This window comes from Alosa alosa, chromosome 20 (assembly GCF_017589495.1).
Source record: "Alosa alosa isolate M-15738 ecotype Scorff River chromosome 20, AALO_Geno_1.1, whole genome shotgun sequence".
NCBI lineage: Eukaryota > Metazoa > Chordata > Actinopteri > Clupeiformes > Clupeidae > Alosa > Alosa alosa.
In genome coordinates this window covers 9,597,865-9,725,364 of record NC_063208.1, presented here as the reverse complement: position 1 = coordinate 9,725,364, position 127,500 = coordinate 9,597,865, and the positions used below count along the sequence as shown (strand labels likewise).

General features: G+C 42.0%; 9 protein-coding genes across 15 annotated transcripts in view; 3 read left to right on the top strand and 6 right to left on the bottom strand.

The window, feature by feature from the left end:
- Positions 1-3,610: 3,610 nt before the first annotated feature.
- pex11b (peroxisomal biogenesis factor 11 beta) lies at positions 3,611-10,637 on the bottom strand. The gene is made up of 4 exons (XM_048230365.1): positions 10,318-10,637; positions 9,823-9,938; positions 7,762-7,963; positions 3,611-7,153 (listed from the first exon to the last, which is right to left on the bottom strand). Exons 1-4 carry the CDS (start codon positions 10,371-10,373, stop codon positions 6,694-6,696), a joined length of 834 nt encoding a protein of 277 aa, XP_048086322.1. The 5' UTR covers positions 10,374-10,637; the 3' UTR covers positions 3,611-6,693.
- A 2,481-nt stretch (positions 10,638-13,118) lies between these two features.
- rit1 (Ras-like without CAAX 1) lies at positions 13,119-23,906 on the bottom strand. 3 transcript variants are annotated; one of them, XM_048229975.1, is made up of 7 exons: positions 23,760-23,898; positions 21,775-21,884; positions 20,739-20,828; positions 17,288-17,344; positions 15,848-15,921; positions 14,674-14,865; positions 13,119-13,871 (listed from the first exon to the last, which is right to left on the bottom strand). In XM_048229975.1, exons 3-7 carry the CDS (start codon positions 20,818-20,820, stop codon positions 13,641-13,643), a joined length of 636 nt encoding a protein of 211 aa, XP_048085932.1. In that variant the 5' UTR covers positions 20,821-20,828; positions 21,775-21,884; positions 23,760-23,898; the 3' UTR covers positions 13,119-13,640. The 3 variants fall into 3 exon arrangements, with proteins under 3 accessions (XP_048085932.1, XP_048085930.1, XP_048085931.1); XM_048229973.1 differs by lacking the exon at positions 21,775-21,884 and having other exon boundaries at positions 23,760-23,906; XM_048229974.1 differs by lacking the exon at positions 21,775-21,884 and having other exon boundaries at positions 20,739-20,856.
- Positions 23,907-30,010: 6,104 nt separating this feature from the next.
- syt11a (synaptotagmin XIa) lies at positions 30,011-55,449 on the bottom strand. The gene is given in 4 exon segments (XM_048229081.1): positions 30,011-32,728; positions 32,937-33,057; positions 38,776-39,770; positions 55,130-55,449. Coding segments are annotated over 4 exon segments (1,461 nt in total). The 5' UTR covers positions 55,164-55,449; the 3' UTR covers positions 30,011-32,417.
- Positions 55,450-59,058: 3,609 nt separating this feature from the next.
- On the bottom strand, positions 59,059-65,535 carry LOC125284945 (ras-related protein Rab-25-like). The gene is made up of 5 exons (XM_048229115.1): positions 65,339-65,535; positions 64,016-64,211; positions 60,804-60,997; positions 59,594-59,674; positions 59,059-59,250 (listed from the first exon to the last, which is right to left on the bottom strand). Exons 1-5 carry the CDS (start codon positions 65,373-65,375, stop codon positions 59,123-59,125), a joined length of 636 nt encoding a protein of 211 aa, XP_048085072.1. The 5' UTR covers positions 65,376-65,535; the 3' UTR covers positions 59,059-59,122.
- Positions 65,536-73,039: 7,504 nt separating this feature from the next.
- scn1bb (sodium channel, voltage-gated, type I, beta b) lies at positions 73,040-86,850 on the bottom strand. 2 transcript variants are annotated; one of them, XM_048229112.1, is made up of 6 exons: positions 85,221-86,850; positions 76,609-76,775; positions 75,798-76,035; positions 74,880-75,021; positions 74,365-74,436; positions 73,040-74,141 (listed from the first exon to the last, which is right to left on the bottom strand). In XM_048229112.1, exons 1-5 carry the CDS (start codon positions 85,294-85,296, stop codon positions 74,370-74,372), a joined length of 690 nt encoding a protein of 229 aa, XP_048085069.1. In that variant the 5' UTR covers positions 85,297-86,850; the 3' UTR covers positions 73,040-74,141; positions 74,365-74,369. The 2 variants fall into 2 exon arrangements, with proteins under 2 accessions (XP_048085069.1, XP_048085070.1); XM_048229113.1 differs by lacking the exon at positions 85,221-86,850 and adding an exon at positions 79,942-80,285.
- Positions 86,851-87,437: 587 nt separating this feature from the next.
- LOC125284934 lies at positions 87,438-92,422 on the bottom strand. 2 transcript variants are annotated; one of them, XM_048229096.1, is made up of 8 exons: positions 92,269-92,422; positions 90,508-90,709; positions 90,299-90,401; positions 89,949-90,091; positions 88,657-88,862; positions 88,265-88,424; positions 87,924-88,150; positions 87,438-87,809 (listed from the first exon to the last, which is right to left on the bottom strand). In XM_048229096.1, the coding sequence occupies exons 1-7, from the start codon at positions 92,308-92,310 to the stop codon at positions 87,939-87,941; spliced, it is 1,068 nt and encodes a 355-aa protein (XP_048085053.1). In that variant the 5' UTR covers positions 92,311-92,422; the 3' UTR covers positions 87,438-87,809; positions 87,924-87,938. The 2 variants fall into 2 exon arrangements, with proteins under 2 accessions (XP_048085053.1, XP_048085052.1); XM_048229095.1 differs by lacking the exon at positions 92,269-92,422 and adding an exon at positions 91,017-91,166.
- Positions 91,596-96,512, top strand: zbtb22a (zinc finger and BTB domain containing 22a). 3 transcript variants are annotated; one of them, XM_048229073.1, is made up of 4 exons: positions 91,596-91,825; positions 92,927-93,142; positions 93,552-94,404; positions 95,080-96,512. In XM_048229073.1, the coding sequence occupies exons 2-4, from the start codon at positions 92,936-92,938 to the stop codon at positions 96,093-96,095; spliced, it is 2,076 nt and encodes a 691-aa protein (XP_048085030.1). In that variant the 5' UTR covers positions 91,596-91,825; positions 92,927-92,935; the 3' UTR covers positions 96,096-96,512. The 3 variants fall into 3 exon arrangements, with proteins under 3 accessions (XP_048085030.1, XP_048085029.1, XP_048085028.1); XM_048229072.1 differs by having other exon boundaries at positions 91,596-91,856; XM_048229071.1 differs by having other exon boundaries at positions 91,596-91,950.
- A 2,149-nt stretch (positions 96,513-98,661) lies between these two features.
- Positions 98,662-110,072, top strand: LOC125284938 (cytochrome P450 2K1-like). Its single transcript, XM_048229105.1, has 9 exons — positions 98,662-98,755; positions 104,578-104,588; positions 104,691-104,851; positions 105,052-105,267; positions 105,668-105,681; positions 106,202-106,296; positions 106,926-107,118; positions 108,737-108,885; positions 109,821-110,072. Exons 2-9 carry the CDS (start codon positions 104,579-104,581, stop codon positions 110,036-110,038), a joined length of 1,056 nt encoding a protein of 351 aa, XP_048085062.1. The 5' UTR covers positions 98,662-98,755; position 104,578; the 3' UTR covers positions 110,039-110,072.
- Positions 110,073-115,465: 5,393 nt separating this feature from the next.
- Positions 115,466-127,500, top strand: part of syngap1a (synaptic Ras GTPase activating protein 1a) — a 48,195-nt gene continuing 36,160 nt past the window's right edge. The window contains 1 exon segment of the mRNA XM_048229067.1: positions 115,466-117,029. The gene's annotated coding sequence lies outside the window, so the exon portion shown is untranslated.

Genomic DNA, 127,500 nt, shown 5'->3' with positions numbered 1-127,500 from the left:
TTCTGTATTCTGTAACGGAATAGGTTTAGGGAAAGTATCCTTCCCAACACTGGATATGAAGAATGCACACACACACACAGACACACACACATACACAGAGAGAGAGAGAGAAAGAGAGAGAGAGACACACACACACACACACACACACACACACAAACACACAAACACACACACATACACAGAGAGAGAGAGAGAAAGAGAGAGAGACACACACACACACACACACACAAACACACAAACACACAGACACACACTCACACACACACACACATTCCCTCCTGGACTTCCGGACACATACACATTCCCAGCTGCAGTGTACAATGACTATCTGTTTCCCTAGTGCCCCCCGGGGTGGCAAAGTGGCAAAACCTGAGATGCCACCAACTTCCCGACACACACGTGCCGCCCACACACAACCAGACACACTAACACTCTCTCTCACACACACACACACACACACACACACGTCCTTCAGGTGCAAACAGCGGGCATGCAGATAGGTTTTCCATCTGAAATCTGGCACTGCACAAAAAGAGGCTTTCTTCCACTGCACCACTGTTGATAGGGGTCACCATGGAGACGGGTGGCTTGGCAATGCAATGTGTGTGGGATGGAGGGGACAACTGATGGCAGAGATCTAAAAGGGTGACTCCTCTCTCACACACACACACACACACACACACACACAGTGCCACAACGACACACACACACGTAAACGTAAAAACAAAAAAGTGGAGGTGGACAACAATGGTATCACTCTCAAACTCTTTTCTTGTTGCTCGAACAAAAGAATGTGTGTGCTTTAAAATGTTCTGTCGACACAATGCTATCATGTTTCATGTGGACAAAACACATTAAGGTTTTATATAGTTTTGCAATAAAAGAAAACACACACATACACACCCACATACACACACACACACACACATATGTATATATGAGATCTCAGCACAGACATTTTATTTCCTTATAACCAGAGCCATGTGCTCTTAAACCTATCATGACTCACCTGCATGTAACCATAACCACAACCACAGATTCGGTGGGTTATGAAAATCTGAGACATGGAGACAGAGAGTACAGGAGAAATAAAGAGAGAGAGAGAAATAAAGAAAGGAAAGAGAGACTGAGAGAAAAAGAGATAGGATGGAAGGGACGAGAGACAGAGAACGTGACAGAAAATGTGTAAGTGAGAGAGAGAGAGAGAGAAAGAGAGAGGATGCAATATTGTGGGTGGTAATGTAATTGGTTCTCGGCAGGCTCGTTTACTGGTAATGGTTGTGGAGATGGGGGTGGGGGTAGGTGTGTATCAATTAGGATAGGAGATTGTGTGAGAGTGTGTGTGTGAGGTGGGTTGGGGGGGGTGGAGATATTGTGGGGTGAGCAGGTGAGGTGTAGGGTTGGGGCATGATGTGAGAGTGTAAGGTAAGGTGTGTGTGTGGGTGTGTGTGAGTAGAAGGAAAGGTGGGGGATGAGAGATTGATGAATGTGACTGCAAATAGCCTCTGATTCACACTGCTGGGAAAAAGACAGGAGGACACACACACACGCATGCACACACGCAGCACGCACACACGCACGCACGCACGCACGCACGCACGCACGCACACATGCACGCAGGCACACACACATATGCACACATGCACGCAGGCACGCACACGTACACGTACACACACACACGGCGTGTTTGGCGCATACGCATGCGACATACTGAGGGTGAGCACACATGCAAAAACACACACAACCCCACACATGACACATACAGGGTATGCCCGGTCCCCCACTAACACCCCCCACACAAACAGGTTTAGTGTACTGTCTCGGAGAGAGGAGATTGGACCTACAGTGTGAAGATCATTGTGACTGAGAAAGGATCCAACAGCCTAGATAGATAGATAGATAGATAGATAGATAGATAGATAGATATTTTACTTATTACGTGAGCAAATTAGGAGTAAGTAGTGTTGGTATGATATTCCACCCAAGGACAAGACACAGACTAGCGAGAGCTCTCTCAACCTGTGCCCATGCATGGTAGGCCTGGACTTGTGTTGCAAGATACACCCATACTAGAAAGGCTTTGCACTACCCTGAAATGAAAACATTTACTTTAAAAATGTTTGTTATTCCACGTTCTGTTGTCTGGGCCTATTCTATTACTTTCTAGATGTTTTTTGCTGTGGTGTATTGTTTCAGTATTGTTATCAAGATACTCAGGCATGGTATGGTATCAAAGTCATAATTTTGGCCAACACTGAGGGTCAAATCTAGGCATGTTTTGCCTCTGGTCTGTTGATCATTGAAGCCTCTTGGTCTTTCGTCTGCCCCTCCTTCTCTTCAAAACATGATGTCTAATGGCATTCCAAACACAGAGCGTCAGTGCTTACTCCAAATTGGTAATGTTTTCATACCCATCTCCTGACCCATGCATTCTTATAACACACCTCGTTGTAAACAGACGTCACCAACTTGGTCACGGTTTTATGATTTAAAAAGCAAACAAAAGCAACAAGTAGGTATTTCACTATACTTTCATTCAGGGAGATTATGAATTGTATGAATGATTAAAGTTTTTGTTACCGCTAGATCCAGATGAACCCCCTCACCCTCTCTCTCTCCCTGTCACACACATACACACACACCACTTGTGCAGAGTGCTTTCCAGTTGTCTGACTGAGCCCAGCTAGCGCCATCGGTGTCCATAGATTATAAATGTGATGTTATTATCTCCACTATATTCAAAAAGTAATTGGGTATAGTGATGTCTAGATTCAATATATTGATAATTATAAAAGGAAATTGTTCAGGAAATGGCTGCTGATATAGTTGATTGTGTAGATCAGTGTTTTTCAACCACTGTGCCGGGGCACACTAGTGTGCTGTGAGAGATAATCAGGTGTGCCGCAGAAAATTGCCCAAATGTCACTCACTGGTCCAGCAAAGCAACTGTTGCATCAAAGAATTTATAACCACATGCTCTCATTGATTGTATGATTGCACTATTTGTGGGATGCAGGCATTGTACAACGGGGGCCCCATATCCAGTATTCACAGAATCATCACATATCCAGTTCATAACAACAATTAAATTAGATATAGTCACCTACAAATGAAACAGAGGGTGCTTGTTTTATTGAGCAGGTCTTGCATAGAAGCCATAATAAGGCCATATCTGTGTATTATTTGAAGTTTTAGCCCTATGGTATGTTTATTTTTTCTTCACACAGGATGTTAGTGTGCCGTGGGACATTTTAAGTGTCAAAAGTGTGCCGTGGCACAAAAAAAGTTGAAAAACACTGGTGTAGATGTTCAGTGGGATAGGTCTACTAATCATTAAAATGTGCACAGTGACCTACAATCTGACTGCGCCATCTAGTGGCCATATAACATTGGCATTCATAGACAACTAGCCAGAAAGGGCAGAGCTTGGTCAACAAGAGCCACTTCTGATAAAAGCTCAGTTCATATTACAAGGCTTTGATGATGATTGCACATTTAGAGAAATATGCAGGTAAGACTAATTAATTCTCAAAGGCAATTCTTTGGGCTCATTTTCACAAACTTGAAAGGGAGGTAAGAAAGAAGGTACAGACAGAGACACTGACAAAACTACGTTTTCCCATTTTTTTTATTTTATGTAAAAAAACACAACCATACTCATGTTAGCCGATCAGGTCAGTGGAATCAGTTTTGATTACTGAACAGTAAAGAGAGCTGAAAAGGCTAAAGAGATCTCTCTCTCTCTCTCTACAGATGACAAAACTCTTCTCCAAACTCCATTAGAAGCCTTACTATGCTATAACCACATCGACATAAGAGACCTGTACCATGCTCGAGGCGGTCAGTCTCTCCATACAGCAGTGCTTTTGGGGACAATGTGCCTGGAGATGACCTTGGAGTCAGTTGGAGGGCACTGAAAAGTTCCCTTCGCCATCCCCCAAAAGCATGTTCACCACTATCCAATAAAGATACCCAAGACTTTCTCTAGGTTAGGATGGTAGAAGTACAGCACTGTTTTTACTATCCTGTGCCAGGAAAATCTTGGCAGGAAAGGACTAGTTACGTTTACATGGACACTTAATCTGATTAGAAACGGAATAGCGGCTCAATCGGAATAGAAATTCTCATATAAACACCTTAATCGGAATAAAAATGCCTGATCTGAGTAGAATTGAAAGAGGTGGTATATTGCGTTGCTATTCCGATTGAACAGTATACGGTCAATTGGATTGCCTGCTGTATTTTCGGAATAGTTTAATCGGAATGACAAAAAAACTGTCCATGTAAACCCACCTACTGTTCAGGAGTTGACCTAAGCAAAGCTTTCCTATTTCAAGAATGTAGATTAGAATCAAGCCTGGTTACAGTAATTTCCTGTGTATTAGCCACATTGTCTATAAACCGCAGGACAGTGTTTTATGCTAATTAAAAAAACAAATGTATTAACTGCACCCATGTATTAAATGCAGTGGCTAATACCCCAATGAATTGGGATCAGATTTTGCTTTAATCATAAAGAAGAATGAAGAAAATAAATGCATTCCCATGTATAGCCCACCATGTGTATTAACCTCATAGCTGAAACATTTTTGCAAAACCAATGTATAAACCTCAGGGAAAATTACAATAACTCAGAGAAAGCAGTATTTATCCTAATAGAGGAGCTCTATGATTTTGTTTTGCAGGGGATGAAGTCAGGGGACCCCTCTATTGGAGGATTACCACTTACTCTGAGTTTACTAATCCAGGCTTGTCACTAATCTGCGTTCTTGGAATACCCCCGAGTAAGTGTTACACCGTGTCCTAACGGCATGCAATGCAAGCGAACATTAGCTAAATCAGTTTGATTACATTGTTTTCTATTTGTGCAATGCAGCACAACGTTTTGAGCAGAAATTTTGTCAGGCGTCGCGTTTCTATTTTCTTTCTGTCACTCGTGGTCCGTGTTGCTAATTTTAATGGCAAATTATTGAAATATGACAATAGAAAAGCACAGATTCAGTGTTAGCACTTAATGCTAAGCCACAGTCAGATGCTTGCATGCAGTCAGGATGAGCTGTAATCTTCTCCTGAAAGGGGGTCTGCTGCAGAGCTGTTCAGAACCAGTTCCATGAGAAAACAAACAGATACGTTCCCACTGGGTGGAACAAACAAATAAATGTAACCAAAGAGCTGAACCATAAAGTATTATGTTGAGCAATCATTCATACTTGATCACTTTTTTTTGTTGTTTATTTTTGATCAGTAGAATTAGCAATATTTCAAATGCAATATTTCTTCCAAATGCAGAGAAAGCCATTCGTTTCGGTGCTAACATGCAAAAATATTTTCTGCAAATCAGAGAAAACCTAATGCGTAAAACAATCCATATGAGATCATAAGCCATAAACAAGAACTTCATTCATATATGTAAACAGCGCCATCTAAAATATTGACATCTTTTCACTATGTATAAAGGTAATCCAACAAACAGGTCCAGAGATCTAAAATCAAAAATCTAAAGATCATTCGGATCAGTCTATCGTGTAATTCAACAAACAATCTTACACTCATCCTTAAAACAAGTGGTTGCAGCTACAGACGGAATTTCTGGGGTCCCATCTCAAACTCCCTGATACATTCATTAAAGGAACATGCCAACTTTTTGAAAAATTTGCTTATTTGCTATCTACCCCAGGATACATATCCTTCTTTTCTCTGTCTGTGCAATAACCCAGTTTTATCATTAGCCTACCTTACCATAATTCACTGGAAGTGGGTTGTTCCAGTTAGCCTATAACTCCTTTTTAGCTATAAGCTAACTATTGGCTAACTGGAACAACCCACTTAAAGTGAATTATGCTAAGCTAACAGTGTCAGACTGGGTTATTGCACACGCAGAAAAGAGAAGGGTATGTATCCTCTTGTATATCTCTGGGGTGGAGGGCAAACATTGCCGTGTTCCTTTAAGAACTAAGCTATACAACTGGGAGCAATGGCTACGTGACACAGTACATAGTATGGCTCATAGTGCCCACCCCAACAAACAAACAAACAAACAAACCATTAAAGTTAACCGTTTAAATGGATCAGTTGGATCATTGTCATGTGCACACAAGTCTAGTTGTTAGACTAGCAGGACTGAGAAGTTCAATTTTGCAAAGCCCGAGATCTTTGAGTAGCGTCTGGTAATGAAGAGTAAGTGCAGCTACAGTAAGGTCAACTCACTCAATCACACTGGCCACCTTCTTCCCGCTGGGAATAAATGCATCCACCACACACCTACGGGCATTCGAGGGGAGGTGTGGTCAGAGCGTGGGGTTGGCGCGGGATGGTTTTGCTGTATGAAGAGGAGCGTTTTAGACATGCTAAGTAGAAGAGGGAAGTTAAGAGTTTTCAGGGTTTGTGTGGAGTCTAGCAGTGTGACAGTGAGCCAAGCTGCAAGGGGAGAGCGATGTGAAGGGGGGGAAACACACACACACTCTCACACTCAAACTTTCAATTAGACCTACTGTATGTCGTGCCCCCCCAAAAAAAATAAAAATAAAATAAAAACAAATAAAAATAATTTTAAAAAAATTCTCCAAAACTCCTCCCTGACACTTCTGCACTTCCATTCAACTTTCTTTCTCTTCCTCCTCCCCCACCCAGGTTTACCCAAAGCTCTGGGAGCTGCTCCGCGGCTCTGGCCTGGGTCTGGCCCACGTGCGGCGCTCAGGGCTTGAGCTTGAGCCAGGGGTGGAGAATGGTGAGGATGGAGAGGACGGAGGACGCCAGGCCGCAGGCGCCCACGAAGCCGTTGCCCGTCGTGTAGATGCCCAGGCGGTCCAGCGGGATGAAGACGTCGCACGTGTTCTTCAGCAGGTCCAGCAGGAGCGGCGGGTTGCTACGCAGGACGGCGGCCAGCAGGCGGAGCTGTCGCCGCAGACGCTGGGAGAGCGCTGGGAGGGACGGGACCACCGGGAGCAACAGCGGCGGCTGTGGGGAGGCCGAAGCGGAACCGGAGGCGGAGGACGGCGTGGCGGGGAGGTCGCCGTTCTCAGGGGTCAGCGCGACGGGCGTGCTGGAGAGGGAGGCCTTGGCCGAACTGCAACTACGAGACTCACGCTCCATCAGCAGGGCGATCTCGTACGCGTCACGAGTCAGGTTCAGAATGAGGGCAAACAGGTAATACCTACAAATCGAGAGGGATATTAGAGAAAGAAAGAGAGACAGAGACAGAGAGAGAGAGAGAGAGAGACAGGGGACAGAGAGGGGAAGCGAGGTTGGAAAGAGGTAACAGTCAAGGACAGGGAGAGAGAAGGGTGAGAAAGAGAGAATGCATTAATGTAAAGGGTAGGAATAGAGGAAGGAGAGAAGGAAAGGGAGGAAAGAAAGAAAGAAAGAAAGAAAGAAAGAAATTACTACCAACCAAATACGTTGAACAAAGACAACTCACATCATCAGACAGTTATTACATCTGCATGGACAAGAAGCCCCCCCACCTACACCCCCACCCCCACTCACCCCGGCTCACCTACACCCCCACTCACCCACACCCCGGCTCACCTACACCCCCACTCACCCACACCCCCCACTCACCCACCCCCCCTCACCCACACCCCCCCACTCACCTACACCCCCCACTCACCTACCCCCCACTCACCTACACCCCCACTCACCCCCACCTCACCCCCTGCTCACCCACCCCCACTCACCCACACCCCCCCCACTCACCTACACCCCCTTCTCACCAACCCCCTCGCTCACCTACTCACATCCCCCATCAGCCCAGCCCCTTACCTATAGGACCTCTGGCTCCATTTGTTCTGATCCAGTTTGGGCAGCAGGCCAGTCTTGCCAGCCCAGAGGACATTATCACAGGCAAAGTACATAGCCCGGTTCAGGTGGGCTACAGTGATGCAGAGCCGCAGGATGCTGTCGGACAGGTGCACTGCCCTCTTGGCTGCCTCCAAGGCCTCGGCCGAGTTTCCCAATCGCATTACTGACACACACACACACAAACACACACACAGTTCAGGATCACCAGCACATTTGAACTTGAACACAATGTTTCAGTCAGACAGACAGACAGACACAGACACAGACACAGACACACACACACAGTACAGGGTCACAGACACACACACACACAGCTATTTAACAAGCCACAGTAACTTCTAGCATAATCTCTCCACAAAATAGGTTCATTAATAGGTTCATTAATACTGTCTGGAAGAGATTCAGATACAATGTATGCTTACACACACACACACACACTTTATTCAGGAAGGCCCATAACTGATGAATCTGTAGTCCATACCTGTCAACACTCCCGTTTTTCCCGGGTTTCTCCCATATTTCAAGGTCATCTCCCAGCACCCTCCCGTTTTGTTATTTGTCCCGGAAAACTCCCGTAATTTGCATGGCCATCAAACTTCATTTTAAAAACATTGATCCATTCAGGTTGCCAGATTGTGTATGAAATACACCCTACACATACACGATCACTTAATTTCAATTTCAACCGTTTTGTCATAGGCTAAAACCTGGCAACCCAAAACCGAAATAAGGAAGCGGGTGCCGACAGCGCAGCCTGAGTCTCGTCGTAAGCAAGCGGGCTAGTTGAATGGCCTACTCCAAAACTAACTGTTGTGAAATTGTTTAACTGAATAACTGAGTTAATTGATTAACGCCTCACATAAACTGTTATTGAGTGTTGTTGATACACTGAACTTGTGCCCTCGGAACCAAATCTGACAGCAAGCAGCTTTGGAGTTTTGGAAGTAGGCCTAGGCTGCAGGCAGGCAGCAGGTGGATACATAACTGGCATGCGTAAGGTAATGGCAGAGAATGTCTAATAAGGGGAGAACTGCCACTCTCGGAAAACTTCCGGTTTCTGAACTGGTTGCAGTTCCTTCTGTGGTTCCACATAAGGGCGCTCGTCCATGAGTGCAGAATGCATGGAGGTCTATGGAGCTGTACCCCTCAAAATCCACTTTTCTCGGGATATAATTTTTTTTCAAGTAATTTGAATATTGTATTCGAAAGGGGAGGCAAAGAAAATATACTTGGTGGAGTATTATATTTTTTAAAGTCACTTAATTGTTCTAAAAAGCCTTTCAAACGTGTCAATGATGTCACTCATTATCACAATGCTAGCGTGTTATGGGCAACAACGACCCAAACTGTAAGAAATCAAAAGGACATAAGTACTCGTTCATTCAACTTTTGACCTATAATCCATGTTGAAGTTATACAAACTACAATCAAATCTGAGATTTGTCAACGACAATCAGGTGAAAGAGATAAATTTAGCCGTCTAGCTCCATTGACTCCCATTCATTCTGCATTCATGGCGATCGCCCCCAGTGGAAATCTGGTGTAACTGCAACCAAAATTCGGTACAATGGGACTTAATACGGAGTGGCCAGGCTCTCCGTAGACGGGCTCTAGTAATGGTAAGGTAAAAGCAACGACCGAAATGCAGTGTTGAAACACGTGTATGAAACGTATTAAATATAAAAAACACAGATCCGGTATAAACACTGACCCCCGAAAAATTTCCCGTTTTTGGAAAGCTAAATGTTGACAGGTATGCTGTAGTCTCTATGGCTGCGTTCCAAGTGTGTCAAGGTTGTGATGACATACACTATTAAAACGAATGTGTGTAAAACAACACAACTTGCGTTGTTTTTAACACATCCCTATGGACAACAAAGTTTGTGTTTCCAACACATTCGTTTTAAGAGTGTAGTAACAAATTCCCAGTCTTGTATGAACTATGACACTGGTAACGTTAACACTAACGTTATGCACTTACATGGAAGGTCTTGCCTTGCATTCAGAAATGTGTTTACTTACACTTCCTGGTCAGGCTCATGTGGGACTCCAGTTGTTTGACAGTCATCAAGAGGTCTGTGCCAACACCCCCCCTCTGCAAGGTGTACCCGAGAAGCGTGCATGCATACTGGGCAGCCCTGTAGGAAGCACCGTGCTGTGATTATCAGGCCCATCCCCAAGTATTACCGTGTCGTACTAGGCAGTCAATTCGCCTAAATCTATTAATCTTACCTATCATGACATTCTTTAAGACGCAAAGTGCCAGGCGACTGTTATATGAACCAGGAGGCAAATGACAGAATAGCGGTTGCTAAACTTGCTATCCCAAACGTTTATGTCGGACAAATGGGCTAACATTACTCGGGCAGTCAGTCAAGTGGGTGACCTGCAGTTAACATTAGCAACCAGAATTGACCTAACGTTGGCTAACTAAAGTTACTGCGGTCAGAGAAAAAGTTTGTCAATAATATGAGCTGAGCTGATATGACCATGTATATGCACAGAAAAGTCCATTACCTGCACAGCCGTTCTTTCGCTTGGCTCTGTGAGTTAAATCGGACCCAAGTCTCCATTCTTCGAGATTAACTGGTCCAGTCTTGCAAGCAAAAGCGCGAATCCAGCCAGGCCTGGTAACGCTAGAATGAAACTATTGCCCTGCTTAAATTTGTATTAACCTCAAATCCGTGTATTCTGTCTGCATTACTCAGTAAGCAGCTAAAAAAACAGACAAAACGTGTCCAGTGTCTTTCTGTGTGTTAAAACGCAAGAAAGACACGCTTGCTACTTAGTTTGTTGTTGACTTGACACTCACTGGCTATAAGCTAGTCTGTTAGCATTTGGCTACGTGAACGGGAGACGCGAAGGGACATTCAGAACGCCACAACCATGTTTGCGACAAGTAGGTACTATTGGCGTATTATCAGAGAATGTCTAATCGACGGGCTCTGGTATTATCCAGCCATTACATAACGCCATTTCACAATTCGCAAAACAAAAACTGCAACTTCTAGAATCAACTAACAACTGCACTATTTCATCACTCATAATTGGGGGGCATTTTGCAATATCTCAGTTCCTCCAAGTTGGAAACCACTCGCAAAGTCTGTACTTTTACCACACGATGGCGCCAATATTTGACATTGTAATGTAATACAACATGACAATATGAAGGAGAAAGTCACAATGAATCTTATGGAAAACATGAATTCATTTTATTTGAGTGTTAAAATGAAAATAAATTAGGGATATAATCGCTATCATGATAAAAAAAAAAAAAGTAAAAATCACACATTTAACATCAAAGTCGGGATATAGATAACCTTTCATCTATTGTCACATGGTACAACCAGATTGTTTCATACACATCTGTCATAAGCGCTCAGCAGGTACACTAACAGGAATAAAAGTAGATAAAAAAAAACTACAGGATCACATTCACGCAAACATTGTGGAGTGGTACAGTACATTACTGGGACTGTCCAGCAAGTGTTGACCTCAAGTGATCACCCCGTACACTGACAAAACACTGAGTGCACCGTTAAGTTCTCCCTCTGGTCCAGCCTAAATTACACCGATCGGAAAGCAAGAGAACACAATGGTAGTTGACTCTGAAGTCTACTCTCTCCTTCTTGCATGTATCCCTCTATATCTGCATCTGAATTACCTTGGACCTGATCTGCCTAGAGCTGCACCTTCAAAGTCTGTGACTTGTTTAAAGGTGCATTGCGTAGGATTTAGCGGCATCTAGTGGCGAGGGTGCTGATTGCAACCAACTGAATACCCCTCCCTATCCAAGTGCATAGGATAGCCTTCAATGGCCATCAAGTGCCGTGAAAATGCGAAATGCCCTCCCTTGAGCCAATGCTATGGTTTGGCTATTCTTTTCTGTACAAACTTGGTGGCATAACATTGCAGACCCTGTGGAAAGAACCCATTCCTTATATAGATATGAAGGGCTAACGAAAACACGGTTCGTAATTCTCCATCATTACAGACACACAAACATATATATACAGCTCTGGAAAAAATTAAGAGACCACTGCAAATTTGAATATGACCGTCAACTCATTCGAAAGTCACTCTGCAACCGTAGGATGACATCAGAAAAATGTGCAGTGGTCTCTTAATTTTTTCCAGAGCTGTATATATATACCATTATAATAGATTACCCCAAAATCCTCCACATGGCACCTTTAAATCATTTACTTTTAAGTTTATATCCTTGAATTTGACAAAAAAAGGCAGAATTTGACAATAATCAAGGTAATTAAGGACTCCATATTTAAAAGGTGAATAGCGTGTCCACCCTCAGTATCCCAGTGGCCTTTGAGTCCTACAGGCAGGCTACCCCAGGCACGTAACTGAAGCGTTCCATTCGCGGACGTATGCTGCAACAATTCGCCTTGTTCACCCGGCGGCCAGAACGAAGCTAAAGGGTACACTTGCCATTCCACCTCAGTCCAGCAGATGGTGGTGGTAATGCACTCCGTTTGCAAACTGCCAAAAAAAAAAGGTTCACCAAAAAAGAAGAAGGGTTCACTCATAGATATACATAATAAAGGCTAGATGTCTTATGGCGGAGTCTCTAACGGCATCACCGGCGGCCATCTTGTCACAGGCAAGCTATCTGTGGTACCTGATGTAAGGTGAGTGATCTGCATGAACACAAATACTCTTATCTCGCTGAAATCTTGATGGATTTACAAACGGTTTGGTTTCTTACAAACATTATTAACATAGCTATAATCTGGACTCGACTTACACACATGAGATCCTCAGTGTTCAATTTATTAAACTTAACTTTTACCACATACATCCGCTGTATATATCTCTTCTTCTACTAAAGGCAGAACAATGCCCCCAGGCTATAACAATGACACCTTCAGGTCACTACCTGTCATTGTACGAGACATCTAGCCTTTATTATATTTATCTATGGGTTCACTGGCCTGTTCTTCTTCTGTGAGGTTTTTTTAGCAGTTTGCAAACAGAGTGCATTACCACCACCATCTGCTGGACTGAGGTGAAATGGCAAGTGTACCCTTTAGCCTCGTTCTGGCCGCCGGGTGAACAAGGCGATTTAGCTTCCACTGTAATCTATGGAACTGGCTACACCAGACGTGATAGCGGCGCGTACATTTGAAAAAAAATTGACCAGTCTTCTGAAACTACTTTTTTACGCTCAGCTAACGTGACGTTTCAGTTGCCGGGCTGGTATAGCCCAACTGTTGGCCCAACCATGGCGCGACCAAACTGGTTTGCCATCACAAGCCGATCGATTCTTCAATCAAGTCTTTCGAGATCCTTTTTTTTCTTTCTTTCACTTACTCTTTACTTTCTCTTGCCTTCCATATTTATTTTCTTCCTTCATCATTAAAGAAATTGTTTCTCTATCTCTGTCTGTCCTTCTGTGTATTCCTTCAGAGTCAGCACTTACACATCCCCGTTAGATGTGAGGTTACAGCATTATCTCCCATCGTCTCGTCCCACCAGCTTCTAACAAAAGGACTTAGTCAAGAAATTCACAAAGAAATGACACCCATTTCAATTCAATGAAATCATCACTAACTATCAAATCAGTATGTCGTCAGCCTATAGCTACTGTGGCACGTATCTGCCACATTATATTAACGCCTGTCGAACAGGCTGACAGCTAATCAAGAATGAAATGATTGGGAGTGTGTTATCACAAGGACTTCTATACTACATTAGGTAACAGTCACGGGCCTCCTCTCAAAGGAAGCATTTCTATGGAGATCCTGGGGGACACTGACGGTAAAGCCATCCCCGTGTGGAGGGCAACGGTATCCCATCAGGCCGTGCGGGGGTGGGTGGGTCAGTCAGTGCTCTGACTGCTGTTTCTTGTGGAAGGGCGACTTGAGACGGCTCCAGAAGGAGTGGCTGCGGCGTGTCTTCCGCTCGCCGTCCCGCACGACCTCCGCCTCGCGCTGGCGGATCTGACGCACCAGCGCCAGGAACACGTCGTCGATGTAGTAGCGGAAAGCCGCCGACGTCTCGAAGAACGGGCACTGGAACTCTCGCGCCAGCTCACGGCCCTCCTCTATCGACACCTGCGGAATTGGAGGAGGAAATGCAAGGAAAAGCAAATTATTATTGAATACTTTAATAATAATACATCATAATTTAATAATTTAAATATTATAAATAAACAATTAATAATGAATACATTCTAATCAATAAATTGCATTGCACATTTAATTCACAGAGGCAATCCACAGTGCTTTAAAAGGGACTAAAACAGTAAATACTGTAAATATAAAATAAATAAATAAATATATAAAACAAGAGAAGATAAAGGAACTTGTAAGAGAGGATAAGACTATAGTAAATTGAAATGCACACTCAGGAACTTCCATAGTCCAAAATCAATCCCAGTTCTCAAAACTGACTGTCCAGACTGTATTTTTCATCCATTTACCCAACATAATATGCATGGCAGTAAAGAAGTGTACTTGACCTGCCATATGCATTTAAAAAAAACATTTTGTTAAATGTTTAATTATTTTGTATATTTTAATGTGGTTTGTTGGTAGTGTGGGAGGCTGGCTGCATTGCATCATCGGATTGAAATCTACTATCTAAGTTAAATCAGTTGCAACAAAACTACATGTATCTAAATAGAATCAGTTTCATTGTGGTTGAGACATACTGGGTTTTTTAACACTGACTGTCTACGTTTTCACAGAGAAGTTAGAGTGTGAGTGTGAGTGTCAGAGGGGCTTTTATGTGCATCTGTGTGACTGACTGACGTGAACCTGTGTGTGAATGACTAAGTGTTGCATCAACAAACCGCCAAGAGACTGCATACAAGTGGGCCATCACAGACACAAACACACATACACACACACACACCTGTCGGAGGTGTGCCAGGTCGGACTTGTTGCCGACGAGCACGACAGGCGTGTCAACGGTGCGGCGCACGCGGTAAATGAGCTGCTTGAAGTGGCGCGCCTCCTGGAAGCTGCGCCGGTCGGTGATGGAGTAGGAGATGATGAAGCCCTCGCCTGCACGCATGTACTGGTCCCGCATCGCCGTGAACTCGGCCTGCAGCGAACAGAACCGCACAGAACAATCGCACGTCAGTGGAGAACACACATAGAACACATACATAGACATAGACACATACATAGACACAAAGACACATTAACTTAAACAGTGGTTAAGGACAGTGAGTGACTACAGAAGCATCTCAAAATAGAACCAAAATATGTGGGGTGGGGGGTGTAATGAGACAATCTGTCCTAATTTCATTAAGAGAAACATGTTTAATACACAATGAGTAGGAGGGCTGATATTTCATACAGTAAAAGTGATGTGGTGTAGCCTGACGAGCCGGACCCACATTAAAATGTAGGGTCTGGACACTCACCGTTCGCAGTGCTCAGTCCGGTAGGGATAATCAGTTGTCTTTCAAATTCCCTCTGCACTTAATAGGACAGCGGCAGCTATGAGTCCCATCGTTTCCCACCAGCCGAGCTAGTTGGCTAGTTCAAACGTTTGCCTACTTAATAAAAGCAACTTCGTGTCACACTGTTAAGCCAGCAGCAACATCCATCTTATTTGTTTTCAAGTAGCAGGGAATTCAAGCCAAACCGTTGCAACTCTGCCATCAATCATTATGTTAAGCCCACCTAACGACTCTATACCGCGATTTCATTGGCCTGATTAAGTTTCGATTTCTGGAGCTCACAAGCCAACGGAGAGTTGCTAGACTAGCCCTGGCAGCAAATGTAATTTGCGGCCGCTAGGGGCGCGTCTAGATTTCTAGGCTAGATGTGGTGTACAAAAGACAAGGAATAGCGCATGAACATGGAGTTAAATAAGAGAAAGATAAATTGAGTGGTTGTGATGACAACAGGAAAATGAGAGAGAGAGTCAGTTACAGTGGGAGAGGGAGAAGTGGAAAGAGATAGATAGGGAAAGAAAGAGTGAAAGGTATAGAGAGGAAGAGAGAAGAAAGAGAGAGAGTGAGAGGTCGAGAGAGAGATAAAACGAGAGGTAGAAATAAAGAGAGAGAGAGATGTACCTGTCCAGCTGTATCTAAGATGTCCAGGTTGGCAGGCTCATCATCGATGCGTATCTGAGTTTTGTATGCATCCTCTGAGAACACCAAACACAGACAAACAAACATACGTACACACAGACAAACAAACACACATACACACAGACAAACAAACACGTTACAGACGCACACAGATACATACACACTGATTGTTAAACGTGTAATCTGTTTTAGTGTACGGCTACCACTTGTATCTGTGCATTTGACTTGCTAGTAATCTTTGACTCTGTAGTGATTGCAAAATGCATCCACACACATAGAGCAATCTCCTCTAACTAACACATCAGGCTTCACGCTACAACATGGAAATAATGGCTGCATGTCCTTGCCAAATGTGTGTGTGTGTGTGTGTGTGTGTGTGTGTGTGTGTGTGTGTGTGTGTCTGTGTGTGTGTTACGTAACTGCTGGGTTAACCAACAAATTGAGCTAAGCGTCTACAATGAGGAAGGACAAATAAAAAAGCTTGCCTGAATAATAAAAAAACAACAGATTTGCCAGACAGATTTCCTACACACACTGAGAATATCAGGCACACTTAGTAAAAGGTAGCACTAACAGACACTTTCCAATACATCCATCAGTGTCTGAGGTGTGACTATATTACATAATGAGACTAATGTTGTCATTCAATTGTCATAAAGTGTTATACATAGACTTCTAATAACAGTCTTGTTATTTAATACCTGCATCTCATATGCATTGTGGTCTGGCATATTAATTATACTGGTATGCATTGCTCTTTTGGTGGGTAAGGTTGTCTGGGTTGGTGCTGGACAAAGCCACAAGTTATAGGAAGTTGACCACTTTGTCTGTTTGATTTGCAGGCGTGGTGGAACAGTGGCAACGTCACCGTGGTAACGTCACCACGGTAACGTCACCGCTTGACAATCAGTTGGCCAGCGTTTGCTTTGGATAAAAGCATCTGCTAAATACCACCTCAATCAAGCCAACTTTGTGACCCGACAGAGGCACTCTTTATGCTTAATATAACATTAGATCAGTTAATTCATCGACATATCAGAGTACCGGCATCAAGTCAGTGAAATGCAGTTAGCAACTAACCTGGGTGCGTTTCCCAAAAGCATAGTTGCTAACCTGTTAGCAACTTACAGTAGTTGGTTGGCAGTGGGAAATTGCATTGCAACCAACAAAGTTGCTAACTTAGATAGCAACTATGCTTTTGGGAAACGCACCCCTGAGGTACAAATTAAGGATGACTTAATTATAGTACTGCAACACAAGTGATGCTATATCTTACACAATATGTCCATTAAAATACATGTTTATATACATGAGATATATTCGTATTTTATCCACAGGGGGGAAAGTGGCCAGAGTGAGGTTCGTTGTACTGTGTAGGCTGCTGCAGGGCTGTGATGAGCGGAGGACTTAGAGAGCTCTCACCTATGGTGGGGTCGTGATCCTCTGGAAACCTGTGGCTGATGAACTGCATGATGATAGCTGAGGAAAGAGGGAGAGAGAGGGGGAGGGGGTTTAGAGAGATGGAGAAAAGGAGAGAGGGAGAGAAAGAAAGAGAAACAGAGAGGGGTGTAGAGAGGGGGAGAAAGGAGAGAGAGGGAGAGAAGGAAAGAGAAACAGAGAGGGGTGTAGAGAGGGGGAGAAAGGGAGAGGGAGAGGAGGAAAGAGAAACAGAGAGAGGTATAGAGAGAGAAGGAGAGAGGGAGAGAAAGGGTATAGAATGAAAGAGTGAAAGGGAGAGACAGTGAAGAAAAGGGAGATAAAGAAACTTTATTACATAATCTGGTGCAGCTCAGAAGATGAAAGTCTGCTTTCCTCTCCTCCCTCTCTCACTCCCTCCCTCCCCCTCTGTCTCTTTAATCCCTGTTCAGGCAGCTCTTCGTACTGCTGCACACACACACACACACACACACACACACACACACACACACACACACCACACACACACACATCCCTCTTGCTGTGAGAATGTATGGCACATCTCGTTTCCATGGTGACAGTGGGGTTACTCAGGTTCAGAAGAGCCTGTCTGTCTCTTCTCTCCCTCCTTTCCCTCAGCAGTCTCTTCATATATATATATATATATATATATATATATATATATATATATATATATATATATATATATATCTACACCAGGTGAACTCCCTTGGTTTCCGTGGCAACAGTATCCAGCATGGGCTGCCAAGCTCCGTGTTTTCTCGGCAACAGACCTTTGACCACACCCATGCCTAATGCAGCAGAGAGTCAACACCCTTATAGCGCAGGCGTGTGGGTGTGGGTGTGGGTGTGTGTGCATGTGTGTGCATGTGCATGTGTGTGTGTGCGTGCGTGCGTGCGTGCGTGCGTGCGTGCGTGTGTGTGTGTGTGTGTGTGTGTGTGTACATTACAAAGTGATCAAGGGAGAGAGAGAAAGAGATGAATTAATCTGGTCAGTGTGAGCTGTCCCTGATCAAATAGAGAGATGGAGATAAAAAAAGTATTTAGGGAAATCAAACAGTTGGACAGACAGAGAGAGTGAGATAAAGAGAGAGCAACAACAAAACTCTCTCCAAACTAACTCATTATAGTTGAGGGATAGTTAGAACCTATGCTACTTATGTTGGACCACATCACAAATTTACATAAACAGCATTTAAAAATGTGTATACCCAGTAGATGCCGTTAAATTTAACCAAAATCCCCTTGGTAATGGCATCTCCACGGATGAATTTACAATTCCAGTCCACCCATACTACAAAGGGCCCTTCTCAAATTATTGAATCTAGTTCTTCAAGATGGCTGCTTCCTTGATGTCTACTAATTAAAGATGTATCTGTGTGAGCAGTAACCTCAATCCCTGTTTACAGGCCTTTCTTTTTGAACACTAATGTCAAGTCAAATTGGCTTCTTACCAATACCCAATTACCGCACTACAGATCAATTCAAAATCCTCCAAAGTGGTGTAGGGGGTAAAATGAATGACATCATCCAATCAATATATTTGGGAAACAAGTGAGAAGTCAAAACTGGCAACAAAAGAACTAAATACTTCACTCAAGGGCATGGGTCGAGACAGGGTGGACAGAGAAGCTTTTTGCAGATGACCTGGTGCTGCTGTCACCCACTGAACAAGGGCTACAGCAGCACCTGGACCTGCTAGAGCAGTACTGTCAGAACTAGGCCCTGACAGTCCATTTAGACAAATCAAAAGTCATGACCTTCCAAAATCAACCCAGACCTTAAGGAACCACACAACGTTTCACTCAAGGCAACGCTGTCCAAGAGAATGGACCAATTTCACAGTGTCTATGTGTCCAGCCTCGTTGATATTAATGACACCTTAATTGGCAGGGTAAAACGTCTTCCTGTTTTTGTCTTTTCTGTAGACTTTCCTTTTACCGTCTATGGGACTGTGCTTTTCCACAGGAAGTTGATTTACACAGTGGCCCCATTTTGTGAAATTGGGCTTATTACCTTTGTTTAAAATGTTAAAAATGCCTCAGGAAACTTGGTCTCAAAGTGAATGCACTAAAAGGAAAAGCCTGAAGAGAATGTTCTGGAATAAACATAAACAAATAAGACATTTCCAATTAAAATCTGGTCCATATTTGACATCATCCAACCAACTGCATTTATGAAAGTGAAATATGGGGTCTACTCAGTTAGACTGTACTAGATGGAACAAACACCCTGTAGAAACCCTGCTAGCTGAATTCTGTAGAGATTTCCAAATGTCCAAAGCAAGACACCCACAAATGCATTCATGGCCAGTTTCCACTATTGATTAATATTGAAAAGAGGTCACTATTGATTAATATTCAAAATAAGCACTTCAATCACAAAAACTCAGCAACAAAGTCCAGTCCCCCAAGTCAGGTCGTCTTGAAACGACGACAAAGTTTAGAACTCCATTATTGTTAATGGAGCAAAGCCCATTGGCGGCATCTGATGCACGTCGACGCCAAAGTTTAGAAAATTGTTTAGAGGGTTGTTCTGTCTCTTGAGCGAATCCATAGACGCGAAAGTCGTCACCAGTGGGTGTTAGCCTTAACACAGATCATGTTCAGATCAGCACTGTTTTCCAGCCATCAATCAGAATTAACCAAATTACATTTTTAACTGATCATTTGGAATTTGAGATCAGCTGGAAAAATTTTGTGTGATGTGAAAGGGATGTAGTATTTTTAATCTCGTGGTAATCGTAGTTGTTTTGACACAGTACAACCATGTCACTATCAAATGTAGGACATCAATAAAGTTATATTTAAATGTTGTGAATGTCATTTCCATTAAAGTGTAATCCACTATTTGCGATGTGGGGTTATAGCATATACCGGGCCAAGCTCTGTAGTGGTTGATCAACAAAAAATACTGCCTCCACTGCTTATTTGATGTGTTTTAATGCAGAAAAACATCCGGGGTGAATTTTTGCCGAAATTACACTTTAAGTGCACGTGGTTGGAGTTCGATATGAGAAAACACTACTCTTAAAATGTACGCACTCCGCCAGTAAGCACACAGAATGAAAGTGTTCTCACGGAAGTACGCCAATCGAGACAGAGTGATGAATGAATATGGACGCATTTTTGTGTTACTCTTCCCATGAGTGTGTGGTTATAGTGCCATGTGTATGTGTATGGGTTTAGGTGTGTGTGTGTTTAGGTGTGTGTATGTTTAGTGTGTGTGTGTGTGTGTGTGTGTGTGTGTGTGTGTGTGTGTGTGTGTGTGTGTGTGTGTGAATATGTATGCATTTTTGTGTTACTCTTCCCATGAGTGTGTGGTTATAGTGCCTTGTATGTGTATGGGTTTAGGTGAGTGTGTGTGTGTGTGTGTGTGTGTGTGTGTGTGTGTGTGTGTGTGTGTGTGTGTGTGTGTGTGACAAAAGGACACTTACCACTCTTTCCGACTCCTCCCTCTCCCAGCATCACCAGCTTGTACTCGCGGGAGAGACCCCCGGGACTCCGTGAGGACTCCATTCAAATGACTGGGAAAACACACACACACAGTCACACACACACATACAGGCACAAACACGCACACACACACACACACACAGGCACAAATGCACACACACAAACACACACACACAAACAAGCAGGACCCACGCACATAGACAAACAGAAAAAAAAAGCATTAACTTCTTTATGCAAAGGAATACTGTGCAAACACATCAGTATCGTCAGTGGTGACACTCTAATTCTATTCTCAGCTTGTGACACAGCCCAGGCTAAGAGTTCTAAAATTGTCTGTTTGATTTGCAGACAAACGGAAATGTGACTCATCTGTGGCACACTGTTCATGTGACAGTGTGATGCTCCTCTGGCTTGCTCCACACAAAGGCCATGCAGTTTGTCAACAGCTGGCCAAAAGAAAAAAAGAAAGAAAGAAAGAAAGAAAAAAACTTTCCCCAATGTATCCCTGCCATTCCACTACAGACCTTTTTCACAGCAGCAACCATTTTGACATGAAACAGTAGGGAAAAGCACAAGTGATACTGATTACGTTAATGAAGTCTCTGTTCAGTCCCTGGCCTTGCCATATATTTCATTTCAACCATGGCTGCTGTGAAAAAGGTCCATTGTGAGTCTCTCAGGTGACTAACATATCCCACGACATACAACATAGGGTGTTCAACCGAAACATCAGAGCCAAATCTAAAGAATAAAATGCATGTAGATCCGGCTCGACTGGTTTCTAGTTCTGCTTGGTTCTGGTTCCATAGAAAGGCTTAGTACTGATACATAATCAAAACCGGATTTTTTAGTGTGCATCAAATATGTCAGCATCAAACACTTTTCCAGAACCGCTTTTCCGCACACCCAATGAAGGGAGAAAAGAAAGACTTGTTCCATGTGACATGTAGCCTATTGTTCCATAAATTGATGCCCCACACACTGTTCCAAGAGTGTAACTCAATAATAGTGGCTTACTGAACACAAGAGGCAATGATTGGTGCCAACTGCCAGTCTCGGTTAATAGCTTATTCTGGATCCGGGCCACACCCGCGTGGGTTCTGGGCCAACACCGGCTCCAGTCTCAGCTGTATGACAGGAATCCGATATGGAACACAGAGTGCAACACCAAACATGGAACACAGAGTAGACCCTTACTATGACTTAACAAAGTACAGTTATTTGCTGTTTGTAGGGCTCTGCCCTAGCGTAATGCCTTTAAATAGATTACATTTACCCAAGATTGACGTCTCTCGCAGAGTGTTATTACACTAAATGGGTGAAAGATTAGGTCTATAAGTATTGCTGAGAAACAGTGTGAGTCAGTAAATTCACTTCCACCTCCAGTTCTAGAATGTCCACACAGTGCAAATTGTTTGAAAGGATGTAAAATGAATTATGATGTATTGACAAACCTTATTTAACTAGGACTATCACATTAAAATCTAATACATTCAAACAATATGAAAGAGACAATTGCTACCATGACTGGGGGTATTTTATACAATACTACTGAAATTCATTACCATAATCATGTCAAGATTACATGCTGTTTAAAAAGTGTTAGAAATGTAGTCCAAACACAAACTATTCGTATAATTCAATTTTAGTGACTTTTTTTTGTAGGCTACTGCAGTCAAAACGGGTCCTTCTGCTTCAGTCCTAAGTCAAAGGACGACTTTCTTATTTGTTAATGGCACAATTAAGTTTTGTGCTTAACTGTACAAAAGCTCTATTATGTGCAGATCTTAAGCACATGTTAACAAGACTCTATATGCAAGACAAAAATAGCGTGCTGAACGACTACCAGGGAATACGGGAATGTATGACCACTGCACAGTGACTATGTCTATGCATATGTTGCAATTCCTGAATATTCCTGGGCCCAGAGATAGTGAACTATAAGCTATTTTAGATCTGTCTGGGTGGCATTTAAAGTATCAGGCACGATATCAGTATTTTCATCAGAAGAACCTTGCATCGTTCCCTGAGAAAAAAAAAAGTTTCACTATTTTTTAAGGTTCTGTCAATTCGAAAAAGGCGTGAGAACCATAGTCCGAGAGTTCTACGGAGTGAAACGTTCTTCACTTCCCGTTTAGGACTCTGCATTCTTTGGAGCCATGGTTTTAGGAGAGGCCCCGGACTTGTGGTTTGGCTGGGCCTATGCAGTTTCAAGTGCAAATGGGGAATGTATCACATCGTTAGCAATTAAAATCCCAACCTGAACATTGGTCCTTATTACAAAGGCCATTATAACACGACGTGTAAATTCCATGTAACTAAACTAAGTTATGCCCATAGCAAATAAATATTCCAAATTGTAATGAGCTAGTCTATTGTCATGTAGTTGCAATATACAAGGCGAATAACTGAACGATTAATTTCTGCCCAGGGTCAATACAAGGTGATTGTGACCCTGGTGTAGCCTAACTTCACTAACTTTAGCCTACTGTGTGTTTTATCTTATGAGGCATTGTGTAAATGCTTCAAAAACACGACTTAAGAAGTTACATCCAAAGTGTGGTCAGGGAACTTAAAGACTCATTTTTTTCTGCAAATTGCAACACTTGTGCATCTAACGTTAATAAAGTGAGAGAGCCGCTGTATCAGCTATGCATCGTTACGGAGAAACATTTTAACTTCAGTGTATCGAAACACTTGTAGGAAATAGTAGTTGAGACTTGTAACGAATTTAACAAAACAGAGCTTTCATTTACAAGTCTGTAAAATGCTCATTCGAAACATTATGGGTACGAGTTGTGAGTGCAGCTTCATGTCAAAATAATTGTTTATGTAACTAACAATGCAACCTCAAGTCGTTTTCTACTAGGATGAATAGCCTAAGTTAGCTTGCTAACTTCAAAGCTAATCATTAAAAACTTGATTACAGCTAAAACAGTGCTCTCATACATGCTAAAGCAATTTCCAACATTAATATATTTAAAAAGAACCGATAAACTTACTTGTGTCACAGAACTGTCGACTTCATCATTTTCCAAATACAGATGCGACGGGCATAAATCGTTTGATGTTTGATTATTCTTGCCACACTTATCTTTCACTGTAAACACTGGTGCGAGTGTCACTAGCCTGTAGGGTCCTACTGCCCGCAGATTTACGGTCTCAGCCGATTCAGGAAGCTGGAGTACTGTATGATGGCAGCCCTTGACCCAGGCAAGGGCACAGTCGGTCACCTTGACATTTCTATTGGTCTGTTTTGTCAGCCACTGTAGCATATGGTGATGGCTACCAAAAGTAGCCAACCTCATTGCATACCTTAGCCTACTACATTGTTAAAATATGGTAATAAATATAATCATATATTATAATACATGGGCGTTTCTCCAACTCCAGGCACTTTTGTCCTTGTGGTTGTTTTTGTGGAAAAATATAATATTTTTGTTTCAATCATGTCAATTTGCAAAGGCCAGATCACCAGCATCCTATAAAAAATTAATCATGCCTATATATTCTGATTTACTGCTCTTAGGGGCTTTTATCAGTGGACTTGGCTGTTTTGAGCTTGTCCCCAACCCAGACTTGTAACCTTTAACTGTTAAAATACACTAAAGACAAATTAAACCTAGATGATTTTGTACCATGTTTGTTGCAAGAAAGATTTAAATAAACACATACCATTTCAATTTCTAATGCAAATAATATATTTATACTATTTTTTAGGGAAAACATCAGTGTCCCCAGGTTTTCCATCATTTCCACCACACAAACTATTTCCAGTAATGCTTTTTACCTAAAAATGTTTATTTGTTTACCAAGGGAAAACATAGTGTTAGTAAAGGGGAAGGTTGATGCCAAATATCAGAGACATATGGTAATCGGAAACTGAAGAAAAATAATTGTAACCATCACTGGAGAATAAAGTATTTTTATTCGACGTCATTTCCACAACAGCTGTAACTTTCTCAAAATATGCAAAATAAGTGAAAAAAAGCATATTGTGTGTATTTTGGATACATTGTACAAAAGTATCTGGGCATGGCAATGGAATGTGATTATATATGGCTGAAAACTGTGAGAATGCAATTTCCATCACAGTCATTTCCACCACAAAGTGAGGTCATTTCCACAACAATATTCCATGTCATGCAATTGTGCCCAGTATCATACTTTGTTTCAAGACATATTAATGAGTGTATCAACAATTTTAAATGTGTGTTTGGAGATAATAAAATTTGCCACAGAAGAAACACCCACATGGGGCAGCCGTGGCCTACTGGTTAGCACTTCGGAACTGTAACCGGAGGGTTGCCGGTTCTGACCAGTAGGCACGGCTGAAGTGCCCTTGAGCAAGGCACCTAACCCCTCACTGCTCCCCGAGCGCCGCTGTTGATGCAGGCAGCTCACTGCGCCGGGATTAGTGTGTGCTTCACCTCACTGTGTGTACACTGTGTGCTGTGTGTGTTTCACTAATTCACGGATTGGGATAAAAGCAGACACCAAATTTCCCTCACGGGATCAAAAGAGTATATATACTTATACTTATACCCACATAGGCTACACACACACACACACACACACTGTGTAGATAGGCTATAGAGGGAGTCTAAAATTTATTGGTAGCCTATTTACCTTAATAGATGTAATTGCTGTGCCTGTAGGCTATTCAGGGTAGCCATTCTCAATAGGCTAAAATCACACTGTGAGGGCCGTATGTTTAGCAAGGACTGATAATTGGAGCTTCAAAAATATTTCACTTGCAACATATTTTCTTTATAGAAATATAGCAGTGACTCGTATGAAGTTAAAATGTATCACTTGTGGTACTCCTCCAAATTTTAAAGCAACACCAAAGAGTTTTTTGTACCTTAAAATAATGTTTCAAAAATCGTTTCAGTGGTTCATCAACTCAGGGTGAACGGCAATTCTGCATTCGCTTTGCGGCCCTCTATTGGCTATAACCACACTATGCAAGTTTGCCATATCGGGTAGCGGATCTGTAGTTCGATGGAATGAGACATAAGAAACTACAAATTTGACTTGCATTTGATGTCGCAATACATCGTACTTTTATAAGTTATGCAAAATATTCTACCTTGTCTGTGGACATCGTTATTTGCAAAGCCGGTGCTGGATAAACAAATAGCGTGCGTGCGAAAGAGTGAAAGTTCTTTGGTGTTGCTTTAAGGTTTTTTTTTGTGATCTACCAAAAAGTGTCCCAAATTACTTGACCCATGTGAAAGGATACAGCTTTCAAGTGACAAAAACGGCAAAAAAACTTGAAAATAGCTGGACATGAAAGTCCACATGGACTACAATTGAAATTTCATATGAACATATCATTCCACAAAATGTGTCTTGTTCTCTATCATCAACTTATTCAATTAGTAAAACTAGCCTGACCCAAGGTTGCTACACCTGGAGACATAATCATCTGGCAGGTTTGCTTGAGAACAAGAGAAGTGAGAGTATGCAGAGCTAATATCAGAGGTAAGAGAACACACAAGACCAATGGAGATAGGTGCTATAGAGGCTTTATAGCAATGTCGGCGACAACACTTCTGCTAGATTTTGTTTTTTGGTCACTGAAAGGAGCTGTAAAACAGTTCTTGGAGGCTGCTGAAAAAGCAAACCAATGGCTGTGTCTGAGGCACAGACTACTTGAGGTCATGTTGTAACCTGAACTGACTCACTGAGGGGTCCTTAATGAAATTAAGAGAGTGAAACATGGATCTAGTGTATCATTTTTTTTTATTTGCACATCCATTGTGTTAACAAATTTTACATACATTTCAGCCTCAGTGTACTATTGTTAGCATAGACTTATTAGCATTATGCAGGTTTTTTTCTTTTTTTAAACACATACCAGATTACTTGTCCTCAAATAGCCATTGTTTATCCCTTTCCCAACCCCACATCAAATAAACCAATGGCCACAGAATTTTGGAAAATGGGCCAAGCAGGTATCACAATGATGCAATTTTCTTTTCTGTTTTCTTTGTACCATAAGTTTCTCTGTACAACACACAACAGCAAAACTCAGGGAGAGAGGGCACAAGTGAAAGCCAGGAAAATTAAAATGTGATTCAGACCTCAAACAGCAAATATATTAAAATAATAATAATAATAATTAAAATAATACAATAATAATACAAATTAAACATCAGAAGAAGACATTTGCATACAGGGACAATACCCTTAACCATTCAAGGGGTTTACAAGAAGTCACGACAGGCCGGGGTCAGGCATCAATACGGTGCAGCAGTAAATCAGAACAAACAATCATTTACACAGAGTTATGTTCATATACAGTGTATTTATATAAAACCAAGTTCTCCCAGACACAGCTATGGTGGCCCGGAAGGGGACCGAGAAGCAAGGAAGGAACGTTACGTTTTTAGGCTAAATAAAAAAAAGGATTCTTCTTCAGGGGGTTGCTAAACTTGTAATGAAACAGGAAAATGTATGTACTGATAAAAACATAGTAATGTAATGTAAACGTTAAAAAACTCTTTCAAGAAATACAATAATTGGAGTGTTAGACAAAGCGACAGCCAGAATAGTGGAACTTGCAGGGTCAAAGGGTTAGAGGTCCATAATCGAGTTTGGCCAGTTATCCCCATTGTTCTTTAAAAATTGTCCCTATTGTGGTCCGTTACTTTATGGTGCCTAGGCGTGTCGGAAAATAGCAGAATTCAGTCTGCAGGTTTTATATACTCAACACAGCTGTGACTGAAGTTGAACTTTCATTGCATGGCTTTGTCTGCATAGCAGGAAAGGTCACATAGGCGTTGTGTTGTGATTGTGAGTCAGTGTGTGTGTGTGTGTGTGCATGTCCAAATGGGTGTGGATGCATATGTGCATGCATATTTTGAACTAAGACCTTTTGCTTCCTGTGAGTTTAGGGCTCTGCTCTCATTTCAGGTCTTGTTGGAGGCAACATCCTCTCTTCCTGTCAATGTGTCTGTGTGTGTGTGTGTGTGTGTGTGTGTGTTAGTAGAGAGAGTGAGAGGGTGTGAGGGTGAATGCATCTCTGGGTGTGTACTGGTGTGAAAATTTTAACCACACTCTTATTTCACGTAAATGTGTGTGTGTGTTTGTGTGTGTGTGTGTTTGTAGAGAGGACATGAAAAGAAGTTAGACAGACGCCATGGGACAAGGGGAGAACAAAGATGACAAAGGTTTGTAGACTGAAGCTAGTCATGGAAAAAGAGAATGTGAGGAAAGGGACAAAACAAAAAGAAAAGAAGAAAACATTTGGCCTTTAACTATCCTCAAAAAGCCCCTGCACACACACACACACACACACACACACACACACACACACACTTTAACAGTATTTGCCTGTCCATGGTGCTGTTATGCCAGCCAATCTCTTGGCTTCTGTCCTGTGTGAGTCTGTGTGTGTGTGTGTGTGTGTGTGTGTGTGTGTGTGTGTGTGTGTGTGTGTGTGTGTGCGAGCATGTGTGCGCATATGAGTGCTCTACCCCCAGGCTTTCCGCAGCAGTGACATCACTGGGAAAACACACACATACACACACTCATCATCACATAAACACTCATGCTACCTTACGCACAGATACATGTAAACACACACTGCACCCCCTTCCATCTTTCTTTCTAACGCAAAAACACACACACACAACCAACTGTTGTGCACCACATTCTACTGTGTGTGTGTGTGTGTGTGTGTGCATTTGGTTGGTTGGGGGTATGGTGCAAGACCTGATGTGATTGAGCCATGGTTCACTGCCCATCAGGATCATTTAATTCAATTGTGCTGCGGACCGAATGACGGGCGGGCAGACTGGCGGTCAAGCGGGTAGGCTCTTAAAGGGACAGTCCACAATTATGGCAAAAGGTTGCTGATATTTGAGCTCAACTGGGAATAAAAATGATCTCCTCCACACACACACCCAGAACAGGCAGCAGGAGGTCTGTGTAAAGCAAGCAGCTGAACTCGACAAATAAATGTGCTGGATGACAATGGCCCATTCAGGCTGCTGCCCGTGTGCCCTCAGCAAGGAGACCGTATAAAACAGACAGACCCAGTGGGCACCACCACTGACTCCCTTCTGTCCCCGCAAGGAGGCAAAATCAGGCCCTTAACACCCTCAGAAAAACAAAAGGTACTGTTAAGGTTCTCTAGGGTACAACTTTTGCCAATATATCCTACAGGGGGCACAATTAAGCCCTGAGGTACTACATGTAATATGATAGATAGATAGATTGTTAGATACTTTATTGATATGCACTGTCTCTGAACCATTTATGTACCTTCTCTAAACACATTTACTGGTTAAGGGGTACAATTGTGTGCCCTGGGGGTACTGCCACAGTGACAAGCATTTTGTATCCCTAAAGGTAAAATTGTACTTTATTTTCTGAGACAGAAGCCTGCTCCTGGTCCTCTGGTGCCCCTGTATTAAAGCAACACAGTGCAGTTAATTTACCTTACAACAACGGCTTCAAAATCATTCTGATGCTACACTGACTTATAATATGGAGAATGTGCGCCTGGTACGTTTGATGTTGCACTATTTAAGGTTGTTGATCGATTGGGTACGTTCATGACCCTTTTAGACGTTTTTTGACTGTATACCGTCTTAGCACTAAAAGGCATTGAATATTGATGCTAGATATAAATTATTCCATGGTGTTTCTATTACACTCAGAGTCTCAGTTACTGGGTGTGGTCATGGTCACACAATTTACCTGGCAAAAAAAGTTTTAAAAAGATAACACGGACATCTTCACACTAATGTTTGTTGGAGCAGAGTTTATGAAGGGGTATAATAATTACTTAACTTATATATAGATGGTGTTGGGGCATCAAGAATCCATTGCGTATGAATATTGAAATTCAGTAAGAAAAACAAGAAAGTAAGAAGAGATTTTAAGTTTCCTATGTTACAGTATGTACAGCTGGCTCCAACAAGAGCAAAGAAAGAGAGACAGGATGAGCCGGAATAAAAATGTGTGAGAGTTTTGTGTACGAATAGAACAGAATCTATATAAAATGGCAGCCGCCGCACGAGACCCCAAGTCTCAAAGCTCTCTCCAGTCTTTCGGCCTATTCACACCAAGAACGATAACGATAACTATAACCATAACGATAAAAGCGTTCACACTGAACAACGATAAACAGTCTCTCCTTGTGTTAATGAATGTGACAGCTAAAATTTTATGTGTTCTGATTGGCTATTAGCTTTTTATCGTTCTCAAAATCACTCTGAAAGTGATCCCCAACAATATTGTTCATTCTTCATGTCGTTATTGTTATAGTTTATGTGTGAACGTCGTCATTCATATTAACGAGAACGATATTTGTTTATAGTTATCGTTCTTGGTGTGAATGGGCCTTTTGCCTCTGTCAGGTATTCGGACTCCTCTGTTTATGAGGGGAGAGGTCGATGCGCCTCTATTGTTCTTTTTAATTGGTGCAACCCGCCCCCACAGTCCCAGCTGATCTATAAATTATTATGACGGCTTTCCTCTCTAGAACATTTCTGGTTCTGATCTGGTGGCGATATGGGTCAGATCAGGGTCGGATCTGATTCAGAGTCAGCGGCTATCTGTGTGTGTGTGTGTGTGTGTGTGTGTGTGTGTGTGTGCACTGACTGAGTGTGTGTTTGTGTGTGTGTATGAGTGTGTGTTTTCTGGTCTTGTTCATATTGACAAAACAGCCTTTGCTGTCGACACTACCCTGTCCCAGAAGAAAGTACTAAGCATGGTGATACGAGCCCCAGTTGCCACTCTGCTGCTAACTGAGGCTTCTAACTGCAATACAGTCTCCAGCCATGCAGCTACTCTCTGGGTAGTCAGAGTCTGATGGCTGTGTGTGTGTGTGTGTGTGTGTGTGTGTGTGTGTGTGTGTGTGTGTGTGACAGGTTATCTGAGTATGAAGTGTGTATAATGGTTATGTGTGTGATAGTGTGCATGACGTGTGTGTGCTGACGTCAACACAGACTAAAATGAGCTGATGGGAGTTCCTGTCATGAGGACTTTTGGAGGTTTGATGCTACTGGAAATGAGAAGACCAAAGTCACTTCAGGGACAGACTGAGCTGCTCATTTAGATCTCCACCACACACACAGAGAGACAGAGACACTCAGTCACTCAGTCAAAACGTGTCAGAGATAGATGTGGAACCCACAGGTCTCTCTCTCTCAATAACACACACACACACACACACACACACACACACACACACACACACACACACACACACACACACACACACACACACACACACACACACACAAACACACACATATATACACTATGCAGAAGAGTGATATGTAACAAACACAAATACGGAGTGATGACAGATACTACAATCCAGCTGAACTACCAGGTGTGATCTCCCTCTTGCAGAACAAAAAGCATGTTGAACTTGAACAGAACCCTTCTGTGGTGCTGAGTTTAGTTTTTTTGGTTTTTCGTGGCTGCTGTACTCTCTCTCTCTCTTTCTTTTTTTATAACAAAAAAAACATGCTTCTGCCCTACAAGCACAGGATCCTGTGGAAGGAACTAGAATTTGAGAATCCCTGAAAGAAATGCTTGATGTAAATCATGATTAAGTGAGTTACACAACTTTGCTTTGCTTTGCTTTACTTTGCTTCTAATGAAGTCAACCTCTTTGTGGATCTACTAGTTGATGTCCTTCCAGTTTTGAATGCAACTTAAAGGCTCGTTTAAAAAACACCCAGAAAACCAGTCTGCAAACGAGTCGCCAGTTCCCTTTCTGTTCACATTTAGTCATGAGGATTCAGATTATCCTTCTATCCTGACCTAATAAATACAGAAAGTGGAAAGTGGCTTGACAATCTGACCCATTAGAGATTTAATACACACTTCCACTACCTCATCTCTGACCTATTAATTTAACTAGCTACGAGCTTTCTATAACTATGAAACTGCATCCAAACCCCTTGAAGGGTAGATTCACACCCATTATTTTTTTTTTCTCATGAGGACTTCCTAAACATGATCACAGAATGCACACACACGTGTGTGAGGGGTAGTTGCTTAGACAGGAGGAGCTGGCGAGAACCCAGTAAACTGTACTGTAATGCACACCAGAACACCCCCGGGAACAATCCGGAACAGCCCGGAATCAGAATGCCTATTCTATGGATACGATGAGTGGATATATTATTGAATATATTAATTTGAAGCTTTGTGATCAGTCTGTTCTTTGTTGCTTTTTTGAGTCGTCAGAGTCCTTGGTCGGCGATCTCTTTTACGTTCCCAGACGGTGTCTGGAAGGGGAAAGCTTGGAGTTGGGGTTGGAGTGGGGGCGTTGGGGGCAGGTATCTCGTAGGCGTAGAGTGAGTTCTGTCCTTAAGAGCAATTTTGTCTCTGATTAGGCAGGGATTGAATAAAAGGGAGGGAGGAGGTCTCAGGGTGTCAGGTGATTGGGCTCAGCACCTGTCAACATGACAAGGGAGGAGGGGCATAGTGTCTCATATCAGGAAGAGGGAATGTCTAATGGGACTGAGGAACTTGGCGGGGGGGTTGTCTTCTCTATTTCAACTAAATCTTTTATGTGTTTTGGGATAAAGGGGGGTGGCAGAGGGGTAGGCACTCGTGCGCCCCTCCCCCTCCCCACCCCCTCCACCTCTTGCTGGGCAAGGCAACGGCAGCGGGCGCTCTGTGTTCTAGAACTCCTCCAGGTTGTGCCACTTGGCAATCTGCCGGCGGGGGTTGTCGCAGACCTCGCGCCAGTGTGTGACGCCGGTGGGCGACGGGCTCTGCCCGCCCAGGACCACGCGGCCGACCATCTCGTTCTTGGTGGTGCGATCGAAGTCGATGACCAGGAACTCGACGGACAGGTCGGGCATGAGCTCGGCGGGCACGTCGTAGATGAACGACTCGTTGAAGACGGGGTTGAGAGTGCACTTCTTCACGTGTGTCTTCTTCTTGGCGATGCGCTTGCGGCCGTAGAACACGTTCACCTTCACGTACGGGTCTGTGGGAGGGAGGGGGACAGTGAGGAGGATGAGAGAAGAGGGTTAGCAAGGATGAGAGAATATGTGTGTGTGTGTGTGTGTGTGTGTGTGTGTGTGTGTGTATGGTTGAATACAGTAATAATAAGAGAAGAGGGTGTGATAGGATCTGTGTGTGTGTGTGTGTGTGTGTGTGTGTGTCTACATGTCTATGTAGTCAGGTATACTCACTGCCAGACAGCCCGGAGATGTCCATCTTGGGCAGGTGTTTGGCCTTCAGTACAACCACATTGAGACGCTGAGTGGCAGGATGGTAGGAGAGAGACACCAGCAACTCTCCACGGCTGTCACACTACAGGAAGAGAGTGAAGAATGGTACACATGTTAAAACACACACACACACACACACACACACACACACACACACACACACACACACACACACACACACACACACACACACACACAGCTAAACACACATAACCTCTTTAACACACAAGCACTGCAACACAGCAGATCTTACATCCAGGTCTTACATACTGACACACCCAGTCAATGTACACACACAAACACCAACCCACACACACACACACAGATGGTAAACACCCAAGCGCCTCTACACAGAAACACACACATATGCAGGCAGAGCTCTCTATCCACCCACTACAATGAACACACACACTTTTGCAGCGGCTCATGTGGATCAAACATGCATGCACATGTATGGTGTGAAATTCTTCGGGAGCTTTTCTGCAGTGAATACACCTCCTCTAAACCCTCCTTATCTTCCCTCTTTCTTGGTCTCTCTCTCTCTCCCTCTCTCATCACTCAGTTCTGGGAGAACAGATTCTCATGGTACTCTGTGGTATCACCATAGCAACTCACAGTGGGAGGCAGCCCAAGGCTTAGTTTGAACTTGAGACACGTATATCACAGAAGAAGTGTGTGTGTGTGTGTGTGTGTGTGTGTGCGCATACACATGCAATTCAGATACAGTTGGTGAATGTGTTTCTTTGTGTGTGTGTGTGTATGTGTGTGTGTATTTCTCTGTGCTTAGTAACGGATGATTCACTATGCCTCTTTATGGGCATGTATGTGTGTGTGTGTATGTGTGTGTGTGTGTGTGTGTGTGTGTCTATTCGTCATGGTGAACATGGTGTTTCTGCACATGTTCAATACTGTCGGTGCTTGTGTCTGTCTGTGTGAGTAAGTTTCTATCTGTCACTCTGTGTGCGTTTATCACTGTGTGTGTGTGTGTGTGTGTGTGTGTTGTGTGTGTGTTTGTTGTGTGTGTGTGTGTGTGTGTGTGTGTGTGTGTGTGTGTGTGCGTGTGTGTGTGTGTGTGTGAGTATCTGCTTCTCATACTGGGTGCATCAGAGTGCTGCTGTGCGGTGCGGTGCTGCCAGCAACTTGTGCAGCTCTACGCATGAATCAGACAGACATTTACATAACAGCCACTCATGCTCCCTATGCTAATGTTTTCCTGACACGTGCACCGAGGGGGCAGGAATCACAGACAGGATGTGATGGCGACGGCTGGCTGGGTTGGATCTGGCCCTGATCTGGCTCACATGCACCTCATAAATCCAGCTCCATTAAATTGCATTCAGTCAAGTCAAGTCAAGTCAAGTCAAGTCAAGTCATGTCATGTCATGTCATGTCATGTCATTTTAGTTTCATTCAAACTGTCCACCTGATGGTTACAGTCAGTTGCTGACCAACGCCTGATGTTAAGTGGACAGGATCTAGTTGACAGTATCGTGTGTGCATAAATCAGTTTGCCCTTACTGTACAGTACACAGAATAAATAAATAAATATATATATATATATATATGTCTGGGCATATGCTGTATATACATTTGTCTGTGAATATAGTTTTTTTCATGTTTCATGTTTAAACATTGTGCACCTGGCAGGAGTACTGTACATTCTGTTAGGCTCTCATCAGCTATAGATCAAAGCCTGATGGTTCACCTCTGCTTTCTATCTAGTGATTCTGCTTTGCAGGACCAAGGCCTTGTCTGGTTATTTTTGTCCAGTCTGTGGGGTGTGGTGGGGTGTACTTCAGTGCGGTTCTCTGCGGATGATTTAGACACGAGATGCCGGAGCGAGGCATATGGCCAGGGGAGGACGCCTGGCGTGCCATAAAAGGATAATGGCTTTCTGTAGCCGCCATAAGTACCTGACATACTGCTGTAGTAAGCAGGCTGGCGTTTTTACAGTGGAAGCCATCAGTAATTTACCCCCCAACCCCATCCCTAACCTCAACCTCTCTCATCTCTTCCTTTTGTGTCTTCTCCTCTCCTCTACTCTCCTGTCCTCTCCTCCTCTTCTCCTCTCCACTCATCTCTTCTCCACCTCTTTCTTCTCCTCCTTCCCCCCCCTGCTTTTCTCTATTCTCCTCTCCTCTTATGTCATCGACGGAGTAAAGCATATCCGTGTCGGATACACCGGCACCAAACAGCACTTCGTTATTCAACACAGAAATGGAAGGTCCTTCGTCAATAGACTTCCTTCCCACTACTCCCAGATCATGTATGCAGATATCTCCTTACAGATGCACAGTTTGTATGTTTGATATTATTCTGTTAAATTCTATTTAGTCTATTACTAATACTATTGTTTACACAATGTGACTTTACTTTCATTTTAATCTTAAGGTAATGTTTATTCATGTAATTATTATGTATATTATTATGTCATTGTAAGACCCTTTGGACAAAAGTGCCTGCTGAGAACTATGCACATGAACACAAGACAAAGACTAAGCTCCACTTGCTGTCCTCCTCTGATCCACTTACTCTCCCTTCCCCTCTCTCATCTTCCCGTTGCTCCCAGGCTAATTTCAGTAACGTTAGTATTAGCGTTTGTCTTTTAAGTGCCTCTCCCTCTTTCTCTCTCTCGCTCTCTCTCACTCTCTCTCGTCACTGAGTGCTTTCTCTGGGCCTCTCCTCGTCTCATTAAGTCTCCTCTCCGCTTCCTCTCTCCACCTTTTCTCTGAAGGGGGGATCGATTCCACCATGTTTCCACAGGAACAGAGTTGGAGACAGAAACGGAGATAGGTTCCATTTAAGCCATTCACAGTGAGGAAAAGAGAGAGAGAGAGAGGGAGAGAGAGAGGGAGGTAGAGAAAGAGAGATAATGTCTGAGTAATTTACTGTCCATACTTAAAGGCCAATGGATCCTCTCTCAGCAGAGCAGAGGTTATGGGCTATAAAGTGTGTTGGGTTTCTGTCTGGACTAAAAAAGCAACTGGATCCAGTATCAGCAGAGATTATGGGATGTAATATATCGTAACACCCCCCATTATCACCACTTTTGTTCAGAAATTCTAAAACAACGATGTTTTTTAACACTTCAAAATAACATTTACTAAATGAACTTACATTTCTAGTTCAGTAGCCATAGATGTGTAGATTTGAACAAAATCTGGTTTGGTTCTTAACGGGAGCATTTACTGCCTGAAATATCCGATTTTGTTTATAGTGCTGGCGTGATGGGTCACCTATTTACACCGTTTCAACGGCACATGAACAGTTAGACCGAGAATTCTCGTCATGAAATTAAAATTCCACTGGAGCTCCAAGCGGTTGTGTACGCCAGCCTTACAACACTGTTTACAGCTCTTGAGTCCACTGACCAAAATGTCATTTTGGTACATAGCTAATGTAGATACACCTATGGTGTGGGTGGTTGCGTTTCTTTAGGAGTCCGCTGTCTTGGTTTGTATAGAAATGGATATTAAGTGACACATACACACAAGACGGTGGAAATACGGGACCGACGGTAATAGGGGGAGTTCCGATAGGTGTGTTGTATTGCTGCTGAATGCTCCTCTACTCTATTCTACTGCCTTTTGTATATTCTTGTATTTTGTATATTATGTTAATACGTTGATATGTATCTACATGTATATTGTTGTCTATATTGTACAGTATGTGTCTTTTTTACTATTGTCTATTGAATGTTTTACTACTACATGTCTATTTGTACTACTAAATGTCTATTTGTACTACTACATGTCTATTTGTACTACTAAATGTCTATTGAATATACAGAGAGTTTAACACCTACCGAAGTAAAATTCCTTGTATATGTAAGTATACTTGGCCAATAAAAACTGATTCTGATTCCGATTCTTTGAGGGTCATGTCGGAGGTCTTCATGTCACGTCCTCAACTCCATGAACGCCAGTGTTTGTCAAACTTAAACACACCTCTGATTTAGCCTGTGATCATGTACTTGTATGCTGCTCACTGAATGATAGTGTCTTTATCATTATGTCTTCATCATTGCTCAGCATGTGCACAGGAAGAGGTCTCCTCGGGCTACCAAAGCTGAGTCTGGTATTTTTTGTTTGTTTGTTTAGTTTCTTTGGGGATTATCTTCTCACCCTTCACTGCTCTATTGCGCTGGTCTCACACGCACACACAGGCACGCACACACACACACACACACACACACACACACACACACACACACACACACACACATTCACACACACACACACACGCACACACACACACACACACACCATCTGTCCATCTTGTTTGTGTGCTTGTGTCATTAGACAGTGTGAATGTCTCTGCTCTTTCAGATAACACAGACTTATGACGGATTATAGCACACACAACTCACACACACAAACACACATACATGAACACACACACATACACACAAAATTGTATCTTCAATTGGCCTGCGACAATATCTGTGCAGTAGCCATGCAGATGCTAATGCTGAAGTACAGTGAGAGTGTTCATCTGTGTAAATATGACGTCTACAATGACTCTATATGCAACAGTCTACATTAACTCCCTGCAACGGCCTGATACATTATTCATGCACCACCTCATGAATGATTAAAACAGGAGACGTCCCTCCTCTGTGCTTGTGGCCCAGTGGTCATAATGGTCTTCAAGTCTGTTATCAGCCTCATATTACAGCCATACTGTAAGCTCTTTCTCTCCTTCTCTCTCTACCACCCCTCTATCTATCTCTCTCCCTCTCTTTCTACCCCCCCTCTCTCTACCCCCTCTCTATATATATATATCTCTCCCCCTCTCTCTCCCTCTTTCTCTACCCCCCTCTATCTCTCTCTCTTCCTCTCTTTCCACCCCTGTCTCTCTCTCTATATATATCTCTCTATATCTCTCTATTCCCTCCTCTCTATCTATCTATCTATCTATCTATCTATCTATCTATCTATCTATCTATCTATCTATCTATCTATCTATCTATCTATCTATCTATCTCCCTCTACCCCCTCTCTATCTATCTCCCTCTCTCTCTCCTCTCTCCTTTTCTCTCTATCTGTACCCCTCGTCTATCTCTCAAATTCAAATTAAAATTCAATACATTTCATAGCCATGACTGTAAAAGTTGCAATATTGCCAAAGTATGATGAAAATATCAAAACAAGAAAAATATTTGACATGGAGTAGGGTACGTATTAAAATAAAGTAAAGTAAGTAATGCATCCCCCCCTCTCTCTCTATCCCCCCATCTCTGTCTCTCTGTCCCTCTCCTCTCTCTCTCATCAGAATCAAGTTATATTGAGGTTTTCTTTAAGCTACCCCCCTCTTAATCATCTTATATGTTCTCCCTCTCTCTCTCTCTCTCTCTCTCTCTCTCTCTCTCTTCCTTGAAGCCGTGACTACTAAATCTGCCAAAATAATACATGATGGAAACCTCGGTGCTGATAGTTCTGCCTTCATGTTTTCCTTATGAGCCCCTTTATGTTTCATCTCTGACGCTCTCTGATACTTTTTCCCTTTTTTATTTTTACAACTTCTCCATCTCTATTCTTTATTCTTTTTATCAGTATCGGTATCGGTGTTCACCAACATTACCATTTGCTTCTCCTTGATCTCTGGCAATGTCCTCGTTTCCCCCTCAAATATTTATTCCACACCACACTTTCCACTCGATCAGATCTCTCTTTCAACTTGTTTGCGTACACACAAACACACACATGCACAAATGCATACACCCACACACACACACACACAAACATACCTACACTCCCACATCCCACGTTCTTCGCATGCTGAACATTCCTGCACATACCTGAACATTCCTCTTGGTGATTGGCTGGTTGATATGCACGCGTCCAGTGCTGGGGTCCACGCCGGTCAAGGGAACGACGGCCTCCCCAATGATGTCGTCGCGGGCAAAGCGGTCGAAGCTGAGCACCAGGAAGTGCAGCGTGAGCTCAGACAGGGTGCTATAGGACACGCCGTAGAAGGTGAAGGTCTCGTCGAACACGGGTTCCAGCGTCTTCCGCAGCACGCGGGTCTTCACGCGATGCTTCTTCTCCGGCAGTATGGTCATCTTCACGTAGGGGTCCGAACTACCCGCCTGCTCGTCCACCGCCGGCAGGCCCTGCGCGCTCATGATGGTCACCACCAGCGCCTTCTTGGGGAAGTTGTAGTCCACGGCCAGACTGAGCGTGCCCAGATTCAGGGTGGCCGTGCAGTGGGGCGAGGCCGACTTACTGGCCGGCTCGCTGCCACTGCTGCCACCGCTGCCACCGCTCGAGCTCTCCAGGCAGCAGTAGTCAGCGCGGATGGGCAGTGCCCGCTCCAGTCTGGGCACGCCACAAGGGGGCACCAGCGGGTTCATTTGCAGGTGCGCCCCCCCGCCGAGGAAGCCGCCCTCGGGATCGGCGTCCACCATCACGTTTCCACGGCCACGCCCGCATTCGCCACCGCCGCCACCGCCGAAGCTGTAGCGCCAGTCGCGCAACGACGACGTCAGAGACGATGTGGCCGACGAGGAGGCCGAGGAGGACGATGACGAGGGCCCGCCGTTGCCGTGGCGACGGCCCACGCGGACGATCTTCTTGCTGCCACTGAGGGACTCGGGGTAGATGCTGATGCCCTTGAGCATATGGATGAACTTATAGGGGGGGGGGTCCGCGGGGGTCAGCCGGCCCGCTGTTCAGCTTATGGACCCCGTCATTAAGCGGTAGCGGCAGGCAGGAGTCCACAGGAACACGGCGACCGTCACCGAGACGACCAGCACCCCGGCACCTAGGAAGCCTGCCAACACCGGCGAGACATCTGAGAGAGTTACAGAGAGAGAGAGAGAGAGAGGGATGAAATGAGAAAGAGAGAGAAAGAAAGGAAGAAGACAGGATAGTGATTAGAGGAAGCACTAAAGATAGCAAAGGACTCTGGGATGGATCCAGGCTCAGAACTGAATGCCAGACCTGCTGGATCCATACAACAGGCAGCCAACAGAACCTGCCCAAACTCTGAATCTAGCATTATACAACGATCCACAAAATCCAATAACATCCGTCTGAAAACATCCTTTCCAAGAACCAAACAACACCTTGATAACCATGGAGACAAGACAGGAAGAGGTCATTTAGGGCAGTGGGCATGGGGATATTGTTGTCCTTATGTGTACAAGACTGTTCTCTCAAAATAGGCAAATATGGAAATATAGGTGACAGGGGTGAGAAGGTGTTTGACAGAGTGAAACCATAGAGAGACAGACAGACAGCAACACAAGGCTATGTGAGACAGACAGGGGATGAGACAGCTGTTGAAAGCAGAGATCAGTTGCAGCCCCGAGTCCTAGATGAATGTTTGCGTGCGTGTATTTTAGTGTGCGTGTGTGTGTGTCTGTGAGAGAGGAAGTGTCATGAAGGCGTCGGCTGGGACACAACCACAGTGACCTGGTTAAGAGGTGAACGCCTGGCCCAGTTAGCGGCTAGCAGTTAGCGGTGAGGGGGAGGCGGTTCGGCAGTACGGCAGGTGCTGGGTGTGCAGACTTTGATTTGGATCAGGCCTGTGGACAGGAGACTTCAGTTTGGATCAACATCTTCCAGCCACACCTGCACGGTGCACACACCACACAGCAGGGCTGTACTACAAAGTGAGGTAACTGGCTAACTGGCTAATCCAGGTAACTTTGAGAGTGACCGCTGGTGACCCAGTTAGCAGCTAGCGGTTAGCAGTGAGGAGGATGCAGTAATGCCTGCTTGGACTTCAGTTTGGATCAGGGTTGTATACTGGAGACATCAGTTCAGATCAACTTCTTCTTCCCTTTCTGCACACCGCAGGTGACCCAGTACCTCAACTGCTACAGCAAGAGCCTGATACACCAAGGGAGACCGAACAACATGTCTGTGTATCTGATATAAATAAACATTGATGGGGAAATGTAGGGCAGGGCTAAATGTTGTTGTTGTTGCTGCTGCTGTGGTTGTTGTTGTTAAACCACATGGCTACATGCTGCCCAAAGCTAAACAAATATACGAAAACAAAGCAGCTGTAATTTGGTTGTGTGACTGCTCATGCGATACTGACGATCAGCTGGCTAACAAAAGGCCCATAGCCGCTAACTCTGTGAGGGCTCAGGCCCATATCTGGCCCAGATAGGGAATGACCCCATTTCCATTTGTATTTAAAATGTGTCTTGGGTGATCTGATCCCAAGTGGTCAGTTGTAAATACAAATGTAAATAATCGCCAAGACGCAATGTGATCCGATCACTCAAACCCTCTGCTGAGTTGGTCTGAGATGCACTTGACCTCATATCTTTTGTAGTGTAAACGCAAAAGCATTGTGATGCGTCCCGGACAGTGGGAGTTCTAATAAATGTGACGTTGGCAATAGCAGAATCCAAACAGAAGTGGTCAGCAACGTCTCTGGATGTGACTCTGAATTGAATATGGATCTGGCTCTGATATGGTGCCGATACGGCTCTGATCCTATGAGACTGGAAGCGTCGAGATATGGTGCTGATACATTTACATTTACATTGTTATTTACATTACACATTTGGCTGGCCAACCAGCGACCTGTAACATGGTAAACAGTAAGTTTTAGAACAATTCTCACAATTTTTAGGACAGTTTAAAAAAACATTAGAGTACAGTAAGAATAAATTGCGTCGGTGAGTGCTGTTTTTTTAACGGTACTGTCAGAAAACTGGTGAGTGCTAGGATCAGTAAGCTTGTTGTAAGTGTTGCTATTAGGTGTTCTCTAAAGAGCTGTGTGATCCTATGAGACTGGGCTGTGTGTGTGTGTGTGTGTGTGTGTGTGTGTCTTTGTGTGTGTGTGTGTGTGTGTGTGTGTATTATTTTTTACCTCTAACTCACTGAGAGTAATAATTGTGGACTGACGCTATGTCGTATGTTGTAATTAACATAGCACCTAATAAAGCACCTAACTAACATTTCCTGAACCCACTGCCCATCTCTCTCTCTCTCTCTCTCTCTCCCACTCATTTCCTTTCCTGTTTTTATCATGTCTTAATAAAGGCTAACCCCAACATAATAACTTCATAAAGATGAAGAGAGACCCTGCGCCAAACATCCAGAGACAGGCTGGCTGGGGACACAGCTCTGCCAGAGCAGGTGGTGTCGGGTGAAAGAAGAAGATGGTGATTGAAATGCAGAATTGAAATTCAGGAACCGAGAAGAGATGCAACTCGAGTTGAAAGCAGCTTAAGATCACCAAGGGAAACTGATTTATGCATTCAGATGTGACTGAAGTCGAGAGAAGCTCCAGATCACTGAGGGAAACTTGATTTATTCAGGCTATAGGGCCAATTAAGAGGAAACCAGCCTCCGGAACCCTGCTGATGTGGTACCATGACCAGTGCTACACGACTGGTCTGTGTGATCTCCAAGCATCACTGAGCTGTCTAGTACCGTACAGTGGAACCGCACAAGGATCTTAGCCTGCTTAGTCCAGAGTGGAATCACTGGAGGCAGGGCTTAAAGCAAGGAGCATGTCTGTGCCTGAAGTTATCAGACACTTCTGTAGTTGTTATCGATAAAAATTATCTATTTTCAAATCTTAAACAGCCTGGCCCACGTCTGAAATCAGACACAGTGCCTGAGAGCTTTAGGTCCCGTGGGGGGCCGTAGACAGTTGAGCTGTCCGTGTGTTTGTTCTGCACTGTCTCATCTTCTATCGTCTAATGAGTCTAAGAGGTCAGGCTCAGCACCGAGGAGCAGGGAGGCTGACACAAACTGCGTTTGTCAGAGAAAAGAGGAGCGACAAAGGGTGCCCTCATTTTAACCGATGGGCAAAATGCAAAACTTTAATGTCTAATCTTAGCTCATTTAATAACCGAAGCAAAATCAATCTGCTAATTTAATACCATGAACAAGACCCTAAGGGAATGATAGGGAAGAGGAAAATGAGAGTGTTTGTATTTACATTCCCTCACATTACCTTTGTGTTCCCTCATAATAGCTTACAGTCAAAGCTTTTGCAAAGTCAAAAGTGTTGAGAGGGAATGCAAATGTGCTGTATGTTAAAGGCACCCTTAACAAGGCAACCTACCTGAAACTAGAACGTTGCTAGGTAGGCAATCGTCTACAGAGGGCCGCTCAGACAACGGCAGAAGTGCTGTACGTCATGTTATGAGGTATTATCGTGTTCCCTTGACTAGGTCCAATGTGTGATGGGAAATGGGTGAGACAAGGTGCAAAAAAACAGATACAAAGCTCCATTTATGCCTGCGTGAATACACACATCAGGAGGAGGTAATTGATGTGATTAATCAACTTATCGGTATTAACTCTTCATGCTAGGCATTGGTGCAAGTTGCCTAGTTGATTACATGTTTTGTCAACTGTTATATGTTCCGTTATTGCATGTCTCATGTTTGTTATGTACACAAATTGCCCATCTGGGACAAATAATACATTGAATTGGACTGGGATAGATATGTAGGGAAGAGGGGCGAGAGAGAGTGTGAGACAGACAGAATGTAGCACAGAGTGTCTCATTCTCTCCTCTATCCTTTAATGAACCCCAGAGATTGGCACAGATGAACAGGGCTGACATTTCAGTGTTGTTGGGACAAAAAATCGCAGAACTCCTCAGATAGCAGCGGCTGAAAATAACAACCTTAATTGGGTTTGACAGACGGAGGAGTGCTGTTGGAGACACACACACACACACACACACACAGACACACACACAAACTCTCTCTCTCTCTCTCTCTATCTCTCTATCTCTCACACACACACACACACACACACACACACACCAGATATCTCCACTGCCCGTAAGGATTGTCCTCAGGAACACTCACAACACTCACCATTTCTCCTGAAAACACTGGTCACACACACATACAGTACACACACATATATTACCTATATGTAACATAGGGAATAGAGCTAATATATGTTTTATGACCATTATTATACCATCACCCTGATTTAATCTTTTTGTTTGCCTTTGTAATTTGACTTTTATATCAAATACAATATATTGGTATTAATATAATTTAGTATCATTTATTACAATTACTCCTTTCCTTCTCTGTCTCTCTGCAAACAAGCCTCTGGTGAGTCTGAATGAGGTTATCTTTTGGAATCTAGCAGTGTGTACAGGGACGCCAGCTTGCTTTGTGTGTTTGGCTCACGGAGAATCTAATTTTCTCCTGACTGACTCTGTGAATCACATCTCTGTGAATACTCTCTCTTTCGCTGTCCCTATGTCTCTCTCTCTCTCTCTCTCTCTCTCTCTCTTCCTCCGCATCCAATCAACTGTGTCTGTGACGGGGCGTTAGTTACCACAGCTACTGATCTCTCTTTCTCTCCTCTCCTTTCTGTAATCCCTCCTTCCTGATTCTCCTCTCTTTCTTTCCATCCCTCTCTTCTCCAGTAATCTCTGTCAGTTTATCTCACGGCTGTGCTTGTTGTTTGTGCCTTCGTCTCTCTTTCTCTCTCTCTTCTTTCACTCTCTCTCCTTCTCTCTCTCCCTCTTGCTGTTTCTACGTTCCCTTTCTCCCTCTCCCTCGTTGGCCTGTGCCGGCCCCCGGAGTGGGGTCTCCGTGGCAACGCTGAGGCCCATCTCGGGCCCTGCCAGCCAAGCCTGATTGGAATTCTGCGTCAGGCCTCGGAATCCTGGGCTTCAGATGAGAACAGGATGTCTTCTAGAATGGCCACACACACACACACACAAATTGGCTCTTTAAAAGCCGGCCAGAGATCCGCAATCCCTCTCACCGGGTCAAGAATGAGGGGATGGCCAGTCCACAGACACACACACACACACACACACACACACACACATACAAGTCAGACAAGCTTGATAAACACCACAAAGACGTGATGCCCTTCAGAGGAAAGCAACAGAGCTGCTTGAGAAAGAACGTAGTTTAACTCTTAATCTGTGTGCATGAACGCAGTATTCATGTATTGATGCTGCAGTGAGTTGAGAGATGACTGTCTCCTCCCTGTTGCCCCTCAGAGAGAGAGAGAGAGAGAGAAGAGAGAGAGAGAGAGAGAGAGAACTGAGGTGAGCTGAGCGAAGAGGAGAGGAGAGCCCGACTGCACTGCACTTCACTGCACTGCGATGTGATGTGATGCATCATCCTCCATGAGCATGCCCATAATGTGCTTCACTTCCTACCTGAGCACAGCAGTACAACCGTACAGGCAGGAAGGGAGGCTGGTGGGATGGCAGACAGGCGGGGGGGTCTGTGGGATGGATGACAGCGGCCCACAGCCGGTGATTCAAGCCATTCATCCACTCGGCCACAAACACAGCCTGGACGCGATGAAAGCCAGCATGGCCATAAATACCCACTTGTATAGGCGGAAATATCTCTGACATTTAATCATACTAGAGATCGTTTGGCTAAAATATTGTGGTGCTTTCTCTCTCTCTCTCTCCCTCATACTCCCCCTCTCTCTTTCTTTATCTTTCTCATTCACATTCTCTATTTCCTTCCATCTCCAACTTCCTTTTTCTCCCACTCCATATTTCTCCCTCTCCATCTCTCTCCCTCTCTCTCTCTTCTCTCCATCTCTCTCCCTCTCTCTCTCTTCTCTCCATCTCTCTCTCTCTTCTCTCCATCTCTCTCTATCTCTCTCTCCCTCTCTCTCTCTTCTCCATCTCTCTCTCTTCTCTCCATCTCTCTCCATCTCTCTCTCTCCTCTCTCTCTTCTCTCCATCTCTCTCTCTCTTCTCTCAGAAACAGAAGATATCGCATAAATCCCTGTGTCTCTGTGTGTGAGAGAGAGAGAGAGAGAGAGAGAGAGAGAGAGAGAGAGAGAGAGAGAGAGAAAGTACAGTAGATAGGAATAGGGTGTATTCAATGTACAACATAATGATCACAACCATAATGAGGTCTCAGGAGTTCTGGCTGCCTGTCTCTCTCTCTCTCTCACTTATACATACACACACACACACACATGTACACACACATGCCCACACACACACACACACACACACACACACACACACACACACACATACACGTACACACACACACACACACACACACACACACACACACACACACACACACACACACACACACACATACACACACATACACACACTCTCTCTCTCTCTCTCTCTTGTCTCCATGCCCACACTTGTTGTATAGATGTTCTCTGCCAAACTTCCCTCTTCCTGCACCTAATCCAACTCTCTGCTGCGTGCGTGTCATGGTGAGTGTGTGTATGCTTGTGTGTGTGTGTGTGTGTGTGTGTGTGTGTGTGTGTGTGTGTGTGTGTGTGTTTGTGTGCGTGTACTGAGAACCTCAGGTGACATCTACAGCTGCCAGCACATCACTAGATAATTGGAAGCACCCCATATATGAGACTAAAAATAAAAAATAGACATTTGGCTATTTTTATTAAAAAATCAAATATTAATACTTTAATATAAAATATTGTCTGAGACACTGTGCACAGTGAATATTCCTGGTATAAGTTAACTAACTATAATACAAGCTTGTTATGATTTGGCTTCTGCTACTACACCAGCCAGCAAACTCAGTGGCACACCCTCACACACACACACACACACACACACACACACACACACACACACACATGCATGCGGTGCATTAGCAGGTTATTTTAGTTCAATAAGAAATCTTACAAGACACACCCAGATTGTGCATGATGCATATAGTAAGTCTCTCTCTCTCCTTCAGCAAGATCACACGGAAAATGGTGTATGTGTGTGTGTCTGTGTCTGTGTGAGTATGTGTGTGTGTCTGTGTGAGTATGTGTGTGTGTGGAAGAGAAAGACAGACAGAGAAAGAGAGAGATGAAGAAAGAGAAAGAAGATGATGGAGAAAAGAGACGTGTAGAGGTGTGTAAATGGAAAGGTTTGGTAATGCAGTCTGAAAGCCTCAGTAGCCCCCACCCTCTAGTGCTCAGTCATCCAAGGACGCTGCTCGCTATCCCATTAAGCCGAGCGGTGCGCCCCACGGCCGTGGCGTTTGTGATGCATTTCACAAAACCGCAACACTGCTTGCTTTCTCTAGTGTTGAAGCCGAACGTGACTCACGTAGCCTCTGGTTATCTCGCTGCCTTTCTTTTCTTTCTTTTCTTTTTCTCTTTCTGTCTTTTTTGTTTTTGTTTTTTTTCTCTTTCTTTCCGTCCATGTTGTTTTTCCTTTCTGTCCTCAAGATCCTCCAAAAACCCCCCAACCCCCTTGAGCTGGTCCCTGGATCCCTGGGGCCACTAAGAGGCAGATGATGTCACTTTTTTTTTTGGAGGATGCTTGTTCTGAAGCCAGCTGCTCCCGTCGCTTGGCAACGAACCCTCCATCAGGGAGACAAGGAAAGAGAGAGAGAGAGAGGAGGGAGAGAGAGAGAGAGAGAGAGAGAGGAGAGAGAGAGAGAGAGAGAGAGAGAGAGAGAGAGAAGGAGAGATAGAGACAAGCAGAGAGAGTAACAAATCAAAACAAAGTAACCACAGATGATGACCAGAGAGAACCCATAATCACAGATTCAGCTGGAGTTGGTGTCTGACAGATGACCTCACTGTCATCTTCCTCTTGACCTGGGGGACGGACACCCTCATCTGGTCCAAACCTGGACCTGAACCAGTCCAGTCAGCAGGCTTGTGGGCCACCAATGAGTGCACTCAACTGTCCTCTAGGTAATTGGCCCATTAATTATCCATGCCAGTCCCAATCTGGGGGGTGTCCACAAGGGCACTTCTCTAGTGGCACAGGTAACGACATGGTGAATAAATAATTCAGCTTTAATTGTGTGCAGAGGGGTTTATTCAGACCCACCATCAGTTAACAGCATTGCCTACACAACCACGAGCTCTGCCAGTCATCAAGGCATCACTGCCTTTTAAACAATGTCATGATATGCTCACAAAGTGCCAGCAGAGTGTGTGTGTGTGTGTGTGTGTGTGTTTGTGTGTGTGTGTGTGTGTGTGTGTGTGTGTGTGTGTGTGTGTGTGTGTGTGTGTTAGTGTGTGTTAAATGTGTGTGAATGGTGAATGTGGTGTGTGTGTATTAGTGTGTGGTAAGTGTGTGTGTGTGTGTGTGTGTGTGTGTGTGTGTGTGTGTGTGTGTTAGTGTGTGTTAAATGTGTGTGTGGTGATATGTGTGTGTGTGTATTAGTGTGTGGTAAGTGTGTGTGTGTGTGTGTGTGTGTGTGTGTGTGTGTGTGTGCGCTAGTGCGTGGTAAATGTGTGCTTGAGAGCGGATGTGATAAATAAGCTAAATTACACTCCTCATCAGTGAGCAATGACGCTTTTGTCTGATTAATGGAGGAAAAGAAGGATGAGAGTGTGTGGGTGAGAAGAGGGAGGAGGAGGAAAGATGAGAGGAGAGGGAGGAGGAGAGGAGGAGGAGAGGAGAGGAGGAGAGGAGGGAGGGAGAGAGGAAAGATGAGAGGAAAGGGAGGAGGAGAGGAGAGGAGAGGGAGAGGAGAGGAGAGGGAGGAGGAAAGATGAGAGGAAAGGGAGGAGGAGAGGAGAGAGAGGAGAGGGAGGAGGAGAGAAGAGAGGAGGAGAGGGAGGAAGAGGCAAGATGAGAGGAAAGGGAGGAGGAGGGAGGAGGAGAGGAGGAGGAGAGGAGAGGAGGGGAGGAGGAGAGGAGAGGAGAGGAGGAGGAGAGGAGGAGGAGAGGAGAGGAGGGGAGGGAGGAGGAGAGGAGAGGGAGGAGGAGAGGAGGAGGAGAGGAGAGGGAGGGAGAGGAGAGAGAGGAGAGGGAGGAGGAGAGGGAGGAAGAGGAAAGATGAGAGGAAAGGGAGGAGGAGAGGAGGAGGAGAGGAGAGGAGGAGAGGAGAGGGAGGAGGAGAGGAAAGATGAGAGGAAAGGGAGGAGGAGAGGGGAGGGAGTAGGAGAGGAGAGAGGAGAGGAGGAGGAGAGGAGAGGGAGTAGGAGAGGAGAGAGGAGAGGGAGGAGGAGAGGGAGGAAGAGGAAAGATGAGAGGAAAGGGAGGAGGAGAGGAGGGAGGAGAGAGGAGGAGAGGGAGAGGGAGGAGGAGAGGGATGAGAGGAAAGAGGGAGGGGGAGGGGGAGGGAGGAGAGGGAGGAGAGGGAGGGAGGAGGGGAGGGAGGAGGAGAGGGGAGAGGGGGGGAGGAGAGGGAGGGGAGGGAGGGAGGAGGGAGGAGGGAGGAGGAGAGGAGGGAGGGAGAGGGAAGAGGGAGGAAGGGAAAGAGGGAGAAAAGGAGAGGGAGGGAGGAGAGGAGGGAGGAGAGGGAGGGAGGAGGAGGAGGGAGGAGGGAGGGAGAGGGAGAGGGGGAGGAGGAGGGAGGAGGAGGGAGAGAGAGGAGGAGGGAGGGAGGGAGGGAGGGAGGAGGAGAGGAGAGAGGAGGGGAGATGACAGAAAGAGTAGAAGAAAAGAGAAGAATAGACAGAATGGGCAGAGGAGAAGTAAAGACAACAGAGTAGAGGAAAAGAGAGGAGGGGAAGAAGCAAAGGATGAGGAGAGACAAGAGGAGAGAGTGAGAGAGGACGGGAAGGCGCTAAAAGAAAGAAAGAGAGCTGATGGGAGGATGAAAGAAGAGAATAAAAAGGATAAATGGGTGACGCATCATCACAATAAGACGTGGGCTTTGGTGTTTGTTTGGAGTGATCCGAGTTACGTCAGAACCCAAACAGCTCTAAGACGGAACTCAGAACCCAGCCGTCAGAACCCAAACAGCTCTAAGACGGAACTCAGAACCCAGCCGGTTTCCAGAAACACACTCCCGCCATGAGGGTTTATTCAAGCAGTCGGAATCAACACTCAAATCTCCTAAATTGAGGAGAGAGTTTTATTAAAGACGCTCTGAAGCCCTTCGCTAGCCTGCCTAATCCACCACAAGTGGTCCGTTCATCAGAGAGAACCAGCCACAATCACCGCGGGATAAAAGGGTGTGTCTGTTCAGTATATATCAGATATATTCAGGAATTCAGGAATTAATTCAGGTTTCAGAAGCATTTCATGTTTCCAAATTCTATTTGCCAGAATATTTCTATTTGGCCAAATACTGAAGGTAGCAAAAGCTCCTAGAAAAGCATCATTGCCATACACCCACCCACCCACACACAAACACACACACACACACACACACATGTTATTCACACATACACACACACGCACACACATACACACACACACTTATACACACACACACGTTATTCACACATACACACACATCTGTTGTTCACACATATATATACACACACACACTTACACATACACACACACACATTCGTTATTCACACACACACACACACACACACATCGTCGTTCCTTCTGCATGTCCCATTGTGGCCGCGTGTGCTGCGGGGGAAGTGGTCTTTGTCTCTCCGCCCCGCGGTGCGAGGAGACGTATGGTGACAGCAGATATCTTGTTCCGGTGGGGACACAGCGCCGTATTTCACACGGGCACAGAGAGGGGCCTGTCACCCCGCACAGACCACGCGCCAACCAACACATAAATCAGCCCGTTGTTCCGCAGCCACCAGCACTGCTGTTGCTGCAGGGCGGGCACGCACACACATACACACACACGCGCGCGCGCACACATATACATACGCACAAACACATACACACACACACAAACACCACTACAGACAGCGATGGCCTCAAGAGCATGCTCCTCCATACATACACACGCACACACACACCCTACATACGGATTCGAATGCCATCATTTGCACTGAAATTCCCAACAACAATATACTTATAATATGAAAACGGCTGGTACTTGAATGGCTGTGTACTTCGAGATGCATATGTGACATAAGACATATTCACATTTACACTTCCAACATGCCACCATCATTGGCCAGAGGCACTCATCAAAGTTGACATTTGTACTAGCCAATGACTGTATACATACAGTATATTGTAAGTAATAAGTATATTGTAAAGTATAAGTATATATACTCTTTTGATCCCATGAGGGAAAATTGGTCTCTGCATTTATCCCAATCCGTGAATTAGTGAAACACACTCAGCACACAGTGAGGTGAAGCACACACTAATCCCGGCGCAGTGAGCTGCCTGCAACAACAGTGGCGCTCGGGGAACAGTGATGGATAAGGTGCCTTGCTCAAGGGCACTTCAGCCGTGCCTACTGGTCGGGGTTCGAACCGGCAACCCTCCGGTTACAAGTGCGAAGCGCTAACCAGTAGGCCACGGCTGCCCCTAGGCTACTGTGAGAACTCAATGTCTCAAAGATTCAACGCCTTTTCTGTAATGTATTTACCATCATCAAACAGCATTTGTAGCTTATTGGGTCTTTACAGTAAAGATCAATACATGGTTGTCACGTGCTAACTGTGCAGATGCTATGAGCTTTTGAACGCTCATATAGAACACCTTGAGGCCCATGACAAAAATTGTCAAACAAACAGTTGCTGTGACACTGAAGCGGTTAGACATAACCTGCGTTGGTGTAAACAACCTCTGGGGTTGAACCAGAGAAAACTGGCTATGATGCTTTTCGAAAAAAATATTTAAATGCTTTTTATCAGACATTCATAGCACATAAATACATATTATACCGCCATAGAGCAACATGTACCGGTAGATCCTCCTAATGACAAACAAATGATATACAGAGTGCACAAAAAATAAGTACCAGAATGAAAACAGAAAAAAATATTGTTCATGTAACTACGGGTTTTATGTGTATAGGGTAATACCATAAGAACAAGTCAAGGTGATTTACAGAGTCAGCCTTGAATATCATTTTCACAATTTTGTTTATTAAATAGACAACTAAAAGATTTGACTATAGTTTCCATGGTTGTAACTACTGACTAAAACCAGGTCTACAGATCAGATACAGAGTTACTGTAATGTGTAACACCGTTAGGGGTTAAGGATTACCATCAGTCCCTCCAGTCCCCCTGAAAAAACATTATTCCAGTGAACACAATGAAACGTGAATTTGAGTGTGTATTGCCTAAGCCAATGTGCTGTCATTTTAGTTGGGTATTAGCTATGTGAATTGGAGATATTCTGAAGGTCAGACATGCAAGGCAGGTGGTTGAGAGTGTGAACTCGTGGGGTAAGCCAGATGTACAGTGCTCGATGGTGTTTTATGCCCCCAACGTTGTCTTCCAAGCAGCGCTGCCACCGTTGACTTAAAGGCACCTTATCCTAACCTGAACCTTAACCAATGCCTAACCATACCGCCTTCCAGGCAGCGCTGCCTTGAAGACAACGTTGGGGCATAAAACACCAAGAAACGATGTGCAGTACAAAGTGACGTAAGCCCTGCACGACCGAGAGCCTGTCTGAGAAGGTGGACAAAAGGATTTTCTGTTACATCACAAAAGGACAGGAAAGCCCACTGTGTGCGTGTGTGTGTGTGTGTGTGTGTGTGTGTGTGAGTGTCTGTGTCTTTGTGTGTGTGTGTGTGTGTGTGTGTGTGTGTGTGTGTGTGTGTGTGTGTATGTGTGTGTGTTTTGCATGTGTGTAAAGAAAACACATCGTACAAGACCAAAACCAGGAACTAGATTAACTGAATTGAACTGAATTAAATTAATAGTCATGGCCAATTGTAACATCACACATTCTTAAAGCATATTTGTTTTTCATCATTTGAAGTCTGGACATAACAATCTTTAAGGCAAGTGGTGGTGAAAACAGCACTCTGAAGAGGAAGACTCTGAACACTCTGAGAATCCTCATTCTGTTTACTCAGTTTGCTGGGCTTCTGTTACTATGGTTACACAGACCACCAAGGTTCATTAAAATGTATTGGTGTATTAATTTAGAATGGTGATGAAACTTCACAAGCTCTTGTGTATTATATGGTTTCAATGCAGAACTACCAGCCCATCAGTATCAAGTAGATGGAATGTGATGTGATGGCGCTATAGTACAGATCTGTAAAAAAAAAAAATTCCACTAAGGGACATTAAAGTAAGTAACTAACTAACTAACTAACTAACTACCTACAAAGTAGACCTGTGCGGATGGTGACAGCCTCTGGACCGGACACTGGTTGTATCAGGGCCAGACATAAATGGTCCTGAGGAGGCTACACACCCACGCCCTGGTATAAGCTGTAATGTTGTCTTCTTCGTGCTCACAGACATCCTCAAGGTGGGCGACGCACCCTGGTATGTCTGCCAACATTTCCACACACCACACATGCCACACACCCACGTTATGGCATCCCTTCCAAGCAACTACAGCAATGCTCTTAAAAATACCTGACCCTGGTCCTTTTACATCATCACACCCCTTATTCACACCTCCAGCTGCCAGCCTATCACAACGCAGCACTTCTGTTCCGGAACACATGACATCACAAAACAAACTTTCTGGAGAACAAATGAGTTATCATTTGTTACCATGGTAGCATGAAGAGTCTGACAGAAGAATGCAAATTTTGATAAATGAGCAAATTACTATTCTACATAATGTTTAATATACATTATGTATTTATAGCATATATACATACACATACACATATAGATAACTGTAATAAACCCTGAAAATATGGTGTGTATGGGCCTAATGTACGGAGACAGTGTGAGTTGGGGTAAAAGGGTTCATTTAACTGGAAAGAGAAAAAAAGATTGAAAGCACGATCCAGGAAACAGTGAACACAAAGACCAAATGAGGACAGTCACAAAAAGCCCTCAGAGACATCCTGTCTGTCTGTCTGTTAGCAGACATATCCTTAAGTGGCCACTACCGCCCCAGAAACACAAGGGAAACTGCATGTGCTCTGTACTGCTGCAAAGCATTCCACTATCAATCTGTCCTCTGTAGGCCCACATGTAGGGCCTAGTGATTAAACCTAAATAGATTTTTGATTAAACTATATTCCATATCAGTAGGGATTATTAATACTACTGACCAAAAAGGTCACCACAAAGAATATGGTGATGATGGTGATTAGGCCTATTATTATTATTATTATTATTATTATTATTATTATTACAGCATTACTATATAATTCTTATGGTTGTAGAAATGTTGTTCATTTCACCCCTTTCAGCTGATAACTGCAGGTAACGGTTGGGGTATTCGTTATGACTGACGGTTGCCACGTTGCATAACTTATCCCTACCAGTAGTAGTGTGATGATCTTGACAAGACATTTTCTGAGGGAAAACGCAGACCTATTATCTTGAGCGAACTTCAACCTAATTTTGTTTTTTCTGTCTGATGTCAATCGTTTCTAACCTGTCACAGTGAAAAGTGAAAAACAAACAATACGAATAGGTGTAATGTAATTCATAGCTACTGATTCTTTTGGATGCAGACAAAAAGACGGCAAATATTTTTGACGCAACATGACACAGACTATCCTATCCATTGAAGGTTGCTTTACTAAAACAAAAGCAGAGCAGAGCCGGTTGATGCCTAGCACCGGGAATAGACATAACGTCATCCTCCCCAACCCACACGCAGTTATCGCCATTAGAGAATTGGAGGCGGCATGAGCGCAGCAGGCCGCGCGCACCCAAACCCTCCATCTGTTTGAGAGCCCTGTGCGTTCTTAGGAAAAACATCTTACTCATCTCCGTTAACCTGTCAAAGCTGCCGTGCATCAGCACAATGTAACCTGTACATCACGCATTCTGACGACCAGCAGTTAAAATGGAATGTGGAATTCACGACGAAAGCATCCCAATATGACTCAAACGCATTCAAAACACGCTGAAATATCATGCCTGACCAAACAATTTCTCTAACACACTCGTGTTATTTTAACCACTTTTACTATGTAAATTATCTATACAAGTGCAACCCTTATACCCATCAAAGTTTAAGAACAAACGTCCCAACTTCACTGGCAGCCCAGCCTATCCCAAACGAGTAATGGAACGAGCAAACAAACCTTTTTTATTATTAAATAATTTACTTAATACAAAGGTTTAACTTTGCAGTACTAGCTCCACACACAGACAGCATTGTGTTCAGTCAACGATTTGAAGTCAGCTTGAATTAAATATTAATAGCCAAAGGCCTATGCGGGACATGGAAATCTCGTCTAACCAAACACAGCTAGCCAGTGACATTTCGCAGCCAAAACCGTCATAGGCTACAAAACATGGCCTGTTTCCACCGTGAAGTCAGGCTATGTCTCTAGACAGTGACTAGGTTATAACGCCTCTTCGGTGTATGAAATGGTAGCCTATGTGGAATTGTAATAGCCATAATGTTGACTGACCCATGCGGCCATTTGCTAGAATATAAACGCGACCACTTACCATAGGTTGGTCTTAAATTGGTCATTTCAGCCATTTTGGAACTCCGGCGTTTGTCTTCCGATCAGACAACAAACAAAAAACAAAATAAAAAATAAAATGAACCGGATGTCTATTTTGTTTCCATGAATGATACTTTGTTGTTGTTCTAATTCTCCCGGTCAGTAAAACGCCCGGTTGTTGGACCGTCAGGGTTGAGCAGTCCTGTTTTGCTAGCAGTCCCAGTAGTTGTTGCGTCCTCCTAAGGGATGCGCTCATGAACGCGCCCGTGCTCGCTCTCGTCCTCTCCTCCTCCGTCCGATCTCAGTGGTGCTTGGAGCGGCTGCGGCACGAGACTGGTACCCGAGGAGTGGAGTGGAAGACATCTTAGCGCCGCCCCCCTGGTGCTAGAATTCATTTAATAGGCTAATTCCAGTGACATCCTCGTCAGCGTCAATGTATGCACAACCCATGTGTGCAGCGGCCGTGTACAGCTTGTATTGTTTGTAAAATGTGATCTCATAGCAGGAAGCTACATGCTTAAATGGGGTTTCTACATTCAAATTGTGACTTCAGTAAATTAGACACAGTAATTGAGTCTGAACCCTTAGCCTCCCAATAAGAACTTACGACCCCCCACTATTTACCCCAATAATATTAATTAATGTAACAGAGATTGTAAGGCTCTTGACAGGTTGCGTAGGTTGTTGTACAAAAGCAATAAATATACAACCTGGAGAATTAGCACCATCTAGTGATCACCCAGTTAATGCCACTGTCCTTGTCATGACACCATTCTCTCCTCCATCACCTAATCACGTCTGTTATTGCCCCGAAGACAAACAACAGTTGAATAAAGAGGCTGAAACAAGCTTTTGACAGGATAGTTTCTCCCAACGTTTCTACTGGTACATCAGCAGACTGATTGGTTCATAAAAAACAAATACAATTCTGCTCAAATTGTGATGATTACCAAAGTCCTTTTAGGCAAGTCCCTCCACTCGGCGGCCATAGAGCAACGCTTTTTGGGTACTCATCGGCATCCTACTCAGCAGAAATGCGCGTACGCAAGGCTTCACGACACCAATCTTGCTCCAGCAGCGAGTTCACAAGACATGATTGGCAAGATATCTTCACAACACACCATATGATTGGCTCAATGTATTCACATAACACCACATGATTGGCTCAATGTATTCACATATCGACGTTTTGCTGAGGAAGGGGTATGTGTAGACAACGGCCATATTGGCGTTACAAACTAGCCCTATGCATTTCTATGGAGGATTTTTTGAGTGCTGTGTCTCATTAGAAAGTCTCTGTGATTACTCCATCACTCCAGAGTGTAAGACTTAACTTCTCTGAGCTACATGCTTCAATTGCAAAATCATGTCAGTTTATCCTTTACAACATTAGGAAGATCAGACCTTATCTGACACAAGATTCCACACAACTTGTTGTTCAGGCCATGGTCATCTCCAAGCTGGAATGACTATTGTAATTCATTAATAGCTGGCTACCTGGCTACCTGCTTGTGTATTAAGACCATTACAGCTGATTCAGAATGCTGCAGCAAGCCTGGTCTTCAATCAGCCAAAAAGGACACATGTAACTCCTCTTCTAGTTACTCTCCACTGGCTCCCTATAGTAGCCAGAATTTAATTTAAATTTCTCACCTTGGCCTATAGGACACTGACTGGACATGGTCCCTGTTATTTTAATTCAATGATTAAGATGTACATCCCCAACCGTCCACTGCGGTCTTCTGATGAGATTGTGTTGTGTCGACCAGTCATAAACACTAGCTCAAATTCAAGACTATTTTCCTCAGTAGTTCCATGTTGGTGGAATGAGTTGCCCAGTGCTCTCCTGTAATAGTTTGGGTCTTTCAAGAGTCTAAAGGCATATCTGTTCAACATGTACTTAGTTCATTAAGCGCTTCTTATGTGTTATTATTTGTTTATATTCATTAGGCGGTTGATTCATTTGATATTGTTGTTTATTATTGATATTCTCCAGTCTTACCATGCTATTGTTATTGTTATTATATTATTGATTGAATGGACATTAGTGTTTATTATCGCTTTTTTCCTTTATTTTCATAGTTTATTGCATTAGGCTATTGATTTAATTGACATTGTTGTTTATTATTGCTATTCTCCTTAATATAGTCTGACCAACATCTTAAATTATTCACTGTTAAATTTAAGTATTATATTGTTTTGTATTTGTATGTCGCTTTGAGCCAAAGCATCTGCCAAATCCCATAACCATATCCATAACCATAACCATCATGCCTGCTACTCTTGTGTCTTCCTGTTTGCTTTGTTTACTTCCTGTGTCTTGTGCCATGTGCTCCTTTCTTTGTTTCTGTTCCCTGTGCCAGTGTCTCCGCCCCTCACCTGATCCTAGTCTTTTAGTTTAATTATGGTTTTCACCTGTCTCTTATTCCTTGTTCACCTGTGCCCTGTTAACCCCTGTGTATTTAAACCCTCTGTCTCCCCTCGGTCATTGATGTTGTTAGGTTGTTGTTTGTATCACGGTTTTCTAAGTTTGATCAAAGAATCCTGTTTGCTCCACGCTTGCCTTGGCGCTACTTGCCTTGCACTTCGGTCCAGCTCTCCCCAGCAACCGTTACAGCACGGGACAGTGACGGAGAAAACTACACTGCTCAAAAAAATTAAGGGAACACTTACAGTTTTCCTCAATTGTTAAAACACATTTTTTGAAACCTTCCACCCTTTTCTCCATTCTCAAACTACATTCACAGAATGTCTGACAGTTCTTGCAAAATAAAACACTCGTCTCAAAAGTTTTACTTGTGCTCAGAACCAAACAGTGTCAGAGTACCGATCCAGTGTATGATTGAAGTGTTCCCTAAATTTTTTTGAGCAGTATACTTTCCCCAGCAGCCTTGCTGTAAGCTTGTATGTCACATACATATTGATACTAGTAAACCACAATCCTTTTAGATATGGCATCAAACATTTGGATGATGAGAAATAGGAAAATCATTGTCATGTCATGAATATTTAGTGCTTAGTTTGATGTGTTGTCCTTGTCCTTGTGTATGTGTATGCACTCTTAAAACAAATGTGTTGTCCCTATCTGGACACAGAGATGTGTTATAAAAACATATTATTTTTATAAAAATAAAAAAAGGAAACAACACAAACTGTATTGTCCCTATCTGGACACAGAGATGTGTTAAAAACAACGCAAGTTGTGTTGTTTTCAGCACACTGTTTTAAGAGTGTGTGTACAGTTTTAGAATCAGATAATGCCACCAAATACAAAAATCACAATCTGCCTGAATGTACACTGAAAAGTGCAAGAAACAGGAGTACACACTTGTGAGTGAATGCGTGGTGGTTACAAACTCATGCTTAGTGTGCTGAATGCCTTTGCTGCCATCTACAGGCACATTCATCACATACTATAGGCCTAAACTAGCCCATTTGGAAGTCAACTTGAAACTGAATACTGATCAGCACTGAACAGAGAGACCTTTTGGTTCCTGAAAGTCTACAGTGGAGACTAATTAAGGCCTCTTTTGCGCTGCATAGACTTTTGAGTTCTCACTGTAATTTACATTTGTATAGTTTTAGATTATTGCACACAATGCAAAGAATGCAATGCAAAATCTACAGGGACAGAACACAAAACCTGTCGCAGAAGGATGCAAAATATGTATGACTAACTACAAAAGGACTGAGAGAGTAAAAATAACTTCCATGAGCAAACACTGTACGGATTTCAGGAGTGTTTCCAATTGTGTTGTATTTTTTATTTCAGAAATCCAATTAAATATTGTGTTTCACATTATGACCATAGAATGAGGTTTTTATTTACACTGGTAACACATTTCAGAAAAGCTTTTCCAACTGCTCTATGTTAAGGATGTCTTGAAATTAATCCAGTAAAATACTCTGTCTCAAAGGATCACAATGGAATGAATGTGTTTTTTATTTTATATACACTGATAAAAAAAGAAAGGGGTGTGGATGGGGAATGGAATCAGGATCTCCCACAGCAAGATCTGCTTTCTGTGTGGGCTTCACTTGTTGGGCCGATAGAGGGAGAAAGGGTCACGGCACTGATGGATCCTCGAGTGACCTCTCTGCTGGCCACTTTCCTATGGATCTCTGGATAAAAGAAAAAAAAAAACATTAAGAGGACACATGCATAGGCTAAGCTCAAGGTCAATGTCAAGGTTAAGGCCAACTTTAAGATCTCAGAAAGGGACATTTAGGGGGTTGCAGGTACATACAGTATGTTATCCTATAGCAATGTTAGACTCCTACATATTGCAAAGTTAAACTACTACACAGCTTTTAATGATTTCACTTTCCAAATGTGGCCTGTATAAAGCTAAAAGACAGGCGATATTGATTACTAGAACCTCTTTAATTGTAGACAACTGCACGGAATTGCATATATGTACTTTGTGCTAATGCGCTCTTTAGATGATGGTCGAACATAACAGACCTGTTAAGACTTTGAGGAAGGCAGCTTCAACATTTACGGACTCCAAAGCTGATGTCTCCATAAACAGCAAACCTCTGCTCTCTGTAAAGACACAAGTCACTATTAGAACAGTTTTATATGTTTACACTTAGCCTACTATCTTAAAATAAATTCTATCAAATATTCTGAATTTAGCCTGGATAAAATGTTATTTCGTTATTTGTTATATATTATGTTATATATTAGTATATATACAGTATTTGCTATATATTGATATAATGAGCAGAGCCGGACAGTAACGGAGTACATTTACTTGAGTACAGTACTTGAGTACAATTGAGAGGCAAATATTGTACTCTTTACTCCACTACATTTCTATCCATAACCGTGAGTACCCGTTACTTATTCTAAAAAAAAAGGAAAAAAGAAAAATCTCAGAAACCCTCAATTTGTTGTTTCCCTCTCAAACGTGATTGGATTATGCAGGCGCCACTGATTGGGACAGCCTATCAGCACCTTCAGCTTTCCGCCAAAGTCAACTCCATGGTCATATTTAGATAAGAGATGAAACCATGGACGAAACAATGGATGAAGACGCAGCAGGTCCATCCAATGTGCCAACCCGTGGCCCCACCTCGCCAGACTATTTCTATTTTCTGAACAAGTTAATGATAGTTTTTGCTTCAAGTGTTTCAATTACAAAATAGTATTTTGTATTTAAAATACGTATGTTATATACATGTATTAGAAATACTGCCCATCACTGGCAACATGGTAAAAAGATGAAAATGACTGGATTTTACTTTCAATTCCTTTTACATTCTCCAAGGTATTAACATTAACATTTTTCATAACTCCATGTAGGACGTTTCTGTACATAAATGTAAGCACTGTAGCAGTAGTAATGCAATATTTAGAAAATGTACTCTTGTACTCTTGATACTCAAGTACTTTTAAAAACAAGTACTTCAGTACTTTTACTTAAGTAGATATCTGACTGTTGTACTTTTACTTGTACTTGAGTAAAATTTAGGAAAGGGTATCTGTACTTTTACTCAAGTAATGAAGCTGGGTACTCTGTCCGCCTCTGATAATGAGAGAGCAGCACAATTATTTGACTCCAGAGGGGCAACACATAACAAAAACATTGACTGAAAGTAACATTCCACTTCTTTGGATGGGATCAAATGCGATCAAAACACAATCCGAGACCGTGTTAAGATAAAAGCACCTGCAAAGTCCTTGGCCTCTTCTGTTGGCACCGTCCGTTGACCCTCAAGGTCATTCTTATTGCCCACGAGCATGATGACAATGTGAGGGTCAGCATGGTCATACAGCTCCTTCAGCCAACGCTCCACATACTCATAGGTCAGGTGCTTGGTCAAGTCGTACACCAGAAGGGCGCCTACTGCTCCTCTGTAGTACCTGAAGGAAGATCACCGTAAGCAGTTAAAGGGCAAATGTCAGGTTAACGAAATGTTTAATTAATGTTAGTTAATGTGTAGTTAAATCAGTGAAGATATACATATTTTTAAAACTATTACTCTAAATGCACTACGACAAAATTTACAGCCATTTAAAAGACCAATTGTCAGGTTAAATTGTAATTAAGAATAATACAAAATACTTTTTTGGATGCCCTTTGCCTCAAAAGGAAAACATTTCTTTCTCTACAATTAATTTCTTATATTTGTTTACCTATTTTTAATTGTTTACTATTTTTATTTATATTTATGGGGGGGTTGCTTTGTTTAATCAACTGGGACCTGAGTACTAAATTTTGCTTCTACATTGAATTGTAGGAATGGCAATAAAGCTTCTTGAATCTTGTAGATATTTATATAATACTTTCTTGGCACGACTCCCTTTTATGATGCCATCGCTCAATTGTGTTTTAAAATGCTGGCTGTAAATTAACTAACATTAATAATAAAAACAATTGTTAACCTGACATTTGCCCTTTAATGATATTATTTTTACCTTTTTGCCCACCATTTCAGTATCGCCATTTTTGAATTTCGATCATGCAATGCATTGAACCGGACATTTATTTTGCTCGTACAAATGTTAAGGAAATCACTTTACCTGCCACACCTTGAACATGCTGGAATGGTCTAACAGGGAACGCTATGATAGTGGACAGGGCGGTAACAGAGGGTACTCATAAGTCAGGTGCTTGGTCAAGCCGTACACCAGAAAGGCGCCTATTACTCTTCTATAGTACCTGAAGCAGGGACGGGCAGTATTTATGATACATGTATTCAAAATACATATTTCAAACACAAAATAGTATTTTGTAATTTGTATTTGATTGGGTTAAAGACAACGGCTTCTTCATGGCAAACTCAAGCTTCTTCAGATTTTTTTCAGTTTCTTGAGAACTTTAACCATCAATTTCTTGTATCATGGAATACATGGCAACCGTTATGTGGTTCCTAGGAACATTGCTCAAAAAGTTACCTCATGTATCATCCATATATCCACATTGGCGTCAATATAAACCCATTTAGCATTTACATAGTACCCAGTTTGTTAAAAACCAACTAAAAGGGTCATGATTCTACATGATCAATAGCTTTACACAGTGCAGTATCATTCTGGGCATTGAGACTTCATTGATGTCAGAGACTTCATTCTCTGTACTAGGGATGGACAGTAACTAAGTACATTTACTTGATTACTGCACTTAAGTATGATTTTTGAGTCTGTACTTTATTTGAGTATTACTATTTTTGGAAACTTGTGACTTTTACTCCACTATACATTTGAAAGACAAATACTGTACTTTTGACTCCACTACATTTGAAATATATGAGCATAAAGTACTCGTTACTTTTAAGCACATTTGAAGTGATTCTTTAAATGCAATAATGCCATAGACTATCTTGAAGTTCATTTTTTCAATAGTTCAATTTGAACTTGGCTGAATTGGCTGTGGTAATAATGGTGACTACAGATTCTTCATCAGAACATCCTCCATGTTGCCTGAGTACATCTCTGATACAGTAGGCTATGAGAAGTTACAGGCAGGTCAGCATAGTTGATCTGTTGACTGTTTGCAGATTCATGACATTTCTCGTAGGCAGAGAAAAGCTGTTGCTCAAACACTGTCCACTTAATCATCAAAGTCAGTATAGTGATGAAAGAGTAAATAAACAGATATGGAAGGTTTACAAAGCGATTTCATGATTCCTTTAAAGAGTATTTCTTTTTTAGTATTTTCAAAATACAAAATTACAGTATTTTATTTAGATACACGGTGTGGCTATTGTATCCAAATGTATTTTATTTGAAAATACATTTGGATGTACTTTTGCCTATTCCTGACCTGAAGGAACATCACCGTTAGAAGCTGCTGATAATTGTTGATTGTTCATGTTGTTTTTGTTTACTTGTTTACTACTCTTTGTGAAAAGTGCTTTGTGTGTGCCTTTTGTGCTATAAAATGTGCTATATAAATAAACGTTTACTTACAGTACTTACTATCTTTAAATATCCATATTTTGAAAACTTAGTACATTTATCTGCTGTTCTAGAATAAAATATTCATAACAGGATTGAAGATCAGTTGATTTTAGGTATTGGACAAGAATGTGATTTCAATTAATCATAATACTGTTTAATTAATGTCTTAATGCAAACAAGAAAGGATGTTTAAATGATACATGTATGTAAATTATACATGTGCATAGTGCACTTTCAGTAAGCCTAAGTGTAATGGCTGTATAACTTATATAACTGTATATAACTTGCCATGCTTTTAGCAGATACAGCCTATGAAGCTCTTTGTTGATGAAAAGAATATCCTCTTAGGGAGATTTTAAAGAGATTGATTCAGATATTTCATTCACATTTTTTAGATTATGTAGTGATACTCCTTTAAGACATTTTACATAAAGCACAGCAAGTGCCTTATAAATCCAATGAAGATTTTTATAAATCCAATGAATATTTGAAGAGGAGCATGCATGGTTCAAAAACCTCCGATCTCCATTTTCAGGAAGATTCATAAATCAAGTTTGTATTGTACATTTCTGATACTATCAATAAAATTGCAGTTGTTTTGTTGCAGTTCCACTGATATCACTTGGAAAAAAAAAAATATAAAAAAAGTTTTAAAATAGAGTACAGGGGCGTCGGACTGGGACTAAAAAAGATATAAAAATGTTTTAAAATAGAGTACAGGGGCGTCGGACTGGGACTAAAACCACTACTGATTATAGGGGCCCAAGGGGAGAGAGAGCCCTTGAAAAGTCTGAAATATATTTTATTTTACCTGGGTTAAGGAACATGGGGGCCCATCAGGACTGCCTACAGTATGCAGGGGCCCAGGATCTTGTGCTACGCCCCTCATAGAGTATACACCGTTTTGTAACCAAACTCTTCAATAGTAGACAACAGACTGCTGACTGTAAGATGTTTATGAACAGGAGGCTCACTCACGCTGAAGTGATGGCTCTGTAGCGCTCCAGTCCAGCCGTGTCCCAGATCTGGGCTTTGATGACGGCGGTTTCCACCTGAATGGTCCTGGTGCTGAACTCCACTCCGATGGTGGTGCGGCTGTCATGGTTGAACTCGTTTTTAGTGAAGCGAGCCAGCAGGTTGCTCTTCCCAACTCCTGACTCCCCGATGAGCACCACTGTAGCATTAGATCAAAACCTTAATCAGCTTCATGCCTCATGCTGACGTTTCAATCTCAAGTCAAATCAATAGTTTATCTTTAGAGGGCTAACTGTGGATATTGTCTCAGTGCCCAATTTAAACATGTTGCCAGTTGGCACCATTTTAATTCATTCACTGTTGTCACCACATTGTTAAAATGAAACTAAGGTCAGAGAGTTCTCACCACACAACACACAAGGTATAGGGGGCATTGTGTACTAAATGCTAAAAGGTGCTGAGCATTTCATTTTCCAGATGACCAAAACAATGCCATGACATCACAATTCTTGAAAACAGATGATGCAATGCATCAAACTGGATGTATGTTTTGCTCGTGCAAATGTTAAGAACATTACCTTAGACAGAGTAAAAACTGTACACATCACACCCCCTTGAACAAGCTGGAATAGGCTAACTGGGCACTGCTATGATAGTGGACAGGGCGGTAACAGAGCGATTAACAGGGTTTGGTGTTGATTGTACATATTTTCTCCCACTTCTTCCTATTGTACTTTTTGTCTTTTGAAATGCAAAAGCCACGTCAGTCAAATTACAACACACCCATAACAGGTGAGGTCAACTCTTCGATGGTTCTTCTCACCACTGACATACTCTGGGGAATGACTGATTACTATTGACATATTTACATATGATTGCATAGATTGTTAAAACCTACAAAAGTAGTGAGTGTGTGTACGCTTATTATGACATCATATGCATGTATACAGCATGTTTGTATGCAAATTGTGCATTTACTCAAACATCAGTGGTCTTGCTTATCTTACATCTAAGTGGCATGTGATGGTGGAGGCCACTGATCTAGTCTGTCAGTAGTTCCTCATTCATTCATCCACACACAGCAGTAAACATTTTTGATTTTTTTTTTTTTTTTTTAAACTATGTCTGCCAGATACAAAATCTTTCTTGGCCTCAAACTGCTGCTTGGCCAATTGCATACTAGGCAGCAGAGAAGTGGAGTTTTTGTTTATTTAACAAGTGCAATGGTCATATGATACTCTCCAAAACAGTTTTTCCTTACTGATACCTGAGCAGCTGCCATTCCAATTCTGTCATGATAAAAACAAACATAACATAATAACTCACCCTTGAAGACAAAGTTGTACGTCATATCAGTCCCCATCCGGTGCCCAGACTGTGAACAGAGGCCGAATAATGTACAGTGTCTCCCAGGGAGGAGGTAAGGAGAGCAGGTGATCTGCTGTGAAGGTCCCAAGCTTGCTGAACAGGCTGCACCTCAGAGGGAAATATGCAGACTAGCCGGCCCGTGACAGCCATGGGGGCCGGGAGGGGTGCGGCCTGGGAGCAGGTGGAGCAGGAAGTGGAGCTAACGTGACGACAACAGACACAACCTCAAAGAGAATGACAATGAGATGTCTTTTCTCTCTAGGGAGGTGAATCTGTTTGGCCTGCCCATATTATCCTGAATTCCTGTCCTTCAGGTAGAGCCTGTAGCTAGCCAATAGCAAAGCAGGGGTGTTTAGGATGTTTAGGATGTTTAATCTGTTTTCCCTGGACAAAAGAGGCCAACATGTATCCGCTTTAAACTGTCAAGACTGACAGTTCTCTGCTTTTAACTAGCCTGGGTGCCATTCCGAACGTAGTCCCGCCCACAACATTTGAGGTCGGGAAGTTCGGTCTGGCATTGTTCCATAGAGTATAAGTATAAGTATATATACTTTTTTGATCCCGTGAGGGAAATTTGGTCTCTGCATTTAACCCAATCAGTGAATTAGTGAAACACAAACAGCACACAGTGAACACACAGTGAGGTGAAGCACACACTAATCCCGGCGCAGTGAGCTGCCTGCTTCAATGGCGGCGCTCGGGGAGCAGTGAGTGGTTAGGTGCCTTGCTCAAGAGCACTTCAGCCGCGGCCCACTGGTCGGGGCTCGAACCGGCAACCCTCCGGTTACAAGTCCAGAGTGCTAACCAGTGGGCCACGGCTGCCCCCCCAAGCATCACTAAGCTAATGTTAACTAGATCTAGCATTACCAACCTCCCTGCAAAACTCACCACACAACTTTGTAGGTCTTGTCCCTCATGCTGACCCTTACAAAACCCACAAGCTGACCCTCGGACACACAGCAGTCAATAATGTGACCCGATTTAAAGTGGTTTTCACCCCTTTGGACACTTTTGATTTCGTCCTTGAAACAGTGAAATATTCACGGGGGCATGGACGGTTTTCTAACCATTTTAGCAGGTACAGCAGCGGTGGTAGCATCCAGCTTGTGCTATCAGCTAGCTAGCTAGTTCAAAGGTTTAAGTACTTAATGAGGATATACAGGGTTTTTTATGCCTCGACTAAGTTGTTGTTTCCTATAAACAACAATTCATGTTCATAGAAACAACAAGGTCACTAAAACATAATATATGTCATACCTGTGTTACAGCATGTAGGCTAATGTTAGCAGCATTATAATGACATTCTAAATGTCTGAAACGCTAATGATTAGCCTATCGGCTACCTGAAAAGTTAATTGTTTAAACTAGCATTTACAGTGTCCTATTTGATGGTGTAGTGGCCCTGACTAAGTTCGTGTGATATATAAACCACAATCATCGGGCGGACCAATCAAATCAGGATGATACAGGTTTTGAGTATAAACCACATTATCATGGGGGCCACACAATAAATTAATTTATATTACTATACACCAACTAGCCTGTAGGTGGCTTTTCTGTGAATATCTCGAGAACCGTAGGGCCTATACATGGCATTTCAACCATCCCAAGAAAAAAATTATGGAAAATTCATATTATTTATGACACCCTCTGAATGCATGCCAAGTTTTGTGTACTTTCGTTCATGGGGGGAGCCTTACAATAAAATAATTTATGGCGGACCCCAATCAAATCAGGCTTTTCATACAAAAGACCGGATAGGACGATTGATGGACCTTCTATCACGCCACCTAAACCTTTGATTAGGGGTTATGCATTTTTGAAACAAAAATCTCAATGCAATTGAAGGATACAAAAGTGAGCGGCTTTTTAAGACCCCATATGGAAAAATTCATATTATTTAATGAGGTTGTATCACATGAAAGGCGATTATTTCATTAACAATAACGTTTCAGAAAACTTTGACCTAAAGTTGAGATGTGGGAAAACTCGTGGTTTCACTTTCATCAAGGGAAAATCCACAATGGATGAACTGTGATGAACTGCCCTAGCAATTCTACATGTTGCATTGATGTGACATGTTCCCTCGTTTGCATTCGCGAATGTTTGAAATCTCTGATTGACCACCTGTTCGAGGGATTTTCGACAACCTTTTCCCAGCTGTTTAACATGTTTGTAGCATATCACTGTTCAACAGAATTATTTTTAAAAACGGAGGGATATAGGAGAAGAAGGATGGTTTGTGTGTTTTCTTCCTAAACCCTCACGGTCTCGTCCTCACGGTAAGCTATTTTGTTGCTCTGATTGGTTAGGTCTATCCAATTGAATGCAGAGGCATTCCCCCCTGTATCGGTTGAAACACACCCCATAATCATGTCCCAATGGAGCAGTATCAGACTCATATTCTGACTAGAATTGAGTATGACTACGTCAGGCTAGCTTTTAACCCTAACCCTAAGCAAATTCAAAACATTTCTCCTCATGATCCTCTTACTTTAACTTGTGTGTGTGTGTGTGCGTGTTGAAACAAATGCAGGTGTTCATCCACATTCCTAGCTCTGAAAATGGGAAATGAAGAACGTGTATCAGAATGAATACACTATTTGATTGGCTGTTCAGTGTGCATAGGCTATCAATTCACATTTTGATTTGCAATCAATCATGTTTTGCCAGGTAGGCTGGTCAATATAGGGTTCAACGTCAAAAAAATTGATACAAAAGGTTTTTTTTATGGATTCTGGTACTGTTGGACATGCTAAAAATCTAGTAAAATCTGACCTTGGGAAAGGGGTCATTTTCAAAATGGCCGCCAAAATGGCTGTCAACAGGTTAGAATGGCTATATCTCAATTACTATTCTACAGATTATATGCTTTCAGAAAATATATATTTTAGAGTGTTTAATTTGTTTTTCCTGGACTGTACATGCCAACATATATCCCCTTTACACTAGATTCGCCTATACAGAATAGAGGGCAATGTATTGTGCATTCATGGAGGAAGATGGGACATGTTTTAAATTGTGCTATATTTTATCTACAGATTATATGCTTTCAGAAAATATATATTTTAGAGTGTTTAATTTGTTTTTCCTAGACTGTACATGCCAACATATATCCCCTTTACACTAGATTTGCCTATACAGAATAGAGGGCATTGTATTGTGCATTCATGGAGGAAGATGGGACATATTTTAAATGGTGTTATTGTCATGAGCTCTCTCTCTGCCTGGTAACACACGCTGATTGAAGTCTGATGACCTCCACCTGTTCCTGCTCTGCTCTGCCTCACCCTCGTTAACCTACCAGCTGCACTGCATTCACCACTCATCATGCCCTGTATATAAAGCCTTGCTTTTCAGTCCACACTTGTCAGATCGACTGCAACCAGCACCAGTTACCTGCCTGTTTTGGGCTACGCCGCTGATTCTTTGCCTGTGATCCCGGACCCGCTCGACTACTTCTGTGTTCTCCAGCCCCGGTAATCTTGACCTGCCTTCCGTCTCTCTTCTACGAATACCGCCTAGTCCTTGACTGTACTGCTGCTTCGTTTCAATTGCTGTTGTGTGTGTGTGTGTGTGTGTTTCCCCCAGGACTTCCCGGATCATCCAGCTCCTGCCATCGCTGTTCGGCTACTGGGGGAACACACACACGCAGACTCTTGGAACTCCTGGGACTCCCGTACCCCCCCGGAACCCCTGAAACCCCCTTAACCCCCAACCCTTAAATAAACTTTCGAACGTGACGCTTTTGTGGTCCTCGTCCTGTTTGGTGTCTGACAGTTATATCTTATCTACAGATTATATGCTTTCAGAAAATATATATTTTAGGGTGTTTAATTTGTTTTCCCTGGACTTAACATGCCAACATATATCCCCTTTACACTAGATCCGCCTATACATTATAGAGGGCATTGTATTGTGCATGCATGGAGGAAAATAAGACGTGTCTTAACTGGTGTTATATCTCATCTAGAGGTTATATGCTTTTAGAAAATATATGGTTTTGGGTGTTTAATCTGTTTTGCCTGGACAATATAGGCTAAAATGTATCCCCTTTACACTAGATTTGCCTATACAGAATAGAGGGCAATGCATTGTTCATGGCATGGAGAAAGATGGGACATGTTTTAAATGGTGCTATATCTTATCTACAGATTATATGCTTTCAGAAATGTAGAGTAGAGTTTGCAAGTAAGTGGCTGTTTTATGACTTTAATGAACCATGACCCATGTACTGTATAGGCATTCATTGTATATTTGTGTAGATCAATAATTGTTGGCATCTATCATTAGGGGGGAGCTAATTAAACTGAATCTTAAACTATATGCATAAGCGGATCAGAAATAACTAGAAATGCAATTCCAAGGAATTACCAGTGCATGAAAATGCTAAAGTTGTGATGTAAAATATCATGTATCATAGTTAAAATAGATAATGCAGAAATGGTTACTACGGTGATGCTAGGATAGACATGGTGGCTGCATAGCTTAATAAAAGTTGATAGTTAGTAGACTGTTTAAAAGCTGAATGTAGATAGTTTAAAAGTTGTTGATAGCCAGTAGATAGTTTAAAAGTTGTTGATAGATAGATAGATAGATAGATACTTTATTGATCCCCAGGGGAAATTCAAGATAGACAGCTAGTTTAATAGATAGTTTAAAAGTAGACTGTTTAAAAGTTGAAGGTAAATAGTTTAAAAGTTGTTGACAGACTGAAAGTTTAATGAATGTGTATAGGTAGATATTAGACGATAATTTGACGAAAGTTGGAATGGCTCTATAGTTTGCTAGCAGTTATGCTAAGATTTTTACCTATGTTAACCATGCTACTTTGCTAAAGTTTTATAGCAGTGCTAGCAATGCTAACATGCTAACCATGCTACTTAGCTAATGTTTTCTAGCAGTTTAATGAATGTTGATATTAAAATAGTTTAATGGCTGTGTATAAGTAGATATTTGACAATAACTGAAAGTTGAAATGGCTCTAATGTTTGCTAGCAGTTATGCTAAGATTTTTAACTATGCTAACCATCTTTACTTAGCTAATGTTTTATAGCAGTGCTAACTATCTTAACCATCTTTACTTAGCTAACTTAGCTAAAATGTTCTAGCAGTTTTGTTAAACATGCTAACTATGTTAGCAATGCTAACTATGTTAACCATGTGACTTAGCTAACCTAGCTTATCATTTTTAATAGTTATGTTAACTATGCTAACTAACATGCTAACTATATTAACCATGTGACTTAGCTAACCTAGCTAATCATTTTAGTAGTTATGCTAACTATGTTAATTAGCATGCTAACATGCTAACTATGCTAACCATGTGATTTAGCTAACCTAGCTAATCATTTTTAGTAGTTATGCTAACTAGCATGCTAACAATGCTAACATGCTAACTATATTAACCATGTGACTTAGCTAACCTAGCTAATCATTTTAGTAGTTATGCTAACTATGTTAATTAGCATGCTAACATGCTAACTATGCTAACCATATGATTTAGCTAACCTAGCCAATAATTTTTAGTAGTTATGCTAACTAGCATGCTAACAATGCTAACATGCTAACTATATTAACCATGTGACTTAGCTAACCTAGCTAATCATTTTAGTACTTATGCTAACTATGCTAACTAACATGTTAACAATGCTAACTATGCTAACCATGTGATTTAGCTAACCTAGCTAATCATTTTTAGTAGTTATGATAACTATGCTAAGTAGCATGCTAACCATGCTAACTATGCTAACCATGTTACTTAGCTAACTTAGCTAATCATTTTTAGCAGTTTTGTTAAAAATGCTAACTAGCATGTTAACATGCTAACTATGCTAACCATGTTACTTAGTTAACTTAGCTAATCATTTTTAGCAGTTTTGTTAAAAATGTTAACAATGCTAACAATGCTAACATGCTAACTAACTACAGTGGGTAGGAGTCATAGTTGACAAGTAACAGTTACAATGGCTGAACAGTTCAAAAGTTCAGTAGTTTAAAGGGTTAAATTGTTTAACAGTGAAATGTTGTAGTGAGGACTTTTATTTTGAAACAGTTTTTGGCAGAGGAAGCAGTTGAACAGGATGTGTAGTCTTAATCGGGCCAGTTTGTATGCTTAAAGCCTGAGACTGGCAGTTGATCCAGGTGGCCTGAACACCTGCCATAGGATTCTAATTGCTTAACGGCCCGTATTATGATGTCTGTCGGCAATGTTAAGTCTATGGGGATTTTTAAAAAGTTTTTCTTTAATAGTTTTAAAAGTATAAAAGTTTCAAAGTTGAAAAGACATAGCAGCTTCGTCCGTTTGAATACCTACGTTACAAAGTTTGAATGAAGTTTCTAAGTTAAACTGTTCAAGAGAAATAGCGTATGGAAAAAGTGGTAAGCGGAATAATAATTAGAAGAAGTTGTTGCCTAGGAAGAACAGTACAGTGCATTTTCATGCACTGTAATTATTATATCATTATTCATCATCATCTGACTCCTCTGAAAGGAACTTGTGTGGATTGTCACATTGTTCATTTTGACACGTTCCACAGGCAGCAGTGCAAGGTAACCCATATCTTCTAAACGAACAGCGGAGTGTCTTGCAGAAATGCACACAATTAAGAACAGTTGACTGTCTCTGTACTTGGATCTAACATGAAAGAGTATTTGATTCCATTCCATTCGGTAATCAGTATCTGAAAGCTAAACTGAGGGAGCGGTACCGGAATGACATATATTTCACAGAAGGGAAAGGTTTTGAAGGCATGGTGACACTGAGAGAGAAAACATCATGCATCCTCAGGTCCTACTATAAGAACACTAAAAAAGGTGGAGATGAAGAGTCATCAGTGACCTCTTAATCTGATAAAACATGAAAAACACTTTTCTAGGCTGAATAATGCTTCATAGCCAAAATTAGCTTCTGGTGGCCATCTTGATGCCATCTTGAAAATGACAAGTCTTTGAAAATGATGAACTGATACTTTAGTCTGGCGTAAAATCAGTGACCTCTAAATCTGATTAAACACGAAAAACACTTTCCTAGGCTGAATAATGAAAATATAGCCAAAATTAGCTTCTGGTGGCCATCTTGGACGCCATCTTGAAAAATGACCCCTTTACTGGGGTCAGATTTTACTAGATTTTTAATATGTTATTAAGTACATCTAAAGGTATCATAATCAGATGAAAAACCTTTTGTATCAATTTTTTTGAGGTTAGGTGTTTTTTTTTTCATATATTGACCCGCCTAAGGACTGATAATAGGATCATACTAGATCTTATAGATCTACTAGATCTTATAGATCTAGGATCTTACTCAATAAAGGATTTTGATGTGTTGAAGATGACTGTAGTAAATCCAGAGGTTTGTTAAAATCACAAGCATGGGTGAACATTTGAAAACAGTTTTCTGCTTGCCTTGAGTTCTTCACAAATGTTTGTGAACAGTTTGCAAACACTTTGAGGAGGTAGTTCTCCATGAACATACAGGTGTGCTGGACGAAGGGCTACAATTCAAACGGAAATTTTAATCAGAATTGTTGAGTAAACGGTTCAGAGAAAACATTATATGGAGAAAATATGTTCACGTCTGTTCAAGGAATTTGAAGGCACCTCTGATTCACACAAAATAAACACAGCATAAGAATCAACAGTGCACAGACACACATATTAGCCATTTAACAGTGTCTTTTAATTTGCGTATATGACAGACAGCTAAGATCTCATTATGTCATCTCTGTAAAATGTTGCTTGATTCTATATGTCTTCACTTTATACTATAATTCATATAACCTGACTTACTACATGTTTACTATATTTGGCAAGCATAGGTTCTTCTTTTGTTTTACATGTATTTGGACAAAATGTGCATTGTGACCTTGTGTGCGTGGTATACTTCCATTATTGCCCTTGGGCCATGCATATACAGTATTGCTGGGATATCAGTGCTAAAGTGCCTATAAACAACAAGTATTTATTGATATCCAGCAATATAGAATGCATATTCTAATTACAGTTCACATTACAAAAGAACATGGCCTAACATGTATTTCATACTGAACACACAGATTATTCTCTATTCAGTTTTTCCCTTTCTTCCTTTAATTTCATTTCACATTACTTTGTTTCAATTCAATTTCTATACAACTGTATACTTTGTTAGTTCAGAACTGCTGGCTGGCTAGTGATTGAATTTACAAGTGTGACATTGTAGTAAAATTCAGTTCAAGTGACCATATTGGGTATTTAAACAACACTGTGATGCTGTGCGTAATTTTCATAATGTGCTGACAATGGCATTGCATTAGTCCAAGTTCGATAGGCTCAGAGAGGCTATAATTAATTTGCTATAATTTATGACACTTATAGCGTTCACATATGGAATTTGGTGCAACTGCTGCTTATACTGTCTCCCACCCTTTGGATGGAGATAATACAATGTATTACTTTGCTATCAAAGTGAGATCCTGCACAAAGTGCAATTTGATAAAATGTTTTAAAGCAACATTGTTTGTGATGCACATTCCCCTTTCACAGTTAGTTTTCAGTTAAGTATGGCTATTGATTGATCGGCTATATATAATGTTAGACATGCTAATGGTTAATTGCAATCATGCAAATTCCTTCCTTTCTGTGGCGTATCTCATAAAAGGCAAAAGCATTAAAAAATCTGAGAAATTGGATGCATCTCCACAATGTCTCCATGCACAGGTAAGAAGTTGATAGAAATCCAGTTGATGAGGAAGTGAGCAGAATGATCCAATGATAGGATCTGAGAGAAAATGGATAAGAACACATTGTAAACAATACACAATAAACAAGCTAAGAGTGACCATCTCCTTTGCATGCACCACCAGTAAAGAAACTTTATTTTCATCACACTCCAACAAAGTTCAACATAGAATTTTAGAACCTTGAATTGTTGCGGAACGGAATCTTATGTTAGAATGTTCAAAAGCCCCACACCTTTGCTAATGTGGTTTTGGGCAACATACCTGTGTTATTCTGCTACTTGTACTGCTGCACAGTTGTCTTTGCTTTCTGAAGCTATTGCTAAATATTCTTCCCTGTAAAAGAAGAGGGTCACAGAAAAAAATCATAAACATCTGCGGTTTCTGCCAAAAAATATTCAATGCAATAGAATGTAGATACTACAAATAGACTATGATATGGTATTGATTTTCTGTTTGGTGAGTGGCAGGTTCTCGATAGCACAAAGGACAATCAAAAAGTGTGATTAAGTGAATATGTATGACAATTATAAATAAGGGAAAACTAATAAGCTACTGTAAACTTAAGATATTGGATTTTTAGTTTTTCATGTTTCAAAACTGTTTTTATTTCAGAAGAGGTTGCAAGGGTTGCAATCAATATAACAACAAACCTTGTCATCCAGATCAATAAGCCTATGAGTTGTACTTGAAATATATCATCTAAATCTTGCTCTCAGAAAAAAAAAAAAGTAAAAAGGATATCTGAACACGGTCAGTGGACACTCTTAAGTACTTACGCGCTTGCCCTCAATGCCTCCTCTCCAGCTGCCATGATCTTCCTGTAGCAATATATCATCTCAACCAGCAGCCAAAGCTGTAGCCCGATGATGGACACGTACATCATGACCTCTGACACGATGGAGGCTGTGCTACGGGTTGCTATGGACACAGAGGGCAAATAAGGGGGTGGTGGTGAGAATGTAAACAAGGCAGTGGCTGATGTTTATTGTGTCGCGTCAATTCTGCACTCACTAAATGTTGTGTTTATGTGTGGACTGGGACATTAAGACAATGCTATGAAGGTATCGACATAAGAGTGACATGACACTGTCCTGAACACGACACTGTCATGACACATGAACCCTAATCCTAACCCTAACTCTAATCCTAACTTATGACAAATACCGAATGTCAATAACAGAAACGTTATGTCATAAACATTTATGACTTCTTTATGACACGTTCATGACAGTATCATGTCACTCTTATGTCGATACTGTCAAGTAAAGCATAATCTACTTTTGCGTAATTATTTATAATCATTTTAACATTTATATAATGACATAAATGAAATAAACAAACAAATGTAGCACAGAGAATGACAAATGATGGTCCGTTTACTTCACACTATGAAATATGAAAGCACAGACATGTCTGTCTCCTCAGTGAATTCCTTTAAAGCACTCTGGGCATGAAAGGGTATGGCAAGCCTATCAAATGAATCAAAAATGCAGAGTGTCAAACCCATTGGGGTCTATGCTTCCTTCCTCTCCCTGGAAATGAATCTTCTGTCAGTAAATCATTAATTCATGAATTGTACACTTGTTTGTGGCACTGAGTAACCTATGATTCCACTCAAAAGACTGATTTTCACACAAAATAGTGTAGAGTGTATGTCAGTGTATTTTAATCAACTGAAGTTGACAGTATCAAACCTTTGGCCACCACAGAAAGCTTCACATCCTTGGTGGCTTCAGTTGCATACTCATAATGTTCATAACTCAGGATTCGGTTGAACAAGCAGCGGAAGACTCCGGTGTCATTGAAGGTGACATTGGTGATGTAGATGGACGCATCCTGCAGATCTAGAGTGTATCTGCTTCCAACCCACTCTAGGCGATCTTCAAATCGGTCATCTTTAATCATAGAGCTCTGGCCATCATAACTGTAGATCTGAGGGTGGTAAGAACATGCAGCCTGAATGACTGAAATCGCCATGACCTTGAGTTGTAACACCCCTGAACATGAGTGTGTGGCCAACGTTTTAGGACATTAATATGTGCCTTCCACCCTATAGAGTTAGAAAAAAGGATACATAAGTCCCCTTAGAAGAATTAAGGATCCATCTGAAATTCTGTCAAAATTGAGTTATTGACTCAATTATATCTGTGACAATTATGATTCTTCTTATTCTGTGACAACTTAAGAAGGTGAGGTGAGGTGAGGTGTTTCTTGTAGTTGTATGCATTTTTGGACATGATATTTAAAGAGGTTTGTTGCGCTTATAACCATGTATAACCATATCAGTATAACCATGAAATTCGAAGACTTTGAAGCTCAATCTATTTGAAGCTCCATTTTCACTTAGTCCATCATGTCAATAAGGCATCAGTGTCATCTAGCAGTGATGTTGCCCTTGAATATCTCTCCCACACCCTTATGAGTAGGAAAACATATGATGGCCATCAAGCGTCCTACACATAGGAGCCTACTTTATATACAAATATAAAATAAACCATTACTAACAGGAATAAACATTTGTTCTCCTTTGGACATGAAGAACCAGTCCACGGTGGCAGTGGCCACCACCTCGCCCCTCAACTTGCACGAGATGCATCCCAGTTTGAAGCCCTGGCCGGCCACCGCCTCAGTATCAGAGTCCACTTCAGCACAGGCTCCATTGACCAAGGAAACTACACACACACACAACACATGCACACACCATCACGCATTCACACACACACAGGAGAAAATGGATATGGTTACCACCTTAGAAAGAGATCTATCATGAACACGGTGCACACAATCCTTTAATCTCTCCCACATCTATCTATTAATGACAGGAACATCTGTCTGTGTTTTAGTGTTTGTGTGTGTGTGTGTGTGTGTGTGCGTTGTGTTTGTCTATAATTCACATATCTCTCGAGCCGTTCGTCCAACTGATTTCAAACAAGGTGTTTTGCTAGGGGCACTGCAGAGCCAAGCTTGGCATTGTTTGGATAAAAAATATGAAAGATATTAAATATTGTTAAAAAAAGCACACATTGCCTTTTGTCTCTAGTGGCCGATGAAGCCCTCCCCCTCTCAGACACTCGCAATGTTTTTGCGTTTCCTCGTAATACGTTTGCATTCCCTCGCAATGCTTTTGCGTTCCCTCACAAAAACTTTTTGCACTCCCTTGCAATAAAATTAATGTTCCCTCACAATACAGCCTATGGGCTCTGTGCACTAGTTTACTTGAAGTCGGCAAATCAGTTTCCAGTTTGTTGACATGGCTGTCAACAAGCACCTGAAGATGAGTGCTTTAGTTGTACCAAAGCATAAGAAATACAATGTACGCAAGTCTTAATGTCAATGGTTGGCTCTAAGGAGCACTGCTGCGTGCCACTCCTCTCAGCTTCAAGTCGTTATAAAAGCGATTTTAGCTTCCATCTTTTTCCTAAAAACGCCAGCCTACGTGCAGCACAAAATAAGGAGGGAACGATTTTTGGTGAGCACACGTTTTCAGGTGCTTGTTGGCTGTTTCCCAAAGTCGAGCATGCTTCCTTGATAGAATGCTTCATGTTGGGTTCTACGAAGATGAGGCTAGAGGCCTCCCTAGCGTTCTTGGACTCAGGCTTTGGAACAGACTTGGACTTCCAGGCTTTCAGGAACAGCCTCACTGAGTCTGGCGTCAATTCCGGAAATAAGTACATAATTTACTTTACTCTTTATGGAGAATACAGCTGGAAAAAACGTGTTTTCTTTTACAGTTCCACCTTAGTTAGAAGCTTTTTTTATTATTATTAAGTAATTCACATTTATTTATTAAATAATCGATCGCGACTGACTGTCCACGAGATCTGCCAGTCAGCTGGAAGGAGCTTGTGATTCACGCATAGGGGCACCTGAGCGCTCCCACTTTTAACTACACGCTTCTGTTTCAATAGGGGCGCTGCGCCGATGCATGTCAACGCTGAGGATTATGGGTATTTTTGTTCACCTGAGGATCCACAGACGCATCCTTGAACATTCTCAGAAGGAAGGGTGCGAATTCTGGAGTGTTGTTGACATTGGAACAGTGCTCGGCAGAGTTCGATGATGTGGTGTCCTTGAAAAGGTGCACGTTGAGTATGTGTAACGGAGTTACAACGCTGAGTTGGAAGCTTGGGCTTTTAGCTCAGTGGTTAGAGCGTTCGACTCCCATGCCGGTGTGTGTTGAGGTGGCGGGTTCGAGGCCCGAGAGCGGCAAACGAATCGACCTCTGTGACATATGCCCCCTTGAACAGGAAACTGGTTTGCTGACTTCAAGTAAGCTAGTGCACAGAGCCCATTTCATTAACCTACAAGCACATAGAGTTGGCTAGCCTACTATATGGAAATATTTTGAAGTTCCCTTTGAGTTGGATCTGCTCCAAAAAATGAATGGGTTTTCCTTTCCTGTGCTACACCTTTCCACCAACACCTTTCGAAAATTTTGCACCCGAAAATTTTGCACCCGTATTTTTTGCGATATTGTTTTGCGATACAGTAGCCTATGGTGCAATAAATGGAAGGTCTTGATAGCGCATGCCACTAAAGTCTATAAAATAAAAAATAAAAATGTTAACATAAAAAAAAATGTACGGAATAAAACTAGACAGGTACGGCTGATTGGTACTGTTATTTACTGTTAAGCTGCGATGATGTGTGCACCAGCCAGCAGAGGACATGTACAGCCTGATGCACCCGGACAATTATGTGCGCCTGTCCTAATTCTGAAGCAGTGGCCACCACTACAAAATGAAGAGGAAACACTGCGGAAGAAAGTTAGTGTTTTTGCAATAAACTACATCAACACAATATGTGGAGTGAAACTGGACGGGCTCTAATAACCTCTGACTTCTCTCGAGTCAGTCACTGACAGTAGAATGCATTGGGAACACTGTTCACCAAGTCATGATGATAAGCATGGCGTGTCGCAGCAGAGGTTTGCGATGTTTACTGAGTGTAGGCTAATCTCAGGTAATGTCATGTTCAAATTCAAATTTGTATTTGTACAAATTTGACAACTAGTATTGCCAGGCAATACTACAAAGAAATGTAGTATTGTGGTGGCAATACTGGTGACAGCGGCCATGTGTTAGTGGCATATGTGCTATCAAGAGCTTTTTTGAGATTTACGAGATTTACTGCACTTTATTTGAGATTTAAGAGATTGCACCATAGGCTACTGCGGTATCATGTGGTATGTCAACATTGCTAAAATGACGGGTACAATTTTGGCAAAACTTGGTGGAAAGGTTAGCAAAGGAAAACCAATTAATTTTTGTAGCAGATCCAACTCAAAAGGAACTTCAATGTATTTTCCATATAGTAGGCTAGCCAACTCCATGTGCTTGTTAATGAAATTGGCTGTATTGTGAGGGAACACAAACTTTATTGCGAGGCAAAGCAAAAAGGTATTGCGAGGGAACACAAAAGCATTGTGAAGGGACGCAAAAAGTTATTGCAAGGGAACGCAAAAGTATTGCAGGAATTTAATGTAGAACAGGTTAATCATGTCAGACCTCAACAATTTTGCAACAACATGCCAACCCACACAGGTATGGAGTGCTAGTCAAACGACGTAAAACACATCAATGTAAGACACTTCAAATAGCCTACTTTGGACCGACTTTGGAATTTCAATAAACAACGACAATTTCGACTGCAAGGTCCAGAATCGAAACAAGCGACAATTCCAGAATTGTACAGAACCATCTAGCTTCTTACATTATATGAAAACAAGCTATGAAGATGCAGTTGAAGAAAATAATTATTTCATAATGATGACAGCACTTTTCTGACAAACAGGAGTTGGAAGGCAAGGATTAGACAATAAATAAATTGTCCACTCACCATACATTACACAAAACAAAGCCAAGAGGAAAACACGTCCTGGAGTCATTTTTGCGTGACAAGTCCGCAGTTCAATAAACAAACGGCAATTCTGACCGCAGTCCTGAATCAAAACAAGCGACAATTCCAACTGCTAGTTCCCGAATTTAAGGACGTTTCAGAATGCCACACAGGAAAAGAAACTACAGACAAAGGGTGCATTCATGGGGAGTATTCATGGTGGATTTGGGAATAATGGGAACTTTCCAGTGATTACATCATTCTTCCAGCTGCGAGTGTTCATGTGCTTTGCAGTTGAAATGTGGGAAAAACATGAACAACACAACAAAAATGAAAACATACACACAAATAAAAGACTGTATTTACTCAAAAGTTTGGCATGAGGCACCTGTGAAAGAAGGATATGCAGCTTTCAAGTGACAAAAACTACAAATTCCCAAAATCCTCTAAATAATTGCTGGACATGAAAGTCCACAATTTAAATGTCATGACCATGCATCATTCCACAACATGTGTCTCCATCATCAAGTTATTCAATTAGCAAAACTAGCCTGACCATAATCAGGTTTTAAAATGACTGGCAGGTTTGCTTGAGAACAAGAGAGTTCAGATGAATTCTTTGCCGGCAAATGACGGGGACTGTAGGATTTTGTTTGTGCATGAGAGAAAGAAAAGGTTTACATCGGGCAAATACAAGCAAAACAAGAAGGAACAAGGATTAGAAACTCCTGGTGGATGTTGGAAGGCAACTACAACTTTAGGGTTAGGGTAAGGTTAGGGTTAGGATTAGGTCCTTTGAAGACAACTGCGACAGCGCTGCCTTGAAGTCGACAGTGGGGGCCCAAAAGATGATCAGGCCATGTTGTAACCTGAACTGACTCTGAGACATCTGAAATCTAGGCGCTGTGTTTCTAGAGTGGTAGTTGTTGGTGTCCCGGGCTTGCTTTCTGATCAGATCATAAACGGCCACAGCAACAAAGAGGAATGACTGAAGAATTTGTGACATTGCTTGGTATGTTGGTATGTGGCTGATCGGATCATAAACAGCAACAAACAAAGAGGAATGACTGAAGAATTTATGATATTACTTGGTATGTTGATTGTTGAGTGTTACTGATCGGATCATAAAAGGCCAGAGCAAAGAAGAAGAATGACTAAACAATTTGTAAATATCTGTTGGTATTTGTTGGTTCCCCTATCAAGGGCTTGCATATCGGTTAGATATGTTGCTGACCAGATCATAAATGGCCACAGCAATAATGTAAATGTAAATCAGGGGCTGTATTTACAAAGAATTTTAAGGCTAAAAGTAGCTCCTAAGTGGCGAATTTAGAAGCAACTCCTAAAAATAATGGGCGTGTCACTCCTAACTTTAGGACTCCTAATTTTTTTCCCTAAAAGTAATTCATGAAGCATTTTAGACCTAAAAGTAGCACCTAAGTCTGGGACAGCTTAAAAGTAGTCGAGAGGACTCCTAACTCACTAAGACCTATTCACAAACAGCTTTTTGTGGCATTTCACGTTGAGATGTTTTGAAATCGCGTTAAGCCTATCTGACAACAGGAGCTTCCAATCGCGAGGGAACAATTTTGCATTCATAAAAGGGATGCAATAACGCCACCAACAACAACCAAAACTACTCATTGTTAACATGTAAATTAAATGTAACGTTTCATTGTGAATCAAATATGGTCTCTTCTTTGCAAACATAGGCAATCTAGGCATATGTGACAGATTAATTCAATAATGTTGCAAAGATACTGCATCAGTCCGTAGGCCTATGTTTCATTAGGCTACTACTGTAGGCTATTTGTTTTGCTTTACTCTTTATTCATTTAGGCTAGGCCTTTTTATTCAGTTATTCATCATCTTCCGTCCTTCGAGCTACTTGTGTAGAGCACGCATTCTCAGACCTGTCACCTGTCACTCATCATCGTATGGGAGGTGTTTGGAATCATTCCCGCGTTACAATCATCAGCCAATCAAGGTGGTCACTTCAGTCAAGCTCGTGCATGAGTAATGACGTCATCCATAGCAACGAAGACTCACTCTTAGTTTAGGAGTTGTCATTTTTCCTTACTAAGAGTAGGTCTGAAAGGCTTTGTGAATAACTTTTAAGAGAAAACTCCTAGCTAAAATCTTTTAGTGCGATTTAGGAGTACTCCTAGTGGTAAGATAAAAGGCTTTGTGAATACGGCCCCAGGTTTCTAGGCCAAGTATAATTGCGTATACAAGGAATTTGGTCTCTGCATTTATCCCATCTGTGAATTAGTGAACACACAGAGCACACAGTGAACAGACAGTGAGGTGAAGCACACACTAATCCAGAGCAGTGGGCTGCCTGGCTACAGTGGCACTCAGGGAGCAGTGAGGGGTTAGGTGCCTTGCTCAAGGGCACTTCAGCTGTTCCCACTGGTCAGGGATTGAACTGGCAACCTTTCGATTCCAAGCCCCGAAGCCCTAACCAGTAAGCCACGACTACCCCCTAAAAAGGAATAACTGAAGACTTTTTTATATTGCTTGGTATGTTGGTGATCGGATCATAAACAGTCACAGCAATGAAGAGGAATGACTGAAGAATGTGTAGGTATTTGTTGGTATTTGTGAGTGCCCCTATCAAGGGCTTGCGGTTTGTCTGGCTATGTTACTGATCGGATCATAAACGGCCACAATAACAAAGAGGAATGACAAAATAATTTTCTGGTACTTGTTGGTGCCCTCATCAAGGGTTTGCGTCTTGTTTGTAGATTGCTGATTGGATCATAAATGGCCATAGCAACTAAGAGGATTGACTGAAGAGTTTGTTGATATTTGTCGGTGCCCCATCAAGGGCATGCAGTTTGTTGGCAGAGAACTCATCACAGTGTTTCCCACAGAATTGAATTCCATTTGTGGTGGTTGGTTTGCAGAATTAACTTGAATACAACAGTTTTTAACAATTAGCACAGTGTGGTTATGATGCTAACCAGATTTAAGCACAATTTAGTACAACCGGGAAAATCATTATGTGGTGGTCAATGTTGATATTGTGGTGGGCCGCCACAAATAAGTCAATTTATGGGAAACACTGCATCATGGGTGTGGAGGGGGTGGGTCTAGGATGCCAGATACCACTGTTGAACCAAAGATTCTTTTGTTAACTAAGATGAATCATAAGACGATTCACCAATTGAACGAAATGGCTACTAGTTCTAGACTCCTAAATAGGCGTGTCAAAACATAAACTTTTCTCTGAATAAGCAATAATAACATATACATATAATTTTGTATACTATTTTACAGTCATTGTTTGTGTGATGCCAATGAAACACTCTTTCGGACACGGAATGAATAATTTCATTTTGCCCCGTTAATCGAGCTAGCTAACGTTAGCACAGTAAACGGAAAGTGAATGGGAATGTTCGCTAGCTAGCTAGCAGCTAAGAACTTTGGTTAAACTTATATATTTTTGCAAACAAACCTGAAGTAACATATGTTCAGCAACTTTGTGGTAGTCTACTAGTTCTAAAAATATGTTAGGTTAGTTTATCAACCATCTCTGAGTTTAGAGCATCTGAGAACAGGTGGCTGTGCACCAGAACTTTGAGGAGACAGTGACAGATCACGAACAAAGCTATTTTTGTCTTTATTTGTTTCGTTGGAAAATACAATTTCAATGTCTGAATGTTAGGGAGACATGTGGCTTCTAGAAAATGGGTTCAAAACTTACATCGCTGAATGTAGGGCTAAGGGATTGGTCATATTCCGTGAAAATGTTCATTTCTCCCATAGGAATACATAGACACTGGACCTCCCGCTAGACTCCTAAATGGGCGTGACAGCTTCGAACCCCACATCACAACGTGCCAGAATTTACCCTCTTATGAATCGTCTCGCTTTATCAACCGTCTCTGGTTTAACCTTCTGGAGATGTTGTGGGCCTAATTCAAAGAAATACCCATGAAGGAAGATGCCTGCTTGTAGCCTGGCGGGCCATCCTATATCATTGAAATGTATAGTCTGGCATCGAACCATTCACCTCGCTTAATCCAAGGGGCGGGCAGAGAATTGTCTTTCAAACTGCCTAGGCATGCAATAGGCCAGCTTCATCGACCATATCCATTATCCGGTTAGGCAAAGCGGCAAATACATCCTTCTTGAAAGGAATGACTTAAGTGCATTGTGTTGCTCAACTTTCAAAGAAAAGCACAAGTCCAACTTCTCCAAAGTTGGACGCCAGCGCCGATTCAAACAACCGCTCTTAGTTAAGCCATAGCCACCTTCCTTGTTGTTCACCGTCGCAGGACTGTCGTTATCCTGTTAAGCCCGTATAAGACTCTAACAAAATAGAAGCTGTGATTGGATGAGGTCCACGGCGTCAGCCAATAGAAAATCCCTATGGTTTGATCCTAGGCGTACAGACTGAGCAAATTAATTTGCCGCCGCTAGGGTGCGTCTAGATTTCTAGGCTAGCCTGCTTGATAACCCCAGTGAAATGCTGGGGTGAAATAATTTTGTTCACAGTAAAAGGGCTTGGTTGTTGATTGACCACTGTGTGAAATCCCCTACCTATAGCACAAGGAACAGTTTGAATTATGGGGGGGTTGGGGGGGTCTGATCCCCCTGATTAGGATCTGGACCCCCCCACAAAAAAAAACAACAGTCTGGGGAAGATTGCACAATTCTTATGTAATGTAAATTGTAATGTAATTGTAATGTAAATTGCATCTCTGTCCCTCCCAAACTGTGTCAAAATGGTGTGTTTAGCAGCCAGAAATTTTAACAATTCAACATTGTTGATGCAACCTTACTAGACTTGTGGTGTTAACTACATTTAATACACAAAGTGTATTACACTATTGACATTTGAGTTGAAAAGAAAAAAACGTCCTTTTAATACAGTCAGCCCCTCCAATTGTCGTAGTGGAATTTGAACTCTGACAAGGAATTTAACCTTTTTCCAGTGTATATTTGAAAGGGAATATGCTAAACATAAACACAAAAAGGCCTGCTACTAGGCTTATGTCATTTTGATCTGTACAATTTTAAATTATACTTACTGCACATTTATTATAATAATATTCAATATTAAGCTTCAGCAATTCAAGCTTGATTTATCATGACAGAGCAAATCACAACAAGGGCAGACAGAGGCAGACATAGGGGATCTATCTAAGAGCTCCTTTTGACTTGCATCATATGAAAACAAGCTATGAAGATATAGTTGAAAAAATAATGATTGCTGAAAAACAGGAGTCAAATCTCAAGGATTAGACTGGTCAAATAAATTGTCTACTCACCATACATCGCACAAAACAAGGCAAAGAGGAAAACACGTAGGCGTACTGGAGTCATTTTCACTTGGTACAAGTCCATTTCACTTCACATGTGACAAATTCTTCTGTGCAAGGATGGCCTCTTGCTTATGTCTCTTCTTTTGTAAATCTGAAACCTTTCAGTTCATGTAAATACCTGCCCCCTACATACTAGGAGGCCACTTCGGTAGCACAGTGATGTGTGAAACACTTCTCAAAGATGTGCATTAGATTTGTAGTCTTTTCAAAAATCAAAAAAGAAAGATAGCAATGATGTTCCTCACAAGATTGAATCTTCTTGCTGTTGGATTCAACAAACAACTGCTTTGGACAAGGCCATAAACAATAACAATCCTAGCACAATTAACACGTAGCTCACTTCAGGAAGACTTTCTGACTTTGTGAAATTGAGAAAAATAAAATAATCTTCTTTTAAAATCTTAGATAATGCCAAGCTATTAATAGCATTGGACAGGAAACAAGACTAGCTTACAATTTAAAAGTGCAAAATGAAATGAAGGCCTACCTCACAAAGGTAAAAGTGCTTCTTATATTTGGCTCATTTGATTCAACTGCTAAAACAATAGATTCAATGATTAAATCAACGTCGCTATATTGCTTATGTTGCTTTTTTTGTTGTTGCAAATATTCATTTCATGAGGTTATGTCAAATAAGAAACTGCTCAATCATTTCAACATCATTCCCACATTCGCTAATACCGACATGTGTGCAAATATTTTCGAACGTGTAGGCTACCCTGAGAATAATCTAATTTCCTGAGTTTACTTTATCCAGGCCTTATTACATTCAATTTCTCTTTACTTGAGTAATGGACTAGGCCAACTCCCACGGCAGAAATATATGGGTGGCTCACATGAATACATCGGATATGCAAATTTTCCTTCAGCTAAATATAATGCAATTAGTTCATAATCTGGTGCCAGCATTTTCATCACTGAACACAGGAAAACTACATCTGTGTCACCAGATGACTTATAAATTGTAGCCCATCCAGCGTAGCCTATGTAGTCAGTTTAAATTCATTTAACAATCTGCGTGCGAGGACATAGAGACGGCCATGTATACTTGGCTATTTCGGATGTGGTCCATCAGCAATTCAGAGGCTCACATGACTGTCCTTTCGCTGCCCTTCACAAATGTCTTCCTCTTGTTTTCTTCAGTCTTCTCTCTTCCCAAATTCTTCACCTCGTTTCTGGTAAAAAAATCCTCTTTTGAATGGTTAACCTACTCAGCTTTTATTAATCTGACCTCACAGCTATCCAAAGTAGCTAAGCAAAAAAAAAAAAAAAAAAAAAAAACATGGCCAAATATTTAGGCTAATCTACGTCTCTAACCTGAAATAGCCTGATGCGAAGACTGTCATCATGCACTGACCCTACAGACAGAAATACAAAACCAAATGTAAAACGCCTCCGTAAATGCGCACTTCTGTTTCCCAGTAGCTGAGACGAACGTCGCGCCTGACGCTCCGATGGCGTTTGGCTAGACTCAGAGTGAGGCTACGTCTGATGCATTGCGGTAAAAGGTGGAGGAGGAGAGTGAGCAGGAGGAATGAAGCATGGGCGACGATTCGAGAAGATGCCAATGGTTCTACGGAAATACAGTCCATGCATCGAAATGGCGAGGATGTCACTGTATCCAACAGTCATACAGTGTTCGACTACCCCCAATCATCATCATCATCATCTCCTCATGCATTTTATATAGTCATCATATAAATTAAATTAATGAAGGTAGGTGTACCCTTTCTTGTAGTAATCTAGAACACAAAAGACACAACATATATATATATATATGTATAGCATATTTGAAGCTAAGGCAAAACACAATAAATAAATTTTTTGATTTGTTAAAAATTCAGTGAAATCACTGGTCCCAACAAGCTGCAGCAACTTGAGGTGACTTTACCTGAATCTGAAGACTTTCTACAAGTTATGAACTCTGACTATTTGATTAACTTATTTTTAGAGAACATTCCATGAATTCCACTCTAATTTGTTCATCATTAAATAGATTTAGATTAATGATCATGATCTTATTACTTTATGTGATTAATAAATGCAAAAGCTTTGGATATGTCCTAACAATGGGATCACAAACATGTGTGAAAAGATTTTTTCGTATACTCATCAGGCTTTAATTAGTATTAAAGTGAAATGTAAACAAATATAACACAACCATTAAGAGTACAGAGCCTTTATTATTATGTTTCAACAAGCATGATTACGGCACTCGCACAGAAGCATTGAGCAGGTTGGAGGATAGAGAAGAGGCACTAGATATACTAACAACCTATGGGTAATACCTGTATACTGTGTAACACACATATGAACTCTGTATCCTCATATCTAAAAATGAAAACATTAAAACTAATAAAAAATAATCCTTTAAAAAGTATTCATTTAAGGATTGTTTGGCATCCACTCATTTGTCTCATCCGATGTGCCGTTTCCCCATCTTTTTGACAATTCCTGGATGCAGCCACTTCTTAATTGCCACCGGAATTTCAACATCCGAGGATTCGGAGGCAAATTGAATTTGTCCAATTGCTCCTAACAGAACAAAACAAAGCGCATCCACATTTTTTTATTTATCAAAGTAATCAACTCATCCAACCTCACTGAAAGTCTTTTTACGGCTTCGAGAAACTTGTGTGTGGAACTTACTTGTCAAAACCGCTCTTAATTGAAGGGAGTGGTTGGCTGCCTCTCCATCGATGCTTCGCCGCCGGTAGAAGGCGTTGAAGGCGTTGAGGGCATCCACTCAATTTGTCTCATTTGACGCGCCTTTCTACCACCTTCCCTGTCAGCCGCAAGCTGTAGCCACCGTTTAATTGCAGCTTCAATTTCCATATCCGAGGACTCAGAAGTCATGCGATTTTGCCGAACCGCTCCTATGGAAAAATAAAAATCAAAGATAAAATCCTGAGGTTCACCCACTTGTGAACTAATCAAGAGCGAACTTTTTTTCCATGTGTTTTAGATACACTGTTCACTCCTAGACTTACTTGTCAAAACATCTTTTAATTGAAGGGAATGGAAGGCCGTTTTGCCATTGATGCCTCTCCAGTTGATCTTCAAGGCAAGCGTATTGGTGAGGAGGTGACTCATCATTCTCCAAACACAATCCTTAACATTCATCCCACCTCTTAGAGCCAGTGTGTTGATCTGTCAAATCGGGTTCAATAGTACATGGGGTGGTATTAATTGCTTTGTAAACTTTGTCTGGATGACTTGTATTTATTGCTTTTGACAGACGGATAGATAGATAGATAGATAGATAGATAGATAGATGAGCATTTATTCCAAACCATAGAACAGTACAACAGGTTTAATCCAAATCACTAGGCAGTAGTGCTTTTCACCAGCTCATGGTGCCGTGAGAGGTTGTGTATCTCACCAATTTATGCTTTAGGTCAGAGCTAAAGAGCAACCGAGCCTCCAGGTCATGCAGAGTGTCAAGCTCCTTCAGCGGAAGGAGACCTGGCTCCAGCTCGTTGTCTCCGTCGTCCTTGCTGTTTCCCTGCGGAGGCTCGATGGTCCTGGAGATGACATTCAGCTGCTCCAGGATCAGCTCTTGGTTTGTGAGCAGATTGTGTAGGAGTGCTGCACAAAGACGAGAGGGAGCGTTTCAAGAAGAGGGGAATTAGGGTAGAATTACAGGATGTCTGAAGACAACCTACATGTATCTAAGCATACTGGGCAGATTTCCCAAACATCACTTAAGCATAGTCCTAGACTGAAAGCTTTTTCTCAATAAAAAATCCCCATTGAAAGGGGTAATTTATGTGCTTAGTGGGTCTAAGTGGGTAAATACTCAAAATCAATCTGATTCCTTTGAAAGGTGGACATCAAGTTGAAAACTCCGAAAACAGCAAAGGTGAGTTGTGCCTTTGTGAAGTTGCGAGTGGGTGTCCATTGCTTTTGACACAATACCAAATTTTTAACATGGGCTGATTTCCCATACTTAGGTTAAGCGTAGTCCTAGATTGAAAGCTTTTTCTCAATGAAGATCGCCATTGAAATTCTCTTTTATTCAAGGAATAGGCTTAATAAATGTATGGGACACCTGACCATGGTCATGTTTGACCCCGATGCAGGCACTAAAAGCAACACCTTTAGGCAGCTAAACCCCCATTCACATACACAACAATTAGCCACAAGAGACCATGTGATGTTAATGTAATTCAGCGAATACAGGCAAAATAACCACTAGCGACATGAAACATCAGTGGCAGGTGATGGGTGAATTGCCGTATATATGAACGGGGCTTTACGCAGCTGTGCGCCATGTCATTGCCATTGGACTGAGTTGGACTAAGTTAACACGGACTTTTCTTTATTTTAATTTCTTATTTATTTATTTTATTACTTGTTCATTTTTGTTTGTTGTCTGTCTTGTATGTCTACCGGTGTCTCGGGTACGCTGGCGATTACGCCACTCCATCAGGCATCTTTTGTCTTGTGCGTCAATTGTTATTTTGTAAATTTGTTTATTTGTCTTGATGTTGCGGGAACGCTGGCGACTACGCCGCTCCGTCCGGTATCTTTTGTCTTTTTGTTATGTGTCTTGTTTGTGGAGCGATTTGTGTTGCACTCTGTGCATGTTAAATGCGCTATAAAAATAAACCTGACTTGACTTGACTTACATTTAAGAGGTGATGTGATGTGATGTCAAAGCTCAGTACTCACTGCAGACAGGATCAGTCCCCCTGCTGTTTGTCTCAGGCATGGCAGGAATGTCATTGGGGGATCCACAGTGCTGACATATGACTGTGGGCGCATTGGATGGCATGCCCTCGTGCATTTGTTCACTGTCCTCAGAATCATTCATCCTACAAATGGTTACACAAACATAAATGTGTAAATGTCCAAACCCAATACCTAAGATGTAATACAAATACAACAGAATACAAGAGCAAACTATTAGAAATAGCTTAATTTCATCAGAATACAGCTAACAGTTTTGCCTTGAGGATGTTTATTTATATTATATACCATGCAATTCTATTATGGTGATAGTAAAAGAAAAAATGGTTTACATCATCTCCCGCTTTCGTTTGGAACTCCCTGGTTCAACATCTGAATGAAGATCAGCTTGGTCCTCAAGCAATGACAGCTTCCTGTGTGCGTCACTGTAACTGGCTAACAACAACAATAAGGAACATATTTGCTTTCACAACACACAAGCTCCCAGTGTTGAAATCATGCAATTTTAACATTGTCACATTCTTGTCACATTGTCATATACCTGCAGTGTGCACTAGGGTTACTTTAAATGGAAGCCAGTTTGCACATGGCTGTTCCTGGCACCTTGAGGCTTTCAGGATCCTCTGGGTTTTGTAGGGAGGCCATAGACAGACGCCATCCTTGACCCAGTTTGCCGGCACTACCTCCACCTCTTCAGTGTCAACAAATTTCACAATGTGATACATGTTGATGCAGTAATGGGCCTGAAAATGCAGGAGATGCAACAGCATTATGTATTACAGTCTGTTTGAGCACCATAGCCTACACTACTACATTTAGTCCTATCTCCCACCAGCCATTAACTCCAATGCTGCACAAAAGGAGGTTTGAGGACCATAGCCTACACCAGCCTACTTCATTAGTCCTCTCCCCCACCAGTCATTAACTCCACAGCTGCACAAAAGGCAGGTTAATATACTCTCCCCATCACCACATGTATTTTCTCTCAATACCTATTAAACAACAGCCACTAGTTTAAAGAAGTGTCTTTCTGTCATCCTTACCAAATACCTTATTTTGGTGGTCTGATTTGGTACTATTGTGCTGAGCCAAAACCATTTCATTAAGACAATAATATTGTTAGCTGAATTAATTCTATAGAAATACCATAAATCAAGCCTACATAGTCTGCCATTTGTCCGACACACAGCCTACACACACACTCAAACACACAGAGACGCGTAGGCTACAAAGGCTAAATGACTTCACATCTCAAACACAATCCTTTTAAGTGGCCCATCGTAAATGGATGGCCTTTCTAGGCCAAGTGAAATGTCAGGACTATGCGGCCTTCTTTGATCAATTCAAAATGACTAATAGCTAGTATAATTGCTGCATATCAAGACACTGGTTTAAATTGTTAAACTGACTTGCTTTCTATCTTATTTGTAAAACCAGATTAATACAAGGATGTGTGTTTTAGGCCTGAATTTAAGCATAACATTGTGTTGCTACATTCTGTTGTTCGGATGAAACTTGTTCAAGATCGCATAATTTATGTTATATGCAAATCGTTTAATGACATATACATATTACATAACATATTGATGGCAATGCCAGTCAAAAGATTTGAAGTTAAATGAGAAAAGCGTCAGGCTATTTATTGCTAAGGTCGGTCCTTTCAATTCCTTTTAGGAAGAGAGGCGTACTGCTACTGTACAACGTTTGGTTTACAGGCTGTAGCTAACATTAGTAACGTTATTCTTCAATGGAGAAATATCGATAGCCGTTGAGATCACAAGGGGTTTATCTGAACGGCAATGTCTCGGGTCACATGTCACCCCTACATTATCGCCAAAGAAGACGGAAGAATATCCCCTGTAAGAAAATTCAAAAGCGGCGTATCATTAAGTAAGCTAACCAACTGGCTAGTTGTAGGCAGCAGCTAACATTAGCTAGCTAGTTGAGTTAGCCATTCTCGGACCTTCCTTCACGGTTTTAAACGGTAAGGCGATTTGCTAAATGTTTGGTAGTTTGACCAGCTTGTAGATTTAATCAACTTTGCATTAGATATTGCAGGTAACAAAGACAAAACACAATCGCAGAGCTGTTAGTCTGGTAGATAATCTATGATCAAGTTAGCTAGCCATCTAGCTAAAGTTAGCTTCATGAGCGGTCGCTTTGCAGTGCCGCTGGAGTCGACAATCGAATTTGATACATTGCATCACTATTGTTAATATTTAGTGCGTGCCAATCGATCAATATCGCTACGTTTGAGACAAGGCTTTGCGAAGACTTCTTAATCACGAATGTGGTGAATTACCTTATCGAGTTTGAATGCTAGCTTCTCAGTTTTGTAGCACATGCAGATAGCAGCTGTCTGGAATGGATCCGGCCCTAATCCGGCGCAGATCCGGTGGATCTACGCCAGATAAGGGCCGGATGCGTGCCAGAATCAGCTGGTTACTGTCAGAGGGGAAAAGTTCCAGGCAACGGAAGATAACATTTGATAACTTTACTCAGAAGTTGGGCCTGGCCCTGGCAACATATCAGAGCATGTTAAAGTTACATATTGGCAAAAAAATGGTCTCATTATTTAGCTAGTTAGCCAGCTTGCTACCTGGCTAACCTTGGTGTTACTGATGAGACTAAGCCTGCACATTTGTAAAACTTTGCCCATTCACACTAAGCTAAACTAATAATACCCCTTAGGGTTGTTATAGAATGACACGATTGAAACAGGCATATATATGATACATGGCTTGTTTGCCTCTTGTCTGCAACCATAAGTTGGCCTTTTTGTGACGCTAGCCGTAGGACACAAAATTTAGTATCGTGCATATTGAAACTATCGGGGTGGTTGACATGTTCTACTCACTGGATGCTGTTACACAGACTGTGACTATGGATAATTGTATGCAGGGTAACATAGATTACATCTGTACTGATATCTGAAAATGACCGGTGCACTCGACTTTCAGGCCTGACCAATGGACAGAGTTTGCCGGGGGGCTACCGCCCCTTCTGGCACAGCGATACAAGTATGCTTTCCCGATGTGCAAGGAACGCTCTTGGAGAAGCTGAACCAGCAACGCGAAGATGGAATGCTTTGCGACCTTTCCATCCATGTGCAAGGACAGGTGTTCAAGGCACATCGCTGCGTTCTTGCAGCGTCCTCGCCATACTTTCATGACCAGGTACTATTCATGAAGATATAGAAGTGAAGTGATTGGAATGCCATTGGATTTTGGTTGTTTTAAAATTCTGAGGTTAATGTAAATCTTAGCGTGATAAACCTGCTTGTTCCAGTAAACTGCTGGAGACAAGTGACTCTGACATGTATAATAAATAATAAATCACCCAGCAACCTCCTACAAACCAGCAAACAACCTCAAAAACGTCAAAATTCACATCAAACATATCTGGTTCATCTTTGACCAAATACCAAAACTGCCACTTGACTAAAAACACCCATACTGGCACTTGATTTAAAAACATCCTGGCTGTGAAATAATGTGAAATGACTATTGACATGACTCCATATAAAAGGCTTAGTGCTCCTTTTACTATTTAGTGTCCCTGAAATCTGAACCACTTCTCTTTCAGGTTCTCTTGAAGAATGTTACTACTGTGTCTCTTCCATCAGTCATGGACCCTCTTGCTTTCCAAAGCGTCCTGAGCTCCGCCTACACTGGACAGCTTAGCATAGTCCGCGAGGACATAGTCAACTACGTAACTGTGGCAAGCTTCCTGCAGATGTGGCACATCGTGGACAAGTGCACAGAGGTATTAAAGCAAGTACGACCCCCAATGGAACCAAGTCCAGTGGAAATCACACCACCACATGGGGGCTCGTCCAGGCACCAGTCCCCGAGTAGCTCAGACTGCTACTATGTGGACCCAGACGACAAGGGTCGGGAGAAAGGCCGGGACTGCATATCGTCCCTGGAGAAAGGGTCAAGGGGCATGGAGCAAAAGGGGCCGCTACCTCCCCTGGCTACCTGGAGGAGGCCACATCTGACCTCGAGGTGGCGAGCTCGGGCATCGCCGCAGCCACCCGAGTCCTTCAGCCAGCCCCCGCCACTGGCCTCCGGGTCTGTCTTTAGCCCCGAACACAGCGAGGATCTCTCAGCCAGCGAGGGAGTGTCCATCCCTGGTGGCAGTGGCCATCATAACCATCACACTGGCCCCTATGGACAGCACATGGGACGAGGATTAGAGACTGTTCCCACGCGACTGGAAGGGCTCGCCGATCCTTCCCACCTAAGAGAGAGGGCGCGGTCAAAGGGAGCAGCCACGAGCCGCAGGAGACACCCAAGCTGGGACCGAGAGGGAAGGGAGGATGGAGGCCTCCAGGAGAGCCAGAGTGGTGGTGAGAGGGGGATCGAGGCAGATGAAGGTGTCGGTGAAGGTTTGGTAGAGGAAGCCACGACGAAAACCCAAAGGACACAGCGCTCTGGTGAGTGTTTGCTCAAACATGTGTACACAAGTGAATGTTGCAATGCAGTAATTGGGGCAGTGGTAGCATAGTGGTTAAGGAGCTGGGCTAGCATGCAGTAGCCTGAAATAGTAGTGGGTTCCCGGCTTCCACCGTTGTGCCTTTGAGCAAGGCAACCCAAGTCACTGCGCGGACAATGTAGTCCCTTGTAATAGAATTGACATATGTAAGTCACTTTGGATGAAAAGTGTCTGCTAAATGAATAAATGTAATTGTATATGTGTATGTTGCAATGCAAAACTCTGCATAACAAAGGATTATGTCATAAAACGATATGCTTTCTCATTCTGTTGATGCATAATTTATGTTGATCAATACCTGATGAGCTAGCTTGAATCGCAGAACATTAGGATTGACCAAAGATCATGCTGCTTAAAAATGGCTCAAGACTGTATCAACAATAGAACAAAAATGTTAGTTATATAACATCAGTCCCAAGAGACTTACCTAGTACTTTAATGGGTAGCCTGTCTTATTTTAATGTCTTATCAAGACAAATTTGCTTAACGCACTTGCGTACAAATTTGCTTGTTTTATGTACAAGTATTTGTAATAATTTTTCTTATATCTGAAGGGCCATTTTTATAGTATGTGGTTCGTGATCCTGTCATGCCACAAATGTTTTTCTCTCTTTAGGAGACTACATACCAAGCACGGCACTACTGGAAGCACGGCCAGAGGCCCCTGAGAAGGACGAGGGAGAGTCTCGGTCTCACATTGGCCTGCCAAACACTGCAGAAGACTGTCCGCCACTACCCTGCGGCTCTGGGCTGTGTCCAGCTCCCCCCGCCCAGGAGCAGTGGCAGGCGAGTCCATGGCTGCAGCAGAGAGACTACAGAAGAGAGGAGGACGATGAGGTGGACGAGGACATGGACTTTGAGCAGCTGGGAGAGGGTGTATTCGGCGGAGAAACATACGATGAAATCGAGGACGGGACCGGGCAGGTTTCCCAGAGGCCTCTACTGCCGTCACCAGATGACGGGCAGTTCATCTCTGGCCAGTCGGATCACAGCTGGGTTGGCGGCGGTGGGGGTGGCGGCGGCTCCCCGTCGTCCACCCCCTTCCACCCGTCGGCCTCGCCCCCGATCCCTTCGTCCTCCTCTCCGCAGCCCAACGCTGCAGGCCCGTACACGGGCCGGCTCCACTTCTGCCACTGTGGCAAGGCCTACACACTGAAGAGCATGCGCGACCGCCACGTGAAGATGCAGCACCTTAACCTCAGGCCTTTCTCTTGCCCTGTGTGCTCCAAGTCCTTCAAGATGAAGCACCACCTCACCAAGCACCTCAAGACCCATGGCAGCGTCAGGCCCTATGAGTGCAGCCTGTGTGGGAAGAAGGTAGTCTGGAGGGACAGTTTCCTGAGACACCAGGCCCGCTGTGAGCGACTGGCTCGAGCCGGAATGGCAGCCACTGGTGACGATGGAGCCGACGTCGGGGATGACGGGTACGTTCCACAGGATGGTGACGGCTTCCTGTCGGACAGCAGTCACGTGAAAGTGGAAAAGATGGATTTTAATGGAGACGAGGTGCCTTGTATGGATGGACTAGACAATATGGCATTTCTGTCTGGTGGGGACAGTGTCTTGGCAACCCCAGGAAAGACACTGGATGGACATGTTTTAAAACAAGAAGAAGGAGAGAGGTTTAGCTGACTTTAGAACAGATCTATGTTAACAATAAGCACAAGCATAATAGCAGATTTTACGAAATCTTTGCTACCAAAGTGAAAGACTATCATGTGAGTTTATTCAGGAAGGTAGGGCCAAGGACTAACAACAAGGTCCAAGGACTTTTGACAAATTGGAGATATGACAAAATATCTGGCAATATGTGCAGAAGTTCCTATTTGTAAAAAGAAATGTGAATAAGGTTTTGTTTGAAGATGCTCACTTTATGAATTCAGTACAATCATACATGTTCAAATTATGTTTTAACCACATAATTTATTCTATTTCCATTTCACACAGTATGTAATTTTTGCAGCTTTTTTTGTAAATAAAGGCTTGTATGCCTTTAATCTGACAGGATAGTGGAGAGAGTAACAGGAAGTGAGTGGGAGGGAGAAATGGGGTGGGATCGAGAAATGACCCGGGTCATCATGGGCACGTGGACCCAAATATGGTACAGGCGCTGTAACCAGTTGTGCCATGGTGACCCCAGAAATTTTACTTTTAAAGGTGCAGTCAGCGGTGGTATGCAATTTCAAGCCCATAACATTTTTTGTCACATTCAGCAAACATCGCCTCACGATTCACTAGCTGTCTATCCTGTGAGTACACTGTAAAAAATGGTAGCCTGCCTCCCAAAGAAAAATTAAACACAGTGTGGATTTTCTCTGGGAATACTGAAGAAATGTAAATATAAACATATATAAATACAACATCATGCACAATTGCTGACTGTACCTTTCAGAGGTATTGGAAGAGTTCATGTACACATTGAGTAATGGTCATCTCTTGTGGAGTAATGGTTCTTTAGAGTGCTGAATCTGTTATGAAGAACTACCTAAAGGATGTTTTCATCACAATTGTAAATAGTTTGCACACGTTAGCATTTGTCAATATTACTGACATAAACTGGACTGTATTTATTGACTTCACTAAGACTTGAGGTCTCAGATAATTTCCTGACAGTCTGAAAGACTCCTTAATGGGTATACAGCCATTTTTTTTTAAATTTCATCAATACGAATTCAGTCCTTATTAAATCAATACCATCTAACCACTTTGTGGATGTGTTTTTTTTCTGGGAAGATGCACAATTCACAGAAAGAGTTTGTGACCTTGTATACTGGTAGACGGCAATATACTACAGGTTTTAACAATTAAATGTTGCTCTCAGTAGAGCTTCAAATATTTCTGTATGTGGCTTGCTAATGCATGGTCTTTCACTCTGAAAGCATGGCACATTTTATCCAGCAAGACTTTGTTTACCCTGACGGTAGCCATGCTCACATTTTGTGAGTTATCAAAAGAAAACGGCACATAGAATGGTAGAACCACTCCAATCTCCTTTGTAATACTTGCCAATTGGGGGAACAGGAAGAATCAGTTATCCTCTATCTAAGGAAACTTAAAAGGATGACTTCATGATATGCAGACAATTATCCATCTGCATCACAGTAAAGGCTCTGAAGGATATATTTGTTTTAACAGTACGGCCTTTACAAAAAAGAACTACAGGAACCTTATTTGGGACAAAATAAAAACTTAAAGTACTACTAAATATTTTATGAATCCTTTGGTATTTTATGAATCCTTTGGTATTTTGGAAGATACCATAGAGATACACCCCCATTACTGAAGACAGCGAAGTAGCATTCAAAAAAAAAAAAAAACTTTTCGGCTTGCCCCAGATTTCAGACATTTATTTCTAGCAACGGACTTGACCATCATGTGGTATTTCACATTGATCAACAGGTGGCGATATTGGTCAAGATACAAGATCATCGGTTGACAATCAGGTTGGCGTTTTTACAATACACTTTACAATACAATTTACAATAGCTTAATGAATATTCTGTATGGAATGCTCCACTAAGTGCTTTACATAAATAATATTATAGTCCATAGTGGCGTATGCGTCTGTAGGCCTACATATTTGTGATCTGCCTCTTCAAGTGTTAAAAGTTTAAGGCTTGTGTAAACACGCAAGGGTCGAACGATTACCAGTAATTGAAGGCAGGTGTTGCCTAATGTGCCACGATAGTCACACTGGAATAACCTGCTGACAACTGAGACGCGTACCGCTGTAGTAGCCTACATTTGTCCAACACGAGACACAGTTATCAATCGTTTTTTTTTATTTTTTATTTTTGTTTACAATATGGCTATTTTGGAGGGTGCCCTGCACATTAGCTTTAGGCCTACTTTGTCTTGTGGTGTTCGCCTAACACGAAGTGTTGAGTGGGCAGCTCTCTGGACTTGTAACCGCAGGGTTGCCGGTTCGAGCCCCGACCAGTGGGCCGCGGCTGAAGTGCCCTTGAGCAAGGCACCTAACCCCTCACTGCTCCCCGAGCGCCGCCGTTGTAGCAGGCAGCACACTGCGCCGGGATTAGTGTGTGCTTCACCTCACTGTGTGTTCACTGTGTGCTGTCTGTGTTTCACTAATTCACCGATTGGGTTAAATGCAGAGACCAAATTTCCCTCACGGGATCAAAAAAGTATATACTTATACTTATACCTATACTGTTCACTTTTTCGCTGCAGACACTGCAAGGAAGGGAAAGGAACCTCCAGGACCCAGACCCGTCCCTATTCTGTGAAATCTGTTACAGTTGGACCTCAATAGGCTCTGTGAGGGGCTTTGTGAGGTGAGATTTATTTTAACAATGAGTCCTGTATGGCTGAACAAAACAGCTTTTGTGTTTCATTCATTCATTCATTCATTGAATAAATAGTAATGGTTTGAAAGGTATTTGTTTTGCTAACCACATAGTTCTTGCATTATTGGGCAGCTATCCAAGAAACATGGATCTGTTTTTACCATTCATTTTCACCCAATGGGTGAAGAAAACATACAGTACATGCAGATAAGCAGTGCAGTGTGTATACAGACAAAAAAAAATAATACATAAAATACAATAAAAACAGGAAACACTTTCTGCTCTCCATTTGAGTACCTTCATGCAGCAGGAAATCATACCTCACACTGTGCACCAAAAACACCATGATGTCAGCCCAGAGGTCCAAAATATGAGTTCAATAGAGAAATGGCACTGGGAACAAATGAATGTCTATATCTATTGGTTTTAACTGCAGGGAATCTGAAGCGTGCCTTAGCAACTGAAACCCGGGGTGAAGAGAATGACCATTTGCTGATAAAACAGATTCTGCCTTTTTTTGGACAAATCTACTGTACAGGTCTGATAGGCTGCTTTGCTTAGCACCTATGATTTTGCCACTGACCTTCACTATTTCGGCGAGAGAGGCTTTATCCTTTACATTCAGATTTCCATACCAGCATATTATAGAAAAAGATAAAACAGATTCAATGTATGATTTATAAAATATCCTCATAATGGTTTTATCCACACTGAATATTGCCATTTTATGGAGGCAGAAGAGTCGCTGTTGGCCTTTCTTGCAGATATTCTCTATGTTAAGATTAAAATTTAGCCTGTCATCAATTCTTCCCAGGTATTTATATGAGCCCACGACCTCTACAGATTGACCATTTATAGCAGTGACCTGGGTAGGGGGAGGGTTGCGCCTAAAATCAATGACCATGTCCTTAGTTTTGGATACATTCAAGTGAAGGTGGGCACTATCACACCAGGCTATAAAATTGTTTAAAACAGGACCATGCTCAGATTCTTTTCCATTTAAAAGACTGACAATAACTGAGTCATCTGCAAATTTTAAAATATGTCTGTTTGTATGCTGGCTGCGACAGTCATCAGTGTATAAAATGTATAAAAGAGGGGACAGGACACAACCCTGTGGTGACCATGTAGAGGACAGTATCTCATCTGAAAGTACCTCATTCACCCTTACTCTCTGAGTTCTGTCCGTTAAAAAATCCAAAATCCAAATCAAAGTTACTTAACAGCTTATCAACTAAAATGTGTGGTTGAATAGTGTTAAAGGCTGATGAAAAATCGACAAAAAAAATTTTGGCATGAGTGTTGCTACCTTCAAGGTGCTTAAGTATCAGATTAAGCAGAGTGGCTGTAGCATCCTCAACCCCCCGCCTGGCCCTATAGGCAAATTGTAGTGGGTCCAATAGATTCTCTGTTTTGATAAGGAGCACCCTTTTCATTAGTTTTTCAAAACATTTCATCACCAATGGGGTCAAGGCAATTGGTCTAAAATCATTTAAAACCATAGGGCGACTGATTTTGGCCACTGAAACAATAGTCGAATTTTTCAAAATTTTGGGGACTCTCTGTTGGCTCAGGGAGAGCTTAAATATGTAATAAAATATTGGACCAAGTTGTTCAGCACACAAAGTGAGTAGGCGACCCCCTATGTTATCAGGCCCGGGGCTCTTCTTAACCTTTGAGTGTCTGAAGGTATCTACTACGGCATGGAAATCTCAGGGCGCTGGGGCACTGTCCATTAGGTAGTTTTTTTGCTCTAAAATGGCATCCTTAAATGTGGGTATCAAACCTCAGATAAAACTCATTCAACGTCTGTGCCAGCTTTCTATCACATGTGAACCCATCCAGCACCAATTTAGAATTTCTTATTTCCTTTGTTCCGATTATGGTTTTCATGCTATCCCAAGCAGAGCCTAGATTATTGTTCCTTATTTGGTCCTCTAGCTTTTCTTTATAGCTCCTCTTTGCTCTTGCGATTTCATGTTGAACTTCCTTTTTTAGTTTTTCAAGCTCTGGAAGGTTCCCAGCTCTAAATGCCTGTCTTTTCCTGTATAGGAGTGCCCTGAGTGCTTTTGTCACCCATGGTTTACTATTTGGGTACACCTTTACTATTTTTTTAGGAATAACATTATCTTCACAAAAGGTGACATAACAACTGACAACATCTGTGAGAATGTCAATGTCCTAACAGGATTTCTTAAACATTTCCCAGTCTGTACACTCATAGCAGTCCTGCAGACTCAGTATGGATTCATCAGTCCTGACTTTAACCCGCTTGGTGACCGTTTTCCCCTCTGCAGTGCAGTGCAGTACGATGGGATAAGCTGAATACAATTATGGTCGGCCCCCCTAAGTGGAGGAAGGGAAATAGCTTTATATGCTCCTTTGATGGCCATTACACAAGTCCAGCGTTTTGTTGAGTCTGGTAGGGCACTTAACCTATTGGTCAAAGTCCCTAATGGTTTTCTGAAGAGAACAATGATTAAAATCCCCAAGGATCAGCACTGGAGCGTCGGGTGATATTGCCTGTAGTTTTTGGGTAGATTGCAATATAGTCTCTGAGGCATTGTCAGCGTTTGCTCTTGGATGAATATACACAACCATGACAAAAATTTGGGGGAATTTCAGGGAAGATGAGGGGGGCGCAGTGATACGCACAACAGTTCAATGTCTTTAGTGCACAGTCTTTCTCTTACAAGAACATTTTTACAGTATCTTTGGTTCACGTATAGGCAGACCCCGCCCCCTCGTGACATACCAGTCGCAGCAGCATCCTGATCAAGCCACACGGGTGAGCCAAAGCTGTCCATGGCAAGTTCGGCAGAATGAGTCAATTAGCACAAGACACAAGATGCAATTCAAACTTGTGAGGGCATGTTATTCCAACACACACACACAAACACACACACACACACATTCTCACACACTAACTAAAAGTCTGTGTTGGTTCCCAGAAACGAAGAGAGAAAAAAAAGCACCTACGTAGAACAAAGGTAGTGTTGATGCGCTGGACCTGGTGTAGCTCGGCTTCTCTCTCAGTCTGCTTCCACAGGTGGAGGCACCAGACATGACTCTTCTAGTCCCTGTGATGGGGCTTGATTCCCCACAGGTGTGGCAGGTAATAGCTCCCTTTGCCTGCCAGAACCTGGCATGGTTCTGAGGCTTAGGTGTTAAAAAATGAATAGGTTATAACAGGTTTAGGAATAGGTTATTGCAGGTTATACAAATGAATATCAAGCAGTAAGCTTATTAAAAGTACATTCAGACTGTGCTTTTGTCCTTTTGTGATGACATGTTTACATTTTGACATATATATATGTCGTCACTTCTAGTCTTATCGATCTGTGATCACAGGTGCTCCAGTTTTGAGTGCTCCAGTTTTGACCAGGTAGCAAAACAACTGCAGTCCAGAGATGGGACTGAGAGATTTAAGTAGTATACTATAGACTATACTACTTAAACGGCACCGAAAATCAAAAAATCCAGTGGAAACTAGATGGCAGAAGTGTGTAGGCCAATCTGCCCAGCAGCTTTTTCTACTTTGTCACCTACAGAGTTTGACAGGTACGATCTTTCAAAACGCCATGTTATTTCCCATAGACATTTGACGACCGAAGGTTGGATGGATACGGAAGTTAGGAGGCGGGACTTATTCTGGAGAGGTCTATGGGAGTCATTTCACACCATGTTGTCATAAACAGCCAATCAGATGAGTTTTCTTCGCAATGGAAATGTTCCACATCCTGTCAGACTCTTCCTAGTGTATACATTACATTAAGCGTAATTTTAACAGATGTTAATGTTCCACAAAACACTCTGAAGCCAGTACTCAACCACAAAGATGTGTTAGTTTTACAGTCATAACTTTTGAACATTTCTGCCAATTCTGACTTTTATTGCAGCCTAAATGCTTTAATTGAGATGCCAATTAAAAAAAAAATCTCTTCCCTTTTTTTGCATTTTTGCCCTGAAGATATAACCACTAAACAACATTTTTTTAAATCTCTGCTTTTTCCAGCTCCTTGTATCTCTGTCTGTTTGTCAGCCTTATTAGACTGGGCACTTTATCAACGGAGGCGGACAGAGTACACAGCTTCATTACTTGAGTAAAAGTACAGATACCCTTTGCTAAATTTTACTCAAGTACAATTAAAAGTACAACAGTCAGATGTCTACTTAAGTAAAAGTACTGAAGTACTTGTTTTTAAAAGTACTTGAGTATCAAGAGTAGCCTACATTTTCTAAATATTGCATTACTACTGCCACAGTGCTTACATTTAAGTACAGAAACGGCCTACATGGAGTTATGAAAAATGTTAATGTTAATACCTTGGAGAATGTAAAAGGAATTGAAAGTAAAATCAAGTCATTTCCATCTTTTTACCATGTTGCCCGGGATGGGCTGTATTTCTAATACATGTATATAACATACGTATTTAAATACAAAATACTATTTTGTAATTGAAACACTTGAAGAAAACTATCATTAACTTGTTCAGAAAATTTAAATAGTCTGCCAAGTTGGGGCCACAGGTTGACACATTCTCGGGATGGACCTGCTGCGTCTTCATCCATTGTTTGGTCCATGGTGTCGTCTCTTATCTAAATCTGACCATGGAGTTGACTTTGGCGGAAAGCTGAAGGTGATTGCTGATAGGCTGTCCCAATCAGTGGCGCCTGCACAATCCAATCACGTTTCAGAGGGAAACAACAAATTGAGGGTTTCCGAGACTTTTCTTTTTTCCTTTTTTTTAGAAGAAAGTAACGGGTACTCACAGTTATGGATAGAAATGTAGTGGAGTAAAGAGTACAATATTTGCCTCTCAAATGTACTTGAGTAAAGTCATGAGTGCTCCCCAAAAATGAGATAGATAGATAGATACTTTATTGATCCCCAGGGGAAATTCAAGGTCTCAGCAGCATACATACAACACAAACACATTCTTTAACAGCAGAAAGAGTAATTAAAGTATATAATATAAAAACACAACTAAGCAGTAAGGACGGTAGGAGATAAAGAATATGCTAAATATACTAAAATACAAATTATACCAACACTTAATACAATATATAAAAATATACTAAAATACAAATTACAAAAATACAAATTATACTAACACTTAATCTAAATCAATTCTAAAAACAGTATCCACATAGTGGTGATTAATAAATCAGAGGCGCTTGCAATGACTGAGGCAGGGACTGAGCCTGTGATTCCCTGTGCATAGTAAGGTATGGTAAGGTGCTCTAAGGTGCTCTGTGTGAATGAGTGTCATGGTGGTAGTGCAATGGTGATAGTGGTCATGGTGATGGTGCAAATGAGTAAGTCAACAGTGCAACAATGCAGAAATAAAGTAAAGTAAAGTCTGTATATCTAAATATTTAACTATTTAAGAAAATGTATAAGTGTGGCCACAGTTCGGCTGTGGCATGGGGGGGTTATGCATATGTGCTAATGTGCTAATATAGCACGCAAACAGTGAGGCATAAAGACAATGGTACAAGTGGCTAGTGGACAGGCAGTACCAAACATGGAGGGGCTGAAGAGGCAGACAGACTATGCAGAGAAGTCTATCTCTCCTCTTCCCTTAAGTGAGGCATTGAACAGTTCAATGGCCCTGGGGACAAATGACTTTCTCAGTCTGTCAGTTGTGCAAGGCAGTGAGCGAAGTGATACTCGAGTAATAAAGTACAGATCCTTTAAAATTGTACTCAAGTACTGTACTCAAGTAAATGTACTCCGTTATTGTCCGGCTCTGTTTATCAATAATTAACATTTATCTCTATTCACATATACAATGAAATCCATGAAGAATGCAGAATGGTAAGGTCCACTCAGTACAGTACAGTTCCATTATATTTGATGAAACCAAAATAATGTTATAATGTATAATTTATCTGAGTATAATGGTCATTGTTTATGCAGGTGCTGCATTTGATACCTCCCAACCAATGAATTATGCCGTCTCCAACATTATATCTGCCATTGTGTATGGAAACCGCTTTGATTATGCAGACCCTAAGTTTAAGGACCGTGTCAACAGAGCCAATGAAAGTGTTGCAGTCACTGGCTATGCATCAATACAGGTAGGCTATTGTGATTTAATTTAGAGGCTTTGATTGCAGAAACATATAAATACTAGAGAATATTTATTCTCATAAACTGTTGACACCTTGTAATGTCATAAGAAATAAAAAGAAGTATCTTTCTGTCCAGAAATGCCTGTGTAGGTGAATATATTATGCAGGGCAAGTGGGTCATTACTTGTTTTTTGCGGTCATCCCAGGTTTATAACATCTTTCATTGGCTGCGTCATTTTCTCTGGAGCTGGAGACGTCTGATGAAGAATGTGTATGATGAATTTGAGGAGATTAGACACCTGGCCAGGAGACGGCAAGAGAGTTTGGACCCTCAAGACTGCCAGGGCTTCATTGATTCCTTCCTGATCCGGAAAGAGAGTGCTGAGGTACTGACCAGTTTATATGGGCTATCATTCACTGAGGTAATTCAATGTGCTTTACATCAAAAGCAAAGAATAATAGTAAACAATAAAAGGGCAATAGTTAAAAACTACTTCAAGAAGTAAGAATACATCAAATGGAAAACATAAAAGACACAAAGTAGAATATTTAAAAGACAGATTCAAAATGTGTTATTGTGATGCTTATTCCCCTGAATTTCCCCTGGGGATCAATAAAGTATCTATCTATCTCTATCTCTATCTCTATCTCTATCTCTATCTCACACCTAGTGCACAGCAGCACTTTTAAAAATGGAGATTCTTGAAGTAGCCCCAGTTGTGTGTGTGCACATACACATAGACTTGAATTCTGCTCTGTTCATCAGTTTGTGTGCACTGCAAAGAAAGAATCTGTGAGACAACTCCGGGACTCTGATCCCAGGAATCAATCTTGTTAATTTTTTTTTTTGAGATTCTATTTGTTCATAATGTGGTTCGTTTAAGCAACTTGAGAAAATCTATTAGAGTTCTCTCTTTTGCTCTAATACAATTAACAATGTATATTTAGATTAGACTACTGAGGTTTTTCATCCGATCCTACAATAGGCCTTTCAATGACAGTCTCTCAAGAGTACCAAGTAGCAATGTAATGCAGTAAGTGCATGATGGTATGTCAGTGTAAACTTATATTACTGTATGTGCACATGTAAGAGGCTCCTCTACTTCTGTCTCCACAATGACATGTGCTATTTACTTAGCTATGTCTTTCTGAGAAGTCCCCCTCGATTCTTAGGAATTTGGTCATGGCCTGTCTTTTTATTTTTATAAGAGAAAGGAGGAAGCGGTTTCATATCTCTAATTCTGAAGCACTCTGAACATTCATCCTTATCCATGTCTATTCAGTTAATTAATTTCAGAAGAAAAGGCCTTAAATGTCTGAATACCTGTTCAGAACCTTGAACATTGTCTGTGCGTGTGTGTGCGTGCGCCTGTTTGCGGCCGGCACAGACACCACGGGGGCTACACTGTGCTGGGGGCTATTGCTTATGGCCAAGTACCCTCAAATCCAAGGTGATGACCAAACCCACTACTTAGTGCCTTCAGTGGTGAGACATTTGTCCAAAAAGAGAAGTAAGGAATGAAAAAAGTAGAAATGATTATGTAATAATCCTTAACAATTCGGGGGCAGCCGTGGCCTACTGGTTAGGGCTCCGAGCTTGTAATCAAAGGGTTGCTGGTTCGATCCCCGATCAGTAGGAAAAATGTGGGCGGGAGAAGTAGTTGAGCACTGCTCTCCTATGCCCCCATCCACAGCTGAAGTGCCCCTGAGCAAGGCACCTAACCCCTCAGTGCTCCCCGAGCGCCACTGTAGCAGGCAGCTCACTGCTCCGGGTTAGTGTGTGCTTCACCTCACTGTGTGTTCATGGTGTGCTGTGTGTTCACGGATTGGGATAAATGCAGAGACCAAATTTCCCTCAGGGGATCAAAAGAATATATATACTTATACTTACTTACTGTATACTGTAATGTTCTAATTTCCCTTAAGAACATCTCTATCTCTCTCTCTCACTCTCTCACTCACACACACTAGTAACTCTATCGATCTTCAGTATATATCTGGCCATCTGGCCATCAGATGGAAACACAAGGATCTATTCAGGTTGTTATTGAGTCCTACTGATGATTTGGTTTGCTTTCAGACCGAATGCAGGAGGAGATTGACCGGGTGATCGGTGGGCGACAGCCTGTGGCTGAGGACAGGAGGAGCCTCCCCTACACCAACGCTGTGATCCACGAGACCCAGAGAGTCGCCAACATCGTGCCCATGAGTATACCTCACTCCACCAGCTGTGATGTCCACTTCCAGGGATACTTCATCAAGAAGGTAGGTTTGTGTTTGGTCTTTAAGGTCGCGACAGGACGCGTTTTTTGCAGTGAGGTGCACCTTTTTATGTTGTTTCATATTGGCAATAAGCATTTTGCGTGTTGCTTATGCGCCCAGAGCGCCTTGCATTTTGTGTGCCTACTGCGCCTTGCGGTTCTGCAGAGGCGCCCGGAGCGCCTTCAATTGATCGACGGCACCTCGTGTTTTACAAGCGGCAAAGTGTGTCTTGTCTGATCACACCCTTACAGTTCCATACCTCAGATCTGCTGCCCAAACACAGACGCCACAACATGAATGAAAACCTGTTCAAACTGGGAACACTGATGATGGGCTAGGCCCGAAACAACATTTGTTTGCTCGTGGCCTGTAAAGGCCTATTCACACCAAGAACGATAACTATAACCATAACGATAAAAGCGTTCACACTGAACAACGATAACGACAGCACTTCTACCTACATGAAAACCTGTTCAGACATGAGGAATGTAGTGTGCAAGTCCTACAAACTAATCGCTGAAAATGGCCTACTACAGTGGGTTGCATAAGTATTCACCCCCATGCTAAAGTTGACTAAAAAGAGAAATGCTCATTGATGCTCATTGAGCTACAAATGCAAATCAAACCAGCTAATAGGCTAAGTGAAATACACACCATGCCAATCTCTAGGTATGGTGAAGGGTATATGATGATGTGGGGCTAGTTTAATTCCAAAGGCCAAGGATGCATAGTGTCCTGGATCCATGAAATAACTGGTCTTTAAAAATAAAAATCTGCCTGCCTCTAGAGGAATTTAACATAGGGGGGTGTATGCTTATGCACCCTGTATTTTAATGAAGAACATTTATTTATTTATTTATTTATTTATTTATTTACGATACATTATTTATTCACGAAGAAAACTGAATCAACTTCCCTACATACACACACAGCACATTGTCTTCAGGATCTTCTCCAACACACATCCTCTACATACTTACAGCACACTAACCACACACACACTACACACACACACACACACACACAGTCACAGTCACAGTCACTGCTCCACTCCCCTCCCGCCCACACACACATCTTCACTGTCATCACTCACATACATCATACATACAGTACTCTGCTTGGAATAGTAAGTCCCTTCACCATACTTGCAGTACACTGCCCCCCCCCCCTCTCCCCTACATACACAGCACATTATTTCATCAGGAAGCTTCTCCAACACACATCCCCAACATACTTACAGCACACTGCCCCCAATACATAGCACATTGTCTCATGAGGAATTCTCCAACACACATATTGCACACTGCCCTCTCCCCACATACACAGCACACTATCCCATCTCCCTTGTCATCCCCCCAACACACACACCAAGACCCCTGGCAGTTGGGTTAGCCCCTTGAGCCCCTCTGCCCAAGGTTTCTTCCTTGGTAAGGGAGTTTTTCCTTGCCCCTGTTGCTCTAGGGTGCTCCTTGTTGGTGCCCCCCCCCCCCAATCCCAATCCTCCCCCACCTTTCTTATGCAGCCCTTGCCACTTAAACAACTAAACCCCTCTTCTACTGCACTTTTTACCCCATAAATGCACAAATAGGCTGACACCAGACATAATTTCACTGCATTTCTTACTTCCAGTAACTATATGCATGTGACGATAAACTTCCTTGTATCCTTGTTGAGGGATGAAGCTGAGTGGGAGAAGCCCTCTTCATTTCACCCAGAGCATTTCCTGGACGACAAGGGGCAGTTTGTCAAAAGAGATGCTTTCTTGCCTTTTTCAGCAGGTATCTTTCATGCAAAGAAAGTTCTTTTGAGATGTTTTGTTATCTTTTTGTGTTACTGTGTCCCAGAGCCATGGGGATGATAAGTGAAGATGATCAGATCAGTATAGAGAATAATCAGAAAAGCGTTAGTGCCAGTGCATTTTCATAGCCATGTAAGTGTAGCGGCGGCTAGCTGGTACATAGCTGTGCAGTATGTGCGTTGGCGTGCGCTACTCCCAATCTGAGGTACTACTAGATAGATAGATAGATAGATAGATAGATACTTTCTTTCTTTCTTTCTTTCTTGATCCCCAAGGGGAAATTCAGGGGGTCTCAGTAGCATACAGACATCACACACAACATGCACATACAGCAGAAATTGTAAATATAAGTATAAACATATAACCAAACTCCACTGTATAATAGAGACAGTAGGAGATCAGAAAAACTAACAAAACTAAATACTAAATTTACTATATGAATTAAATGTAAAAAATCCAGTGTGCTTAAGGGTGATCAAGCATGAGACGCTTGTAGTTACAGGGCCTGTAGTTCTGTGTGCATGGTGAGGTGCTCAAGAGAGTGAGTGTCATGGTGAAGGTGCAAAAGTAGTCCAACAGTAGTCCTGTAGTTCTGTGTGTATGGTAAGGTGCTCAAGAGAGTGAGTGTCATGGTGAAGGTGCAAAAAGTAGTCCAACATTAGTCCAACAGTGCAATAATAAGGTCTAGAGACCAGCATAAATAATATGGACAAATAGGAGAGTAAAGTATAATGTAGACAAGGTAATATAAAAAACTGTCAGTGCAAGAACAGGTTGCGGGTTCGAGTCCGGGCAAGTGCAGGGCTCAGCTGTGCTGTCAGCCCAACCCAGGCCATTCTCATGTAAACATGGGTTTGCCATATAAAGAGTGCGTGTCAGGAGGTCATGACCTGTCTTTGCTTTGCTGTGTCCCAGGGCGTAGGGTGTGTCTGGGCGAGAGTCTGGCCAGGATGGAGCTCTTCCTCTTCTTCACCACTCCTCTCCTGCACTTTCACTTCACGCCGCCCCCTGGAGTTTCGGAGGACGAGCTGGACCTGACACCCGCCGTAGGATTTACCCTCACCCCCTCCCCCCACAAGCTGTGTGCAGTTCCAAGGGGCTATAGTTATGACATGGCAGGAGACTCCGAATGAAGTGATGAGTTGAGGAGACTGGAGTCTATGGACATTAAAGAGTTTGCATAATGCATTTTCACTTTTATACTTTCTTACTTTACTATTTTAAAGCAAAAGATATGTTGTAAAATCTTATTGCAAAAATATTATGTTTGAAATAAAAGGTTGTTCTCAGGTTCAGGGTGTTACAGCTCATCCTAACTGCATGCAAGCATCTGATTGTGGCATAGCATTGAGTGCTCTCTGTCCACACAGAATCCATTAAACATGCTGTTCTATTGCATATTTCTCATGCAAAATAGCAGAACAATGCAAGTGACCAAAAGAAAATATAAACGGGGCGTCAAAAGCTCTGCTCAAATGTTTCACGGCATCATGCTGGGGCGCGTTTCCCAAAGCCATAGTTGCTAACTAAGTAAAACTTTTTTTTACTGTTGTTTAGTGACAGGTGACTAACTTATAAACACCTCTTGGTTATTCATCCTTTTGCTCATGCTCCTAGAAAGCATGCACAGTTTCTTAAGGATTGTGTATAATAAGAGAACCCACATGATATTTGCAACGAGATCACCAAAAGAAATTGTTTCCCTAGACAGGCTAATTCAGAAAGGCTAATTTGGCCTGATTACAGACATCCTATTATTGGATTTACTCAGAGGACAATATCAAAGCCGTGTAATGCAATGCATGCTCCATATGAATTTGCCAGATTACATTGATCTTCACCACTGGAGTTTAAGGCATTAAAGTGGAGGAGTAAACTTGATCACTTTCACTTTCAACGTTCACTTAGTTTTTACACGCATGCATACATTAGAAGATCTTAAGGAATTCTTCAGTATGCTGCCATCTCGTGGAGCCAGACATGAGTAGGGGGGAGTTGCCTAAAGTCAGGCGCACCCCCATCTCTGGAGACACGCACCTCACAGGAAGCTGTTTGGTGCCCAGGAGATGTCACTTCCTCAATAGTCTAACCCTCACACTCTCTCACACACACGCCTACGCATCATTGTCATGACAACAGAGGAGAGGAACAACCGTGTGTGTGTGTGTGTGTCGGGGGGGTTGGGGGCAGATGAAGAAATTATAAAACTAAGATGCTCAAAAAGGTAAAGAAATGGGGATGAAGAAGCTCAAAGGAATGATATGGAGAGAAGATGTGAGGAAAATGCACCTGCAGAAAAGCGAGTCTAGAACCATGACCTATGTGATGCGTGGAAGGAGAACCATGCCTTCTGCGTGTAAGCGACCACGTCTTGTGTGTGTGTAGAAGAAGAACCATCTCTTAAGCGCGAGAACTGTGGGTGGAACAAGAGCAGAGGATCTATTTTAGAAAGGGAGCCATCATTTTGTTCCCATAGCAACCTTAACAGATGTGAGAGCGAATAGTTTTCTTCTGTTCCCTTCGCGTTATGTCTCCATCTAATCCCGCTTGTGGGCGGCATGGTTTCCAAACCTGGGAGCGCACACATTTTAATCAGCCCCAGTCATTTGAATGCATGATTTATGCATCTCTGTTCTCAGCCTCCCATAACAAACACCAATTAACACTACTAAAATGAAACACTAAAATTAAAGCAATCATTAAAACTGATCAAAAATGATTTAAGGTTTCATATACTATATGAAGGTGTAAATTATGTATATGGTATGTGCATAGAGAGAGAGAGAGAGAGCTCATATGTTGTGCACTATTTTGTAAAAAGGGTTCTGTCCCTATTCAATTGGAATGGACATGCAGTGCCTTTTTATTTCATTTCTATGCATTTGTTTTTGAATAACCACAGACATTTCTCCTGACAACATCTGGGCTAACATAACTTTCAGCCTTGAAGCAATATTATCTACCCAAAACAGGACCTTCGACACTAACACAAACTCCTGCTCATCGAGGGAACGTGTTAGGTGGGCCTAAAGTGGGCGGCATTTACTAATTGTGTGGCCAGAGGGAAACCTCAACACTTAATTGCCTGATTAATTCAAGATTAAAGAAACTGTAATTCCCCATTTGTAAATATTTAAAGAAATGATTAATTGATTAAGTGCTCATGTCAAAACCAGATGTCTCAGTGTTGGATCACTGAGACATGATTACATAATGAAGCATTTGTGGATCACTGATTGTTGACCAAACAAGAAATGAATATATATATATCATCGTTAAAATATGTATGTATATATATCATCACCGTTTTCAGTGTGTACAGTCAGGTCAGTATCCATTCTGTTTGAAAAAGCTGAAAAAGCTCTGCTGTGGTTTCAGAATAGAATTCAATTAAAAAGCTCTCACAGTTAATTATTTATGCCGTACTTTAGCTAAGCAAGCACACTCCATGACGAAGCAAATACAATAAAGCCAGAATGGATTTCAGAGGTAATGATACCAGAATATGCTACCAGTTAAATGACTGTGTTATATAAAAAATTCTTCCACAATAACAATAAAGTGAGAAGAGGCGCGACTTGACCCAGCGCGAGTGTAGAGGTCAAAGAGGTCAGAAAGGGGGCCGAGAGGACACATCCCCCTGCATATTTAATATGGAGCTATGAATTTCTCCTTCATTAAAATATGCAGTGTTTTATTAACATCCTGCACCCAAAAAAAAAAACACATACACACACAACACCACCAACGCAACACAGATATACACACACACACCACCACCACCACCACCCACAAATGCCCACCACCACCACACACACACACACACACACACACATTGCCGGCACCACCACCACCTTGTCTCCATTTCTAACTCTGTCTCCTGCCCCTGGCTTAGGTCATGACTGGCCTGCCAGGGAGAAGGACCCAAGGTACACAGCCTCCTCACTACTCATTATGCCACATCTAAATTATTTATTTCCCTACCTTTTTCCTGCAGAGCTATTGCACTTTACAAAGCACTGCAATGTGAGTCAGAAACAGCCAATGGCTAATTGCTGTGTTCTAACCACATGAGGTTGGAATCATGAACAGAGTCATCAGTTGTTGTGTGAAAGTTGCGTTGCTGATATGGCTCACTGCAGATACAGCAGCAACATAGGTGATCACTCTCAAAATATGTTAGTTGTGATTACAGTTTGCAAGGAGATTTGTATATTTCCAAATAAATGCAGCTAAATACTACTGTATGCATGCCATGGTACAGTGTCAATTGCTGTTCTGGAGTTTGAGTTATCAATAGAATAAAAACCGCAATGCTTTCCAGTTTTTAATGCTCACATGAAGTTGCTCAGATGTTCTAATGGTCAATCTGATTCTAAGACCAGCACAAGCTACTGACTGAAACATACACAAGGAATAACAAGCATAGACAAGATTTTGCAATCACATCATTTAAAAAAAAATAAAAAATCCATTCAAAATCTGCTCTGAACACCAGTGCTGCAGAGACCTCCACAATGAGAATTGTGGGTTCCAATTGAACCTTCGCGTCATAACTGCAATTACACTTATCACACTAATGCTATACCCTTCATACATACAGTAACATAATCCAATCTGCAGAGAGAGAGAGAGAGAGAGAGAGAGAGAGAGAGAGAGAGAGAGAGCAACTGGTCGACCCAGTTTCCATGGTGACTGTATACCCACAATTTGCAGGATTTGTAGCCATCTGTACCACAAAAGGGAAATTTGGCCAGAAGTACAGTGGGAGTAAGAGTGTGGGGCCTGCAGAGAGTGGAGGGGGTGTGGAGATAGTAGGGGTGTGTGTGTGTGTTTGTGTGTGTGTGTGTGTGTGTGTGTGTGTGTGTGTGTGTGTTTGAGTGTGTGTGCCTGCGCATGTGCGTGTGTGTGTGTGTGTGTGTGTGTGTGTGTGTGTGTGCCTGTGTGAGTGTGTGTTTGTCAGAGATGTCACATGATTGCAGAAGCAAAGAGCCTCCTCTCTCACCTTGACCCTTGCTAAACAAAGAGCGTGAGAGAGAGCTCCTACGGCAATGGTACAGCCATTACCATGGTTACCATTAGGATGGAACTGGGACCTGAATCCTCTTAATGCTGATTGGAAATACATCTGAACATTCCGACATGACAGCATCCTCAGTGACATCCCGTGGATGTTGCCATTTACACCTGCATCTCCTTAATCTTATTATGAGCCAGTCTCAGGGGGAGAGAGAGAGAGAGGGATATGAAGAGGGGACAGAGGGAGAGAGAGGGAGGGATATGGAGATAGATGGAGAGATGGAGGGAGAGAGAGGGGGATAGTTAAATAGCTAGGTTGAGAAAGGGGGGGTAGAACGGGAGGAGGAGAAGAGGAAGAGAGAGGAAAAGAGGAGAGGAAGAGTTGTGAGTGGGGATTGGGAGGGAGTACCTGGGGCTGTGCCAAGCACATCCTCCGCGCTGCTCACCTCTGCTGGGGCTCTTCCTGAGCAGCCAGCGCCATCCGGCAGCCATGTTCTCCTCCCCTAACGGGCACGTTTGCCGAGAAAGCACGCAAACTGATGGAGGTTAGCCTTTCCCCAGCTGGGGTGATATCCAAGCTCTTTGCTCTGAGTGATGCTACAGGCAGCAGCTGGCATCAGCAGGTGTGCCGGACTAATAAGGGCACTCTCCCCCTCCCCCTCTCCCAGGGCAGGAGTTCGGAATCCCGGCACTAGCTACCGAATGGGGTCAGTTTACCATTTTACCCCCATCTTTAACCTTTACCCCGGGGAGACAGAAAGTGATTCCCCACTATAAGTGACAGACAGAAGTCATATCCCTCTTGCCCACAGCTACACAGATTGCAGCCATCTTTGAAATTCCAGCATTTGAAGTTGGGTACCAACAGCACTACTTTTTCACAAATGCATCCTCCAACCTCGGTGGTACACCTGAGTCTTTCAACATGAACTTCACCGATGCATTTTGCAGGGAGATATGTGGGGTACATTTCTCTACATTCAGAGAATGTAGTTACTGTTGTATAATGATCTGCTGCCCAACCTGCTTTGTGTGGTTCCAGGCTTCTGATCTGAATAGTGAAGGACAGTGTGTGAGCTTGCTTCCAGCATGTCAAGGGCAGTGTGGGGGGCTTGCTACCCCATTCTTTTCTCCAATACAATGAGCTTTTCAGGAAAACAAAATTAAGCCACTCATGCCATGTTTAGACATATCACTGCTTTTTTTTTTTTTTTTATGTCAAACACATTTATCAACAATGGCATCTGAATGCACTTTTGGCATGCATGTTTGGCTTTGCTTTGGACGTTGTGCATGCTCTTACAGTAAAAGCATACACATGGACCTGGGGATAGGCTAATATTGCAGCTTAATTCCCATGTATTACTGATGTATCAGTCCTTAATGTCAAGTCCTTTTTTAACGGTGGTTCATTTACCTTCCATCCAGGAAGCTCACTTATTTTTAGTACTCTTATGTATAGCAGTACTGTAATTATTACGATGGCTTAAGTTTACTTGTCATTCAAAAAAAAAAAAGTTTTGAACTAAATTGAGTTATGCTAGTTTCTTGTTTGTGAGAGTGAGTGAGTGAATAATGGAGTGAGAGAGAGAGGGAGAATTTTCTCGACACATGTCCTAAAGCACATCGTTTCTTTGCTGCCTTTGCGCCCTGATTACAGAGACAGGTGCGTGCTGCACGCTGAGGTTTTAAACGCGAGGGTGGAGGCGACGTGGAAGATTTGACGAGGCAACAGTCGAGTTCCACTCACTTTTATTCTGCTTTCGCCTGCTTCGATATTGAGTGATTGTTCTCTGAAGGGGGTCCAAGCCTTTCAAAGGCGGGTGTACCAGAACCCCGCGGACTGCTCGAGTAGCATTAGCCCTACTCAAACTGTGATTATGCGCCAGTTTTTTGCTTCATCTGGGAAAAGGCACATAGCAGCTCCGTGACGACGCAGGTTTTTGGAAAAGGATGCAATCGATTTCTTACAGAGCAATATCACTGGATTCTGAGGGCGTGCTCTGCTTTTGATTAATGCATCAAGGAACTCATCTGCCCACTTAAAATGCCGTAGCCTCAGGAATATGGACTGTTTCATACTGTGTCTGTTTTAGCCAGAAGAAAATTGCCTCGTTTCTTCTCTTTTTAGAGACATGTCAAATAGTCTATGATATTTATAATTAATTTTAAACCAGTGGTTCTTGCGGCAGCAGTAATAGTCGCGACAGTTATCACAGAAACAGGCACACCATGAGAGAATTTAAACAGAAGCTGATGTTTGTATGTTACCGAAAAAAAGCCAAAAGAATAGCGGTCCAACTTGAACGCTGTAAGACAGCCGGAGGCAGATTCGAGAGAAAGGAACTAGGGGAGTCCGTGGGTACGGTGCCCTCCTTGGTACCCCCGCTTCCCAAACCGGAAGAAATGACCTGGGGGCAGTGGAAGAAACAGTGGATTATGATTGAGAAATTATAACATTAACTTTTCAGGGGGACAGAAACTACATGAAATTATGGCTTCTGTTACGTTTCAGTGAGAAGACTAGTGTCGTATTTTAATGTGTATATGTTCTTAGCTCAAATTGTGATTTTGCAGCACTTAAATCTTTTCCCATGGACGGATAGGCTATCTTATGAAAACTGCTACGGTGCTTTGCCTTCTGGAGAAACTGACTGACAGCAATTAAAAACCCTTATGTCGTTTTAGGTTTACTAAGGATAATTCGTACTTAAATAGAGCAGACCAATTGTACTTACAAGGGACTGTTGGATTACAGTAGGTCTATTATATGTACGATATTGATATATTATTAACTCGCAAGGAGAAATTTCCACTTGATGTTGAGAATGTTAATGAAATTGCCATAATTTTGATTGAATGAAGGGGAAAGACTGTTGCATCCGGCGAAGCAGTTAGGCTACATTTCTATGTCGAACTGAGAAAATACAGAAACGCAATGATACACGTGCATGACGTACTGAGAACTGACTGCCCTCATCAGCAAAGTGATGTGAGCTGGCAGAACTGTCGGCTCGTTTGAGCTCAAGATGTACCTCAAGTACTACTTTTTAATTTGACTACCAGCACCACATCTTGAGGACAGCTCCATTACCTGACACCCAGGTAAGTCACCCTGATTCACCTACGCTTTGCAGGTAGCCCTTAGTGCTCACCAGTTTTAAGGCATGCAATCCAACCATTACAATCGATGGCTGCTATAGTATATCATTGAATGTTAAAGCAGCCTTTGCAAGCTTTTGGTGTTCATGCTTCACGGTTTTCTAAGACACATTCAACTTTCATCACATATGGAGGATTTCTGATTTGAACAACAGTTTTTATACATTGCCAACAGTCCCAGAAACAGTTAGCGGTAGGCCTGTTGAGCCCTATCGCCTTTTGCCCCCCACACCACTTCAGACTTCATGGATAGGCTGCTGTGTCAATAGATCTACAAATTTGGTGACTGCCACTGCTCACTCTCCACATTTGATTTAAATAAGTCATATCTTTTATACATCAGAGGGAGATGAAAGTCCATTCCAGTGGAATTTCTTCAGCTGCATCAGCTGCAAATTCAGGATGTGGCACAACAGAAGGCCAGAGCTAGCATCATCCACAGTCTATATTTACTGTGTGGCTGGTGATAGATGTATCACAATTATTGTGGCTGGTGTCCACTGTCATGTGTAATTGGGGACTGTACCCTGGAGACTGTGAAGGCTTAATGGAATAACCTACCCCCAAACAACTGGTAATACTAGTTGAATGGCATGTATCATTTGACCTGTAATACCTTGCCTGAATGGGAAGTGTGTGTTCTGTGCATTGATTTCCTACATCGTGTCCATGCCTGTTCACAGCAAAAACATCATAGGTGAACTCATGATATAATACACCTCAGTACCTATGTCAGTCGAAATAGCCATGTACTTCTTAGTTCAACTGCAATTGTTGCACTGTAGGTAATGGGGACATTGATTTTCCCCCTTGAAGAGTAATCACATACACAGCCAAACAGCTGAGTTTACCTGATGGTTGAGAGTGCCTCGTACCTCTAGTGTAGGTCAGGAAATTGTGTGCTGCTGGACTGGAAAACTGAAAAGTGTAAATATACACTCTTAAAATTAATGTGTTGAAAACAACACAACTTGCGTTGTTTTTAACACATTTCTGTGTCCAGATAGGGACAACACATTCATTTGAAGAGTGTAATCCCCAAAAAATTGGTTTAGGTGAGATGGTAGGCTGTATGAATATCTAGGATTAGCCTATTTATTCTTATAATGCATACATGTAAGGATAGTTCCCAGATCTACAGCCAATGCATTCATTGTGAAGATAGATGACTAACATATTTGACAAAAAGTATTTTCAGTTTATAAATAAAGGCAGAAAATTATCACTGAAAAAGACTGCTGTAACCCCTGTGTGAATACAAAAGATAAAAAGCTAATATTAGCATTTGGCTTTCCGCACCGTCTGGTTCACTTAGAGAAAGTTATGCAGCTCCGTAGATCTGTCACTGATGGAATCTGATGTAACTTTTTCTTTAAGTTACTCACTGACACTAAACACATCATTGTTGTGTTTGTCAAAGCTCAAATAGTTGCGTTGTGGTTGACGTTCAGATGTTCAGACTTCTTGATCCTACTGAACTCTTGAACACTCACCTGTAAAGAACATCAAGATAGCCACTAAAACATCTTTATTTGGCAGTGATGTCTGTCGAAAGGGACTTACTATACCACAAAATACACGCTTGTAACCCTGTAACGCATATAAATCAATCCCAATAACACATAAATGACTAGGTGCTTGATTTAAAGGAACCTGAATTTTTTTGCTGTTTTCACGCTTTTTGCTCAGTTTTCTCTGCAGAGCTCCCCCTACAGCTTCAAAGTATAAATTTTACGACACTCCTCGCTCGGTCAGTCTGCCGTTTCCTCTTCCCCCTGTTCCTCCGACAACTGTTTACTCACTTTCTGCTTCTTTTTGCCAGCTCTGCCATGATGAATATCTGAATAACTCCATCACTACCTTGTTGGACACGCCGTAGCCTGGCATGTATGTGTGTAGTGCCGTAAAGCAATTCGTTACATCGCGAGACCGCAAGACTTTCTGACTCTGAGGTAGGCGGCTCGCTGGACCAAAGTTGCAAGCCTGCTTTTTCCGCCTGCAAACGCTGGGGGGAAGCGAGACGGCCACCATTCAACCTGGAAAAAGTTATATAACCTTTCCAATGACTCCAAAGCTGTTAAGTTAAGGTAAATTAAGCAAAAAAACAGTTTCCCTTTAACTGAGTATGGTGGTGGATATTAGGGCTGCACAATTAATTGATTTTTTAATTGAAATTTGAATTAATGCAATTAGCTGCTCACAAAGGCTGCAATTAATCATGCACCTTGCAACTCTGTCCCAATGGTTAATATTGTCACATGTCATCCTTCTGTATAAGACAGTGAAGTTACAGGAGTGCTGTGCTTTACACTCTTAAAATGAATGTGTTGAAAACAACACAACATTGTTTTTAACACATCTCTGTGTCCAGATAGGGACAACACAGTTTGTTGTGTTTCCTTTTTTGTTACACAAGTAGATGCAAGTAGACGCATTGCTTTACCTGATTCTCTCACAAAACCTGACTTCCCCTGTGTTAACTTCTATCTCTAAAGAGAAAATAAAGCTTAGTGCACGTTGATTACTTAAAACAAAGAAGCAATTAGTTAATTTTTAAGTCACAGAGCAATTATTGTTTCAGCACTCAGGTTTATAGGCCTATTTTATCCATTTCATATTAACTCCAGTCAATCCATGATTAAAACAATAAAAATAGCCTGAGATTAGAAAAATAAAGAGCACTATCATCTTGATTTCTTGTGTGTTTCCAGCCAAGTCATATAGATCCAATGCTGAGATTGACCTTCTTTAAAATAGTTCAGCCAATGCAATGACATCCCTTAACTGCATGTGTCAGATACGATCTGTCAGTCTATTTTATATGTTATGGTTGTTATGGGTACTGTCTATTTTAGTTCCAGGTGTCGTTTCATGGATTCATTGTATTGCTTGAAGTGTTACAAATTAACATCTGTCACAAATGGCTGTGAAAATGTGTCGGGATTATGTAGCCTGCCATCATGTGGCCTGCTGTTGATCACCACGGTAACAGTGTACATACTGTAGCTATATAACGTTCATGAGATACCATGAGTGTGTGTGTGTGTGTGTGTGTGTGTGTGTGTGAGACATACCATGAGATACCATGAGTGTGTGTGTGTCTGTGTGACATACCATGAGATACCATGAGTGTATGTGTGTGTGTGTGCGTGATGCTTGGGGTATTTTAGATCATCTTTAAAAATATTATATGGGCAAAATCACTTGTGTGAAGACCAGCACAGTGAGCAATACGGAAATGTAAAGCCTTTGGCTATTGTGTACTTCTCATCCACCCACTCTTAACTTCTCTCTCTCCCTCTCCTCCCTCCCTCTCTTTCTCTGTTAAATCGCTAGCTAGAAGCTGTTCCCTCCCACACATGCTTCAGCTTGACATCACATCAAATTTACATTCAGAATACACACACACACAGAGAGAGAGAGGGAGAGAGAGTACAGTGCAGCACAATTGAACCTTTGTTGAATAATTTGTGGTAATAGCCAGGAAGGAGAGATAAACATGCTCCAGGGAAATGGATATCAGGGACATTTTGCCTCATAACATACTTCAGCATTGTAGTTTTCACTTTTACAGTGTTGCTAATCACTCTTTTGCAGTCCACTGCTCTAAGTTAAGATATACAGAATATTGCATAATGCAAAGGCAGTGGTTTTTTACCACTTGGATTTGGCTTTTTATGTACGGGTATGGTGAAATATTAGATGTGTCAAGTAAGTTTCTCTCCTTTGAACACGATATTTTCTGCTCCTCATTTGGAATCCCTTGGATATGTTGCTATGGAGACCAAACAAAAATGTAGAAAAGAACATAGTGCGAGAGCCAAAGGTATCAAATTGGAACAGAGTTTACTTGACATCGCCATGAAAAAATCGAATGGTGAATTCATTTGAATCATTCCCTTTAAACCTGCAAAGTTACTTGCAAATATTTCTAAATATGTATAAATTCTAGTAGCAGTGAAGGACTTTTGTATGGGATCAAACCAAATTGTTATTGCAACCTTTTTAGGTGAGGTTGTGTAATTCATGATGGATGGAGTTAACATCCCTGTGACTGGAAATGAACCACTGTGGTTACAGGTATCCATGTCCAAAGTGGTTACATTCATATGACATCCTAAAAATAGATGTGTGCAAAATACATATTCATTAATTTCACATTATACATTTTTGGAGGTCAGTCAATACATTGACATCTTATCAGGGTTTGTCTTGCACAGAATTAGCAAAGTGGGTCAAACATATTCATTGACTTCTGACTTCTTACCCTCTTGCGGACTGAGTTACCACACACATTTAAAACGGACATTGCAGTCCAGAAATCAAAACATTTGAGAAAATTAAGCTAATCTGGCAATCCAAAGGTTGAAATGCTACTAGCTGTGTGATTGGTCAATTGGGGGAGGGTGGCGCAACAGGCCAAAAAACAAACTCAAAACATAAACAGTATTTGCAGGCTGCATGAAAGTTTGAATTGTGAATGTGCTGGCTGTACCATTGTTGTTATAAATGTCAGTGTTTGAAAATAACATGTTTATTTAATCTCTGATAGCAATTTTATGATTTTTTACAATAAATGTCTTCCATATAACACCTTCAATTACACAGACCTACAGCTGACCAGCTGACTGTTAAATATAAACAGGCATTTTGCAGCAGAGTCTATGTTAGACATTAACACTGGAGGAGTTGCCCTGATGTTTACATTTTTGTCCAGCCCACCCACTCCAGTTGGTTTGGGGTTAATTGCTGTTGCAGAATTCCTCCATCAAAACCTAGAGAACATGTTGTTTTGTTCATTTCAGATATGAGCATAGACGTAGCACCCACGCCTCCATGCTTGACTTCATACTATGACAGTGTATAAATATGTAGTTAAATCATCAAATTTCACTTGTTATTTGTTTTCCAACTGACTACATATTTATCACACAGGAAATTATTTTTCCTGTAGGATAGAAGCTAATTGACACTTTGATCATTCTGTTGTTGTATTCAGTAGAAACAAGGTACTTGGGGGTGTTGCTCAAAGCAAAACTGTGCCATGTTTTGAGTAAGCAACTCCTTATTCTTGCTTTCTGATGCTATTGTGTTAACCCTTGTAAGGTATTCATATTTTTGTTACACAGTCAATTTTCCTGGGTCTGGTGGACCCACCACATTATTAGGCTTTTAAATCAATACAGCCATAACAATAATATGTAAAAAAATACATAACAGATGTTTTCTTTAGCTCAATTACCAATGATATAGACATCATTTATGGTTCATATTTGCCATTTACCCCTGTGAGATCACATTTACGATCATACTGTATGATCATTTTTGTTTTTTCGTTGTTTTTTTGTGAGAAAACGAGAAAATTCCATTATAAAAAAGGTAATAAAATAGAAATATGATTTTTGATCATTATTGGTGCTTATTTCTTAGAACTTAATCAGAACATGTGAAAGTGCTTGAAATGTAACAATTTTTTTAACTTTGTGTGGAAATAGCAGGTGCAGCATTCCCACACAGACACCTACACTCAGACACACACACATACTTGTAATAGTATGTTATAGTTATGTGTAGGGTGGGTGTGTCGTGTGCAGTCATTGAAAATAAGTTACTTTATTTAGAAAATGAGCCAAGGCCAATGAGTTTGAGATAGAAGAAATAATAAATAGCATAACGTTTATTTTAGCAAACATTGAAAACGGGTCCCACAGACACCTTACAAGGCTCAATACTGTGTGGGGTTTGAGGATCAAATGTATGAATCTCTATCAAACTATGATCTGAAAAATCTGGGTACTCTCACCATAAGTAATTCAACAATAGTGAGCCCACTCAAGAAGCTCCCTGTGTTCTTGCATCACTTTGTTATAGGGATTATACATTACTCTACAGTAAGATACTGCTGCGAGCAAAAACTGGATAATTTTTTTGTTTGTTTTTTTGTTTTGTTTTTTAAAAGAAAGTTTAATCAGTATCATACATTATGCAGTTCTTGGTATTGCAGATCATGACTGGCTGCATTGCCTTTTCAGCACAATGTTCACAGCACTGTAGAACTCTCTGCTTCCCCGTCTGCAGAGGTGGTCAGTCAGTGTTTGGCTGTCTTTCTCTCCTGTCTTTCTATCCCGTTCACCATTCCTAGGGGAACACACGCTTAAGCAGAGGCCAGAAGCAGAGAGAATCTGAATCAGAATGTAAATCCTTGGTTTCACCTCCGTGGTTGGAAACAATAGAAAAGGTCTGGAATATAAAGCACAGCACAAGGCCTCTGAATCTAAATCAAACAGAATACGAAAATGCACTCCAGTCTTTTGCAAAGCTGTTTATGGCCGCAAACTTTGTTATAGGGATTATACATTACTCTACAGTCATTACTCTACAGTCTACATCAGTGCTCAGAGCATGAGGATTGGGTGGATGCACAGTGGTAACAGCACCATGTAGGCTAGGTGAGAGAGCTTTCACTAAAGGCTTTGAACAATAGCAGAGTTTCCAGGCAACTGAAATGTCGCTCGTATACAGTAGAGAAAGCAATGGTTTTTCAGGCGATGGTTCTCAGTGTTGTACCAGTGGAGCTGTTTTTTGTTTGTTTTTTGCTAGATTCTACATTCATAAAGAAGAGAAACACCACTATCTATACAGCATATAGACCTTTGCATTGGACTTAAAGACTAGTTGAAAATAAATTAAATCAAAGAGTTGAGATACTCTCAGGGAGCATCAGTCTCCTCAAGGTGAGAACTGAATCAGTCATGAATCAATCATGTGTAATTAGCTGCTTTTCTTAAGTTCTAGTTTTAGCATCCTTCACAGCTCCTGCAGAAATAGCAGAAAGCTGTTGCCCTTCAGTTTGGTTCTCATAACTACATTTGTTTTCCTTGCCCATGATTTATACTTACCTTGCTTTTTTCCGTTTAAAGTACATTTTTGGCCTTTTTGCCTTTATTCAGATAGGACTGTGAAGTACCCTGGAAATCCATAGTTCTCGCGAGAGCACAATTTGAATTTGCTCAGCGAGTGACTCTGGCGATGAGTAATGATGCTCATTACCTATGCCCATGGAGTGTAGCTGCACCAATCACATCGGTGTATCTGACGAAGGCGGGCCAGAGGCGAGCTAAACAGATGACCACAAAGCTACAACGTCGAAGTCCGGAAAGATTGGTCGTAGTGTTATCCAATTGTGTGCAGTGATATTTTCAAGTGCTTGCTTGGTGCCATTTCCATTACTCGTAGCCAGACCCTTAATTGTTTCGGATTTGGGTCTGGATTTCCAGGCTAACTGTGAAGAGTGACAGGAAGTGAATGGGAGAGAGACATGGGGTGGGATCGGGAAATGACCAGGGGTCAAAATTTAACCCTTGTGGTACAAATGTGTTATAGATGCTCCCCGTGCTTTGTTCTTAACAGAAACTCTGGTCGAACAACAACCTGGGGTCTATTTTTGGATCATAACGATAGTACATTTTGGGACCAAAGCGGCATCAATCGGTGCATTTTGAATAAGGCTGGAATATGCATTTACAACTGAATAGCATATAGCATAGCATTTTAGGGCATCTTCACTATGTTAAAGTTTAAATTTAAAACATCTATGCTACTATGGGGAGTCTTGCAGGCAAACTGAAGTATTTTTACCTTTATTATTGTAAAGGAAGGGTATAAAAAATGACTGTTTGTGCATTTTTGTCAGGTCGCCACCATCTTAGTGAGGAGAAAGTCTGTACAAGTCGATTACCAAATTTTCTTCCTTTTGGGTCCATTGACAGTAGCTTTTGCCGCATTCGGTTATTGACTTGTACCACAATCGGGTCCAGATACCCACATGGGACCGGGCTGAATCTGACCCGTGGTCATTTCTCTAAGTATAAGTATACACTTTTGATCCCGTGAGGGAAATTTGGTCTCTGCATTTATCCCAATTGGTGAATTAGTGAAACACACTCAGCATTTCACACAGCCTTGCTCATGGGCACTTCAACCTTTCCTACTGGTTGGGGTTTGAACCGGTTTGAACCAGTAACCCTCCCCCAAAAAATCTCTCTCCCCCACGTCACTCTTCAACATAATAAAGGCAAAACGCCTTTAAAAAAAAAAACAAGTAAATTAGTAGAGGTGCCAGAGTCCTTGCCCTTTACAGTCCTGCTGATGCTCTTAAGACTAGTTAGATTTGAATAGGCCCTCTGGTTTGTCTTGCATGCCAACACGGGGCTGGCCTGATGGTGTAGAAATGAGAGAAACTAATATGAAAGGCATAGACAAATTGAACCGCATTTAGTCGTCGTGGAAACACTTTTATCCGAGCTCAATCACAGCACATTGAACACAGGAGAGTGTAGGGTCCCTAGAGGAGCCTATCTTGGCTTCACTGGACCTTGGCTCCAGTATACAGCAATACCCCAGGAATATGTCCAACTTAGTATACTTAAATCATTTCTGAGAAATTTGATATGCAGTCATCGTATGCATCTGTCCAACTTAGGTAACAATTTAAGTATATACTAAGTTGGTTGTGCAGTCATCCTAGGAATCTTTCAGAATTCCTGTAATCGTTTACCATGATGATTGACTGAAGTTTGACATGCAGGGCATTGAGTGAGGATGAACCCTTGAACCACAGAAAACTTTTCAATGATTTTGTGGTTTTAACTGCACAAAAACCACACACCTACATGCACTGGAATGTGTTGTCTCTGAGCAATAGGTTTTCCCAATGTCAAGCTGTCAAGTAGGGGAAAAAAATAACTTTCTGCAGGGCGGATTTATGTCTGAATAGTATCTGAGGTGGCGGCAGTCAGAGAATCTCATATCTCTATGCCCATGACTCACTTCATCTCTATAGCCCTTTCTGACTAATTCTGCCAAAAGGAAACATCTTGAACATGTTCAGCATATGCTTGCATTGGTGGAAGATTAACAACACTATACATTTGAATATACTGCATTATGTACCAGATTGTACTGCGCATAGCGGATGGTAACTGTTAGTTTAGTGACTCGTGAATGAGCAACTCGTTCTATTAAATCTCAACTTTGCCACCCTAAACAATCTGTTGCTCAGTCTGTAATACAAGGGGAATTAGAGACGAGGAACTGACTGACTATCTCGACAATGCCAGCATTCTGGTGAAATATGTAAATGCATTACAGAAATGCAAATAGGATCTTAAGCTCCTTGCACTAGCGCTGCGAGATGTTGTCTTTTTTATTTGTATTTTTTTATTCATTGATCTTTGGTTGATGATTCAACAGGGCATGACATTTGACCCCCCATTAGGCTGAGAAGGAATAGAATCTTGTGGTCTCAGAGGCCACCAAATTCTGCACATAGGGGGTGCTGCAATTGATGCATTTCTGTATCTCAAGAATAGCTTAAGCCACAGTTTTGTATTTTGGTATTTTTACACTTGGCCACATTTGCTCACATCTCCTGAAGTTTCATTTGGCTCACTCAACAAAATGGCTGCCAACAGCCAATCGGAATTCAGCTAAGCAGTGTTTAAGGCTGAAGTATACTTGTGCAGTGCAAACAAACATACATTTGGGTGTCACCAAAGACTATACATTGCCTGTTGTCACTCTCTTGTCTTAATAAGGTACTACATACTAGTTTGTGACCATATATAGAATGTTAGGATGAGTGGCTTTAGAACACATATATTTTTTACAAAATGTATACATTGTATGCAATTCACAATGTGTACATTAGCAAAAAATTGAACCATTCAGCAACCAAGGGCAAAAAATGCATGGTCACTAGCGAATAGCTTAAATACATTTAGGGATTTGTCCAGTCCACATTCGGGGTGGTTTTGTAATCAAATGTTGTGTGCTTAGTGCAAAAAGGTTGGTGTTATGTTCCTTAATCAGTCATGGTTGTGTTTTGGGCGTAACATCCTGAAAATTACATCTGTTATTCCTTTTAACAACAAGCAGCGCAACTTCAAACAGCGCATCGGTATTTAGTCAGTGGCGCATTTGAAGGAATCTGCTTGCACGCAAGACCATATGGAACAGGTATTCCACTAAACCGTGCTTTACTAAAACCTAGCAGAGCCTACACGCATCTGCACTCGTCTATTATTTGAACTCATAGGCAAGGTGAAACTAACATCACTGTGGTATTATAGTCAGCAACAAAACAGTTAGACACAGTTATTATACGGCTCTTCACAATGCAAGTAGAATGCTCCATTGACTTGAATGGGATTTCCGAAAGTTCTAGCGGTCATTATTTCTTGGGAAAGGACCTCTGAAAACAAGAATGACCGCTGTCAATGGCAACGGAGTTTGTGCTTGGAACTTCATTCAAAAGTGAAAGCAGACGGTTGATCAGCTGTGTTCTAAAGAATGTTTGATTCAAGTTCAGTGTGTGTTGCGAACTATTTGTTTCTCATGACCGGCGTTCTATACA

Bases quoted from the DNA above. Each gene is read 5' to 3' on its own strand.
- pex11b (XM_048230365.1), bottom strand. From the start codon at position 10,373: ATGGAGACTTGGGTCCGATTTAACTCACAGAGCCAAGCGAAAGAACGG. The intron at 9,939-10,317 runs GTAATGGACTTT...TGCTTCCTACAG, and splicing joins GCGAAAGAACGGCTGTGCAG to GGCTGCCCAGTATGCATGCA. The intron at 7,964-9,822 runs GTAAGTAAACAC...TGTGTGTGTCAG, and splicing joins CATGAGCCTGACCAGGAAGT to TAATGCGATTGGGAAACTCG.
- rit1 (XM_048229973.1), bottom strand. From the start codon at position 20,820: ATGGAGTCCTCACGGAGTCCCGGGGGTCTCTCCCGCGAGTACAAGCTG. The intron at 17,345-20,738 runs GTAAGTGTCCTT...CTCTTTCCTCAG, and splicing joins GGGAGGAGTCGGAAAGAGTG to CTATCATCATGCAGTTCATC. The intron at 14,866-15,847 runs GTACATCTCTCT...TGTTCGCTGCAG, and splicing joins TCTTAGATACAGCTGGACAG to GCCGAGTTCACGGCGATGCG.
- LOC125284945 (XM_048229115.1), bottom strand. From the start codon at position 65,375: ATGGGGACTGATATGACGTACAACTTTGTCTTCAAGG. The intron at 60,998-64,015 runs GTGAGTGAGCCT...ATCTTCCTTCAG, and splicing joins TACAGAGCCATCACTTCAGC to GTACTACAGAGGAGCAGTAG. The intron at 59,251-59,593 runs GTCTGTTATGTT...TCTTTTATCCAG, and splicing joins CTTCCTCAAAGTCTTAACAG to AGATCCATAGGAAAGTGGCC.
- scn1bb (XM_048229112.1), bottom strand. From the start codon at position 85,296: ATGGACTTGTACCAAGTGAAAATGACTCCAGTACGCCTACGTGTTTTC. The intron at 76,776-85,220 runs GTGAGTAGACAA...GTGTGTGTGTAG, and splicing joins CTTGTTTTGTGCGATGTATG to TTTCCTTGGTCAATGGAGCC. The intron at 75,022-75,797 runs GTTTGATACTGT...CTGTGTCCATAG, and splicing joins GCTTTCTGTGGTGGCCAAAG to CAACCCGTAGCACAGCCTCC.
- LOC125284934 (XM_048229095.1), bottom strand. From the start codon at position 91,064: ATGGTTTTGGCTCAGCACAATAGTACCAAATCAGACCACCAAAATAAG. The intron at 90,710-91,016 runs GTATTTGGTAAG...CTGCATTTTCAG, and splicing joins AATCAGACCACCAAAATAAG to GCCCATTACTGCATCAACAT. The intron at 88,151-88,264 runs GTAAGTCTAGGA...ATTTTTCCATAG, and splicing joins ATTAAAAGATGTTTTGACAA to GAGCGGTTCGGCAAAATCGC.
- zbtb22a (XM_048229073.1), top strand. From the start codon at position 92,936: ATGGACAGAGTTTGCCGGGGGGCTACCGCCCCTTCTGGCACAGCGATA. The intron at 93,143-93,551 runs GTACTATTCATG...CTTCTCTTTCAG, and splicing joins CGCCATACTTTCATGACCAG to GTTCTCTTGAAGAATGTTAC. The intron at 94,405-95,079 runs GTGAGTGTTTGC...TTCTCTCTTTAG, and splicing joins CCAAAGGACACAGCGCTCTG to GAGACTACATACCAAGCACG.
- LOC125284938 (XM_048229105.1), top strand. The intron at 104,852-105,051 runs GTAGGCTATTGT...CGGTCATCCCAG, and splicing joins CTGGCTATGCATCAATACAG to GTTTATAACATCTTTCATTG. The intron at 106,297-106,925 runs GTGATGACCAAA...GTTTGCTTTCAG, and splicing joins CAAGTACCCTCAAATCCAAG to ACCGAATGCAGGAGGAGATT.